The sequence below is a fragment of the Melospiza georgiana genome, chromosome Z (assembly GCF_028018845.1).
Source record: "Melospiza georgiana isolate bMelGeo1 chromosome Z, bMelGeo1.pri, whole genome shotgun sequence".
Taxonomy (NCBI): domain Eukaryota; kingdom Metazoa; phylum Chordata; class Aves; order Passeriformes; family Passerellidae; genus Melospiza; species Melospiza georgiana.
The window spans coordinates 69177322-69295065 of record NC_080465.1 but is presented as its reverse complement, the minus strand read 5'-3'; the positions used below and the strand labels follow the sequence as shown (position 1 = coordinate 69295065).

At 41.6% G+C, this 117744-nt stretch overlaps 1 protein-coding gene across 2 annotated transcripts; it reads right to left on the bottom strand.

Annotated features, from left to right (window-relative positions):
* Positions 1–6567: 6567 nt before the first annotated feature.
* On the bottom strand, positions 6568–87307 carry PLCXD3 (phosphatidylinositol specific phospholipase C X domain containing 3). Of its 2 annotated transcripts, XM_058044193.1 has the most exons (4): positions 87165–87307; positions 39458–40166; positions 13820–13956; positions 6568–8370 (listed from the first exon to the last, which is right to left on the bottom strand). In XM_058044193.1, exons 1-4 carry the CDS (start codon positions 87265–87267, stop codon positions 8348–8350), a joined length of 972 nt encoding a protein of 323 aa, XP_057900176.1. In that variant the 5' UTR covers positions 87268–87307; the 3' UTR covers positions 6568–8347. The 2 variants fall into 2 exon arrangements, with proteins under 2 accessions (XP_057900176.1, XP_057900177.1); XM_058044194.1 differs by lacking the exon at positions 6568–8370 and having other exon boundaries at positions 10445–13956.
* Between the last annotated feature and the right edge of the window lie 30437 nt (positions 87308–117744).

Sequence of the window (117744 nt, the reverse complement as noted above, 5' to 3'; positions counted from 1 at the left end):
ACAGGCAAATTAAAGCACTTTACACATACATATTTGCTAACTGCAGCCTTTGCACAACTGATGCTTTCAACGTACAGAAAGAACAGCCCTGAAAGCTGAAAAGCAGCTTCATCACAAATTGTTGATTTACATTTCTCTTTGTCACATCCTTTAAGCCCTAATTGAGGACTCAAGGTTTAATTAAAACTAAAGCAGAGAGAAAATCACAGGCATTTGAGAGCAGCAGCAGCAGCCGCCATGTTTCCCCCCTCACAAGCAAACAGCCCAGAAATGCAAATGCATTTGCATTCGCTTTATCTGCTTCTATTTCTGGTTTAAAATCACCAATTCCTCCTAATCAGGCTAAACTGCAGCCAAATTTTATGAGGTCAGACCCATTTAGCTGAACTCTTAAAAACTTGAGGTCCTGCCTGATGTGTGTTCCACTGGACAGAGTGTATGGGTAGCCCAGGGCACCAGCTCCTAATAAATTATTGCAAATAAAAGCCAAAAGCCTAAATTTCTTGTATCTTAAGTACTCTATAATGGCTGGCTGTGTTTTTCATGCTCCTCTTCTGCAGTGAATGTAACTATTCTCAGTCCTTGCTGAAACATCAAGTGTACTTCAGCACTTGCTAGCAACATGTGGTATAACAGCCCCCATTAGCTTTCAGCAGCCTTGACATCCACAAGCTTGGCCTTGCTGCCTGCCAAAGAGGGGCAGCTAATGGCCCTACCCTGCACCTCCCACTCAGCTTCCAGCTTGCAGGCTCAAAATCACAATGTTCAAAATTACAATGTTCACAATCACAATGTTCATACTATGTGGTCAGTTCTTACAGCGGTACTGTCAGATTTTTGCAAGAAGATTTTTGCAAAAGCTTCCTCCTGCCTTCCCCACTACACACAGACCAATTATGCAGATGTACAAAGAGTTCCAGCCAGGTTTAGCTTGCTCATTTAGCTGTTGTAGTAAGGAGAATATAGATTATGTGATTTTCTTGCAGGCTGTGTTGTCTGCACAAACAGATGTACAGAGTAATAATCCTCATATTACCAAAAGAGCACCTGATCTGACCATATTAGAGTTTTAGTGATGCAGTAATTCAAGCAGGCGACAAACTCATCTCCAAAATGTTTGATTAATTGTAGCACTGCTATTTTATGCAAGTCCATGAATTGTGGACACGATTACCTGTTTGCATAACTACATAGTTAATCACCCCAAAGCATTCCATGTGGAAGGTTGCTTTTGATCTGGAAAAGGCTTTCATAGTCTTTGTTTCCTTGAACATGGAGCAGGAGGACACAATAGCTTGTTGGATTGGACCGTGGGACAAGGCGTGGGGACGGGTTTGACACCAGGCCCTGTGACAAGCTGCGGCTCCAGCTAATGAAGTGCTCCTGGCTCTCCACTCTGCTCTACACCATATGCACAAATATTTATCCCACAAAACTATTGTCACCCAAATGTGGACTGGGAAAATATCCAGGCAGTCTTATGAAAACCAGCACATCAAACAGATGAACGAAGACACAACAAAATCTTTTCCTCCCAGGAAGTGTTTTCAGCACCTGATAATCCCATCTAGCCAAGGGTATTAGGAAGGATTAAATATGGAAATAAGTGAAGCTGAAGTATTCTGTAACCCTATGATAACAAATCAAAAGGGTGCTCAAGGGGGCACTATCCAAGCAGAGCTTATCTTCATATGCAAATAGTATGAATTAATTTTTTTTTATTCATCACTAAACAAGTGCTATCAGATTTTGATTTGCGTGCATCACCTTATTTAGCATTAAAAGTAGTATTTGTTTATTTCTGTTAGGAAAAAAACTGCTTCTAAGCACTCCCTCAGCACCAAACTATTCACAGCATAGGAATTTTGTGAGATGAATCCACTCTGTGTATTAGCAACCTTCAACAAATATGCCGTTCATGAATCTGCGTAATCTTCCTTTGGGCTGATGAAGACATTCAGCACCCATCCCAGCATCCTGTGGTAAGAAGTGTTGTGGTGTAACTACCCAGCCGGTGAAATTCTCTCCTTATGCCTCTCTGAACATTCCTCTGGAAAGATTCAGGTGATGTCTCACCCTATTATTTGTGGGACTGTGCCATTCGTGGTTTGATAGCCAGCTTTGATTCTTCCTCCTGCCAGCCTCATCTCCAGTCCAAGGAGTCCCGAATTCATCTTTCCTGAGCTGGAACTTTGCTGTAACTTTGCTCTTCCCTGTTGCCCTGACTGAATCTTCTTAGGCTGCCACATCTCCTTAATACTGGCTAACCAAACTGCACTGGTATTGGTGGTGCCTGGATGAACACATAATGATGTGCTGTACTTTGTTCCCATCTCTTTCCCCATGATCCCTACTGTGATTTGCTTTTTTGACTGCCAAAGCAAATGAATTTTATTTAAAACATTAAAACATTATTTAAAGTCTGTTTCAGTGCTGATGGTAATGGTCAATAGAGGATTGAAAGGTAGACAGAGGGATGACAAATCCACATTTCTCAATAGCCTGGAAAATAGACTGCAGACATTTGCTCTTTGTGTTCACTGTTAATTGCACATTTCATTTCAGTTAAAATATAAAATCAGACACTCTTGAAGCAATTCCAATGGGATTATTAAAATGTTTTGGCCACTTTGGGAGCATGCAGTGACTCTGTATGACAAACAAGGTCTAAAGAAGGTAAAAGTACACTCAGAATGTTTTCTTTCCGACAGCTTTCACTCTTTCTGTTTCTCAGCGCTTTAACTGGAGGAAAAGCAGAGATGTATTTTATAGGGTTGCAGTTGCATGACACAATGGAAAAGAGGTTTGTTCAGATTTTGGGTTAAGTGTTTAATGAACATGGGTAAATCTTCCCATTACTGCAGGAAAATAATGTGATTATTTATTAAGTGATTTTTTATTAAGAAACCAACCCTCTAAAATCTTTTACAAGATCTCTGATGGCATGTGTCAGATGACTGTCAAGTTGATGATAGAGCACTAGAGAAAGGTGAAGGTGGCAAAGCATGACTGCTTGGCTGCAACAGATCACATCTTCACTCGGACAGGTAGGGCTTGGAAATTTGGGAACAAGGAATTCATTCAGGTATCACGCAGTAGCATGACTCCCTCTACTCCTGGATTTGAATGCAAGCTGAGAGACAGGTTCCACATTTCTGAGTTTCTAGAAAAGCAAAGCCAGAGGACTTAGACTGCAGGCTTTTTTTTTTTTTTTTTTTTTTTTTTGGTATTCCTAGGTAGGAACTACTATCCTGGCTGTTTCACCAGTGTGGCACTTGACATATCCAAAACACAACCCAGCTCACGCCCTCAAATTCTTCCTTGAAAACTTTACAAGCTTCAGAAATGTGATGGCTACTCAGGGAACAGAAGTGGTTTGTTCAGACAATAGTGTTGCTAATGAGGATGGTGTTTGCAACCCTGGAAACCGTACAGGTAAAAGGAAACAATATGTATCTGCGTAGATGGCACAACATTAATGAGAAAGGAGCATGTGTATCCTGTAAATCAAGCAGGAGATTTTAAAAACTCGCTTCCTTTTAATCAGAATGCTGTGAGGTAGCAATGGCTAGCAAGAAGCACTGCAAACTCCTATGTGCCTCCAGATTACTGTTCAGTCTTCAAGTTTCTTTATTTTCTTGGCTTCATCTGGCTCAAATATTTTTGTTTGAAGATGATGGTGCTCAGGTAGGTCTTTCAGGCCATACTTTCAGGCTGGGATGAATCTGTGTGATTGTGATAGAGACAAAACAGGGCTGGGTCTTCAAGTGCATCCTCCCCCTCTCCAATTAACCCCCTCTCCCTTTCCAAGGCCTCTGATGTTCAGTGTAGTTTGTCTAAGGTGGGAACACCAGGGTGAGTATTGCAGGAGGAATTGTCTGTGTGACTGCACAAGCAATATATTCCAGAGATGGGGGAACTGAGACACTTGCATTGACTTTGGTGCACATTGGCCTGCTGAAGGGTGATGCCTGTGTAACTTAGATCAAATTTACAAGGTGCTTATATAGCTTGAGTTATAAGATATCAATATAACCTGATATATCTACATCACCTGATATCAGTATAACCTAAATAATGACTTTTTATATATCTATATAACCTGATACTTATATAACCTGAATCATAACTTTTTATACCTATATAACCTGAATAATGACTTTCATACCTACCTAACCTGATATAAATAACTTTTTATGCAATGTAATGGCTAGTATAAGGTTAAATAGTTGCTTAATGCTGAATAGACAAAAAAAAAAAAAAAAAAAAACCAAAAACTCACCAGGTGGACAGCTTTAGAAATAGAAAATGTGGTACTAGTGAGAAATTGGCAAGTGCAAAGCCAATTAGCCACAAAACAAAGATTTTGGTTAGGGCCAGACAGACCGAGGAACAATGTAACTGCACATGCTCTGAAGACAAAGTTGAAAAGCTCAGATGTGAAGATGACCTTGGAAGCCTTCATCAAAGGCCCCTGACAACACCCTAAGTGGGGAGGCACAAGTGCAGTACAAAAGAACTATTTACAACCAGGAGATCATACTATGTAAATTGGTTCTGGCACGTATGTGATGATGTTGTAGCGACATAGTGACACTGAGCAACACTTATTGTACAAACAAACCACAGCACTAGACAAAGGTGGGTGAGTTAGGAGGAGAAATCCCCCTCACCACCAGGGCTGCAATAAATGAATACCTGCTCTATAGACATCGGTCTGTGGGGATTTATTTCTATCCTTTTGGGCATCAAGGGTATGAAATGCTGCTGGAGTCTGGAACAACTGGGTCTTCCAAGATTGCAGGCAGCTTCTGTGGGGATATTCCTCTGCCAACCTCACCCCACATCTCCCTACCCCTTGCCAGCAGGGATGTCTGTAGAGTTCATCCAGACTGAACGCTTGCTATTGGATGTGTGGGGGAAAGCACTAAGAGCCATCATGCTAAAATCAACCCCATGTTTGACTCCCCTTCCAGCTGACCAGCTCCTGCTGCAATGTGTGCCATCCCACATATGCTCTAGTCCAGTAGCAATACATTGTCAAGAGCTCCAGATTTTTATCCCTCTGTATGCATTTTGGCTAGCTTTTAATAACCATATGAAATTTTGGTATCACTTCCAACATTTTAAAGAAGAGATAGAAGTTTTGTTGATTGATACTGATCCAAAGTAACACCTGCATTTACTGTTTAGTAACCACTTAAGCAATGGTGAAAATTTAGTCTGTGTACTGACCAATTAACACGGACCTGTTGGTAAGATGGTACCTGTGGAGTAGAAAGAAGTAGGGAGACATTTTAAGCAGCAGGCAAATTTAATTCATGGGTTTCTGCAGGGAGACACTGAGACTTGCTCATCTTTCATGGCCTCTTCTACTGCAACCCTTCAGCCTTCACCTGGGCCAACTGAGAGCTCAAAAAGAGTAGGAGGGCACTGTACTGGGGCTTTGTTTGCCTGTGACATGGTAGGAACTGAGCAACAGAAGCTGTCCTGGAAAACAAAATTTCTGGCCTTGTTAGGAAGAAAAAGTAACCCAAACCTTAAATTTCAAGCTTGTGCCATGCAGAAAGGCTTTAAGCTTTTAACATACCACACCCAAATATGGCTGGAAGATGAGCTGCTTGCTGCTCCTGTGTACAGAGCACTCTTGCAGGGAAGTTTTCTGCGCCCAGTTCTGAGGGGGGTCCCTGCACCCCACAGGAGACACCAGGGAGAAGTTGGAGGGACTCCCCTCCTCACTACAGTGTCCTGGAGCCAGACTTGGGGCAGCAGTCAGTCTGCTCCACTGCTCCTGCAGGCCAGCTTTGGTTTGCTCCATGGTGGGCTGTGCTGTGCTGTGCTGTGCTGGGCAGGACTGTGGGATGGCCCAGGGCACAGCGAGACAGGCTGGCACTCCACAAGGGCAATTCCCACATTCCAGGCAACCCCAGGGGCATGAGCTGCACTGCCAGCTCTTGTGCTTTGCTGCCTGGGCACACTGGGGCTGGACAGCCCCACTGGGGAAAAGAGTAGCCAAGAGCCCACTGTGTCCCTGGCAGCATGGACACACCACGGACAGCATGGACACTCACAGCATGGACACACCATGGACAGCATGGACACAACATGGACACACCATGGACAGCATGGACACACCATGGACAGCATGGACACTCACAGCATGGACACACCATGGACAGCATGGACACACCATGGACACACCATGGACAGCATGGACACAACATGGACAGCATGGACACACCACAGACAGCATGGACAGCATGGACACACCATGGACAGCATGGACACACCACAGACAGCATGGACAGCATGGACACACCATGGACAGCATGGACACATCATGGACACTCACAGCATCCCATGGTATTGCAGGGTCCCTACAATAACCAAGTCAAAAGGAGACTGCCAGTGCAATTCCCCACGGGACAGTCCATGTACACCCCTAACATAAGAGCAAAGCCTGTGTCTAATATATGGCTCCACCCCATGACCCCAAATTGTGCTAAAAAAGCCTCTCACATGAAAAGCCTTAAATGAAGCAATGAAGCCATAAAACAAGAATACAGGTACCAGAGCTTTATTAGATGTTTCACTGGATACAAAGAAACTGGATTTTATATTACTTTTTTTACTCTAAATGCACATTCTTGTCATAAAAATTCACATTTGCTATACAGAACTGTAAGCATTTTTAACACAACATTTATTAAAGTACCATTAAACAGATCCTAAAACGAGAAGGTGCAGCTCTGTGAACCTTTGTGGGCATAACACACAGGGAGCTCCATGTTCTCAGTGTTACACAATCATCCTTCCCACCAAAATGGAGACAAGTCATTCAAATGCATTAATGCTCACTGGGACTAATAAGGCTTCTGTACAGAGACCCTGAACAGTGTCAGGAGGCAGTGTGGCAACAACATGCTAAAAATCATCACCTAGATGATACTAAACTACTGATGACTGAGGCAGTCAAAAATTTAACTGTCCTGGCAAGCCCATATAATTTTTCTTTTTCTTTTAAAAATTGTGGTTTTAACCACGTATTTTTATTTTCAGTAACAGTAATTACAAATAACTCCAGGATTCTGCTTTAAGGATCCCCGCTTCACAGCAAAACTAATTGCAGCTATTTGAGGATTTTTTTCCAATCAAACTGACCTCTGTAGGACCAAAGGCTGAAGGAGAAATTAGTACATGCAATCTTGCTGCAGAAACAAAAACCTCTAAGTGCACCTCCTTCTGAGGAGATACTCATTGGCCAAGGTGATGCCTCTTCAAGGGGATGTGTGTGCATAACTCGGAACGTGGAGATAAACCATCCCGGGACATCAGATGAGGCCCACTTCCAGCTTTTAGCCCCACACACTTAACATCTTTTACAACCATGTGGACTGCTGTGATGCACTGAGGTTGACAAATATCTAATATTTACAGCTGGCAGGTAACGGGATGTCATGCACAAGTCCAGATAAGCAGCACTGAGCAGAGGCAAAGGAGAGAAGTGGGAAGATGCTGCATTTTAACTGGACAACTGAAGAGGCTCTGAAATCAGACTTGTGCCCTCCCTCAGTCACTGTTGAGGTGGATCTGACCGAAGCTGACCTCATACCAAACGCGCTGCTGGAGGGCAGGCATCCTACTCCAACCAGCCAGGCACAAGGTGGGCACTCGCTGTGTTCAGTTAGTTCCTCTATCCTAATTACTCTTGGCACCAGGCATCCTAAACATAAATCATGAAGGGAAAAAGCCAGGTCTAGCTGGGGGAATAGTACAGGAATTGTACCTGTAGGCAATGTAGAGATTCCTAAGTAGGCCCTGCAGGGATAGAGAATTATTAGAGTCTTTTTATTTAAAGCTGCCACAATTCCTGAAAGCAGAATGCTGTATACATGGGCAGGCCAGGCCATGCTGATCAGCCTATGGCATTCACAATTTTTACATAAGGATTTTTTTTTTGATAGGTCCAACCTACACTGGAGCAAAGTTCAAAGCTCTTCCTGCAAATTTAAAGCTATGTTCCAACACAGGACATGAGCAGTATTGCATAGCATCCAGGCACTTCCTTAAAGCCAGGATATCCCCATCCTCCTATCATGACTATGTTCCAGAAGATGAATTTGAGGCCACTCAATTACATGATCACAATTCCTGCTGACATCAGCAGGGGCTGTGTATGTGCAGAAGTGATTTGATCTGTAACACACTGGAAACCATGTCTTTGCCACCTTGTACAGTCAAGGCAGTTGATCAGGCAAACATCCTATTCTGTATTTACAAATCTGTAAGTGAGCTCCAAGTAACTTCAAGTTTAACTCCTTCATGCCAGAAAGTGAGGGAGTCAGCTCTATGGACAACCCTTGGTAACATCTGAAACAGAACCGATAACTATGAGATTTAACAATATTATCCTAATGCATTAAGGCAGGTCACATAACTGCCCTTTTCCTTTAGGATTAATTATTATTTCCTCGTACACTGTAGACAATCCATAATCCCATTTACACACATATCTACGAAACAGCAGCACAGTAAAAACTAAATAGACCACTGAACTCCAAATACTTGTAATCAGTACATTACACATACTATACAGCATATTTTAACCTCATCATTGGGTAAACATATACAATTCAGAACAACACTGACTGTATGTAACACAGAAGCTACCACTGAGACATGGCAAATACATCATACACTATTAGCTTTTACTTCACTGAAAAGGAATTTAGAACTTTGAAATGGTGTTACCTGAACTCTTGAAATCACCAAATGGCCTAATCAGTTACTAATAACTAGTGCTTCATATACTAAATTGAGGATAAACAGCACTGGAACTGTGTTTTCAGGGCACTCTGCTATCTTTTTTTATTTTGTGGAATTAAGCTCCATATTTTTAAATTTCATTTGCAACACAGCCTATCATTACTACACAGTGACTCTCTGCTCACTCTCATCTCAGGGTAAAGGCTTAGTAACTACTTTGAAGTTAGTAGAAACTGTCTAGATTTGTATGAGTATGACAGAAAGATTGAGCCCAGCAACAGGATCATACATTCCCTCTCAGCCATGCATGCATATATATTTTTATGTATATATATACATGCTTACATTTAAAATAATGTTTTGAAATAGCAGGACCTACAAAACCAGTAATGTATCCAACAGCAAAAGAATTCAAATAACCCATTAATTCTAAAACTATGTTCCTGTGGTCTGATTCTGATTCTCCCCTCACCATACAAGGCAGGAATTGCACTCCAGGAACCACCTCCTGTTTGGACTGGATTTCTGCAGGTTGGATCAGTATGGAACAAAGATATCTCAGCATGTGTAAACTGAAAAACGGAGCCAGGTGGGTTTACACAGCTGAGACATTCTGTTTGTGCAGCACAGTTGCCATTTTCCAAGTATGGGTGAAAAGAAAGGATTAAGAAATCACATGAAACTGCCAGAAAACAAGAGCACTCAATGTATACATGATGAACATAGTGAGGGGGAAAATAAGCAGAAGAAGGAAAAAAATGTTTTGGCAGTGAATGACATGACAGTTTGAGTAAGTAGATGCTTATACAGATCAATAGTGTAGACAGGTGTTTTTCCTTGATGGGCTAATTACAGCCAACTAATTTGCCATGCAAGATTCCTCATAATACATGTGAAGAAACCTTCCAAGTTCATGGGATCAGAAGAAGACATCTGACCCAATCCTGCAAGCACATTTCTGGTTGAAATCAAAGACAATTTTTGCTGCATATGGGTGGCAAAACTGGGCTCTTGAACGGTCCAGTTGTGCTGCATAGTACTTTCTGGCTTGTTCTTTTTTGGCAAGATCCCCAAACAACATCAACAGGGAGTGCATCTCTATCAGGACTTAGAGTTTTAGGCCCTCTCAGATGAAATCTTCAGAAGAGCATGGATAGTATATCCCCACATGCACTTTTTTCTTTTAGTTATTAAGGCAAGTTTGTTTACCTGTTCCTACCATAAAGTGCTGTGCTTCTCCAATAGAAAGATTGACAGCTAAATGAAAACACATTTTTTCTGACCAGAATTTAAGATTTTGCTAGCATCCTTCCCCATTAATGGACAAATGATAAATTTTGTCTGTTATTGTTTCTTGTCAGAGGATTCTTTTTTGCTTTGCTTTTACTTTTTATTTATTTCCAAATGAGAATTAGAATAAAATTGACACTAAGCAAACATTTCACAACAATAGTAACAAACTCTAGATAGCTCTATACTTATTCATATATACAGGCACACACACATACACTTTTTAAAATACAGCAAAGCATTTGCCTAGAGTACACCTCTGAGCAAGCGAAAAGCCTGGTGTGTCTGGTGTGTGTTTCAGCAGGGGTACCACCAGAAACCTGGTGCTGGTGCTCTCAGATGAAACAGAATTTCAGCCAGAATAAAATTTAAAAAAAAAAAAAAAAAAAAAAAAAAAGGCAAAAAAAAAAAAGAAATCTAATTTTCACTCCACCCAATGATTTGGATCACTTTACTGTATTAAAATTATAGATTAACTCTTTTGGCTATATTTGAGCAGCTGAAGAATCACAGGAGGAATCTGGAAACAACCAACTCCAGCTAAATGGAAAACAGAGCACTTTACACTACACTGTCATTAAATAAGCAAACATTTTCATATTTTTATGTAGGACATCCACAGAGAAGTGGGCTCAAAATTTATTTTCATGTTTTATTTCATATATCTGTTACATAAATTTTACTGGGAGAGCCTATGGAAACCAGAAACAAAGACTATCAAGCCACTCAATAACTTGCTTAGTTGTGGGTGAAAGCATTAAAGTCATACCCTTTGTTCAGCAAAACCATGACTTGTGACTCTAGGTAAATTTTCGACATGGTCTGGATGAAGTTTAAATGCCATAAAAAACCTAACGAGCTTAGATCACAGATTTCATTTGGGATGACTTGTACAGTCCTAACATATACAGAAGAGAATGCTACTGAAAGAGCCATCATGACTTCATAACAGCTACATGGTTTTTTTCAAACAAATTTATAGTAGTCCTGTCCACAACCCCAAAGATCATTATGCAAGTGTACAAGGATGCATGTGTTATATACACACATTTAAAAGTGTCATTATACTACACATACACCTAAATTATTCTTTATTCTACATTCACATGTGCATACTCTTTTTCCAAGTACAAAACAGCAGGAAGTGTTCTTTTTATTTCACTCCCTAAACTAAAGCTAAGAAACCCCTTATAATGTTTGTTGCCTATCTGTTCAATATGGCCATTTCTGAATTCCTAAACTCTGATGGGAGACAGTAGTCATTATCATCTGACATAAAAGAGCAATGGACTGTATGATGCAATTCTCTCTTCTCACTCAACCAAAAGTTCTAGTAATATCAAGTGAAATTTCACTTTAATTCTATCCCATAAATCCTTGCAATATTTCAAACACTCCCTTGTGAGATGTTATAGCATCTATTGTTTTGTACAGGTGAGATGTTTTATTTTCCAAAGTCGCATGAGTGTCTATTGATGTGTCCGGGAGATGAGACTGCCTGTATTTTATCCAGTTAGGCGTCATACAATTGCAATGTCATACAGTTGCTCTCATTTTATAAATTACTGAATTTTCCATTTACTTTTTATACATGTTTTTTTAAAGCTAGGATGATCAGCGATTTTGTTGCTGGAACAGTGCCATTCAGTAGATTTTCAACCTTGTGTTAGGCAGTATTGTATCCCACAGACAATTTAAGGACTATAGAGTACTGTTATTAGCTAGAATTGAACTACTGCATTCTTCAGTACAGGAACTTTTCACTGATGAAACTGGCACTGATTTTTTGTAATCAGTGGAAAAGTGTTCTGCTCATAGCTGCCTTAAAGAGAAGCTTAGACTGCATCTACTTTTAAGGGCAGTTTCAGTCTTGCAGAAATCAGGTTTCCACTACAGGACAAAATACTGCACATGTTAGAGTATGCACAACTCACCTTTTGGTAATCCATGCTAAACAAAGTCATTTCCATATTCAGGGCACGGGATCAGGCTCTTACATAAGATTAATCCTGGGGAGAAGTGGCACTCAAAGCTGGCCTACCTGTGTTCCTGATGGAACCAGGGAAAATATGGACCAGCAGCTGTCCCTTAGAGGCTCATATTGTGACCAGTGTTATTTAATATCTTCATTAATGATGCAGATGAGGACTCAAGTGCACCCTCAGCATATTTACAGGTAACACTAAGCTGAGTGGCGCTATTGACACACCTTCAGGGTGGGATACCATCCAGATGAATGTGGACAAGCTCAAGAAGTGTGTCCATGGGAATTTCACATGGTTTAACAAAACCGAGTGCACGGGCAGCCCCTGGTGCCAGCCCAGGCTGGGCATGAGCAGCCCCAGAGCAGCCATGCCCAGAAGGGCTTGGGGGTGCTGTGGGTGAGAGGCTGCACATGGCCCAGCCATGGCACTCCCAGCCCAGAGAGCCAAACGTGTCCTGGGCTGCACCCAGAGCCCCGTGGGCAGCAGGGCAGGGAGGGGATTCTGCCCCTCTGCTCTGCTCTGCTCTGCTGAGACCCACCTGGAGCCCTGCATCCAGAGCTGGGGGCCTCTGAACAGGAGGGACAGGGACCGGCTGGAGTGAGCCCAGAGGAGGCCATGAAGTTGATTAGAGGGATGGAACAACTCTCCTATGAGGAAAGGCTGAGAGAATTGGGATTGTTCCATCTGGAGAAGAGAAGGCTTTGGGGTGACCTAATTTTGGCCATCCAGTACCTGATGGGAGTCTACAAGAAAGGTGGAGAGAGACTTTTTACAAGGGCATGTAGCAACAGACAAGGGGGAGTGGCTACTGAGAGTGGGTTTAGATTAGATATTAGGAAAAAATTCTTTGCTGTGAGGGTGATGAGGCGCTAGAACATGTTGCCAAGAGAAGCTGTGGATGCCCATGCCTGAAAATGTGTAAAGCAAGGCTTTGGATGGAGCTCGGAGCAACCTGGTCTAGTGAAAAGTGTCCTGCCAATGGCCAGAGTGTTAGAACTAAATAATCTTTAAGGTTCCAACCCAGGCCTTTCTGTGATTACAGAGTTAGGCCAGTATCACATACCTGCTGGCTTGACCTGAGGCAGAGACATTGGAAAACCCCCTTTTGAGAATGAAAAACAAGCAGGATTCCATCTGTGCTTTGTGCAAGCTACACAGTACATGATGTCTACTGTCCACTGATTATGGTACATAGCACGTCATGTTTACTGTCACTGATTATGCATGTGTTAGAAGCATGACTTTGGATTTACATCACAAAGGCATTTAAACCTGCAGCTCATTGATAAATATGATCAGTTAAACCACCTAACAGATGAAATGTAGCAGCTGAAAATTTTTGTGCCAGATATACTGTCCTCAGTCTCCTGGTGCAATGCTCACACCATTGGGAATCCTGCTGTGAGCAGGAAGAGGACAATATATACATCCCCTTGCTCTGAAAACAACAAATTTCTTGGCACTGTTCATAACCACAGAAGACACATGAATCACATTTGGTACCTCATGGAGAACCAGTAAATGGCCTTCTTTTATCAAACACTGTAAACATGTTTAGTTTTGCTCTTCACACTAAACACAAATATGAAAAATGATCCTAAATGATGAAAACATTTCCCTTATGCCCACCCACTAAAGCCCTAAACACCTCAGTGTGTTACAAGAAGATGAGTGTTTTACAATAGAATCCTTTTAGAATACAATCTTTCTTTTTTTTCAAATTCTGAATAACACAACAACACACATATCACAGTACTATCAAGTAGTGTCATCTTCACCTTCATCCAGAGAATAGTTGAGCTTTATGACTGTGCTGATAAAGTCACCAAGTTCTACAAAATCTGCAGTGATAATATTCACACCACTCTCTCCTGCCTTCTGAGTTCGGACCCACTCCATCATTGCAGGAAGAGCCCTGAGGAGAAAAGAGGAACAATAATTACTCATAAATGACTGAGACAAATGCATCAAGGCAGGTTCTACTGACAGTGTCTCCCATCAATCTTACTTGGTTCCTAAGGGAAAGAAACCAAGTGAGACAGGACACAGGTGACTGCTCAAGCTTTTTGAAAATTCTTTTTAATTTTCATTCTCTGGGGAAATAATATGTTCACTGCACTTCAACTTCTCAGTGGAAAAGAATGGAAGGAAGATAATGCAGGCTTAGAGTAATTATTGATTTTGCCTAGACACAAGGCAAAATTGGACCATGGACAAGATATTTTTTGATATCATCAAAATATGACTCCAAGGGATTTGCTTATGGAAAAAACAGTAACAGAGAACTCAAGCCATTTGCAAAGCATGCTTGACACGCACAAGGAAATGCTGAAAATAGTATTTTGAGGAACACAGAAACAACCATGATTCCTACTGTATAAGTACAGCATATACCAAAAACCCTTTCTTCACCAGTACTGATACCCAAGCCATGAATTAATTAGACTTAATCATAAACCAGTGGTTGGTAACTGAAACAGAAAGCACCATAGTCATATCAACTCTTTTCTAAGATGGCAGATTTTAATTATGTCAGATCCTTAGCGCAGGAATACTGGGGTCTAAAGGATATCTGCCTAACTGTGCTTCTGAATATAAAGAAATTTTTCTGACATTTTTCTGCGCAAATACAAACTAACAATCACAAGAAACATCTTTGAGAAAAATAAAAGGCTCCTTAGTCCTGCTAAGGCTGTCAAGCAGCAAAATCCAGGATTTAGGAGAAAGAAGTTAACAGAGTTCCAAAAATAAGGTACACATTTTTCAGGGAAAGTGTATTTTTCAGAGAAAGGGCATTTTTCAGAGAAAGGGTAATTGACCATTGGTACAAAATCCCAATGTCTGTGACAAACTCTGCAGCAGTCTTTAAATCAAGCCTGGGTATCGTTCCAAAATTATACTTTTGGTCAACCCCAAGCTGCTGAGTTAAATAAAAGAACCTAAAGCCTGGGCAGGACTGCAGTCAGTTTAGATGAACATTGTGTTCTCCCTTTGCTCTAAGATCTATAAATCTGTGGTTTCCCCTAAAGCAGCATGTTGTGCAGCCTTTTTCACAGACACAAGGTACATGGAAAATTTTGGTCTGAGAGTAATTTAAATGAAGGTGAACATGTTGAATCTATATCTTTTCTCACAAGCTTTAGGAAAACTGGTCTAAAGAAAAGAGAACTATTAGCAGACAGAGATTGTACTTGTCAGTGGCTACTAGAATCAGTCAGTTTTAAAAATAATTTAATATGGAATAAAACCCAAGCAGCTAAAATGATTCCTCTATGTGATTTCACAGAAGAATACCAAGGTTTTCTTTCACCAAAATGTACTTGAATCTACTGTAAGACCCACATATCAGCAATACATTTTATTTCAGTCATTGATTCAGTATGACTGAAGTGCTTGTATGTATGCACACAGCTCATAAAACCAGACTCAAGCATTCTGCTGCGTATGAGCCCAGACAGCACCTTCAGATGTAAGTTTGTGTAATGCTGAAAAGCTGCACTCTGCACAACTGTAACGGGACACAGGTCAGGTGTTAAATACCTGGCAATGCCTGGACTGCTTGGAAAGATCTGCAATCAACCAGAACCAGGACAGATCTCAGCGGAACAGCACAGACCACCAAGGTGACAAAAGACAGCTCACAGCAGCTGTAAACTCCACTGAATCTTCATATGTGAAAGGTACTGCTGAACTCTGCTCAAAGATACAAGGACAAACCTACGAGAATGGCAGTATCCATTCCTTCCTTCCTTCCTTCCTTCCTTCCTTCCTTCCTTCCTTCCTTCCTTCCTTCCTTCCTTCCTTCCTTCCTTCCTTCCTTCCTTCCTTCCTTCCTTCCTTCCTTCCTTCCTTCCTTCCTTCCTTCCTTCCTTCCTTCCTTCCTTCCTTCCTTCCTTCCTTCCGACACTTCCTTCCTTCCTTCCTTCCTTCCTTCCTTCCTTCCTTCCTTCCTTCCTTCCTTCCTTCCTTCCTTCCTTCCTTCCTTCCTTCCTTCCTTCCTTCCTTCCTTCCTTCCTTCCTTCCTTCCTTCCTTCCTTCCTTCCGACACTTCCTTCCGACACTTCCTTCCTTCCTTCCGACACTTCCTTCCGACACTTCCTTCCGACACTTCCTTCCGACACTTCCTTCCGACACTTCCTTCCTTCCTTCCTTCCGACACTTCCTTCCTTCCGACACTTCCTTCCGACACTTCCTTCCGACACTTCCTTCCTTCCTTCCTTCCTTCCTTCCTTCCTTCCTTCCTTCCTTCCTTCCTTCCTTCCTTCCTTCCTTCCTTCCTTCCTTCCTTCCTTCCTTCCTTCCTTCCTTCCTTCCTTCCTTCCTTCCTTCCTTCCTTCCTTCCTTCCTTCCTTCCTTCCTTCCTTCCTTCCTTCCTTCCTTCCGACACTTCCTTCCTTCCGACACTTCCTTCCTTCCGACACTTCCTTCCTTCCTTCCTTCCTTCCTTCCTTCCTTCCTTCCTTCCTTCCTTCCTTCCTTCCTTCCTTCCTTCCTTCCTTCCTTCCTCATAACCTTGGTATTTTACTCCCCGTTGAGGCATAATTAACTCCTTTTGGTGTCTTTTACTTGTTCTGAAGCTGGTTCTGATATCATTCTTTCTTCACAGCTTACAGTTTGCTGTCCATACACTTACCCATATCGACCAAAATACTGATTTCCTTTTCCTGATGTGTTCTTAGTAAGTCAGACTCCACCAAAAAGTCATGCCTCCTTTTGATCAGTGCTTTATCCTACAGTCAGCCTGCCTTGCCATTTCATCCACAGCTGGCTTTGTTAGTTGAATGGGTTATTTTTGTTTTACTGATATTTCATACAGGACACAGTTGCATGACCCTCTGCTTGTACATAAATTGCTAGATAAAGTCACGGAAATCTTTTGTTCATGAGACTAGAAAGCATTTAAAGATAAGTCAGAAATGAATCACATTATCAAACAAAAAGCTTATTTGCATATCAATGCCAAATAACACAACCCTATTAAAAAAAAAGATAGCTGAAGAAAACATTCCACTGACCTTAAAGATTTGATGTCGGCTCTATAGCTCTCTTTATGACAAAAGTTAATGCAAAAACCATACAGATGATCTCTTCCCCATGTGCCATCCTGCGAGTGGATTACACCAATGACTCTAAAAACCACATGTTGCTCAGTTTCAGTGTTTATCTGAAATGCTCACAATAATTATTAGAATAAGCCTGCTTTAATATTCCTCGGGGTGCCTTTGTGGTAGCAGTACAAACCTTGCTCACCCTGCCTTGTAATTTCCAAATTGTGCCTCAAACTAGTGATTGTTCTCACCAAGGGTTTTACTCAGGCGAACAAACCACCTATATGACTGAGCTCACAAAAGACCAGTACCTACCATAGTCCTCATAAATATTCTTATGTGGTTCTCTGTCAGACATGGGGGAAGCTTCTAGAAGCTTCTCACAGGAGCCATCCGTGTAGCATCCCCCTCTACCAAAACCATGCTACTCAAACTCAACCCATCCTGCTGGGACTGTAAGAAATTATTTTATGCATGAGCATATAGGCAGAAGCCTCTCAGCCTGCAAACCCTAGGAGCATCACTGCCTCTGTGTTAGGCAGGTCCTGGCTCTCCTGTGGAGGATGTCTTTAGTGTGCCTCCCACAGCTGGTACAGTCCAGCCCTTATGGCCATTCCCAGTTATCACAAGGAATAATTTCTAACCCCTCTGGGTTCCAAAGCCACCGTGTCACCCAGAGCCACATGTACAGAAGGTGCTGCTTGTCTTTGCATAGAGCCAGGGAGCAGAGCAGGCGTGCTCCTCCACAAGAGCTGTGCCAGGAGAAAGAGAGGAGTCCTCTCCTCTTACCTCTCTTCCTGTTTTCATTCTGCTGCAGTTCCTCTGACCTGGGCTGGAGTTGGCCAGATCTGATCCTGCCAGGCCAGTGCAGCACTGCCCCACAGACCAGCATTTGAAGTCAATTAGTTTTTCCACATCCCTGGTGGAAGCAGAGGGGTAGTCTAGGGAGGGCAAAGACACAAGGCTGGGGGGCTTGAGTACTGGCAGGGAAGGAGGTGAATGGCATGTTACCTTGATTTGACTATGAATGGAGATCAGGAATCTTGGTGAAAAATTTTCTGGCCTGAATGAATGTGTGCATTATCTCATTTCCTTTCACAATCTGGAAACGAGGAGGTGCCAGACAGCTGCCCCTCACTGCCAGGATGGTGGGAGTGAAGCCAGTAACTGACTGATGTGGAAGGACCTCATGGCAAGGGCTGTGGGCCAGCCCCAGCCACCACCACTGCACCTCCACAGAAGCAGACAGAGCCACCACCAGTGGTGCCCAGCAGTCCTCTGGAGCAGCATTTCCATCTGCCAAAATCTGCATGAGAAGGGGGAGAGTAGAGGAGATCTGGGTGGTAGGGACCTATCTGTGCTGGACAAAGTCACACAGAGGTGCTTGATGTGGCTGCATTTCTTCTGAGATCTAAGTTTATATCTCAGGTGGCACCTCACTAGGTTAGTCAGGTACTCATAACTTGGGCATGACCTGGGTATCAAGATGGTTCACACCATGACTGCAAGCATGCCCTACATCACCACTCTCAGCTGTTTTGTTATTTTTGAAGGGCCATATACTTTCTCATACAGCATAGCTACAGCAGTTTTCACTTACAATCCAGTAAAATGTAGGCTCAGCTTTGACACTTACTTTATTACCTCTATTTTCCCTGTTCTGCTTGCTTGCTTGTATAAACAGAAATATGCACATATTTAAGTTTTTCTCGTCTTTCAGGAACCATTTTCTGATGCATTAGAGATCTGCTGAGAAATACTGACCTCAACTACAAAACAGGCATAGCCCTTTTTAACGTTACTGAATATTCAAGACCTCTTTCTTCTTTTTTTTTAATCTATCAAAGCTCTCAAGTGACTTCAATGGCATTGAATTTTGTTCAAAAATAATAATTAAGCATTCAAGTTTCTTCAGTTCAAGCAGTAAAATCATTACTCCCATTAAAAGCTTTCAGAAAGAAAATATGACCTAATTATTTGTATTAAGATTTGCTTTTAAAAAACTGTTCTTAGGCTATTTTAGTTCCAAAAGAGGGTTGGTTATTTGGTATTTTTAATGCCTGAGTCATGAAAGCCCGACAGTGTGACAGAAGACTAATAACAGCAGTGCTGTAAGACAGGACCTCCCATGGCGGAACAGCCGCTCCTCTCTGCAGAGCTTTCACAGGAGAGGAGAAGGAAAAGCAGCTTCACAAACACAAAACAGAATGGCCATTCACTATTTAATGAGAGTTTGATCACTAAAGGCAGAGAACACGTTTTCTTCTGGAGTGCAGGGAGTCAGTACAACCTAATCCACAGTGAGAAATTGGTCCCATTCACGTGGTGTGATGCTGCTGAGCATTAAGTGCCCATTCCCAGTAACACCAGTGAGAACTGCAGCCGGTCTCCATGCCCAGGGCAAAGTGACATGTGGCATTTCTTCCCTCTCCAGTGAAGCACACACCCTGCTCCCTGCAGCCTTTTGCAAATAGGTGTTATGGCTGCACAAAACCAGCACCCCTTTGCAGGAGGCTGTGCTTACACAATTCTGACTGAGAGTTCCTATATTCCTTGATTTCCCTGCTCTCCATTCAGTTTTACTGTCTGCAGCAATACTGAATTCTACAGCCATAATTCAGCATATGGTCACCTTGGCTTTTCAAGGATACTGAGAATTCATTGCTCCAGTGGGAGCAGTGGATTTCCTGTGTGTCACTGAAGCATGAAATCACAACAGGAAAGAACTTTGAAAAGTCATCCAAGTTCATGCAGCCCACCTTGAACAGGATCAGCTACACTAAGATCAGTGATACAAACCACTCCTGGTTCAGTTTAATCTATTTACAAGCCCCCAGTGAGGGAGAATACCTTTCTATGTATTCAGAGCACCCCCATACAGAAATCCTTATACATCCTCATTTGTTTCACCTGGACCACCCAGAAATGATGGCAATGTGGCATGCTGCTCAAGAGTCTTCACCATGCCCTCACTCTGCTCCTGCTGAAGATTTACTCTGCATCTGTAAATAAGATTCCCTGCAAAGGATGAGGCTGAGGTACCATTCCACAGTACACCATTCTACCATAATTTTCTCTGTGGCAAAACTACTTTAAAAGGTCCTCCTCTTTTATATGCTAGCCATTTGTTCTCACTCCCTGATCAAAATTTACAATTCTCTCAGTTATGCTAATAGACCTGTAGAGACAAAATTAACACAGCACATGGAAATAGTCTGAATTAACAGAAACAGAACAAGTGGTTTTGCTCTCCCTCTGTACCTGACTCATTGACAAGTTTTGGTTTGTAACATGTCCTCACTAATTGTTGAAATGTGACAAACAAGGAACAAATGAACTGAAGCACAGAGATTTATACGAGCCCAGCACAAAAAGGCTGGAAAGGAACTCCTCAGATGCACTTCCACAACTCTTGGATCCTCTTTAGGCAGCAGTCACATTGCCATAATATTGGCACCACCAAGGTCAGGTTGACTCAAACCAGAAAATTTGGGCAACATTGAGTGGGAATTGCTTTCCCTGGATCTTGAGTGGTCATTATATAATGTAGGTTGTTCTTGCAACGTGAGCTGCCATGTTGCAAGAACAACCTACATTATTATCTAACAACCTTGAATTTATTCTTCTGAAAAACTTGTCTTAATTTAGTCATCCTCAATTGCTTTATACAATTTGGAAATGCATCCATTCAAATGACACAGACAAGCATGCTGGGTCACATGCATCTTTTAATGTAATTATTTTAGCAGCATATTCCTTAGAGTTGTCAAGGGCCAGATGTCTTCCTTCTTAGATTGAACTGGTGTTGGCTTTCTGGGTTCATTTGTAAAATGAATTTGTTAAACCTACATCTTGTACAAAAATGTAATGGGATAGTTAATAGCAGCAAATGGTGGTTTCTGGAGATAATTAATGTTCAACATCCCATTCTTCCCTTTTCCCCCGTGTTTAGCCATTGCATCTAGAGCATTAACTAATAGCATTAGGAATACAGGCAGGAGGAAAAAGACTCATTGGACACTGTAATACAAGAGCTCTCTTTAAGGAGACAACTCTAGTATTTTGGCTACTCTTGGTTAATGCAGTAGGGAACTGAAGCGCAAAGACAGAGCTAAAAGTTTGAGCTGCTGCCATACAAATCATGGTGTTTGGCTTTTACGTTATGACTGAAAAAGGCTGTAAAACATGTAGTTACCCTTGCATGGAAAATACACACTAGCCAAAGGATTTAAAGGAAAAGTACTACTTGCTATGAGGATGTCTCTGTTCAAAGGCTGGTTTTTCTCAGTGATTCAGCAGATCAAATTAGACAATCTCATCAACTGCTTCTCTAACCTGGAGCTGTGCAAAGCATTTGACATGGTCATGGCATCCTTGTGTCTAAATTGAAGACACATGGATTTGGTGGATGGATCACTTGGTGGACTGGAATTGGCTGGATAGTCACACTTGATGAGTTGTAGTCAGTGGCTTAATGTCCACGTGGAAAGCTGTGTCAAGTGGTGCTCCCCGAGGGCTGGCATTGGGACTGGTGCTGTTTAACATCTTTGCTGGTCACATGGACAGGGGGATTGAGGATGCCCTCAGCAAGTTTGCTGATGACACTGAGCTGTGTGGGGCAATCAACACACGGGACGGAAGGGATGGCATCCAGGGGGACCTTGACAGGCTTGAGAGGCAGGCCTGTGCAAACCTCATGAAGTTTAAGGTCAAATGCAAGGTTCTGCACATGGGTCAGGGCAAACTCCAGGCTGGGGACTGATGGGATTGAGAGCAGTCCTGCAGGGATGCATTTTGGAGTGTTGGTGGATGAGAAGTTCAACATGGCTCAGCAAGGTGCACCTGCATCCCAGAGCACTGTGGCCAGGGGGCTGGAGTAGGGGACTCTGCCCCTCAGTTCCACTGGGGTGAAACCCCACCTGGGCTGCTGCATCCAGGTCTGGAGCCCCCAAAATAAGAAGAAGAAAATGGAACCTTGGAGTAAGTCCAGAGGAGGCCATGAAGATGATGGACTGAAGCAGAAGGCTGGAGTACCTCTCCTGTGATCACATCTGAGAGAATAATTCAGCATCAAGAGAAGGCTTTAGGGAGACCATAGAGCTCATTCCAGTACCTAAATGAGGCCTACAGGAAAGCTAAAGAGGGATTCTTCACAAGGGCATGGAGTGACAAGACAAGAGGAATGGTATCAAATTGAAAAAGAGCAGGTTTAGATTAGATATTAGGAAGCAATTTTTTACCATAAGGGTGGTGAAGCAGGCAAGTCACAGCTGCCCCATACCTGGAAATGTTCAAGTCCAGCTTGGATGGGGCTTTGAGCAACCAAATCTAGCGGAAGGTGTCCCTGCCCATGGCAGGAGCTGGCATAGGATGACCTTTAAAAAGTTTCTTACAACACAAACCATTCTATGATTCTATGTTAATCAGTTATCTCTTGCAGATCACAGAGTGGTGATCAGGGAGGTCAGAGCAGTGTTCAGTCATTAGCCCTTTTAACCTCTTGTAGCCCAAACACAAAGTCTGAACAGTCATTAACACAGGTGCGTGGATGAGGCATATTTTATCTGTGTGAGACAGCTGGTCCTGCTCCCAGTTCCACATAGAAATCTGAGTGTTCAAGAAACATTAAAAAATTCACATAAATGACAATATGCCTGGAATATGGAAACTGGAATTGGAACTTATTCCACTGTCTGTGAAACAGAAAACCACTGCTTTACAGAAGAAAATATCTGTCACCAATTAAAGGAACAGCTACAGGTTTGGGTTTTTTTTCCTCCCCCATGTTTTAGTTCTTTAAAAAAATAGATATGATTTATTCATACACCCATTACACTTGAATCACTGCATTAAAGCATCCAAGTCAGGTGTTAGAATCTGACAGCAGAGATGGAACTCCTTTGACACAGATGTATGTTGTAGCCAGTACCAGACCATTCACAGCCAAGGTTTCCTCCACCAGACTCTGCCAAGGGCTTTGTTTTCTCCAGGAGCTGCCACCGTGTGTTATCTAGGATCTTTCAATGAGCTCTCCTGCTGAGGAACTTATTTGGGTACTCGAGGCATAGAACTGTTCAGCTACCCCCCATTCTGGAGTTTCACTTGCTACTGCTGGCTCATCTCCTTGTTACAAAACTCACATTCTTGAAAACGTGAAATTTGAATGATTCAAGAAAGAAGACAGAGATTTAGAGAGGAAAAAAAATAGAAGGTAGTGCATGGAGGAAATACTTTGAAATTTAATGTGGAGAACAATGAAAGAAAATCTACCACATCAATGTAGAAGAAGTGATTTTTACAAGCATTTAGCCCTGCCCAGAACCTTAAAACACAGAAGAATTAGCAGAGTGATTATGAAAATCCCACTTTTGAGTAACAGGAAAAGTTAGTAAAAAAGGTATCTAACACTAGCAGAGAAAGCAGAGCAGTTAGATGGAGGGCATGGTTTAGTAAGAAACTTCTGGCTGCCAGCACTATTTCTCTGCTGTACGACTTGTAACAGAATTTCATACATCATTTCAGTTTCCACTGACATCATTGCTGCAACAAATCTAAATTACTTAAGTAAATAGATAAAACACACATTTTTTTCAGACTAATGGTGTAGCCTGAAACACTGTTTCTTCCTGCAGATACCTTAATTGAAAGTGAATCTCACCAATATTTTAATTCTTTGCTATTGAATATAGAGACTACCAAAAAGGAAAAATGTGCAGGTGACTGTTTGCCGTAGTATCTTATTCAGTATATTCCACAATATGTTATTCAGAAAGACATATGGAGAATAATTCATTTGGAAGGCAAAGTTGAAAAATGCAAGGAAAATAACCATATTCAAATAATAGAAAGTTACAGTAAAGAGATGCATCTTATGGTTCCTTAGAGTTTAATACTTTCTTACTGTTTAGAATAAAGGTGAAAATGTGCTTTGTTCATGAAACATTCAGCAAACAGATTATGATGAAGCAATCCACCTAATAAAGTTGAAAGGGAAAATTATAAGAGAAAGAATTACCTCCAAAGAAGGGAAATAGAAGTTTTTCATCCCTAGTGCTATTTGGACAGCAAGAAGCAAAGAATATAGTAAGGGTTTCAGGCAGCACATCCAAGTAACAGAAATTGGGCATAATTACAGCTCTGATTTGAATGATGTTGTGATTAAAACAAGTCAGAAAATTAGATGGTGGAAACAAAATGACATAGGAACACACAGTTTTTCAGTTAATTAAAAATATATTAAATGTGTAGCTCATTTTCAGCACAGCCAATTAAACATTCTTTTCTCACTCTTCGGTCTCTTAAAATTGTCAAAACACTTCAATATTTCTAAAACACTAAGGTTGAAACCATCACATGTAAATGTTTTCTTACATATTTTTCTCATATACAACTAGTCTTCAAGTTTGTTCCCATTTCACAAACAGAATCAACAACATTAACAATTCTGTTTACCCAGTACATTTAATTTAGCCCACAAACTCCTCTCTGCTGTACCTCTCCACACCTGAGGCATCACTTCTGCCAGCCTGGTGCCTGGACCACAGGCACACACCTATTAACTCTTCCACAAAACCTGCTTCACCTCACCGCAGAGAAGGATCAAGCTGCTTATTATAATTTATACATCTTCTGGCTTCTAGCTCTGGACTCCCACAGCTAAACCATCTTTGTTAATCAGCTGGATCCCAGAGGCACTATCCTCCTAAACAGCATCCTGGGCATTGCTGTGAATCATTTACCAGGAGCAGCCTTCCCAGAGCTATTCCTCATTCCTTCTACTTTCCTCACAACCTAGAATTAACAAGCCCAAAGCATTCATATGATAAACCCTTTACTATGCCAATTATAATTATCTACAATATAGTACCCAGGAGATATTACAAAATAGTCACTGCTCTTTTACAGTGAGAAATGTTTGTTCTGGATACAGCTGGTGGAGACAGGCTCACCAGGTTATCTTTCTGCTGAGGTGGGAACTGTGCCCCTAACACAGACTTCTCTGACTTCTCAATAATCACTGGGATCATGAAAGAATACTGCAAGAGCACCTCTTTCCCCATCCCCACAGGGAGTCCCCATCCTCTGTCTCAAGACCAGAGTTCCCCCAGGGCTCCCACAAGCAGGCCAGCGGGGAGCGGAGCACAGTGAGTGATGTTCTCCCATCTCCAGTAAGTGCCACGGTAAGGCAGGTTAGCAGCCACAACATTCTCTTATAGAATGGTGTCCGGGAGGAACTTGTTAACTAGTGGTCTCTGTTCCTTTTTCAAAAGTTGATGAAGCTCATCTTAAAAGCAGTCACTTTTCTCACTCCCACTTTTCCAGCTGGAAAACTTCACTGTAGGGAGCCCTTCTCTCACTTCCAGCTTAAATTTATTTAGTCAGTGTTGCTCTTCTAAGAATGCTGGCCCTTAGCCTAAACTGTTTTCCCTCACTGGTATTTATTCCCATGATATTTACAGCAAGTAGGTAATCACAGAATCTCTCAGGATTCACTGTGCCAGGATAAACAAGACAAGCTTTCTCAATGCCTTCAGCAATTCACTCCCTGCTTATCCTAGTTGTAGTCCCTCTCTGCAGCTGTGCCAGTATCTACTCAGAACAAGGATGACCAAAATTGCATTGAACATCCAAAAATATATGCTATCATACCTCAGCATCTTTCTGTGCATGCTGTAAATGTCTAGGTGGGTAACACAAGGATACCACCCTTTCTTCTACACCGTTTCCACCAAGGGCTAAGATTTAGCCAGCCATGGGTGACACTACAGCAGCTACTTTGCCTGGCAGTCCCAGCTGATGAGATCCTGCCTTAACAGAGCATGGTCCCATCATCATGACATTACATTTTATACCACTGGATTTCATCTCACTTCTCCTGCAGGCATCCAGGTCTTGCTATATGTCACCCCTTAGCTTTCCTCAGTTACAATGACAGACTCTTACTTTGTGTTAGCAGCAAACTCCCTTATTTACTGCAGAATTCAAAGTCCTTACTGGCAAAATTAAAGACAACCAGGGTCTTTGAGGACAGCTACCATTTCTACAGTCTGGTACTTCTAACAAGTCCAACTTAATTTCTGATTTTCAAACTCCATTTCAGTTGATAATACGCTACTTTACACTTTACCAACTGCATTATGCATTATTTACCAGCTGCACCAGGGCATCCCAGGGGTGACAAACAGGTCAAGGGAGGTAATTATGGCCCTCTGCCCTCATGACACCTCACCTGGAGCACTGTGTCCAGCTCTCAGGTCCTCAGCACAGGAAAGACATGTACCTGTTGGAGTGGATCCAGAGGAGGCCACAAATACCATTGGTATGATCAGTAAGAGAGAGGTGGGGTTATTCTGCCTAGAGGAGAGAAGGCTTTGGGGAGGCATTGGAGGAAATAATATCTGCTTCTTTCATTCTGTTAGATAGTTCTGCTGACCTCTGAGCAACCCTTTCTAGCATTCATTACTGGCATATTTTGTAATCAAACAATAATACTCATCCTTTCTTTTAACTCAAACTTATAGCAACCAGTCTTGAAAAGTCAGATGTTACCATCAATAGCATCACAACATGACAGACTGCAGTCAGTCAAAAAGCTAAGTCAGACTCTTCCACATTGCATAGTCCTGAATCACTACCTCTAGACTACATCTGCCAATATGCTGTCTGCCTTGAGTTCAAATAATCTTCAGTTTTAGAGAAGGCAGTTGGGTCATCCAAAATAAAGCAGTTGGATAATTTAACTTCTATCCAAAATAAAGCAGTTGAACTTTCTCAGAGAAAAATTAAGGACAGATTCTGATTTATTTTTCCCGCAAAACAGTAAAGCATCCTGAAATGTGCCACAGTATTACTTAAACAATAGAGTCTCCCTGAAGAATTATATCATTCCACACTGTTTATGATTGTGCACACCATGTTAATTAATATTGTGAATAGTACTGCTGCTTTGCTGGTCTGGTGGTATTCACCTTCCAGACAGCAGAAAAAACTGTAAGTTCTAATAGTCATGAGCAAAGTTAAAATGGATATGGAGAATGGGACATAAAGACTGCCACTTGATCAACTGTGATACCAAGGGGCAGGCAAAAGCTGGATGCTTCAGGGCTAGACATCCACTGTGGTACTAAAGAGATGTGAAACCAAGATTCTGTAACCAAGAACTGCTGTTCCGTGAAACTCCAGCATTTCAAAATGTGATTTTGTTTCATATTAGAAAGCAAAACAAAAATTTTGGCCTTTCCACAAAACAACGTCCAAGAACTATTTTTGAATAAAAAAATGAAAAGCTGTAAATATAGAAACAGCATTAAATATTGCAACTAAGAGTGTAACATAAATCTAAAGACAAGACAGAACTAATAGGAGTGAAAATTGAAATATTTTGACGTGTTTTTCTAAAATAGACTTTTCCCTGGGTAAAAACACTGAAAGGAACATTCTTGGGACAAAAACAAAGAAAAAAGAGTAGACTTTTAAATACCTGTAGTTGTCAATAAAAAGTGGCATTGATGGGAAAAAGAAAAAATGCCTTTGTAATCTTTGGGTTGAAAAAAGTCACAGAAACGTGCACTTGATGTCACATCTAAAAACTAACAACTGGAGACCAAATTATTTACAAAGGAAATAAAATATTAAACAATATACCATTGATTCGATCTCGAATTAGCATTAACAACAAAAATTATTTGTTGATTTGGAGCACTCTTACTGGTTCTGATCAGCACTAAAAATAGGCAGACATTGTGAGAACTCTCAGGCTTCCAGTAATACTGATAACTTTTGAATTGATCTCATATTTTATTTAACAAGAACTCCACAGCAATGAACCATGGTTACCAACCACAGGGAAAGGTAGACTAAAAAATACATTATGTATCTTGTAAAAATTTACCAAGGGACTACAGAGGATGCATCAGCAATAAAGTAAAATCCCCATGGAGAGAAGAAAAGAGAGGTACTTGGTTGAGAAACACTTCAGCAAAGAGGTCATGGAATAACTGAACTGTTTGGGTTAAAATGGATGTTTAAAAGTCACTGATGTCCATCAGGAGGACTCTGAGCTGTTAACAACTCTCCTCTGGATATCTATCCAAGCCATGCCTCATTCACCAAAGTCTGCTCATCAAATCCATCTCTGATTTAGAGAGAAAGATGTTGTGGGGAACCACGTAAAAGATTTTACACAAGCCCACACAGATGACATCCCCTGCCCACTGTTTTGGTCATTCCATCACAGAAGCCTAGCAGGCTGGCCAGGCAATACCTGCCCTCAGTGAAGCTGTGATGGCTGTCTTGAATCACCTCCCTGTCCTCCCAGTGACTTAGTGTAACTTCCACGAGGAACTCTTTCATCATATTCCCTGGCACAGACGGGAGGCTGACAGGACAGAGTTCCCAGGGTCCTCCCTTCTACCCTTCTTAACAATGGGCACAATATTTCCCTTTTTCCCATTACCTGGGACTTCCCCGGACAGCCATGAATTTTCAAACACTATGGACAGCAGCTTGGCAGCTCCAACAGCCAATTCCCTCAGGACTTTAGGATGCATCTCATCAGGTCCCATACACTTACATACTACCAAGTTCCTGAAAAGAACACAGATCTGATCTCCCTCTTATAGTGATTTTCCTCCCTGCTTTAATGCCAATTCGCTCGAGATACCTGGGAAGAAAGGCTGCCAAGAGAAGCCATTCCCTTCTCCATCATCATAGCATTGAGCCATGCTGCTTCATCAGCTTAAGGAAAAGCAGACCTGCCACCTCAGCCATGTGTGGTGCCTGAGAGTCGTGCAGGGGCTCACGCTCATCTCGCGGGCTGCAGACCAGGCTGCACATCCATCACAGAGATGCTGCACTCCTCTTCCTCCAGTAAACCTCTCACACCAGAGGCTAACAGTGGTCAGTGTTGCCTAAGCACTTGCCTTGCATCAAAGACCAGCAGACAGACCTTGCACAGCTCTGCCTCAGCACAGACTGGGGTAGATCTGCAAAACCAAACCTCTGCCACTGTCACCCAGTGCACTGGGGTAACGAGTGTCAACAGAGACATTACTTAAGAGACAACACGAGTTCACAAAACATGGCCTGGAGAAAAACACACACCACTTCAACAAGCAGATGTGAATGTATCTCCAGAGATACACCCTCTCTTCTCACAAGAGCTGGGAGCAGGTATGGTCAGTGCTGGCCGTCAGCAGCAGAGGAATACAGAAAGTTACCGAGAAGAAATTAAAGTAACTGACCCTGGATGTCAGTCCATCCAATGCATTATTTCATAGAATCATAGAATATCTTGACTTGGAAGGAATCCACAAGAATCATCGAAATCCAACTCCTGGCCTGCACAAGACAGCCCCAAGAGTCACACCATGCGCCTGAGAGCATTGCCCAAACTTTCCCTGGACTCTGTCACATTTGGTGCTGTGACCAACGCCCTGAGGAGCTGTTCCAGTGTCTGACCACCCTCCAGGTAAAGAACCTTGTCCTGATATCTAACCTAAACCTTCCCTGACACAGCCTCATGCCATTCCCATGGTCCTGTCACTGGAGAACAGAGAGAAGAGACTGGTGCCTGCCTCTCCATTTCCCCTTGTGACAAAACTCCAGTCTGCTATGAGGTCTCCTCTGAGACTCCTCCAGGCTGAACAAGCCAAGTGAACTCAGCCTCTCTTCATACAGTATCTCCTCTAGACTCTTCAGCATCTTTGTAGCTCTCCTTTGGATACTTATTCTTGCAGTTACTAAAGGAAAAACAATGTCCTTCCAGAGCTGAAAAGCTGAAAAGTATTTTTCAAACAGTCCACTTGTATTTCTTATGAGAAATAGCTTAGAAGAAAAAAAACAAAACAAACAAAAACAAAACCAGGTGTTCATCATATGGATTAATACTTCCACAAATGTTCCTCAGACTGCTGAGCTCAAATGAGTGTGCTTTCCACCAAGAGAAAACCATTCATCTGGATTTACGTCTCTCCTGTTCCAGCACAGCCAGACACTAACAGCAGTGAAACGCTGTCTGATGGAGAGAGGAAGCCAGCAGCAAATGCCACCAGGCAAGAAAGATCATTATCAGCCAAATGTTCTGAGCTGCAATTAGCAACAGGCTCACAAGAACTCGTTGTGCCTGGTGTGAAAACAGGGCAAGAGGCAAGGCACTGCTCTTGTGTGCAGCGCCACTGCAGGGACCTTGCTGACATCTCTGAGCTGAGTCCTATCCTTTACCTCTAGCAGAAGGACGCTTAACAAACCGGGCACAGACGCTCCCCGTGCCATGTGCTCGTAGTCTTCATGGACACAGCGCCAGTCCTGGACAACACACAAGCACCTTGATGACATTCCAGCAACGAGCTTCAGGACCACCTGCCTGGCACCTGACAACAGCCTGAAACAGCACCCCTGGGTATGAAACATCCTTTCCTAAATCTTTACCATCTTTAAAAGCTGTCAACATTCTGGCTTCAGGCTTATATTTTCACCCTAATTGCCCAAACCCTAACCAGCATCTCACATGCAGCTGAAGTAGAAATTAAGCTTGCTGGGGTGACTGCTTGCAATAGTTTAGAGGAAAAAAGCGAATCTAATTAAAAAGAGCATGTGAGAGGAGAGAGGTGAAGAAAGGGGCTAAGGAAAGGATGTGACAACAGTGCTCCTTTAGCAGAGGCAGAGCCTCCTCCTGACACAGGGTGGTTGGCACAAGACCAACATAGCTGGAGGTCAGCTGAGAGAGTATGGAACGTCATGAGGAGACAAGTCCTCACTGTTTCAGCATTTTCCTCAGCCAAAAGCAGGAAACAGAGAAATGGCCCTGTAGTTGTTTTCTCTGGTAAGACATGCAAATCCAAGACAAATCATAATGACCTTAGCTCTGAGAAAAAAGCCTGCTCATAAGGAGGCAAGTTTCTTTTCAATATCCACTCAAACCCTGAGAAACAGCAGTGAACACTCTGGACAAAATGACCACTTTCCCATTATTTAAGCACTACCACAACTGCAGGAATCATTTGGGATTACAGCCTTGCCTCAGAGCTGTAATTTGAACAGGTCTCACTGGAAAAGCAAAGAAGCCAGTTTCAGACATCAGAGTGTGTAAATAGGTTGGGTTGGGGTGTTGATCTGCTGGAGGACAGGAAGACTCTGCAGAGGGATTTGGACAGGCTGGATCGATGGGCTGAGGCCAGTGGTGTGAGGTCCAACAAGGCAAAGTGCTGAGTCCTGAGCGCTGCCCTTGGGTCACAGCAGCCCCAGGCAGTGCCACAGGTGGGGGCAGAGTGGCTGGAAAGGACCTGGGGATGCTGGTGACAGTAGCTGAACATGAGCCAGGCTGTGCCCAGGTGGCCAAGAAGGCCAATGGCATCCTGGCCTGGATCAGCAATGGTGTGGCCAGCGGGGCCAGGCAGGGACTGTCCCCCTGTGCTGGGCACTGGTGAGGCTGCATCTCGAATCCTGTGCCCAGCTTTGGGCCTCTCACCTGGAAAAAGGCATGGAGATGCTGGACTGAGTCAGAGCTGAGAAAGGGTCTAGAGAGTAAGTCAAGTCAGGAGTGGCTGAGTGAGTGGGGTTGTTTTGCCTGCAGAAAAAGAGCCTCAGCAGGCAAAGTTTTGCTCTCTACAAAGCTGTACAGGTTGCAACATGGTGGGGTTGACCTGCTCTACCAGGCAACCAGTGACAGGACACGATGAAATGGCCCCAAGGTGCACCAGAGGAGGTTCAGGTTGGACATCAGGAGGTTCAGGAAGAACATCATCACTGATAGGGTGATTAGGGACTGGAACCGGCTGCCCAAAGGGGTGCTGGAATCACCATCCCTGGAAGTGTCCAGGAAACTACTGGGCATGGCACTTTATGGTACAGTTTACTTGTCATGATGGTATTCGGTCAAAGGCTGGACTCGATCTTTGAGATCTCCTCTAAGCTTTTTGAGTCTTTGATTCTAAATCCAAGTAAGAAGAGAATAAAGATCCATGGCAGTCCCTCTTTGCTGTTCATCAGCAAAATTAATGTGTCCATTACTCAAGATCAAGTTTCATACTTGATTTACTACACAACAGTGTCTGCTCACAGAACTGAGAGCGCAGGGTGCAGGTTTCAATACCCCACCATGGAAGAAATCATGCTAAGGTTCATCCTTTGTGCTATACCTCTGAAAAAAAGAATGTTCAATAGGAAAGTGCCTGCATCTCACCATGGCTCCTATTTCACTCTAACTACTTCGTCTCCTTCATATCTTAATACTCTTTTATGATATAATACATTCTGGATGACAGTTGCTTAGCTACAAAAACCCTCAGATCAACAGCTACAGTATTAAAATATTGCCAAAGGTCAAATCCCACTGTATGATCATTCAGCATCTTATAGATATGTCTTTTATTATTTTTTCTTAGTGTCTGAAATAAATACTGAAAGACATTTTAATATAACAGGCTGTGCTCTCTAGGGCAACTGTACAACCCAGGACAATACATGCAATTATATCATTATAATTCCAGTTAAATTCTTATTATAAACTTTGACTACATTAAGTTTGTGTACTAGACCTAGCTCTCCCCTCCCCCTCCAAAAAAAAACAATCATTCCTGGAGAAAAATATAATTATTAAAAATGTGCCTAAAAGTAAAGTTGTAAAGAAAAGATCAATAAAAGGAGGCTGGATATTTGAAGGATTTGTATTCATGAAACCAGCATCTTTCACAGTGACAGTGGCACTTAAAGAAAAAATTGCATTGCAGCCCACAGACATTACCGAATTCCTAGGGAAAAGACCGTATCATCCCTGCTTTAATGGAAGAAAAGCATGGGCATTTTTACAGCTTATGCAAATTCTGCATTATACAGAAGGTGATACATCAACAAGACATTTGGCCTGCCTGCCTTCACTATTTCGAGCCCCCCTGTTGCAGTGATCTCTTTGTACAATTGTGGCAGCAGTGTGCCAGAATCCCTACTGCTTCCTCTGCAGGCTTTATCCAACACATCTCTGGCTGTAGCCTGCATGGCCAACTGCTCACTCAGCCCACAAGGGCTACTTGCTTGCAAGCACAGGGAAATGTGTAAGTAAATTAATTGCAGGCTTGGTGTATCTGCTGAAAATGGATTTAAGGGGTTTCTGTCTCTAAGGCTCCTTTAACACCCTTCCTGTCTTAAATCTTTCCTACCAGCCAAGTGGAAATACCCGCTGGAGAAGCTGGGCATATGCAGGTGACTTCTCTAGACACAGTGTGGATGCATTCTCTCCAGATTGCATTTGAAAGCCCTCTAAGGTATTAGAGGCTGCTGAGAATTGCTCAAACCAATCAAAAATGATACAGCGTGTTCAACACGGTTTTACAAGCTGACAGGATTTTGTTTTGACATTTCTATTCACATCCTACCCCTCTAGGATCATGGAGCAGCAACAGAAGGTTAAAAATGGAAGGGGTTTTTTTGGAAGTTTGATCCAAACATATAATGAGCATGTTAGTTCTTGGAGAACTGTCCAGTTCTCTGCTTAAACTCTGACGAGGATGTGCATATAGATCTACTTATAAAACCCTATAAGTAAACTAGCATGGTTTGCAGCATGCAGAGCTAACACAACACAGAGACACAGATGTTGCCCTATCTACTGAGTTTGTTTTTGCTTGTGTTTATGTGAAACATCTTTGCTTTACACAAAATTATTACCAACTTGAACACCACCTTGTGAATATAGCTGGAAAAGCTTGTTTGTGTAAATCTCTGTGCTCATTTTTTCCCTTATAACTGAAGAGCAGAAGGATCAACCCATCAAGGAACCATTTCCTTCACAATGAGGTGGAAGCAGCCACACAGACCCAGGCCCAACATTAGCAAATGCATTTTCCCTGGGGTCAGCACTTGTTAGCATCTATTAGCTTTTGAGTTTCCTTAGTGATCTGAGTAATGCAGAAAGATCAAAGAAAACCCAAGTGACTTAATGAGACATTTGCAATTTCACTACAGCAGCCATAAAGAGTGAAGTGTGAAATCTTTGAGACAAGTAGATGTTAGAGACAGCTTACAGCAGTGAGGCTGAGAGAATTAACATTTCCTTTTTTGTGATGAAAAGTACTTGCTGCTGTCTGTATGTGCAGGGCCACACTGTGCCCAGAGTGCAACGACAGGAAAACATAAATATATTTACAAGTAGTCACACAGCACACACAGTAACAGTAAGCAGGTGTTTTGATGCCCAACAATATAAAACTCATAAGCACACCAAGCAGAGGGAAAAACTGTGAGACACCAGTACCTGCCTCAAGAAAACATCAGAACAACTACCCCAAACAAACAACCAGAAGCCAAGCCGCTGATCACAGATGTCACAATGGTGGTCACCGCGCCAATCTTCTTCCTCCACCAAATCCCACAGGCTACTACTGGGTATGTTGACAAATACTTTAGCAAAGCCATTAAAAAACTGTGCTCCTGTATTTTGTGACAATTTAATACTGTTCCAAGTTCATGACCAGAACCATCAGACACAACTACACAGCCCTTCCTGTGGGAATGCTGTACTGAAATTCTCATGCAGACAGATGGTCCGTGATGAAATGCCACTACCCATACACAGCCCATTGGGGGTTTCATTGTGCTGGCCTGTAGACGTGGTGGATAGATTCTTCCAAAGAAATCTCCCTGTGCTGTTCTGTGTGCAAAGCACGGTGACTGCCTGTTGTGTAGAAAGACTGGAAAAGTAATTAAGCACAGTTTGAGGAAGAACAGGAATACTAAGGATTTGTCGGGATTGCCCAGAGTTCTTTTGAATAGCTTGCTAATAATATACCAGAATGCCATTGTGTGCCTTCTGTGGTCAGGAAATAATAACCAAAAAAAGAAAGGAAAAAAAGGAAAAGCCAGCTGCGTCCCAAGGCAAACATGTGTGGTCAGGCGTGCTTGTACCACACACATTAGCGAGGGACTGAGGCTCCCCTCACCTCCCAGCTAAAGAGCTGACACATCAGCTTCGAGTCCTAAAATTGGAACCAGCTCACTGGAGCCTGCTCCTCTCCTGCAAATCTATAGCGGAGACAGACATCAAGGTTACAGTCAAGAAGGATGCAGAAAATTAGAAAAACATAGTTGCCATTTCTGTTGTTTTTCTTTTTCATATAAAATAGTTTAAGAATGACATCAGTCAATATGGAGTGCAGATTAAAATATGATCAATTCCCACTCCTCCTGTCACACAGAAACTCAAAAATTCAGCTGACGGAGGTGTGGCACCATCAGCAACTGACTCAAAAAATCCTACTTCTGGCAACTTCAGGAATCATTTTCCACACAATATCCACTAATCATCTAATATCCATACCCTAGCTAAATCTGACTCTCCTTAGTTCATGACTGTACCCAGAGATGGATTTTCTCCTGACAGTTACTGTGGCCTACTTACCACCCCTTCTGTTAATATTGTGAATTGGATGCTTTGCCTCCATTTCAAAAGGTTTTATTCTCATGTGCAGGACATTTTTTTTTAAATTTGGTTTGGTTGCTAAGGAGGAAGCTTTAGCAGGGTAGGCAAGGATTTAGTCATATGTGAGCCACAGGGAACATTATCCTTAGAGATTAATTTGGAAATCAAGTGACAATTGGCAGGGTATGTGTTTACTTTCTATTTTTTGAAAGCTTTACAAGTACCACAGGATTTCTGCATCCTCTGAAGGAGATCTATTCTTCTGCGACATTAATAAACGACAGAGACAACAAAGAGAGTATCACACTTGTCTCAAGTGTCATAGATAAAATTAGCAATTTCACTGCAAATCAGAAAGCAAACTAGATTATTAGGAACAGTTCTACACTAATCAAAAGGGTGTCTCACAACCACCTTTCAGATATACTGAAGGCAGCTGCCTCACTATGAAGTTAATTCAATGAGCACAGCAAATGTAATTCATTTGGCATATATTGTTTGCTAATCAAAGAGCATTTCTTGGCATCTAAACTGCATGTGTGACAGAATGTTAAGCTTGGAAACACATTGATAGTCCTCAAAGTTTTTAATCAAATCCAAGAAACATAATGTGCACACATGCAAGCAATTCTCCTCATTCAAGTAGTGAAGGTGAAATCTGCATTACCAAGTGTTGTTACACTGAACTGTGGTCCTGGGAAGACCTTACAAAAAATAGCTTTGCCCTCACGTATTTGTGCAGGACAGAAAGCTTCAAAACTTTTAATTTCTCCTTCTTTCTAATTACCATACCACAGAATACTTACTACCTGTTATGACAGCAAACTTTGTGAGCAAACATTATCAGCAGAAAACTCCTGGTATATCTTCACTGAATTGAGTCTTAGGAGCATGAAAATGTTTTGGGCTTCGGATTTTTTTTTTTAATCGACGTTATTTTGGGCCTCACAGCTTGCATACCTGAGCTCTAGGGAACAGGCTATAGACTAACATCTCTACCCCTTCTGAAATATATTGCCTTGGAAGGCTTCTCTACTACAGTGTGAGCGTGGACCTCTACCATCACAGGCAATCACGATGAAAAGCCATTAAGCCAACCATTTGGCTGAGAGGAATATTTCACTGTGTTCTTTCCCAAAGAAAGCTGCTAAACAGCAGAATGGAGTCCGGATGGGATTGCTGTATGGAGTCTGCTCACAGATTCCCTAGTCCAATGGATGCTATGACTGAGGGAAACCATGCTCTGCCTCTAAGGCAGCCACTGCTCTTCAAATCATAAACAATTTCATTATTAAAAACAACTTCAGAGATCAAAACCTGACATGTTTCATTGTATCTGAGGCGATCTACACTTTGCCCTATTTTCAAAACAAAATCAATATGTAAAAGGCCACTGTGCAGGTGGAAAAATAAAACAAAATAAATTACTACATGTTTTATTCAAAATGCAAAAGGAACATTTCTTAAATGCAATTCTTAATTTAGGAAAAAACCAAACCAAACAACAAACCCTCACATCAGAATTATTTGAAAAATTCAACCTTATTCATTTGAATTCAGAACTTTTAAAATTCAATGAGAGGGAAGAACCCCATCCAAGTATGGTTACAAAACTGCTTCCAAAACCAAGATAACTACATTCTTAATGTAAGGCTCTACACCACCATTTCTTAAAAAGGAGAAAACAGTGTAATGTATAAGTCTATGCAGTAACTGGCAACAAAAGCACATATGTTACCCACCTGGACACAAAGATGGGATTTGGTCTGGGTATTTATTTTGAAAAGAACAAAATAATATTTTTACTGAGTGATGGTTCAAGGTGACAAACATAGCACAGCTGAAACGTATGTCTTGTTACCTTTGGTGTGGATATTTTTAAGCTACTGAAACATTAAGGCAGGGTAGACTGAAGACAACTGTGCAAATTCTACTGTGAAAATAGTACTTCATCTTTTAATTGCTTGCCTATTTAGTTTTAACAGAATCTTCATAAAATGAGGAGCACTTCTGAATATATTTGATGTTTACTTTTAGAGCAGTTAACTCAAAATACAGGCTCAGTTTCTATCAATATTATCATAAATTTCAAACCTACATATTATCATATCAAACCAATATTATCATAAATTTCTTCCCACAGTCTATTTTTGTTTTAAAATAAAAATTAAAAATGAGATGCCATACTTAAGACTAAATATCGGCCTTGGAGATTATTTTGAAGATCCATTTCTCTCAAAAGTGCTAAAAGAATTATGCAAAAAAGGAAACAACTTTTCATGTAGAAATGTGACTACACACTTGGGGACCATGTGAAAAATATCAGTTAAAATCTGGCATAACAACATTTCCATGTTTTTCAGCCCAATTACTTATTGGCTTTTGAAGGTAGTTATAATTTCAAGATTTGCTGTTGGGAAAGGAACACTGAGAGTTCAATGGCTCTGGATATTCAAAACTCAGTCAAACATTTTCAGCATCTATTTCAAGTCCTTGCTTTACAAACAGCTTCTAAGAAGCACATTAGAAGCCAAAGATGAAGAAAATGAGGTTTGATGGCTATTTTATTGATACAAAAAGCTTTAAGAACAACCTGTTAGCTTCCTGATTGTCCTACTTCATGTTCTAAAGAACACTCAGGAAGATGTTTACCAGAGGAAAAAGTTCCCTAACAACAAGGTGTTTATCGGTAAAATCCATCAACAAAGCAGTGTTTTAGTGCAGAGAAGTGCTCTTCAGACTCAGGAGAGAGGGAGACTCCCCAGCCTGATGGAGCCCCTAAAACAGAGATGAAGGATATACCAACAGCTGCAAGTGCAGTCACACAAGTGCTTCTAAATCCCGTTCCACTGCCTGTAAAACCTTCCAAGTCAGTGTTTTACCATGTCAGGTGAGGTTTTTACCTATTTTTTCCAGTCAAGAGCTGCTTTGGAAAACTGCCGTAAAAACAGCTCAACCTTTCCCAATTATGAGGCATGTTTCCTTTGCAGACACTGCAGTTTTCAAGGAAGGGGTTATGCTCCCAACAGACCTTCCTGTCACAGGCACATCCCTGAAGAGAGCAAAACATTAGCAGGACACTGACCCTCATTGTAATTTTTTTACACTCTGCAACCCTTCTTTATTTTCAAGGAGAAAAAGAAAATAGCTCTTGCATCCTGGCATTAAGCTTCAGTTTTCCTACCAAGTTGTCAAGAACACAGTCACATATATATACCTTTAAGCTCAAAACTGGCTGTGATTTATCAAAGTCAGAATGGTATAAATAATGCATGTCTTGCACAGGTGGCTTTTTTTTTCATAATAGAACAACTAATGGCCTGTCAACAAGCTATTCCATATACAGAAGCTATATGATAGTCTGCCATCTCTTTCCTGTGTGGTAAATGAAGAAAGACTTCAAGGAGTCAAATTCTCTCTAATGCTGTCCTGCTGTCTTTGATACAATGTGTGATGGTACAGAGACAGAGAAACCATGCATCTTTGCATAATGGCAAATCCTGCAGCATCAGGCTTTGCTGACGAGCCAGGACAAGTTTTTTTTAAATCCAATATCTGAAGCCTGATGCACAAACAAAAGATTACTTAGATCATACAGATAGATTTGTCTAGATCATACAGATAAGATTTTCCAGTACAGAAATCCTAGACATGATATTCAGTGATTATGGTAAGAAACCACATTTGGAAAACAAAGCAAATAAGCAAAACCTGCATTCAGAAAAGAAGAGAAGGTTAAGCCAATAAGGCTTATTGGCAGATTTTCTTTCAAGATGCAAAAGTTTGTCCCTCAATGTGTTTCTCTTTAAATATTTTAGGATTATGCCAAGTTCTGACTGGCCCACAGTAGCATGGAAGAAATGCATCTGCTAGAGTGCCTTTAAAAGGAATTGGAAGAACAGCACTACCAACACACATTCAGCACAGTCAGCACACCTTACCAGCCACAAACTCACCTCTCTGTGATTGTTTCTCTGAGACCACTTGCAACCCCTTTCACCACCGTACTAGCCTTTGGTGTCAGCACTACTTGAGATATGAAAAAGGAGCCTTTCTTTCTTCTTTCAGTGATTGATGCCTGCAGGAACTGAATCAGCTTTTCCGTATCTGTTGTGTTTGCCCATGGAGCTGGCATCATCTGGCCTGGCCACAGGAAGGCCACCTCGACGGCCACAGGACTGTGGTAGAACACGAGCACTTGGTGCTCCTTTTCCCACAGGTACTGGAGGCTGACTTCATGGGCAAATATAGCAGGACACATTTTGTTTCCGTATGTGTCCTTGAGCATCTGGACAAGCTTTTCATGATGGCATTTCTGCATCCCGTAGAAATGATTGAAGTCCAAGAAGACCACTTCCTTTGGGTGCTCAGAGAGAAACGCGTTGATCTCCTCCAGACCTTCCTTGACTTTGGCACTGAATAAACCGTGGGCGAAGTAGAGTTCATTGTCTGGGTCTCTGGGCTTGGTGGAAATTCTGAGATCAAAATACCGTATACCTGCCCCCAGCTGGCTGGTGAAGTTCATGGTCTGTGTAGCCAGCCACTTCCTCATCAGCTTTTTAGCCACAGTCCCAAAAAGTGACACAAAATTCTGGACCGTCTCTGGCTGTTCAGGCCCAACTGGAGAGGCTTCATCAATGTAGAAGCTAAAAGAGTCATGAGACCCTAAAACACAAGACAGAAAAATTATAAAAAATATATTAAAAGCCTTTAGTGGGTTTTTCTCAATGAAAATAATTTTTTGACCTCTACCAATACCCACCAACTAACCCTCACACCCGTTCCCTCAACAAAGTACATCTGTCTGGCAGCATTTGCCCCAACAACGCTTTGTAGGAGCTTGAAAGAAAGTCTGTTTCACTGCTTGTCTGGATGCTCAGTCACTCTCTTCCAGCTCTTACTTATGCCTTTAGGATCAATGAACCCAGTGGCCTCTGAAGATCAAAGCAATTCTGGTAGCAAAGCAAAACAATAAATCCCTTGAGCCAAGGAGGAGAGTTTGGCCCTGCACACTGAATTGTGCACTGTTTAGTCTGTAGAACCAAAGGAAAAAACCAAAACAAACCAATATCTTTCCACACATACCTTTATAGTCAGATAAAATAGGAGTTGGAAAAATGTCAAAGAACATAAATATTTTATGTTCTATCTTAAATCAAGTCTCATCTGGTCATACACAAGGTTACTAAATGGTTTTCCTTCTTAAATTTACTTCTAAAATTCTTTACTTTCTTTTGCTAAATAAATACAAGACGTAGAGCGAAGAACAGCATTGCATTCCACTGATAAAATTCAGAAACTCAGACAAAAGCCTCAGCATTCAGACAAAAACTCAGCATTCAGACATCGACATGAAAGCAGTTATATGGAGTTATAAGCTGACCCTAGGAGATGCTGAACCATTACCCTGCTGAACACCTGGTGTTTGCACCTGGCAGTTTGCACAGAAACACTGTCCAGCTGTGCGCAGAGCCACACTCCTGCCATTCCAGCCATAGATGGTTCTGGTCAGACTGGCAGCAGCAAGCAGGTCTGCTGCTCAGCCTGAGACACACTGCTTGCAAAACTCCTTCAAAGTCAGCAGGACTTGGATTCTGCAAATGGACTCCAGTACTAGGTGCTCAGAGATCCAAATCCCACATCAAAATGAGTTCACAGCACTGGTCTTGTCTGTCACCAATGCTTTTGCAGGTGCTTTTCGAAATTGCTTTCCAAAGCACGCATGCTGTAGCAAGTAAGTATCACAGTAATGAAATTCTGCCAGTCAGTCATTTCTGAGAGTGATGCTACTTTACCTGAACTGGAATAAACCCTATAAACTGAAGCAGCAGCTATAACATTTTCTTCTTTAACAACAAATGGAGTCATGACAAATCATCCTAGACTCTGGCTTGGATTTAGCTTTGTTTAATTGAGAAATGTCTTGAAATTTTGTACACACCTACTTCTCCTGGTTGCCTCTTTGAACTGCATTTTGCTTTAAATATTAAATAACTTTTCCATTTTGATGAAGCTTTCTACTGCTAGGTGTTGAAGTGATAATGTATTTCTTGCAGCACCTGATTAGATCACGCAGTATCTGGTTACACATTGATATCCTTGGGGACTAGATCTGCATACAGAATTCTAATGGTAAAACAAATTATTAGAGCAATGACCTGTGTATCAACAGTATTACAGGGAAAATCAATGAGATGCATTAAATGTTCTGCTCAGTGTAACCTGCACTAATCTAGAAATCAAAGTAAATCCAGTCTTGTTTAAAACAAGGCACAGCCACTGATGTTAGGAAGGGATGGATTTTGCAAACCCCCCCTTTGTCCATTGAAGCCCATTTTATTTTTGTAGAGTTTTATGCCAGATTAAGTACCTGTGTAAACCTGATCAACTGATTAGAGCAGTAGGCTCAAAATGGTATTAAGACTAATTAAACCATTTGTCTCTGATCTTCTGGTCTGCAGACATGGGCAACCTGAAGTTGCAGAAAATGCAGTAGCTAAAGTTGACCCCAGCACTGCCAGTGGGCACATATTGGTTTAAAATCCTTCTTAAAACTACTTTAGTCAAGAAAAGCAGCACAATTCCAATTCTCACAGCAGAAACCAAGGTGAACAACCTGTCAACAGGTACCTTTTAGCTACTGGTGATGCAAAACACAGAGAAGTGTGTGTGTGTGTTTGTGTTTGTGTTTGTGTTTGTGTTTGTGTTTGTGTTTGTGTTTGTGTTTGTGTGTGTGAACATCATAGCTAGAAATACCTGAACACTGCAAGTTGGACAAGTCAGAAAAATATTTTTTCCTCATTAAAGTCTTTGTGCACATATTTGAGCCTAAAAATAGGTGTTTCTATGTGGATGGTAATGAGAAAACCGCACAGTGTTCAGTGAATTTTCATGTTTTGTAACCCAAACAAGGAAGCCCTACAGCGTAATACAAAAAGGAAATAAGGCTTATCTTGGTTGATGAAAAATGAAGCAGAGGTCAGCTGTTCAAAAGTATGTAAACATTCCTCCTGAACAAAACATACAGCAAATATTTTGTCTTTTCATATGTATAACTACTTGGAACAGGTCAATTAAATATTAATTTTCATCATGCACTCATCTATATTTCCTTTTGCCTTAATCATGCCTTGTTGTCTCAGATAGTTTACTGGTGTAACTCACAGAAATTCAAAATCCTTACACTTAGCAGAGTAAATTAGGGTATAATCTTTTCCACTGTCATGCCCAAAATCACTATATTCCTGGTAATGAGGGAATCCTGTAAAAACATGCTTTTGGCAACCATGTTTCCTTCCAAATCTTTCTTTTGTGCACAGGGACATTCCCCTCCTACATTTTCACTGGAAAGTGTTTTTGCAGGTTCTCCCTACCACCAAAGTTCAGCCTCCACGAAGAGAGGACACAGGTTACACTTAGGAACACAAATGCTATGATGCCTGCAATCTTTGGAAGGTGGCAGCCCTTGCACATCATCTATCTCTGTTATGGCAGGTCTGTCCCACAGAGACTTCACAGTCTGAGACCTGGAGAAGCAAAGAGGGCAAATTACTCATCCCAAGTCATTCAGGGAGCAAAGGAGCAAAAGAAGATATTCCTCTTATGTGCAGACATAGTTTCTCACCATGCACACTGTTTTCCCACTATTTCAACAACCCAGCCTATCCAAGAAGTCAAGGATGAAGGCTCATGGATCAGCATGATGGGGATAGCAAACGAGGGGTAATGTGGAATGCACATACTATAGACTGCCCAGTCAAGAAAAGAAAGTGGATGAAGCCTTTAAACAACTGGAAGAAGCTTCATAACTACGTGTTTTCATGGGGTAATTTTGAGACATTTGCTGGCAGAGCAGAACATCAGAGTGAAGGACATTCAGAGAGCACCAGAAACTTATTTTTTCTGCAGATACTCCTTTTAGTAGTGAAGTTGCACTGCTGGATGTTGTATGAATTAAGGAAGAAATTGATAGGGACATAAAGGCTGATGACAGCCTTAGACTGAGTGACTACAAGGAGAAATAAGAATTTGAAATACTCAGGAAAGCAATGAAGGCAAAAAGCAGAACAAAGATCCTGGATTTCAGAGCAACTGTCTTGGCTTGTTCAGGAAATTGGTAAGTGGTAGCCTGGAAGAACTCAATTACCTTAAATGCCAAGGGACTCAGCAGAAAGGGCTGAACTTGGAAAGCAACTTCTCTAAAGCATATGAATAGAGTATGAAGAAACAAGGAGGTAATGCAGGAGGCAAGTTTGTCTGGAGGAGTAACTTCTGAGTGGCATCAAACTTAAGAAGCCACTACAGAAGGTTTTAGCAAGGACAGATTGCCAGGGAGGAACAGAGGACAAAGGCACAGAGGGAGTTAGGAAGGGCACAGCTGGGAAGGGAAACCTGCAAGGAATGGGAAAGGCAACATGCAGCTTCTGCTGATATATCAACAACAAAAAAAAGCACAGAGAAAACGGGTCCACTACAGAACATGGCAGGAGACCTGAAGGATGGAATGCCATCCAGAGGGATCTGGACAGGTTTGAGAAGTAACCCATGAGAATCTGATGAGGTTTAACAAGGCCAAGTGCTGGTGCTGCACCTGGGTAGGAACAACCTCACCATCAGCCCAGGCTGGGCATGAGCAGCCCCAGAGCAGCCGTGCCCAGAAGGGCTTGGGGGTGCTGTGGGTGAGAGGCTGCACATGGCCCAGCCATGGCACTCCCAGCCCAGAGAGCCAAACGTGTCCTGGGCTGCACCCAGAGCCCCGTGGGCAGCAGGGCAGGGAGGGGATTCTGCCCCTCTGCTCTGCTCTACTGAGACCCACCTGGAGCCCTGCATCCAGCCCTGGGCTCCCAGCACAGGAGGGACAGGGACCGGCTGGAGTGAGCCCAGAGCAGCACCTTTGATCATAAAGATGATGAAAGGGCTTCTTCTCTGAGGACAGCATGAGAAAGCTGGGGTTGTTAAGCTTGGGAAACAGGAAGCTTCTGAATAGCAGCTTTCCAGTACCTAAAGGGGTTTTATTTAGAAGAGAGAGAGCAAGTTTTCAAATGGACAGCCACAAAACTAGGAAGAACAGTTTTAAATTAAAGAGGAGAAATTTAGATTAGATGTCGGGAAGAGGGCAGTGTTACTCAGAGGGCAGTGAGGCACTGCATCAGGTTGCCCAAGGAAGTTGTGGATACCCCATCCCTGGAAGTATTCAAGGCCAAGTGCTGGATAGCATTTGTAATCTGGTCTAGTGAAACATGTACCTGACCTCAGCAAAGGAGTTGGAAAAAATGACCTTTAAGATTCTTTCCAAGTCAAATCATTCCATTATTCCATAAGAAATTACCAAGAGACACCTAAAGTGTCTACACCAGCCATGACTCAAAGAACAGAAGTGGTCTGTTTCAACCACTGAGACACTAAATTTTCATAAACTGGATATTAAAGAATAAATTGTGCAGTATCACTTAGATTGCTAGAAATCCCCTGCTAGAATTTTTACTAGGGAGAACTGTCTACTGTTTTCTTTCCTGGATTCCTGTAATAGGGCAATTGGGAATATTTAACCCACTACCACTCACTATGGACATATTTATGGTTTCCCTGGAGGGCTAACCCCCCCATTTAAAAAGTAATTGGGCTTCGTGCTGAAAGAAGTCCCTAAGGGAGAATACATTTTAGTTCAGAATAGTTTCTTCAGTCTCTTGGAGATTTACATAGAGGCATGGCAAATCTATTTTTGGTGGCTAAGCTTAAATATATCATTCACAAAGCCAACAAGTATACGTGAACTTTGCCATGCCTTTCCTTGCTTCCCTGTCATCTCTGGCCATCCCTTGGCAAATACAGCCTTGTAAACAGCACCTAGAATTGAACAGCACCTAGAATTGAATGAGCAATATCCTTCCAACAGCAGCTATCACACCCTGATGATCCATCAGAAAAAGTACCAGAAAAAAAACCACAAACAAATAGAAGAAACAATTCACAGGTTTTAGTATGTTTTAGTCTTCCTCTTCTTCCATGGATCTCTTGTCTCTATGCTAGGAGTTATCCAATAGCTTTTGGAAGTGGAATTTTTACTAGTACTTTGAGTGTCACTAAAAGCTTTACCTGTGGTCTTTCTGTATTTAGGAGATGTCATCCCTTTGTGACTATTGCTGAAATATCACATGCAGTGCCACATAATTCCTTTAAAGACATCCTTATCAAAGAGGGCTCTACAGTGACTGACAGCTGGTAACATGTTTCTTGGATGGTGTAGAGAATAGCTAGAACAAAGCCCATGACCTCTGGTACACAGGAGTTCAATGGAAATGTTCTTGCAATCTCATTTGGTCTGTTCTCCCTGTCTTTTTTGACCTTAAAAATCAATCAGCCAAGGGAGAAGCCCTATGAATTGTCAGCTAGTTGCACTGCCACTTCAAGGAACAGCAAAGCCTAGTCATGAACCCTACAGTTAATGCACCTCAGTACTGTGTTCTGCCTTCTTTTTGAGATGGCTGAGTGCTGCTCTCTTCATCAAAGCCACAGCACATCTCAGGAAGTCAAAAGGCGCTGCCAAGATCAGTCCAGTCCCCTTTAGCTTGCAAACTGCTTGGGTGATACCAGCTTTGTTTGATAAAAACACTAAACAGGCAAACAAAACCAAAACTGGAAGAAACAGAGAGATTATAGATTGCCCAGTGTCCAAGTGTCCACACAGGTAACTGCCTCACTTTCCAGCTGTTCTTCCAGTGTTCATCACCAGCAGTGCGTCCCTGACCCCAAGTGAAGGTCACAGCTTAGTCACATATTCACACTCAAGAGTCCACAATCTAAAGGCGTGGGAAGAAAGGTAGACATTACCTCTGATAAAGCAAAAATCCAGATACTGAACAAGTCCCAAGAACAGGAATACTTGCATGATATTAAAAATTGGCATACATGTACATGTATACAGCATGTATAAATAAATATACTCCTGTCCTCCAAGAAATTGCAATCTTCTGGTACTTGTATCCCATTCTGCCTTGAAAACATTGGTTACAATGTGTGAAACAGTGAGGAAAGGAAATGTTTGCTTCCTTCTTGCCCCATAACTTCCCAGAAGTGACAGCTCCCCCTGCCTCCCCCCGCATATTCTCTCCACCACCAGGTGAGTTCTGGACCAGCCATTGGAATTGCATATAAAGGTAACTTGGACCCTGGTCCTGTGCATGAGAATACATCATTGGGAGTCTGGACTGTGCTGCTTTATTGAGACTGTCCTGCAGACAAAAGGGACAATCTGAGAAACCAGGCAGGAGCGCAGGCACCACCATGCAACCATTTTAATGTGGTTTGCTTGCACGGGTGAGCTGAACTACTTTGTATTGTATTTTGCAACCTCTGCCTGGGTTTCTAATGCTATTTCTGCCATGCATGGAACTCAGCATTACCCAGCCAAAGCCCCTCAGCTGGAGCCCCTCAGTCCATATCAAATGTCCAAGCACAACTTTAACAGACTCACCAGCTAGTGGACTGATCTAGGACACAGCCTAGAACTGCATGTACAAAACATTCAAAACCCAGCACAAAGCATCTGCTTCTTGTTCAGTGTGATACAGAATAGAGAGTTTATTTTCAGGGATTCAAAGAACAGCTCAGTTTGGAAGAAAACTCTGGAGGTCATCTGGTCCAATCTTCCCTCCTCCTGAGTGAAATAAAGAAATATATGCAGACTTGACAACAGATCATTGAAGACTTCTCAAAAACACCTTGCTGAAGCAGCTCCTTAGCCAGGAAGAAAGAAGAGCTGGTAGGCCATCAGTCAAGAAATGGCATTCCATATCTAATGACCAACTTTCATACCTGGAATGACTTTGTTTTGTCCTCCCTATAAAAAAAAGAAAATTTTCATGCAACAAGTGAGGATTTTAAACAATTACTTGCTCTTGTTCCTCTTACATGTCCTTATCACCTGTGAAATACTCTTGAGAATCATTTTGGTTTGTACTTTTGAACATGGCTATACTTGCTTCCACGGGGAGAATACTACTGTTGATATTGCCAGTACCCCACGACCATGATGAACTGCTCCTCACTCAGGCCAAGGTTGTTACTTACCATTTGAAGCTGTTAAGAAACAGCTTATAAAATATGGCAGTGCCTGCACTGGGAAGTGTTTCTGGTCACTGGACTGAGCCAAGATCAGTGCCTTGCCTAAGCCCTGCTTCTTTCCCATAAAGAACTCACTTCTCAAAAATAAATCAGGTTGGGAGGTGGGGAGGGATCTGCTTGGTATTAAGGCCCTAGGTAGCTAGTAATTATCACAGTATGACAGACAAGCTTGGCTACAAATCTGATTAGATTACTCATTATTCAATTCATACTAATGTTTGGTGTATAGAAAAGTACCCACATGCAATTTCTCAAAACTTCCCTCCTGCCAACAAAAAGACCAGCTCCCATTCCTTTTAGAACAATGTATCAGTCAACTCCACTTTTCATATTCTCAATACTGTGTTGAAAAGTAGAGAGAAAAAAAAACCCCAAGCTGTAATTATATTTCTAGCTCTCCAAATTGCGCGAGCACATTCACAATCACGGCCACCACAAGCTTAGTTTTGCTAAAGAAACTGTTCTTTAACAGAAGTTTAGCACATGCTGCCTTCCTGAGAGTTTTCCTTCTTACTTACTAACTTCTTTACTGTCCTGTAATTGTTTGTGTAGGGTGAGATGAAGTAACTTTTCCTGAGACACTGCCAAGTGCAGATAGCCTCCCACTTCTTCCCAGGCAAACCACCTCCTGACAGATTTCCTTGGAGGTTTCATGCAGCCAGCACTCAGAAGGCAGCATGGTGCAGCATCACGTGGACAGCAGGGACTTTCTAAGAGTCCCAGATGGTGTATTCTAAAAGCTCACCTTTAAGTGAATAACTAGTTAATCAAATGCAGATCTAAACAAGGCAGATATTACACAGGCAAATGTAAGATTAACACAGCTGAGAATCAGAAAAAGGGCAGCAAGGCCAGGACACAGCACAGGGAGGAGAAGGCTCCTTCTCCTTTTTGCCCAGCACAGCAGAGCCCTCGCCCAGGGCTGCAGGAGCAGCAGGGCAGCTCAGGGCAGCAGGCAGGAGTGGGGCAGCAGTGTTGCAGTGCGTTGCAATTTCCTGTTTTAAACTTCCCAGTCCCTTCCCAGGTGTGGCAATACCTCCCTTCCCCTTCCCCCTCGCCCCCGGCTGGGTTGTCAGTCAGTCTTAAATATTCCAGCAAGGCCATCGTGTGGTTGGTTGAGTTTAAAGGATGCCGTTTGGGCCTGGGTGTCATTGGCCTGTCTATGTGTCCCTCGTCCCCTGAGACCCTCTCTCCTCCCACCTGGTTGGTGCCTCACCTGTCCCTTCCCCTCCCCCTGTCCCTGGGCTTAAATTGAGCCAGAACCATGTGCTCGGCATTCTGTTGGAGCTGATATTAAGATTCAGACATCTGTGACCATGGAATAAAACTCTGGATATTAACCCTCCCGCAGAATCCATCTCCTTTTCCTCTTCACTGTAGCCTGAAGCCTTTCCACCCGAGGTAAACTGAGTTTCTACAAGCCCGGACTTGTTACAGCACCCAGCTGCAACATCCAGCCAGCCAAAAGAGTTTCTGAGGTGAAATACCACAGTTGCCTCCTTTGGCCCAGCAGCAAGGATCAGACGAGCCCAGGCACAATCTACCTGGTAATATTGGGATCCTATTCCAATACTCAGGGCAGCAGCACTGCTCTCCATGCCCAGAGCACTCCCCACTGCTCATCCAGAGCGAGTCAGGCCACCAGAACTCCTGCCAGCACTCAAAGACAAACAGAAGTGTGGGGAACATTTTTGCATTATACATGTAAAAGTGGAAAGGATCATGCTGAGGGCTGAGAGATTCAGCTGGGGTGTCTTCTCCACTGTTTTTTTTTCCAAATGTGGTCTAAACATCTTATCTGTACGCAGAAGAAAAGGTGAAGGAGGAGGGCAGTGATACTATTTGTGCATATACCACATTAAAAAAACACCCTGTTGAACATTTGGGCACTGCATTGAAAATTTTAAAAAGTGCAAAAGGCTTTAAACTTTAAAAACCTGCCCACAACAAGCCATTTAAAAAGTTATTTTTATTTGTTCAGTCAAGCAAAACTGCAAACATGATTTCACAGTGTTTTGTGAGCAGACACAAAGCACAAATTCTGTAATAGAAGAAGGTTCCCTTCACCTATCAGGCTAAAACACAGCAGAATTCATGGAAATACTTCAACTCAAACTTAAAAAAAATTAGTAAATCAGATCCTCATTTTTGGCAGAGCAAGAGTGAAAAAAAAAATCTAAGTTTCTAAAAATAATCCTTACATTAGAAATGGCCAAGCATCTAAAACATATGGTTTAAGGTCATCAGAATTTATAACTTCAGCAGCAGACTGGACACACCACCACAGCTTGCATGGGGCAGGTCAAGTGCTGTAGCATGCAGAGTGGCATGGTCTTCTTGTTTATTTGTTTCCATATATGGAGATTGTATAGAATATTCTAGATCACATAAATTAGCATCACATATAACCTTGTATTTTATGCCCAACTATAATTTGAATACAAATTAACTACCTAATCCCTGGGAAATCAAATTCATTGGGGCAGAGCTGTAGCTGCTATCTATTACCCAAAACCCACAAATGAAAATTCTTTTAAGTCTTTACTTTTCTGTGAACTGTGCAAACAAATCTAGTATTACATGTTTTCTTTTCACTCTGCAAGCTCACTGCTGCTCTGATGTATGAGATCTCTATCAGATCTCACATTTTAGTAAAAGACTAGTCTCAGAAATACCGTAATAGCTATTTTTCATCTTAATTTAGGGCCAGCAGACAGGAATGTGAAAGAAGGAAGGAAAGAAAAAGGGAGGAAAAAATAGCAAGAGATATATCTGATTCTAAGCATAAAATTAATGTGCCAGGAATAGTTTGGGGCGTATTTTGTTCCAGCACCAGCTCAGTCTGTCTGAGTATGTCATCAGCATCCTAGTCATATCTCCTGGGGCAATCAGAAGCACTAGAATTGTGAGCCAATAGCTTTGGGACTAGTGAGAGGCTGTGATGATCCCAGGCAGCTTCGCTGAGCCTGCAAAATGGCATCTGCCAACAGTGAGCACCTTCTGACCATAATTCTGGTTCATGATCCAAATGCATTGGCAGAAAAGGCTTGAAGGACAGCATGCACCTGAGAAAGCTCCTAAAAGAGAGAACGCTCATATTTCTATCTCTCCATGCACACGAAAAGCACAGGTAATTCAATATTCACACTCTAAAATAGCATCAAATCAGACAACTTCTGCTTCTTGAGCTTTTATTTGATTTACTTTCATGAAAAACATCCTTTAGTACCTTGAAACATTAGAAATTTCCCTTAAAATAACTGCCTCTGATTACACTGATATATGTCTTGCCACCTATTGTATCTTTTTGGCAATGTAGAAGGTTTTGGATACTTGATTTTGCCTTTCCCTCACCTCTTGCATATGCCCTCTTCTTTGATTTTTTTATCTCTGAAATACACAGTGCAGCTTTTTCCTAACTCACGACTGCATTGACACATCTACTAGCCTCTACTAGCCTATTTCACTAAGCTCTTCTTTCTATTTAAAAATCAGTAACAGTAATTTTAAAAACCCAACAAAATGAAAAAGGTGCAGCATTTTCTACTCAATCTAAGCATCGCTTCTAAACAGTTCTAGTGATCTTGTAGGTAACAGAAACTACTTGCGCAGCATATATGGTTTCTGCATATCTTTACCCATAATTTTAACCAAGAAAACGGCAAGAGCTGTGTCTGGACAAAATGAAACCGCATTGCAAAGCCAGTGGAAAGAATGATCACTTCAGTTAGGTTGTCTGTTTATTTTAAGATCCCTACAAGACAAGCACTGTGATCTGAGATGAAAGAAATTTAAAGGTAAGAAGAAGAAGAAGAAATTTAAAAGGTAAGATTTTTCAATTTTACAAATATCAGACTGTGCTGCAAGAACCTCTGCAATGCAGAGAACAAAGACTCTTCCTGCACTGAATTGAGTGCACTGGCCGTCAGTTTACCAGAACTCTAGAATGGGACGGCCTAAAGACAATATGGATAAAGTTTTCTATTACCACACAAGAAATCCAGACTAGCTTTCTTTGCTTTTTCTCAGTCATCGAATTTGAAAAACTGAGGCAAATCTGAGCAGCTCACCTGATGCTTAGGGAGAAAAGCTGCAAAATATATACCTTGTGATAGGAGAAATATTTTACCTTTTTCTAAGTCAGTTTGCAACGGCTTTCACGAAGAAACACTCTTAAAGCATCATTTCAAAAACCTGTTCATAAAGACTTAGCTGACTGACCACATCATGCCTGAGAGACAGCAAAAGGATGTAAAATACTGCAAAGTAAGAAGAGTTAAGATGGAAGCTTGTCAGGTGTTTTATATTTTGACCACTGCCCTTGTTACACACCCTTCCTTATCATTTGGTTGCTTCAAATGTTCACATTAGACATTGCTCTACTTTTGTGCACTGCTTGGCAGATTTGAGGAAGAGCTTTAAACAAAGTTACTCCCTAAGCCAATCTGTAGAATGCAAGACTCATCCTCTGAGACCAGGTGCTCTAAAAGAAGTCTCTCATCCAAGGTCCTCTCAACTATAAGCAAAGACATCGTAAAGTTCAACTCATGTACCCTAGAGGAAAATACTGAAGCAATTTCCCTAGGACCCTGAGATGCAGATAGAAAACACTATGTCCTTTCTGCCAAAGCATTGTTTTTCCTGCCAAACTCTAGAAAAACATCCTTAAGCACTTGAAGCCCAAACTTTAGGAATTCACCAGCTACACACGCTCAAATGGAGCATCCCTCCAGCCCAGGGGTCCCCACACAGTCAGGAGCTGTAATTCAGGTGACTGGGCAAAGGAATGGGCAAGTGGAGCAGTCTCACCACAAGGAAGCACATGGGCTCATTCAGCTGGCCATAAATATAACCTCTCTGCCAAGTTACCACATCGTGGTGTCACCGGCCTTCTCAAGCCCAGAGGTCTGCAAATAACAGCACAGCTTCTGCTTCGTTACACACACCACTGCTTGCCTGCCTCAGAAAGTAACTACAGAGAAAAAAAACCTTTCTAGGAGGCCTCACTGTCTCCTCCACGTAATCAGTATTTGTCTTTTACATCCAGCTGCATAACAAGGAAAACAGCCTCATGAAAAAGTTTTTGTACATGAGCAGTCAAGTAGAGGCTTTCCTAATTTGCCAGCTGCAAGGCCTCACGAGCCATCAGGCAGGGACACATTCTGAGCTCGCTGGCACCCAGAGCCCACGGCAGGTGTCAGAGCACATCCTCCTCAGACAGTGCTGCCCTCACACCTTTCAGTCCTGTTCCACATTGTGCTTTGCTGCTCAGATTCTCACAGAAGTTCTCCAGTCATATTTAATCACTGTAAACTATCCTTTCTAGGAGCACGTGTGGAAACCAACTACAACACCTGTAAAACAGAGGATCATACCAGAAAACAGCCTCCTTTGGTGTGGTGGTACCAAAACCGGAAGACAATGAGCCAAGAGGCTTTAGAAAGGGAAGCAGCAGAGACATGTACCTATTTGGAAAAGAAGGACCCCAAGAACACCTTTCAACAAAACTATTAATTTGGTCCTTGCTAAATGGAAATATAAGTAAAGGTGAGCTGGTTTTTTAGCCATGAAAATAAATCAAAAAGAACAGAAAACACAAGAAAACACCGGAGGTATCAATCTCAATCAACAGACAGGAAATGGGACATACTTGCAAGCTATATTAGCCTGTAGGTTAAATAAAAAACAAACAAACAATAAAACAAACCACTACACTATGATACACTAAAGAATTAAAAGTGCCACTCTTGGAAGAATCTTAGCTAGGATTGCAAAATGTATCTATCTGCCTCATCCTTGGTCTATATCTCTGCCAGTCCAGTAACATAAAACTGCTTTTAATTTCATTTTGCAAACAGAAAGTAAAGACAAGTAAAGATACATGAATAGAGAGAACTTAAACTGTCAATACCTGTCTTCTACACATCTCTTCTAAGATCACTAAAGAGGCAATTTAAAGGTCTGCATGATCAATGAACCTAGACTCCTGTCAAACACCTTGTAACGCCTAGCAATCCAATTTCAACCAGCTCTTCTTGCATTATTTGCTGCTAACATTATCCCTGCTTGATTCAACACAGCAATCAAATAAGCCACTACACAATATGGAGGGCTGCAAGAAATGAATGAAACCAGTTATAAAACAGTATTGATGTTATTTCATTTCCTAAGTTTCCAGCCTACAGTCCACACCAGATCCCCAGTTGGCATTTATCAGTATAGCCTTAATGACCCATTAGGCCAATTTAGACTGCTGCAGATCTGGCTGTTAGTGTTAGACTTTAGCATTAAGAAGTCAATGAAAGAGCACAGGTGGTAGTATTGATTAACTGAAAAAACAGACAGATGATCTGTCCTTTTTCCAGACTCAGGATACAACTAATTTACACTGGATATGCTTGTGTCTTCAAAAGCAATTATTAGTTTAGCTGTTTCATACTAACACTAAGTAAAATATCATCATTTCATAGTATCTTCCTAACATGTAATTGCATACCTTTGTCATCCTTTAACTAATTTCATCTGTTTTCAAGGATTCAAAAACTAACTTCAATTCAGTAAAATTTAGAATTAGTAAACATATTGTAAGAACACTTGAAAACTGAAAATGAAATGTTTTCAGTCTTGCATATGCTCAAAAAAGAAGCCATGTCTCCTCTGAACATAATAGCAATGACTGCAGTCCACCCAGACTGACATTGTTTTGGCTTCAGTGTGACACACAGCTTAGAAGTCAAAATATTGTTATCTGCAGCAATTCCACAGCTGGTGATACTGGTAAAGTTGAGGGTATTAGTAAAGCTGACATTTACAGTGTGGTGATGATGCCAGCACATATTCTTCCATGCTTCCTTTAAATTCTCAAACAACCTATGTGTCATCCTTTACTTCTGGATAGAGATTGCCTTTATTACTTGGTCAGGAATATCACAGAATATACATCCTTAACGTCCTCTTTCTCTCCACTTTTTAGCTCTATGTCATCCTGAATATCTTCAAAGTACTTACAAGGACTTGTTAATTTCTGACCCAGTTGCATGAGAATATGAGTGGCCTGGATGGAAGGAGACCCTTTTCCTTTTCCTTAAATCATTAAGTAATTCTTCAATAAAATTACACTGGCAGAGAGCATCTCTGTTCAACAGTTGCACCTCATAGCCAAACACAATGGCACATGTTTCACAATGTGAATGTGATACAGGTGCCATTGTGCTGTTTTTCAAGGAGACTGTCAAAGTTGCACCATGATCCGTGGCTTTTTTTTTTATCTCTCTACCTTTTCTCCAGTTATATCTCTCTATCTTTCCTCCAGACACACACATTAATTCAGCAATTTGAAAAATTTTCAGTAACTGAGATATTTTGAAAAATAAAGTCCTGTTTACTCTTTTTGGGATCATCTCTACTGGGTAAAAAAACAATACAGCAAGCAACTTGTAGTTACCTTAAAGAGGACCAACTGGCAAGAGACCCAGATCTTACATGTAACTGTGTAAAAAGCTTTTCCACAATTTTAAGCACTCTCTTGGATATAGAACTGCCCTCCTGCTGGGACATCACTGAAGCTGTGAGGCATGTGAAACCAAAGTTCCCAGGACCTTTCATTCCTCCAACCCACAGCTGTGATCCAGAGGGAGGTGTGAAAGACAAATTCAGGATATAGCTTTGGTGGAAATCTCTTAATCGCTTAGTAGTCATTTCTGCAATACTGAGCTAAAAATACACTCTCCCCCATTACAGTAATGTCCTAGTAAGAAGTGCCACATAGGAACTGGGTATTGCTGGATTTTGAGCTGGGGCAGTGTTTGTGCAGACAGACAGTGAATGTCTTCACAACACTCTCACTATGGCAATCACGGACCACAAGAACATCCGCGCTGCCCGCAGGAGAGCAGCCGCACTGCCACCCTTGAGCCTGCAAACCTGCACACCAGGGCAGCCAGGAGCCCTCAGCACTGCTGCCAGTTCATCCAGCCACGACCAGCCACCACGGCAGCTGCAGAGCCTGCCCTCTGCCCTTACAGGCACATGGTGCTCCAGATGGTGCTGCAAGGACATTGCCCACCCCTCCTGCCCTGGAAGCGTCACGAGCCATCAGACAGATCCCACATACAACAGAGAAGGCCTTTCTTTTTGCCAAAGTTCAGTTTTGTCCTGGGCTCACGACAGTAAACCTCGTGTATGGTTAAAATGTTTCATGTTTTAAAAAGTACATATAAAAATAATTGCACAGCAAATTGTTTATCACCTACAAAAGCACATAGTCTGTAAATCTTCTGTTATTAACAATATCACTGACATATAAACAAAAAATACATGCCTCTTATCAGAGTGCATGTTTTTAGATCTAAATATATTCATCAAAATTAAAATTTGTAGGAAGCTCTACAATCTTTCCTACAACTGGCAACCAGCCATTTTCTGCATTAGGTTACTGCCATACTTTAATTAGCTCTAATTCACAAATTATAATCACTGTCTAGAAAAACTGTTACCTTATTCTTACAGAATTCACTAGTGCAAAAAAAGGTTTCTTTTCCCACCACGAATTATGACATACCTGTCTTCCACTTTCGTACTCTGGTTTTCTGAAAACCATGTAAAAACTACTAGCTAAAAGCACGAAAATCTCTGTTCATTGGAAACAATTGGCAAAAAGGAAAAAAAATCACTCCTTTACTACAGGGACCAGTACCTTTTTCAAATACATTTCAAGAGGACACAGAAACTAATCATCAGTTCTTTACAAAAAACCTCTTGGGTGTAATCATTCCTTCTGTTCCCAAGGACCTTTGAGACCCTGACTTGTGGGATTCTGTCTATTGCTGTGAGTCAATGACATCTAGGTTCTTCCAAATGTGACAGTTTTAAGCCTGCTGGTGTATAACTAAATATGCAGCAACACTCTTATTGAGGAAACACAATTTTAAAATTGAAATTAAAGATTTCAACCCTTTATAATAGTGATATAGCTGTTGGTGTTACTGAAGTTTACATCACATACAGTTCTTCAACATTCAGAGTTGATTTCCAAGCATTATTCCAGGCAGTTTTATTTGAGCTCAGTTTTCAAGTGCAGAGCTTTATTCATTTGCTGGATGTGCTAGGTGAAATGTAATCTTCCTGAAGCACTAATAACAAAAATCAAACATGGTGCAGATAAGTGCAAGTCAAAGGAATAATCAGCACAAAATCTTGAGAAAAAAGGCTTTCAGATTGCAAATTCTATTGTCTGAGAAGAGACTGGCAATACAATGCCTTCTATATTTGTTGAAGTACACTTGAAGCACAGGAACTTCTTGCTCCATGAGCTTAGCTACCCAGGAAAGCAGAAGACACATTCCACCTTTTGCCTTATTTCATCTTCCCTACCCATCTTTGACAGGGTACAAATATACATTAAACACTAATTGTTTCCTTTCACAAGTCAGCATCATTTGAAGAACTCCAGAAACAAGACAGTTCAATTATTTGCATACAAAGAGCCAGATTTCATGGCACTGACTGATTTTCACCAGACAAGCAGAAGAGAGGCACAAAAGGGCACTATGCTCTGGACAGTTAATGACATATTCAAGGATGACAAGCCAAGTGTGAATGTAAATGCTAGACATGGGTTTGTGCATGATGCCACACACAATAGCGCATGAGGAGGGATAGCAGGCAATCTGTGCTGAAACCCACCCCTGCTGCATGCTCCTTTTAGTGGCTGCACACAGGCACATCACCCAAAAGGCTCCCCCATCCTGTGCAGCAAGAGCAGCTGCAATGGAAGCAGAATCTGGCCCTCAGTGTAGGAGGAAAAGGAACAGTGAGCAGAACAACAGTTCCCACCCTCATGGCACCATTTAACAGTTTTGCTGGTATGTGACCTTTTGTTTGCCATCAAATCATCTCCCTAGCATTCAGATCATATGTTTGTCTATTCATCAAACCCCCTGAACATTCAAACCACATACACAAAGGCTGTTTGGATCCTTCTTGCCTCTATTGTGGCAGCTCAATAACTAAGACAGGGAGCTCCCAGCTGGGTATCAGCAGTAGAGAAATACAGCACAGCCAGAGGGGAAAGACATGTCAGCAGAGCACACTTATATAGGGAGAAAATTATAGTCTGGAAACTCACCAAAAAGTCATCCCTTTTCTTCTCAGTGTCATAAAAAAGATGCTCAAAATAATTACTACACTAGCAGTGTTTAAATCTTAATTTGTACAGTACTCTGTGGAGCATAGAGTTCTGATTGACATTTTGGCTAGAAAAGGAACCTTACTTAGGAATCTCTGCTGAATTAAAGCATTAATAGAGGCAGTTTGATAAAAACTATGTCACCCTGTTTGAAACTAAGCCAAAGGAAAGATATGCTTTTATGACTTGGCCCCAGCAATTGTAGTGATATTTAGACCTAGAGAGTTTTAGGATGGATTTGAATCCTCACCATTAAGAATTAGGGACTCAGAAATCACTACAAAATTATAGCACTAAAACTGCCCTCAGCTGAAGAAGTTCTGTGTGCAGAAGCAGCAATTTATTGGCTATTTAATTTCATCACACAGTAGCTGACCCATGCTTATCACATCAACTATTTCATCAAGTTGCAAACACTTAAAAATGAAGCTTCTTGTCTAAACTGATATGGGTTATCTAAATTCCTTCTGAGGTGAAAGAGAAAGACCTCTGGTGTCTATTTACCTTGTTCACATATCTGTGACTAATGTAAGTTAGGACACTTCATTAGTGAAAGTGATTCTTTTTCTCCCTCTTCAAATGAGGAAAAAACAGCTCACTTCAGTCAGCTAAAATTAGGTGAGATGTATCCCAGCATATATATCTCTGCTACTAATTAATGAATCTTTAAGGGGAGGGAAATATTATCCCTTTGTTACTAATGGGCAAATTAGGGTCTGAGAGGCTGTAAATTGTACTTTCAAAGAATTTAAAGTCCATCTACACTGAATGTGGACGTTTAAAGTCTAAAAGTGTAACCCTGAAAACCCCTCTGTGGCAGGTAATGAATAGAAAGTCTTACCTCTTTTCTGTCTCACTGAGGTCCAATTATAGCAGTTACACCTGTACAGGGCAGCTTGAAGAACTGTTCAACAAGAAGCATGTCTGTTTTGCTGTGGGTAGGAGCTGGAGAAACTTCAACAGAGACATAACACAGGGATGCTTTTGTTATTGCTGGGCAGGGCTTATGCAGAGCCAAGGGCTTTTCTGCTTTTCTGTTTTTCATAGTGCCACGCTAGCAAGGATCCAGCATGGGAGGCTGGAGGCAGACACAGGCGGGACACATGATCCCAGCTGACCAAAAGGATGTTCCAGACCATATGACATCATGCTTAGGATATAAGGTAGGGGGAAAGACAAAGAAAGTGGGGGAGATATTTGGAGTGATGGCATTTGTCTTACAAAGTAAACATCCCATGTGATAGGGCCCTGCTTTCCTGGAGTTGGCTGAACACCCGACTGTCCACGGGAAGCGGTGGGTGAGTTCTTTGTGTTGCTTTGTTTGCACATGTGGGTTTTTCTTTCTCTGACAAACTGTCTTTATCTCTGAATTTTCCAGCTTTTAGTCTTCCAATTCTCCCCCTGATTCTGCTAGTGGGGCAATGAGCAAGCAGCTGTGTGACACTTAGTGGCTGGCTGAGGCTAAACCATGACAGACTCCCAGTACAAAACAGTGTACAGTGTACTCCACCACAGTAACACACAGAAGCATAAAAGATAAAAGATGATCATGTTTTGTGGGAAATGCTGACTCAGGTTCAAGAGCAGAGGCATTACTAAAGGGATGCAGACAAGAACCAACTCTCCACAGCTACCTGGACTCACCAGATGAACATAGGCAAGCTGAGCTCTGAAACCAAGTGTGAGCACCCTGTGCTGGGTGTTGTGGGCAGGAAAGTGTGCAAAGGACAAAAGGAGGGAGAGCCTACAAGACCAGAGTTGCTGCTACAGGTCCTCCAGAGACACCTGTAGGGAAACAAACACTTCTGCATATTTGCTGTACGTGAGTGGTGTTGGGACAAATGTACACAGCTTCACATAGCCCAGAGAAATCCACCATAACCCTCAACTGTTCTCTGTAAACTACAAGAGAGACAGAAATCCTATTGGGAGAAAGAGCATTCCATAACACTTTCTGCTTGACAAACTAAAATTACACAAGCCAATTTGGTATTTCTCCCAACATGACACCAGAACAATGCCCAGATGGTCAGTCCTTGCTGTACTGAGGGAAAGCATTTTTTGGAACACAGTCAGCACAACCCAGGCTGGAATACACTCAATATCCAGACAGTAACACTTTCAGGTTTCACAGACAGAGCTATTCAGACTGCGTATATTCTTAGACAGCACTAGTATTAGTGTCAGGTTGTATTTTTGTATATAGCTTGAAGTCTGCTGCTTCCATTTCAGGCCTTGAGAAAGCTTTCTGTATCCAAAAGTTTATCCAATTTTTTCCAATTATAGCTGCTGGTCGTCAAAAGTTATTACCTTTCCTACGTGCCTGGGACCATCACCATCATAAGGAAACTACTGCAATATGGGAAGATACTGAATTTAGTATCTGAATGGAGACTGCGCAACATGAAGAAAAATGAAATCACATTACCTCTTAATTCTCAAATTTGCACACCATGCCCAGAAGACCTATACATCTAAACCTCTAAGTATTACTCATTTTTAACTATTACATACAACTAAGTAAAGAACTTCAAACACTGTGAAATCATCTGTTTCACTTAGCAAACTCAACTCCTCAGGAAATAAAAGAAACAAGAAAAGTGCTCCCAAACACTTAAACATGCATGCAACAAAACTAATCACTACATAGCAAAGTCTGTTACACTGCCAAAATAATCTGGTAACAGACAAAACAGAGAAAATAAATCTCATTAAGAGGAAAATATGTCACTGCCAGCAACAAATTAACCTGGAATCCCTTCAAATGCATAAAGAAGCAACACCCTTGGACACAAACCTAAAGTCCTTAAAAAATTTCTTCAATAGAAGGAGACTAATAAAACCCAAACCTCTTAAACCTTTAATATTTTTTGTTAACTCTAAATTATTCATTAAGCTAATCCCTGTAATGCCTGGTCAATAAACCCAACTGTCAGATTTTAACAATACAGGTAACAACACCCAGCAGTCAGTGCTAGAAGTTTACATTTTCCCTCTGCCAAGTAAATAACCTCTGAACTAAGACTGATCTGATATCAAAGGCTCCATTTTTCAGATGAGAAAGAAATGACAGAGGATGTGTGAACCGTCAGCATACAGAGGTTGCACTTTTTGGGAGGTAGAGCCCTTCTCCCTCAGTCACCTCCACCAGCCCTCCCTACTAACAATTCCAACTTTTTGCTTTGATATGCTACTGACATCTGAGGGGAGACACAGCCTAACAGGCAGCTAATGGTCCAACAGAAAAGAAATACATCTATAAATAAAAAGCATTACACATTGGCAAATGTGCTGATATTTCGTCTGTGTGCATCTTCCCACCTGCACAGCACTGGAAATCAACATTTTCTCAATTTGCTTGAAGAAACACACAGAAGGTCGGCTCGATCTTGTGATTTCTATGGATTATATTACCTGACTTGAATGCCAAACACAGTTTGGTATTTCCAAATATAGACCTTGCATGTATTTTTCTGAACAGTCTCAGCAAAGGGCTGGACAAAATTTGATTTTCCTTCTTCCCAAAACTGATTATGCTCAGTGGCATATCCACTCCTATACACTCCCTCCCCATCCCTCTCAATTCTCTCAACCTTCTGTTTCCAGCAAAGAAACAAGAGGAAATTATAACCAACATCAGCTACATTTCCACTGAAGCCTGTAACAGCATTTTCCCACAAATCTATTGGTTATTTCCCATTAATTATTTAGGCATTTGTAGCCAAATAAACAATGGTTTATATCACAAAGGGTGCACAAAATGGACAGATAACTATACAGTTTCTTAATCTGGCCGCATTCCTCCTGCAAAAGGTGGCTGTAGCTTTGCAGAAAACACAATGAAAAGGTACAATAGTGACTTGAAAGGTCAATCTGACCTTCACTTTGACAGGTTTTAGACATTAAAGGTTAATACACCCAGAAGATGCTAGGTCTGTCTCAAAGCCCCTTTTCCAAGCACTCTTTTGTGTACAGAAACAATGTTTCTATATAGCATCACAGAATCATTTGCGTTGGAAAATACTTTCAAGACCATCGAATCCAACCACATACACTGCTGGGTGCCGAGCCCACCAAAGAGAGGCACAAGCACAAGCAAGTGTGCCATTTTTAAGTGGCTTTAGATACATTAATGCAAGCGTGTCAGAGGACACCGACGCCGGCGGGCGCGGTTCAGACGGTGGAATGCTGCAGGACACTGTGGCCACACACGGCGCTCTCCTCCACCCGCCCTGCGAGGGACCTGCATCCCACAGCACCTGCAGGGGATGCACCCGGGGCCTCCCAACCCTGCGTGCTCCCTCCACGCCACAGAAACCCTTCCAGTAACGATACATCCTAACCTCATTTTTCCTGACCAGGTTTATCTTCTTTCCATTACAGACACAATAATTAGTCAACAAGGAGGACCTGCCATAGCTGAAAGGCTAAGTTGTAACACAAGAACCCAACTGGCATGAACTGCATTTCAAAATCTGAGTGGAGCCATATCATCTGTTGTTTAATGGAAGACTTTGCAGCTCTGTCACACTGAAGTTTCTGCATTTGCATTTGATACTACAGATACACTTTCCACCCCGCGCCTCCTCCCCAGAAATGTATACTTCTAAAGGAAAAGAGGGTATCAATTCAAAGATGGATGGAAATTTAATTCCACCAAAACTGGAAAATTTTGAATAGAATATTTTTATCTAGGTAGTATTTGTGAGCCAGAATTCTGACAAGGACATATTGTAAACTCACAAAAATCCCTCATTCCTGTTCTAAAATAAAAGCAGTGCTATTTAATTACTTCACCATTTTCTCCTCTGGCAAAAGCATCAGCTAAGCAAATAAAATATTTTAGTACAGAGCTGTGATTCCGTATGGCTTTAGCCAGGTTGACAAATAAAACTAGCATAAACCTCAAAACCTGGGAGGGAAACAGTTATCTCATTAAAGTGCAGCACATTAACTTGCCATCAGCTCTGCTGCGTGCTGTGCTGTGAATAAATTAAATGTGAATTCAGAAGAATTCTGACTGTCTGTGTCTGACAAGCTTTATTACTGTGCATATACCAGCAATCATCTCTCCAGTTTTGCAGGGAAAAAAAACCACAAAAAAACATTAAGGAGGCAAGAGCGAAACAGTCCAAGTTTGTCTCTTGTGGCAGTGAAGGTTTATAAGCTAAGCTTACAATGCCAGAGATGGCCTCACATAAATGCTTTCATGGCAAATGCGTAAATGGAGCCAATCTTTTGGACAGCCACCAGTGAAGAAGATATTTTGGTGACCTACCCTTAGCAGTTCTCCTTGTGGCCAAACCTACTGAGAGTCCATGATTCATGCAAACGCAATTGAAGTTCTCTCAAACAGAAATGCAACCTGAGCACTGACTCTGATGGATTTTGGCTCAGTCAGGCACAGGGGAGGTCACTGAATAATATATTTTCCTGGGGCAGTAGGAAACATTTCCTTACCTTCTGAAGTTCTTTGTCCTTTTTTCTTGAACTGTTGCTTAATCTTGGAGCATGAAGAGGCTCCAACGCATTAACTGTGTGTCATGCATTTCAATGAGACAACATTTGACCATGAAAAGCAGGTAGTAGCATTTTTTTTTCCATTACATTTTCTTAAGTTATATCTCACAAATAAAAATCAGGATTTGTGACCATCTTCATGTATTTCAAAATACAAACATAATATAAATGAATGCATTTTAATCAGGCAAAATCATCAAACAACCAAAACACAAATGAGGACAGAAGTGAGACAACTATCACTCTAGCTGGCTCAGGTCTCCCAAGACACTACCAGAAATGCAAATATTCAAGACTGGAAGCCATTGATCCAGCACAAAGAAGGAAAGTGCAACTATGTACGTTTTGCATCTGTGCCTACATTATACTATTCTTCAGATATGCTCAATAATAATGCATTAATATATAATTTCTGGCATGAGCTTTTGAAGACCTTATGGCTGGTTTAGCTCAATGGGTGCAGCATTACATGACGACCATCAAAGGGTAAGCAAGAGCAGAAAAAAATCTGGGGCATGGGCACAACTACGCATAGTAGCACAGGGTAAGAAAGAGTTTGATGTCCTGGAGCATGTCCAGAGAGGGGCAACAAAGTGAAGGGTGTGGAGCATAGGTCTTGTCAGAGGTGGCTGAGGGAGTGGAGTGGTTTGTCTTGGAGAAGAGGAGGCTCAGGGGGAACTTCATTGCTCTCTACTACTCCCTGAAAGGAAGGTGTAGCCAGGTGGGGGTCCACCTCTTCCTCCAAGTAACAAATTAAATGAAAAGGAGAAATGGCCTTGAATTGTGCCAGGGAAGGTTTAGATTGGGTACTGGGAAGAACTTCTTCACTGAAGGGATTGCAAGCATTGGAACCAGCTACCTAGGGAAGCAGCAGAGTCACCATCATTGGAGGTATTTGAAAGATGGGCAGATGTGGCATTAAGGGACATGGCTTTGAAGCGAATCTGGTAGTTTTAGGTTAATGGTTGACTTGACAATTATAGAGGTCTTTTCCAACTGAAATGATTCTATGATTTTCTTCTATTGCACAAAGCACCTTGGTCTTTGGCAAAATAAAATCCTGTAGCTCCATGCTCATTTAACTTGTAGATGCATTAAACCATATAATGTCAGCAAGTCTCTTGGACAGAAGCACACTGAATTTCTAGCAGTTCAGACTGATGGGGAATTAAAAATTAACCTTTTACTCATCAATATTTCAATGCCCTATTAGGTTCCATTCAATAGACCATGTCCTTAGCACACGTCCTTACAAAACAATCACAGCAAAGCTGGAGAGGATGACAAGCATTTAACTGAAGAAATTACAAGGACATAAAATTATGGTCCATTTCATTGCTAAAAGTTATGTTGCTTCAGATAACACAAGTTAATCTACAGATAAAATCTGTGCGTTCCATAGAAGGTTCCCTTTGAGGTTGGTCAGAAGTCCTGAAGGAGCTCACCCTGCTTTGCTGACCACACAGAGACAGCACCTTCCCAGGGACGTTTTAGCTACTAAGGAGGCTTGGATGCAGAGAAATGGCATTTGATCTGTGGCCCTAAATCCTACAGTTTTATCACTATAGAGACAAAGAGACAAAGAGACAAAGAGACAAAGCATCGACTCCAAGTCACTCACAGGGAACATGTCTCTGACAGGGTTACTGAGCTGAATGCAATCTTACAAAAATGTAAATTCACAGTATGGGGATGCTGAAAGTGCCCGGTACCTATCTGCAGCAGGAAAGTGGGAAAACTCTCACACAAAGGGCTTCTGGGAAATTAAAGCTCATGCACAGCAAAACGCAATTCCCTTATCTAGTTTTTTCCCCCCTACCAGATTTCTCCAGCCAAATCAGACAGGTATTGTACAGGTGTTGAGAGAAAGGAAACAACTATAATGTATCTTTTAAATGAGAGTTGTCCAGACACTATGTGATCTGGTGAGTTAAATTAACTTCTCTGGCATTTACAAGTGGTAAAGAGGTCAAAATATTAAATACCTAGAAAATAATTTGCCTTGACTAATATGCTGTTTTTCTCTGGCAAACAGTACAGGAATCATCACTATAATGTACCTGAGCAGACACAACTTATCCATGTTCTCTGAGAGGTTCTACATGGGTTCTTGCTGCTCAACTGCTCCTGCACTACCTGGGGCAGGGCACCCATGTGTGCAACTAACACACACACTGAAAACAGAGGAACAGAGAACTGTGAAAACAGTGGCAATGTTCACTCTGGAAAAGGATTGTTGAGATTGTCAGGGTTTCCTGTAGGAAACCTTGTTTCTAAACAGGTCCTCCTTTTCTAACTTGTTCATCTATCACTTGATTTGTCCCATATTCTTTGTGCAGCTTGCAAAATAGAGTTTAATTTCATCCCTTATAAACTTCCAACAGGGAGTTGTCACCTGGAGGAAAAAAACACAGAAAAATACATGTGCACATATGCAAACACCCATACACACATACACATTGGAGTCAATGCAATGATTAAAACACATCCAAATTATTGTACCCACTAACCAAGTGACTACTGTACACCGCGCAAAACCGTACTCTTTACAAATTGACAGGGAAATCTCCGTTCTTGGGGAGGAAAAGCTTTCTCTTGTCTTCAAAAACAAAGATTTTGAAAGAACCAGGATTTGGCTCAGGAATAGTTTTTCAGTTCCTGAGGTCTCTGCTCTCTCTCACTCAATCCAAAAAAGCCCAGCAGCCAATCCAATACAAAGTATGGCTCATTATCCTGTTTGGTTTTGGAGTGGGGCTTTTCTGATTGTTTGTTTGTGTTGTGAAGTTTTTGTGGTTTTCATCTGTTTTGTTGTTTAGAGGGGTTTTTTATAAATAATTTTAAAATTTACTAAAATTACCCCTGTGTAGAACTGAAGTTTGCTAAGTCTGCTCTGGGTATCTTACAGTCTACAAGAAGAAATGGACAGACAAAAAAAGTGCAGAGGAAGAGAAAGAAAATTACTGGTGGCAGTCAAAATGAAGAGAAATTTCAAATCCCTGTTCATGTTAATGTTGGCTTGGCCTGCTATATCCCACACAGGAAGAGGAACCCTCTTCAGCTCTCCTACATGAAAGGATGGTTTAACAAGGACCTGACTCAAAGTAAGACCATGCTCATCTCTGGCAAGTGTTCTCTTATGAAAATGCCCCTGCTTATTGCAGAGGGTTTGGATGAGATCAACTTCCAAGGTCCCTTCCACATGAAACTATTCTGTGACTCTACGATTCTAAGCAGCTACACAAATTCAGCAAGACTTAAAAGAGCACTTCTTTCAGCACACAAGGTCTGTGCCCAAGTCCAGTGCAGATCTTTGATCTTCAAGCCCTCAAGTAGAACACCCAAGTGAGAACACTCAGGTTTGCAGAGGGGGCAGAGGGGCAGGTTGGTCCTGTGAGTCCCTTTTTAACAATGTCTTTTAAAGAGCTGACTTCCATAATCAAAAAAAGAAACCCCAGGGACTGAAGCATCTCTGTAGTAAAGTGAGTGAGTTGTCTTGAAGCCCAGGCATGACTGATATTAGTCCTCTCACTCAGATTCAAGGAGATAAGTTAGCTACAAAGCTCTGTGTTCAGCTGGTTACAATACTTAAGGAAGAGAAGATTTATCTTTCAGGTACTTTTAACAACCACCTCTCAAATCAGTGGCACAGATTGGTGCCTGACAAAAGCGTGGACACCAAATACTGACAGCTCCAATGTATCAATTAAGTAGTGATAACTCTGAGAAGAAAAGCCATACTGTCTTTTAACTTCTGTACCCTAAAGAGCCATATGCAGAGGATAATTAATTGCTCAGATCACTATAGGTGAAAGCCTAACTCAGCTGCTGGAAAAAGCCATGAATGAATGAATTACCTACAAATATATATGGATAGATATATACACATACACACATAAATATATATACATATATATATACATATATACACAAATTGTTAAAAAAATTCTGCCTACATACATGTGTATATATATATACATACACACACACACACACACACACACACATATATATATATGAATTTAAAAGTTTGCAAGACTCCTTTGAATGTGAGCCTAAAGAGTACACCCGCATGCAACATGTACAGACACCTTCAAAAGGCTGGGATGGATCCTTGCAATCATTTGTCACATTCTAATCCCACTCACTGTCCTTTCCAGGAATTAGAAAATATATGGTGAAATTAGCAAGACATACAGACTGAGACAGACTGTAGTCCGCCCTGCATTAGGAAGAGGGAAACACCCTGAACATGGGTGGGGTCACTTTTAGAATGTCTTGAAAACATAAAAAATTCTGTCCACAGGGGACCCCACATGTATTTGCTTAAGGTTCAAGTGGGTCAGCTTAGGGCAACATGTTCACGGACCTCAGCAGCGACCTAACTCTGACTTCTTGAAAGCATGGTTTCATGAATTCCAGATGCATTTAGAAATTCAAATTTGAACTTTTACCAGTTCCATGAAAGTTAAATCAGATATCCATATTACCTGAGCAAGTTAGCCAAAATCCCAAAGAGCACTTTTTAAAGACATCGTGTCACAGAAAAATATTTGCATTTTGTTGATCTTCACTTGATATTAAAAAAGTGGAAGTCTGAAAATACACACAGATATTTGTTTCTTCTGACACCAGTGCTAGTCATAAACAAGGAATTTAAAATGTTTTCATTAACTTTACTCTTCGGCTGATCATCTCCTAAAAAGCTTTCCTGTCTTTATATGGCTTGTATGCATTTATTCATTATGTCAAAGCTCAGCTGTTCACATTCCAGGCATAGGATTCACTGTTCATATTATGTATCTTAGTCCACAGTTTGCTTTTAAATAGTGAATTTGGCTGGGATTAATAGTACTGTCTGAACTTTGCAGCCTATTAATCAGTCAGATTCATCAATTTATTCTCCTGTGGGCAGTGGTAAGTAAACTCACAGTAATTGTTGTCCCACACAATTGTTTTGTATAAGAAATGTTAGGCAAGTGTTCAGGGAAGTTCACTTGGTCACTGCATTCAAGAAGGACCTTTTTGTAATTTTAATTTAGTACCTCCCAAATGTTTGTAAGCTACTGAACCAGGGTCACAGTCACACTGCACCCTATTCACATTCTGACTTTTCCTGTTTTGAGCACATGGGTAAGCACTTAGAATTAAGCTTCTATAAAACATTTTGAGAACAAAGCTCAACCTAAGCAATCCTGATGACGAAAGGATCATACTTTAGACAGAAAAACTGAATAGAAAGTATTGCTGAGAACAATGTGTTTCCTTATTGCTATACCTTGTTCTGTCTAACTCCATCTACCCCACTGCAGTCTATGTTTATAAATTCATTCTAAACAGTCCATATTTGACATCTTACTCTGCTGCAGGGAATGTAAAAATCCAAAGAAAAACCCTTAACAAACATTACTTTTTTCTTCCAAAAAAGGATTAGAAGATAAAGCACCTAATTCCAACGCTATAAAATAAAAGTTTGATTTTTAAAATATTGAAGAGGAAAAAATATCAAAACTAAGGTGAAAAGACAATAAGTTTACAGAAAACAAAAATTCTGCAAGTCAATGTGATTACACTATCTGTTATGCAAAGCAAATAATTAAGTCTAATAACTATGAAGGGAAGAAATAAAGTAAGAAAAAAAAAAAGTTATAAGAAATTGTTGAAGCCATGATTAAATGTCCTTGATTAACTGTTCCACAACTACTATTCCTTGTTCAGTCTGGAGAGCAATTTTGTCCCGGCCTACATACTCTCTGTATAATGTCTAATTGAATATTTTCAGGTATCACTGCCTGCTTCTGGCTCCTAAAAACCCAATTTCTGCTCCTAAAGGCCAAAAAATTATTCAGTGCTTCAGGGCATGTACAGGTGAAGCAATTATTTAGTCATCTAGGTGATACTCTTCCTGAAGCAGACAGCAAAATTGGCATTGCGGTGAAATATCCTTTCATAACCCTGCCAGAAGTAGCCTCTGTCTCTTGAAGAATTTTTGAAAATTTTATTTATTTAATAAAAAGTAGTGAAAATGGTTTGGTTTCCAACAGAAATCTCTGCAAAGTGGTGAGACTACAACACTTTCCAGGACGTGTAGGTAACAGAAAAAGGTTTACTTTTGTTACTTTTGTAATACCTAAATTAACACGACATGTCCATTTCAAAAAATATTTCCTGTATTATTTAAGTCACTAAGAAATATCATTAATTTTTTATGTGTGTTCAACTATCAATCTACACTTACACATTCTATTGTTCAAGAGGGCCTGAAAGGTAGTATTTTAGAGAAAAGTAATTTTACATGGTTGGTTTACAGAACAGAATAACCCAAGGGGATTAACAGACAAAATCAATAGATTCACACCAAAATCATATTAGAATAGGTTGTTCAACAAAAATAGATTGTAACAGCTAGCTCCACAAGAGAAGTAACTTTAAAGCACTGGAGGCTGAAATACACTTTAATTCTTGAGTATTGAGTATTTCCAGCTCATATTGGCTCTTTGCCAGGAGTTTCCGTCCCATGACTCCTGTTTCTGATCTAAGTCCATACTCATAAAAAACTGAAGTATGAAGCATAAGCAGTTAAAAACAAAATTTAAAAAATAATTTCAGACATCACAGAAAGGAAGCTTTCAACAAGAAATTTTTCATTTTTGAATGAGAGAATCCTACAATCCGTCCTAAATAGAATATTCCTTTTTTGCAGTTTTTCGTCAACTGTGGATGAAGAAACACATTTGTTACTTTCCAAGTTCTTTTCCTCACAATACAGCATTTACTGGAAAACAGACAAAAACAGTAAGGGCATTTCAGATCAAGGTTGCTTCACCTCTAAGGCCACAAGAGGTAATGGTTATTGATGCTGGACTGTTGCCTTGCATGGAAGAAATCAGTTCAAGCCATGGAATAATTCAATTTAATAGACTCTACAGCAACCCTGAAACCTCATACTAAGATGGAGTGCTTTTTCTGGAAAGAACTCTGATCTCACTTTTAACAGATTTCTCTTCTCAATCTATCAGTTGTTCTAGCAGTCTCATCGGTAAAAACATTCAGTTTAATTTCAAGCTGAATATATATGGAGAAAAATGACATTTATATTTCACTTCTTGACTACCCCCAGAGTATGCTGTGATAGTTATAATCCTACCAGAAAGCCATTCTGAAAAATCATTGCTCATATTCTTTAATCAGACTCAGAAACATTTTCATACCCTGTAGGAAGAGACAGCTCCATCAAAAATATGACTCTCACAGGGTCTCTAACACCAACTTTCTTCATGGCCTTGATGTAGCAAATGGTCTCTTCAGGATTTCATAATTTCTAGTATCGGAATAAAATGTGTCAGTAAAAGCTTTAAAAGGACAGCTCATGGAACAACTTACAGGACATCATCTTCAACTGGCACCCAAGGATACAGACTGAAATGCACAGGCAGGGCAAAGATCTCAACATCTTCTCCTGGCATCCCCAGCCTCCTCCTCTTCCCTTTAGCTGAGATAAGCAATTCCTCATCATTTGCTCTTCCTGAGGCTTTCAAATTCAGCTTTGACATACTAAACAGCAATACCCTCTTTCCAGACAACCAGAGAACTATGATTATGGAGCACAGCATAGGCAGAAAACATACATTTATACAGAATTACAGTGTCACATACCTGGACCTCAAACACACTTTGAAAGCCATAACGCCTTTATGAGAGTAAAAAGAAGATTGCATTGAAGGTGAAAGGGCTGTTCAAGCAGAATGAACAGAGTAACAAATACTGTGGTGATTGTGGGGTTTTGGCTTGGTTCTTTCTTTCATTTGCAGATACAGGGACAGCTCAGAAAGTCAGCATCACTGCCTAAAAAAGAAGATGATAATTTGGTATCAAGTGGACTCCCCAATATGTATCCCAGCATTTTAACGCACATATTCAGAAACTGTGCAAATTTAAAGTAACAGGAATTCTTTTTCAGTGCATATTACAAGAAAAGCTTCAGAGAGGGAGACACTAGCCATTTTTTCCGCATCACCAGATCTTTCGTTAATCTTATGGAAGTATTTCTACTACACAAGACATGACTAGCACGCCAGAACAATTCATGGAGAGATCAAATTTTCTGTCTGGATCTTGCAGGGCTTAAGGATGCTGCCAGAGAACAACAACAGTGTAGGTAGTACCCAAAAATAATAGTTGAGCCAGCCTAGCTGACATCTGATGGGAAGTGAACTACAGACAACAGCTAGGGAACTGCCTGATACAGTATGTGGTCAGGTGTGTCCCATGGGTCAGGGACAGCTAACCTCAAAGTACATCTGCATATTGAAAAGTAGCATTACTTTTAATTGTTAATATATTTTCTTGCGTCTTCCCTACTTTACATTTTCTTCTAGAATAGAATGTGCTTTGACTCCAGCAAATAGCTAAAATATAAATTCACTTTTCACTGAGTTACAGCAATTACTAATTAAGGCCCAACTGGAGGTTGTCATCCTCCAGTTATAGTATAAACATATACGACACCTCACTGGTAAGAGAAAAAGAATGCAATATTTGCTGCTTGTTAAGTAGTACTTCTGCATTATCGTCAGGCTGTAATTCAATTGGTTCAGATTCTGCCACACGCACAACATCCCAGACACAGGCTCCATGGTCACAGATGTTGTCTCTTTACCAGACAGAGATACTCATCACAAAACTTCACTATAAAAGAGTACTGCATTTTGATAGAGCTTAAGATGCCCTCTGCAAAGAAGAGCTCAGGGAATAAATCAAGTCATGTACAAAAATTCAGTCTTCCAATGCCTGCCCAGAGTTCTCATATGGTATGGGAAAACCATTTACCAAGGCATTCACGGCATCAAGTTTTATACAGCAACAGCTGTGGCAAGTCACCCATAGTCTGGATTAGCAGCAAAGTCTCTAAATTTACAATATTCTTCCAAACCTGTCCCTGATAAAGAAATATAAATGCATCTTAATTGCTACTCTCTAAACTACTTCTAAATGCTTCCTGCTAGAAAGTAATCGCAACTCAAGAGAAATCAACAAAGCATGGATGAACATTTTTCATCTCTTAAGAAGTTTCTGGAAGTGTTTGGTGGAGAGTTCCCTCATGAGTAAACTTCACCAACATGCTGCCAACGTGCAGCAGACAGGTGCATCAGCTGCAACAGACGACAGCCAGGGCTCCTGGGATCCATCTGACATTATCCACACGCAGCGTAACATGTGATTCTTAGGGATGGTCCTGTGCAGGGCCTTGCCAGTCCCTCCCAACTCAGCTCATTCTGTGAATGCCACATCTCATTTGCAACCACACCAGACCCACCTCCTCTTCATTAACCATCACAGTTCTGAGCACATGGCTGTCTTAGGTTGCAAATGCAAGATATACCTAGGGGCGTGCATTCTATTGCCATCTGTTAGAGGTGGGGCAGTCGTCTTCTGTTAATTGGGCCACCTGCTAAAACCAGGTGGGGCAGTTTTCTTTATCTCTTCCACTACCAATTCTCCCTCCAGATATATCTTCTGTTCATGGGCCATTGAGTCTCACTGTGTGACTGATAAAATTACATCATCCCATTGGGAGATGCTCTGCCCTGGGGGAGGAGCCAAGCATTCCCACCGGGATATAATCTGAACCTTGGAACACCACAGGCAGCCTTTTCCCACTGGATTCCCAGAGGAAGATCAGGCCCATCTACACCACCACTGGACCTTCAGAGGAGAGCTACACCCTTCTGCAGGATCACTGCTTCAACAGAACCACACCTGTGACTGCAGGAGGGCTGCAGCCACCATTTAATTGGGCTACTACCACAGGGTGTCAGGTTGTATTCTCACTCTGTCAGTGTTGTTTCATATTACTGCATTTTTATTTTTCCTAATAAAGAACTGTTATTCCTACTCCCATATCTTTGAAAGCGCTTTAATTTCAAAACTGTAATAATTCAGATGGAGGGGGTTTACATTTTCCATTTCAAGAGAGGCTCCTGCCCTCCTTAGCAGACACCTGTCTTTTCAAACCCCAACAGAGGATAACAACAGCAGTGGTGATTTCTTCCCAGCTGCCTCACCTGCCATAATACCCACTTTTGCCACCCTCCAAGTCTCTTCCTGAATTTAACATGCTTAAAATCCCCCTTAAAAAAAAAACAACCCTGACTCTCCGTTTATTTTTATCCAACTCAAGTCCATTTCCCTGTGATGCAAGACAGGCTGCTTTTTTCATGTGCTTCTTTACATTGGTATTCCTTGTATGCTTCAATAATGAGCTTGTTATCAGCTAGGTTGTTAGTGAAAAAAAAATTAATTAAAACAGGACCCAAACATTGCAGCAATGAAAAAGTGCCATGTTCAGTACTCAGTTTTAGCAGTTCAGTGCTGCCTTCACCAGCAGCCATTCAGATTGACTGTAAACACTGCTACCAAGATTTATTTTGGATATTTTAGGAAGTGTCACGCACAACAGGACAACTGTAAAGAAATTTTAACCTATTGCTTTGACAAAGTCATTAATCAGCCTTGCTCTTCATCCCCAAAGAAATTCCTTGAAGCTTATTTTTCTGAAATCATGAATTCATTGCCAAGAAGAGCAGCAGGAAGTGTCTAACAGTAGGCAAAGGCCTACTGGCAAACATCCTTTTAGGGCTTCAGTAATTTGATATTCTGATTGAAATTAAAGTTATAAAAAATTAAAAGCTATAAAAAAAAATTGTCAACAGTTTTCACTTTATACATCGAAGCATGGCATTCATAAAGTATTTCAAGATTGCAACATTGCTTGATCACAGCACCAAATAATCAGAACACAGCCCCGTTCTGCTGTGAGCTTGCAGAAATCTTTCACCTGCATGGTTTACCATTCACTTTACTCAAACTTCACGGCAAATTCTCTCACACTCACATTTTTTTTAAATAAGGCCTGGGCTGCAATGGTATATTTTTGCAATGGTTTGGTTTTCTCCAAACAGGGGTCCTGAGTACAAAATTTATTAGATCGCAGCAATGTGTATTTTTGGAACACACATAAGAACAGCAGAAGTAAAATAGTCTTTTCAGATCCCACAAAAAACTTAGCAGCTGGTGAAATGCCTGGGTATATCCTGTTATTTAGCAGTAAAATGTGGGCCTTGTTACTGTAAATTTCACTTATTTTCCCCAACAGTCGTGTAATTAATACCTGTGTCCCTCTTTCTGAGCACAAATTTTCCTTAACTTATGCTGAAGTCTTCAAAGCAAAATCAGCCAACAAAAGACTCCTGGGCTATGCACTAGATGCTTTCTGAAGCAATGCTTTGCAAAGAGATGGAGCTAAATCTGGCAGTGCTCACCCCCTAATCTCCAGGCAAAGATTTAGGGTAGTAACCTAAACGGCTCATCTGCATCCCTCCAGCCCTCAGAATATTTATTTCTTTTTTTTTTTTTTTCACTTTATTCTCTCTCTTGCATCATTTTGGAGCATGGATGAAAATACTGGTGCCTTCATGCCTTCATGCAATGCTTATGAGGCTTCCAAGTGCTCACACCCTGCCTCTCAACCCACTAGAATACACTAAAGATTACAGCAATATGCAGCTTGCTTAACAACCTTCACATCAGGAAACAACTCCCCACGATGCAGATAAAACCACCTGTCTGTGGTTCCCAGACTGAAAGGGGAAGAAGTGCTGCCAGATGCCACTAGGGAACATCCAGTGCAGGGCTGAGGCAGTGCTTGTATATAACTCCAAGACAGCACATGCAACCTCTAATGTAACTCAGAATGTGCTGCTAACTGGCCTCCCTTGCTCTGCAGAGCTTGCAAGCCTCCAGTTCAGCTGCAGCTGCTGTAACCCTTTATTTGATTCTCAAGTGAGGCCAGAAACCTTATCTCCTGCAGCTCACCCTCCAATCCATGGAGATCTGCCAAACCACTTACAGCCTGGTTTCACCTCTGACTGGTCCCTCTTTTCTGACACCACTTGAGAGGTGGGTGATGCAATGCAGTGCTCTGCATGCCATCAGATCTGATGCACATGTTCCTTTCCTGTGAAAAATGTTTCCTTTCCTTGCTGGTATGACATAGTGCAAAGCACACAAATCTCAGGTACAAAACATAAAAAACCAGATGTGTCTGCTGTCAAAAGAAGCTTTTCTCCTCTAGGTTTGGGAAAATGCATGGCTTAAAGGTCAAGTCACTAAATTAAGATCTATAAAACACAGGTTCATTTTCTATTCCTTCCTCAGCATCCCTTATTTTAATCAAGTAATTTAGTTTTCCTGTCAACAAAACATAGAAAACATCCTGTCGTGACAGAGAAAATGAGTCCTTTATAATTTGTGTTTAATACGAAGGCTATGGAGATGTATAAAACATGCACACATTTTCCATGTTCTGACCATTTTTTTCTGACAAGCTTTAAGCCTATGTCTTTGGCTCAAGCATCAGCAAAAGGCAGAAGTCAGAAGCCCTGTCCCAGACCAGCCCCACCACCAGTCACAGGTGTTTTCACATGCTGGTATAGACCTGTATCAACTCGGCAGGACTAATGTCAAAGTCACCATGCCTGATCACTTGCACTGTGATGTCTCAAGGATCTCCAGCTCTACTACTCTTCTCAGTGCCCAGCCCAGGTATCAAAAACTCCATAAATCCTTATCTTCAATGCAATACAGAAATCCACGTAGTGTTTTTGACAGCTACTCTTCTATTCTCCCCACCATAATTTAAAATATGTATTTTCAAGCCATCACATAGCAATGCAACATGAAAATCCAGCCTAGATCAGAGACCAAAGGAAATGGTCTTTTGGAAGAAGCTGTTCAAAAGAGGTATGATGACCCTTGGTGTTCCAGGGCTTCAGAAAACAACGCAATACTGCTGTTATGAAAGAACCGTATGCAGCCTCAAATAATCCAAATTTTAAAGCCCTTTCTTGAAGAGTATTTTCTGTTTCAATGCCTATCTCAATTCCATAGTAATTCCAGGAAAAAAAATCACTACATCTTTGGGAGACAAAACCCAGAAATTTCAACCTTTTCTTACTGTAGTTCCAAGAGTTCTCCAGACTTCAATTACATCTTAAAAGATATGTTGAGACTTTGAAAATAAGTTACCTTGTCTTTGAAATACTTTGGTCTAAATATTAAAGCATATTATTACAAATAAATGTTAATGCACCATATTTTCTACAGTAAAAAGGAGCAAGTCTGTGAAAGGCCTGCTACCTCAAACACCATTACAATAGAGATAAAATGCAAAATGTTACTTAGTGGTATTTCAGCTTCAAAATAATCAATTAGACTATATGCTATTTCCTCCTTTTCTGTACATAAGGGTTTGATCTAGCACCATTAGTCATCACAGTGCATGTGTCAGCTGATTTTGCCATGCAATAGGTAAAATCCCCAAACTTGCTTATCTCTTGCTGTTCCCTGATTTATATTTAGGTCATAAGCAAAGACAATGGAATTTTTGGATAAAGCTGAACTGTAAATCTTGTGATTTTTTTCACTCTGAAGATAGATTATTTTTTCTTTAATGTAGCTATTTAATAATGGTTCACTTAAAGACTATAAGCAACATAAGCTAGTACTTTTCTTTCTGACACATGCATTACAGTGGGTATTTTAGAGGGCCATATTTAAGTTCATCATCTAGTCAGCATTGCTTTCTTCAGCTGTTCAGAGCAATTTATTCATCAAGAGCTAACTGAGGCAGACTCAGTTCCCCCCTACATAGTGCACAAAGTAAAAATACAGTTACTGCTCTAATTTAGTGACATTTCATACAGATCTGCATTTACACATGGTATAAGGCAGTGGAAAACTATACTCCGTTAGATTCATGTTAAAATTTCTCCTCTTGTGAGTGAATCCTGTTATCCAAAAAACTGCTGAAAATTAATCTGAAGGAAAAAAAGGCACCCGAACCATGAACTGAGTAGAACTTGTGAAAAAAAGTTCACTTTAAACACAGTAGTTCTCTTCTTTTATCCTGGATCTTTCCTGGTATGTCTGTAAGTTGGTGCAAATTTTAAAAACACATTATTTTGTCATATATAGTGTCTTTTAAGCACTGTTTTAATCTAGCAGGCAGAAAAACAGGCATGTTATCCTATCTCCATTTACTTTCAAGTGTCATTTCCAATTAGAATACTTCTCCATATCTCTATTGGTTTTACATATTCTCTAAGTATTTCTGCCCTGTATCCCACTCTTAAGGCAGAGCAGAAGTAACACCTGATGGAAAGTGAGATGTAAAAGGGATTGCATTTTGCTTCTTGGCTTCTGCACTGCAAGAACAGACTGCTCTTGTAGACAATAGCAATTCCAAAATGAAAAGGCATTATCTCTCACTTGACTTGGAGAAGCTGCTTTCAGGGAATTTAATTTATTTATCAGCACTTCTGTATACCTTTTGAAATACAAAATCAATTAATACACCCTAAAAATTACAACAAAACACCATCATCATCTTTCTCCATGGGAAAATTCAAGGTAATTCACAGCCTAAGATACCTGGCTTGAAGATTAAGAAACATTATCTCTCTTAGCATATCTGAGAGAGCCATGCTGAAAAAAGGTAAAATCCAGTTTCGAAAAGTACACAGGCCAGAAGAGTAAAGGGATATGTATAGAGGGGGATATCTCTTTTTTCTCACCTGGTCGTTAAGCCTCTTCTGTGATATAGATCAGAGATGATACCAGAGCCAAGGCACTGAACTTACTGCACCTTTGATGTACCTTCAACACAGCACTTCTCCCTGGTCCTAAACCTCCACCTTCACCCACTTTAACCCTTTTTCAATCCAGATACAAACAGGGCTCTCCTGCAAAACTGAAGCCACTTTCCAATAGCATCTATTACTCTTGGTTGCGTGAAGGATGTGGCCTCAAAGGAAACAGTAAGAATTCTGTGGTGTACAAAGCATATTAATAAGCAGCTAGGAACTGAAATCCCAAAAAGGATCAGATCACCCAGCCTTACAGTGGCTTGTTCTGACCCCTGTAGAGCAGGAGGATGTGACAGGGCCAAATACATAATGGCACAAAAGCCAACCATTTCTCTGCAGCACCAGAAAAACGGCATCATCTTAAGCTCTCAAAGAAGTCGGTGTTAGTTTTATTGGTTTGTACACTCTTTTCAGCAAGGAGAGTCTGAAGCATTGCTGGCCAGTTCATTAAAATTCATCGTAGAAATCCCAGTTTTCTCCATATTCCACACTCTGATTTCTAAAGGAAATCCTGCCTCATGCACACCAGAAGCAACAGCATTCATTTGTACATGTGCAGTTCACGTCCTTCACAGTGTCCCTTGGCTTGTTTCCCCTATTATACATCCAAAAATTACTGAAGCTGGCTTGTTTTCTCCTTATGTATTGTCAACTTATAAAGTGTTTCTCAAAACACTCACTCGGCGCACGGACTAAACAACACTTGGCTAACGGCAGGAGTCCAGCTCCCGCTCACAGCAAGAGCCTGCACTCCTAGATAAGCCTTGAGCATGTCTAGACATGTGTTCCCCATTCCCATCATGGACAGCACCTGTTTTGAGGTGATCTCTCCTATTGGAAAGAAGAACAGCTGTCAATTTTGCACCAGAAGCAGAGGAAGGCAGAACTCCAACTGAGCAATGCTTTGCAGGTTACAATTCATCAAAACTGTGTATTTCCATACCACTGGCAAAGTTTCACTTCAACCATGGAAATGGTGAGATAACTGTACAAGGTGGATGAAAGATTAAAGCATTAAAAACAAAACAAACAAAACAAACTAACACATAAACATGGTCCAAAACAATTCCATGTTTGGATTCACATGGTCTAAGTGTCCTGAATTTAAACATACCGAAATATATACCAAATACATACCAATCTATAAAAAAAATACTGATGCAACCCCTTAAAAGTGATTTTATTAGTGCAAGGAGGATGCAGATGAATACAGACAAATACAGCATCTGCTACTCAGTGTCCAACCTAGATCTTCGCCTCTTCCAATTAATATCCTCCCCCTTTTTGTGGCTTAGGTTAACTGGGAATTTCTGTCCAAAACCAGTTTCATCCAGCCTGTTCACCCCAGTGAATGAATTACTCCTACCATTGTGCCATGCTGAGTGCCAACACAATCTTCATTGCTTTCCAGCAATGGAAAAAGTAACTGGCAACTGCCTCCTGCAGCAGCTTCAAAGTGATCTCCTGATCTGCCCACCACACACAGATGAGCCCCCTTGGAGATGCAGGCACTTCAAGTCTCAGGGAACCCATCCAAGTGTTTCCCAGTTTTTGATCACATGATAGGAATACATGAAAATCATCCTCACACATGAAATACACTACCCCAGCTTGCATGGCTTCTGATACAGTATTCGTGAACATGAGCTACACAATTAGAACAGTCTCGCAAAATCTGAGAGTTTCAACAGAAAGAAAGAAGACTAAACCTAGAAAGACAATCTCTTGGGATTCCTGTGTTAGCACCTAGAATGAGCACCTTCTCAAACTTCTCCATTGACAAAGCAACTTTTGAGTAGTATGCACAATGGATGGAAAGCAGAACTCCACCAAAAGCTTTTGTGAGCTTTGCAGTATAAAACAAAACAACTTTACTTCCAAAGTGCAGCCTAGGGGTCAGTGAAATCTTCCATAACCCACTGAGCAGACTTCCTAACCCAGCTTCCTAAGAGCAAGGCCAGCCTCAGTATCAGTGGGCTCCTTGAGAGCAGGATTTAGCAAAGCTAACAAACTAATAACCTTTGAGGCTCTAAAGCATCAATTTGATTGCACAGCACTACATGTAACTCACCTTTTCTACATTTTTCTTACTCTCACTTAAATCCCAGTTTAGAAACCTTTCATAATTATAAAACCAAGCTGCCAATATATAAAGAAAAAGGTTTAATAGGTTTAATAGGATTTTAAAAAATTTCTATTCAAACACAAAACTACTATGGATGACAGCATGACAACAATGTAAAGCATGAAGTATACTATTCATCTCACTGGAGTTTGTTCAGTTAAAAAAATGGCTACAGAATTTATTAAAGGCTAGATTAGTTTAGTGGCCTTTATCCTGGCTTTTTTAAATTACAAGCAAAATTCATAATGCAGTAGACTTCATAGATAGGTGTTTGCCTTGATGGCAGCAGCACATGTCATGTATCTCCAATCATCTGACACATCCTAAGTGACATACACAGAAGGGAGCAAAGCCTGGAACCAAAACAAAGGAAATCTGTTTCTTCTTTACATCCTCTATCTTTTAAAAGTACTCTACAACATTTTATTTTCATAGTTGAAACACTAAATATTTAAGCATGAGGTATGTGAGCTAACCGGGTAAGAGACTGGATGAGCCAAAGATTAACTTTTTTCAATATTGAGACACCATTTCAAAAAATGGCAAAGCATCTGAAAACTGTTTTAGCAATTTGTTTCAAATTAGATTATAGTGAAAACTGAGATGGTGTTAAAATAGACAGAAAAATGGAACCCGGGACTTTCTAAAATGAAATTGCATATTTCGGCCTTTACGTATCATTATTAGCTGACACTATATAGCTGTTCAAAGTAATGGAAAAGATTAAATCAAGGTTTGCTACAGTAGGTCAAATGAAAAACCATTCAACTTTGCAAAAATTTAGATTAAAATCGAAACCTTCAGATTTTGAACCACATTTTTTCCCAATTATATTTTTTGCAGTGTCCCAAGGGCAATACTGTAGGGATTGCACAAGGAGATCTGTTCACAAATTAAGCACCTATAATTTCAAGCTACTTTGAAGAAAGGGTAAGATGGGCATTAAAGTTATTCTCCCTGGAACTGGCTGCTCTTTGAAGAGTAGAACAGTCAAACAGAAATCTGTCTACTAAATCTGAATGCTATTTAAATTCTATACATTATATTTGAATGCTATATAAATAAATTATATACATTATATTTGAATGCTATATAAATTGCATACAATTAATTTCTAAAAAGTAGTGTGCATTTTAATTATTATTTCTATACAGAACAGTAGAAGAGATTGCACAGCACTCTTAGGGGGTTTAAAGTTACAGTCTGCAAAACTTTGTCTACCTAGGATCTGCATTTTAAACTACTTACACAGTTGAGAGCATGTCACAGTTGAGCATCTTCAAAGGAAAATCAATTTTGCATGAAAGACAAGAGTTCAAGTTGCAGTATAGTAAGAACCATAGGAAATTACCAAATATAAAACACACACCAAACACAAAGTTAAAGACTGTCAGAAGGTAAGGGCAGCTTGGATACACAGAACAGTCAAGAAATTTTCAGACAAGAGATTAAAAACCCCAGCAGTTCATTGAGTTGGAAAGACAGAAAAAATTCCAGATGGCAACAAAGCTGTTCCCTCTGCCACACCTGCCACGGTGGCAGGATGCAAGGCAGGTTGGAGAAGGCAGTTCTGCTGGAACTGAGCCGCAGGAGACACGGTGGACAGAGATGGCTGGATTAATAAACAGCCCCTGTTGGGAAACCAAGCAAAGGCAGTTTCGAATTACCTCTGGTAGCAGATGGGCAAGTAACGGAAGGGTTCGAACTGTTTGATTTTTACGGCAGTGTGAGTAAACAAACAGCTTTATTTTGTGTGTGCTAGAAACATGTCACAGCAGGAGAAATTAATGGCGAATGCCACAGGAAACTGTATCGCACAGAAATATTTCTGAAAGGGTTGGAAATGACACATTAGCACGTGCAAGGCCAGTGAGAAACTGTTTTGTGGATAAAAGTGATTGATTTAAAAAGATTGTCAACAAATTAAAACAGAGCTATCCTAAAGAAAAGTTGTAAGGATATTTGCTCATTTTCTGATCAGAAAAAAAGAAAGCATAAGGTACTTACTTCTGGTAGAAAACCACTGAAAATTGAGTGCAACGCACAGTGGAAAAGAAAGAACTCTTCCAGGTACATATACATGTCAAAAGCTAATGGGCGACTTACATTATAGTTTTATTTATAAGTTTACCTGTATCATCAGTTTAGAGCTCTAGGCAAAGCTAATTTTGTACAGAAAAAAAAATTGAACCCAGGCAAGTGAAGCAGAGGTATTCTGCTGACCGGGAGCAGACAGAAAAGGCTGAAACAGATCCCACATCTCAAAGACAATCACCCTTCATTCTTCAGCCAAATCCAAATCATTGGCTATTCAAGATCAAAATTAAAGAGTTTCCTAATAATATTTAAAATTGTGAAACAGTGAAAATGCTGTGTGTCTACGTAACTAAAAGGAAGACGTTCTAGACTTTTTTAAGGTGAAAGAATTTCCCCAAGGGAATGAGAATGGGAAATGTCTATCCAAGAAACAAAATATCACTTGAACATTTGCAAGTTATTACAATGGAAGTTAAAATATTTGAAACAGACCTGTTCTGTTAACACAGCAGTGCTATTGTTCACAAAAAAGGCCAAAAGAGTCCAGTTGCACTAACTTTCTTCTCCCAAGTCTCCCCCAACCATCTTCAATATCCTAATACATCTTTGATATTTGACTCTACTACACATCCTCCTCTTTGTGAAATAACTCCCTATGAGGTCTTGGTCTGTCTTTGCAAAGTATGATGATAGAGGGAAATAGAAATTTCAAGTCTCTGAGCCTTTTTCTAAAGATGGGTAGTACTAAAAAATTCCACCTGACGCTTCTTATTTGAGATGAGCCAAGCTAGCTCTGCTGTGTCTAGCAATTGCTTTCCAGTTGATGGACAAAGGAAGTTATATGTCAGAATTAAAAAAAAATTTTAAATCCCATCTGAAAAATGACAGAAGCCAAAGAGGTCCTGGGAAAATACTTTTCACGAGAATTGTATTGTTCATGTTGCATTTTCAAGCAACAAGAACATATGCTGAGGTCACAGGTTTCATCTGCACAAGGAAATCAGAAACAAAAGCCTGAATAATCACAGCTCCAGAAAGTTATGCACTCAATAGATGTTCTGAGTCTTAAATTCATTCAAAATATTTTACCCATACTCTACAGACATGACCCTAGCATGCATCATGACTGCTCATATGGCAGAATCTTGGGCTAGTACCAGTTTTGGTGGAGGGATGAGTTACTTACAGAAGAAAATATTCTTTCCAATCACAAATTATTCTCGTGGACTTCTCAGAATCTTGGAATATTAGCACCAGGAGAAAAGGCAACAATGATTGCACAAATTATTCATACAAAGACTCTGATATTAAACTAGACACATATTAAAAGACTGTCAGTGAGAAAGTTTATTGATCAATAAGTGGAACAATTCATAAGAAAATGCTGCCTACTGATGTCTATTTACTGCACTGCATGTAACTGATATGATCAGCTCAGATTAAGGTAGGTGCATTGACACAGCAGAACACACAGGCTCTCCATACCTCACCTTTCCGCCTCAGCTTGGGAGCGTCATGATTTCAGTCCTATAAACATGCAATGCCTCCAAAAACCTACTTCTTATCCTGGTCAAAGAAGCACAGGCACTGACAAAGCCACATTTTATAAACTACTGAAAGACACCCTTCCCTCAAAGACCAGAATCCACAGTCCTCCACCTTTTTCTTAGACAAACTGTTGAGAGCTCAGCCAGGCAGATCCTTTAACACAAGAGGCAGTCTGCAAGCACTAGAAGATGTACACCTTGACCCAAAGTCCTAAGAATATATCCTTTCATTATTCTAATTGTCATAGCAATAGAAGATTAAATTTGTGTGGCATTTTCTGGAAACTAACAGATCATCTAATTTCCAAAGATTGTATACTGTTATTTGCTACCATTATCACTTGAGGAAAATCTGCCACTTGTGTTCTCATAAGAGAACACAGACATAGTCAACTCAAACAAAGACAAAAACCTCATAGAAAATGCATCATCCTCATATGTGGAAGAAATTAAAATAGAAAAGTTTCTGATCCACAAAGCTGGCACAAGCTATATTAGAGATTTCTGTCTCATCTAGAGGGTTCCTGCAGTTGGGAAAACAAAAGGACCCACCTTGAACTGTGGAGAATGGAATGAGTAGAAGAACTTACTGAAATATGAGAAAAATCCAGCACAGATTTGTTATTTATAAAAGTATAAGGGGTGGTAAATAGTATAAATTTGTACCTGCATAAGCTTAGCAACTGAACAATAAAAGAGTATGAGCACAATTTTTAAACAGATTATGAACAGAAAATTCCTTCAACAATATAGTTTAAATACAATCACGACAGAGTATTCTGGGACTTGTGCTTCTCTTTGCAGCAGCTAAAATAATACAAGCATGTCTGTGCAAAGACAACTGAGTGTATCACCTCAGTTCCAAGCCCTCCTTCTAGACAATGAGAAATGTACTGATGATTCATAAAACAACACTTCCCCCCTAATACAGAGGAACACCCTTTGTAATGGAAAATTCATTCTAACATTTTCAAGCTAATAGTTTGTTTTCTTCAACATTAGCATTGTTGGACTCTGCTCCAGAACTGAATTTCATCCAGCTGAAATAAGGTCAAAATCAGTATTCCTACTGCACAAGGGAAGTTTAAATCCTGCTGGAAAAAAACAGAAAAAATGTACTGTTAACTTCTTTTGGTATGGAAAAAAAAAGACAATGTAAAAAAATACTATGAATATTTTAGTTCTTAAACACTAACTTCAAAAACAGTGAAAAATTCACAAGTTAACGCCACCTTGACACATGAAGGTTTGGATTACACACATTCCTTGCATTAACTACTTGAATACTAGTTACATGCTAACAGCTACTATGCACCTGTTATTAATGCTCAGTTGTAGACATATGGGAGAAAACTTTCATATAAATATTAAGAATGTCCAAAAGGTTATCTCTTCTAAAAGGATGAAACCAATCCCATGTTAGCCCTTTTCCTCACTATTGTGCATGTCCACACTGTATGTTGAATATAATAATAAATCTACTGTTAAAAGATAGTGCTTAAACTATACTAATACCTATAGTCTGTGTGCCATGCTCCCTAGTTGGAAAATTCACATGAACTATATTGCTACCCTCCCCATAAGGCTCTATTTGCCAAACCTAGCATTTTAAAGTGAGACAGGCAGATAAAAGTCTGTGTCAATTTACACTAACAGAAGGACAAATTTCAAAGGTCTTAACGCTACGCCACTCAAATCATGTAAGTTTTTCTGCTAATTTCACAAAAAGCAAGTCTGCATGCATTGCTGTTACATGAACAAAATAGTTCTGCCAATGTAAGGGCTCAGTCTCTGCCCCTTACAGCCTGCAGAACTTGCTCACTGTTAAATGCTATATTGGGATTAACCAGAACAGCCCACTGTAAATTGGTTGGTTTGTTTGTTTTTAATTTAAACAAGGTGTGAAAGCTTGCATTATTACTGAGAAAGCTCTGAGAAATGTCCACTTCAAAAAATTGTGGACAGTAAGAGAGCAACAGAGAGATGTAGGTGAGATAGATGTACCAGTAACAGCTTCATGATGCTTCCTTCGGTAAAGGAAGTCACTTAATGGTGATGCATAACAAAGGCAATTTTTTGCATCTGGAAGCAAGTTAAGTTTCATCGTTTCTCCTCAAACCTGGAAAAAGTCTCCAAAACAATACATCTAACCGGCAAAACCACCATGCATCCCAAAGAGAATAATTTCTCATCATGCCAATATTCCATAAGAGCATTCCACAGTTTGTGGGTTAATGAAAAATTATTACACTGGAAGACTTTTACAGCTCCAACAGAATTTGGTGGAACAATTGCAGATGCTGGGTTCTTATGCCTTGGAGGGACACAATTTTATACAGGATATATTCAACCAACAGCAACACTCAGCGTAGCTAGTGAAATGCTAGATATAGCTTGTGTAAACCATAAGAAACTAAGAGACATTTAATTCTAGAAGGGCACACCTGCGTCTAAATGAAACTATAGAAAACACATTATCACAAATTTCAGCTGCTATTACATTGTACTAAAGTATCTTTAGTACTGTAACAACTGGTGTAACACGAGCACCTACTACACGAAACTTGAAAGAAGTGAACATTTCTCATAAGAAGCTTAAAAGACATTAGAGCTTCAACATCTCTGAAACCTCATTCCAGTTAGACACTTTAGAGAGGAAGGATGCTGGTAAAGAGGTCTTGCAAAACCTTGAGGTGCTCCTTCAAACCAGAGATCATCTGAAAACAATTACTAGTTTGCATTCCAACATGTATTTTGCCTAAGACTACAACCATACTTAAAATCTTACCAAAAAAAAATACTGAGGCAGGACAGGAAACAAACAGTTCGTAGTCTGAATACCATCACCTGCCATCCCTCATCTTATTTAGAACTGTGTTGAGATCGAGCGTTTTCTGACAGCGACATGACACGAAGCCGCACACTGCCGCAGCCTGCCTCCCCTCCCGCAGCCGCAGCCCTGCGTCCGTCTCCGCTCCGACCGACCTCGCCGCACAAGTTTACGGGGAAAGGGGCAGTATGTGGCATTTAGGTCCTAGGCGAGGTTTACTGCTCGGGCTGCTACGCCAGTCCGGCGGTACAGGAACAGGCTCCCTTCCCTCCCCGACCCCAGGCACAGCCGCGCACTCCGCGCCCGCCGCCCCACAGCCGCTCACAGCGCGGGGCCGCCGGAGCCGCGTCCCGCCGGCGCCTCTGCCCGCATCTGCCCCGCTGGCTCCCACCCACTCCCACAGGCAGTGCAAGGCGGCGCGGCAAGGGACGGGCACGGAGCCCCGCGGCAGCGCGGTAAGGGATCTCGGCGGAGCCCCGCGGCAGCATGGCCGGGGCGCGCCGCCTCCCCAGAGAGTGGAGCGCTGAACCGCGCCGAGCGCTTCGCCTTCCCGGCGCAGGGCGGCCGCGGGGCGGGCAGCCGGGAGCACCCACCGGGGATGGCCAGGTTGGTGAGCGGGGTGCTGTGGAGGCTGCCCGGCAGCGCTGCCATCCAGTCGGCGAAGAGCAGTTCGTTCTTCCCCTGCGACGAAGCCATGCTGCCGCCGCAGCTGTACCGCCGCCGCCGCTCGCTCCAACTCGCCCAGTCCCGGCCACGGCCACCGCCACTGCCACAGCCCCGCCGAGCCCGGGCCCCGCCCGCCTGGCACCGCCTCCCCCCGCCCCGCCGAGCCCCCGCCACCTCCCCGCGGCGCGGCGTGAGAGCCCTCGGGGCCGGCACCGAGCGTGGCGCGACCGGACGGCACCGTCGGGCTCGGCCCGGACACTCGGTGCGCGATCCCGCCCCAAGTACCGCGGGGGTCCGAGGAGCGAGCGGCGTCACGGCCCGGTCGTGGCGGGTCCGCACCGCCCCGGCCCCCGGCCCCAGCGCCCCGGCCCGGGCCGGGAACCCGCAGCAGAGCCCGCCCCCGGAGCGCCGTCTGTGCCTGGGATGGCGGTCGGGGCCCCGGCTGGCGGCTGGTGGCCCTGGGCCTCAGCAGAACCTCCCTGACCTTGGCGGTGGTTCGGCTGAACGCCCCGCGCCGGGATCTGGCATCCCTCGCAGGCGGCTCCCGGGCAGTTTCATCTGCCCCAGATACGAACGTCTCTGTTTGCAATGTGTTGTTCATACGAAAAAAAAATCGGTGCACCTTAGTTGGACATGCCCTGCAGATCGAATTTTTTAGCAATATTTTTTTAATGATCCAAAGTAGTATCTTCTATTACCATCTCCAGCCTGTCTTTGGAGAAGCATCTTAGCGTTGGCAGTAAGGAAGCATTTGCGTGGTTGCCTCAGGATGGATGGATGAATGAACCTTATAAAGCTCTGTGAGCCATTTTAAACTGTTAGAACAAACGTGGCCTTTTCACCTTCAGCATTACCCATTTTTGTGAAAGTTGTTTATACGTGTGTAGAAGTTCATATGGTAGAGCTGTCAAAAACAGTGCCTAGAGAGAGCCATGACTGAGGCAGGTTCACTTTATCAGTTCACCTTGAATTCTTATGAGGGTCAGCTCTGGTTCTGTAGCTTGTGTTCTTACTCAAACCCTTCTATAACAGCTGAGTTTGAAAATAAAACTTAAGGGAACAACTAATAATCGCCCTCCCTTCACCTTCTGTCTAAAGTTTCCAGAGCAAGTATAATGAGAAACTCATCCTTTGGCCGCAATTTCGTGAAAAGTGAGTGACTATTTCTGAGATATTTAAATAAAAGAAATTTTGCTGACTCACTTTTTGCAATAGAAATAGCTCTTGAGGAGAGATTTGACTGGGGAAATGTGATCATATGGTTGACCTTAGGGGAGATGTTGAGTCTGATTTGAACAATACATGAAAAAGGGAGAGGCGAAAGCAAACAGCCACCAAGGCCTGTCAAGTTTTTGCAGTCCTGCTTCCTGTGTGTGAAGCTGCTAATCTGCCCTTTCCAAAATGACTGGTATTAGCAAGCATGAAAAAAAAAGACAGATCCACATTCTGGATATGAAGACATAAGCCTCACTAAAAACATAGAAGATACTACTTACATAAAGGTGGAAGGTGTTACATTACATCATCTTCAGAGAATGGAAGAAATTTTAGTAAAAATTTCAAGATTTTTAAAGAGCATTTCATAAGAGGCAATTAATATTTTGAACAACATGATTAAATCAAATTAGATATTTTATTTAAGGGGTAAAATTGTTTATGAATTGCACTGGTCACTTGGAAAATTGCTGATGAACTTTCATCCATTTCACTGTGTAGCCTACCTTTTCTGAGACAAAACTGAAGTAATCTTTTTGAAAGATTAAACATGTTGTTCATGCTGTTGTTGATCTCTTATGGTCTCTGAAGCTTGGGGATAGCTCAGAGCAAAATAAAACAAATACCAGCAAACTCATCACTTTAAAATGTATTAATATGTATCATGTCTAAAACTACCTTTCAGTAGTGCTTTCTACTCTAATGAAGACCTGTAAATATCCCTTTCTGTACTGACTAGAAACCTGTTGGCATTTACTTCTGCAAGTAATTTGGGCTTTTATATCTTCTTTTTTTTTTAACACCCGAAGTATTATTCCTCATAGTCTGGATTTTAAAACCATGGATACTGTGCTTCATGAAAACTGGCCCACTCTAACATGTCTCACACAAATCATGCTTGAAGAGGTCTGCCTCTATTTCTAGTGCAATGTAACTGCTACAATAGCAGGCTTAAAATCTGTCATTGAGTCGCTGTGGATTTGGGAATCACAGGCTTAAATCACAGGCTGAATTTGAAGTGAGGTGGGATAGGAAAGGAGACTTTTATGGGACAGAATGTGAGAAACATTTATAGAGCAAACTAAGAAACACTGACTTGGAAGCTTTGATATCAAATAAAAAGGTATTTTTTTTAGCTTTTCAGTGGTATGAAAAACATTTTTTTATCTGCTTGGGAGGTGTTTAATAAAAAAAAGGCAAACCATTTATCTTGATTAAAGAGCATTTTATTGTGGTTTAGTTTGAACCTGTTATTTGACTCATTTTCACTGATTTATAAACAATGATAGCCTGTAAATCAAAGGCAGAACATCCAAACAAGCTTTTGTTCCTATTTAAAAACAGTAAGAAACCAAAAAAAAATCACATGTTTGGCTGTATTTTTGAAATCCTCACACATAGCAAGTCTGAACTGTTAAAGAAAGTAGATTCCAGGAATGAAATTATTTAAAACCTTGAAAATACCAGGTAAAATGAAAATTAAAAGCAAAAACCAAGAAAATACCATCTTTGCTTTTTTATTCACAGCTATGCTGAGCTCACTGAAGATGCCACGAAGAGACGAAAAATTGAAATTGTGCTATCTGTTCATCATGTACTGTGTTCTCCCCAGTCTGCAGTGTGTATGAATAGAGACACCTCTGCTTCCATGGAATGGAATAGAGTAATTTAGCCAATAGGAATGTTGCTTCAGCATTCAAAACTAATTACACTATTTAAAAAGACTTCCTGTTGTTTTTATCCTCCTAAAAATATAGCATTTTTACAGTATACATTCACTGTTACACTTTTTCATTTTAGCAATCACACAGTTTGCTTTTTCATATGTCCTTGGCATCTGTTTTAATCGTGTGAATAACAAAGGACTAACAGGATCTTTTTGTGTAAGTTACATAAAGTACATTCCACTCTGAAAGGTAAAAGAAAAAATTACTTAATTGGGCATTGTATTTCTGTGACTATCCTATTATATAGAAAAATTATTTATCTACTTTAAATATATTGTTAATGAATTCAAAATGAGTCTTGGAACTGAAGAATTAGTATTGTTTAAATAGTTGAACTTTTTCAGTGGATTCTGCTTCTGAGGTTGGTTTCTTCCTCCTTCTTACTACCCATTTCTATTATTAGAAGTTTTTCAGAACAAATCCTGGCTGCCATCCCATGTTTGCATCTCTCATGGCTTTCAGTGACTCTATCAGTAACACTTGGGCAGTAAAGCCTTTCCAGTTGTTTGCAGCTGAGTTGCTAATTATATTTTTGTTCTTGGAAAGGCAGTGGATCCATGATTTTCTCAATTTTGCTACTTCTCATGGCTAACAGGTATAACAAGTGGGACAAGTACTTAAAGTCTCAAAGAGTCAAAGTGGATTGAATGAGATAATTTATTCAATAGTCATATGGGTGAATAGAAGTTGTTACAGGTATTTTGTTGTCATTTTTTACTTTGTGTGGCTACTTTGAGAATCTCATCCTGCATTCATTAAGCAATCTCTGTTTAGCAGTATTTGTTTTGTCAAAACAGATTACAAAATTTCTCAGTAGTCAGAAACCTTGTAGAAACAGGAAAATAGTATTTTTTTCATTTTGCCTGAAAGAATAAATCTGTTTCTGATTTTCAATCAGAAGAAAATGTGGTTTATTCTGTACTCTGATTCGTTATTCTCTACTGAGAAAACTGAAGCATCCTTGCTTGTGCCAGTAATGAATCTAAGAAACAATATTTGTTCCAAGCAGCTGACAAATTTCAGGATGATGCTAATGTTATCCCTACTCTCTTGTGGTAAATTACACTGACTGGGACAGTGGTGGGTTAATACAAAGGTACAACACATGTTTTTACTTGCATACTTTATAACCAAAGCAAAGACATAAAAATATATACAGAAAATTAAATAAAGTGTATAACAAGACAGTTTGTTATAGTTAACCAAATTCTTGAAGCTTGAAATAAAGAAGATAAACGGCAAATTAGAGTCTTTGTATCCAATCCTCAGGTGGAAATCAATTTCACCTTAGATACTTCTTTCCGAATAGTGTTTATCAGGTTTCTAGAAGAAGGTTTGTTTTGTCTTTTTTAACATTTTCAAGCAGAATCCTGCTATGTCTCACCTAGCATCAAAGCACACCACTGGCTACTTTTTTACCTGGTTAAAATCAAGGTGGTTTGGTTGTGTTGGCGTTACTGAAAAGACTCTAATGGCATTATCAAGAACAGCAGTGGCAGAGCATGAAAAACCCTATTTTCTCAAAGCCAGTGCTATCAGATCACAGCAAAGTATGCAAATTTGGTGCAAAGAAGGGTGAGATAGAGATTGCTTTTTATTTCTAGACCAGCTTGACCATGTTTAAAAGCCTCTGTAGAAGCTCATGAACATTTTGTCATGAATAAGTGTTTCTGAAGCTTGAAGGCCCCATGTTTGGCATGGTAAGGAATTTGCAGGGAAAGCTTGATTCAAGAATTTGAATGTGAGCTCATTCTCTAGGTAGAAAACTGTTGTTTTATTGAAAACAAAAGCAAAATGAGATGGTTTAGTGGTGGGCTTACCACAGGCAATGCAGAAAGAAGCATCAGTACTGAACATAATCCTTGTAGCCTCCCAAACACAGTGTTGGCATGGTCACAAAAGACCTTATCAACATGAAAATATCTAACTTCAGTTAAAAAAAAGAAAGCTTGAAAGACCCAAAACAACTTCTCCTCTGCTATGTTTCCCAGCCCTGTCAAAAAGGAATGAGAAATTTTTGAGGCAGTTAGATACTCCATGACTCTACTTAGTTTTGTCAGAAAATACAGCCCTTTGCTTGAATACAAAATTTTGAACAGTTTAACTAAAACTTTCACTAAAAAGGTATAATAGACAACACATTCCAGAAGATTGTTTGGATGATGTTATGTCTACTTGGGCATTGTAACCAGCACAGGCAAATTAGGAATGTTCAAGGTAGGGTAAAGACTGTTAAAAATGTAAGACCAGACCAAGTGAAATAAAAAATTTATTTTCATGGACTATATAGTGTGTTATCACATAGTGGTAAATAAAAACAAGTCCATACATAGAAAAATCCTTGAAAATTGCAGGAATTAAATGGATGTGATGCAATCTGCTTGTATGTGTAAACCATTTAGGATGTAGTTCAAAACTACCGTGCGCAGTATTAAGAAAGGAGAGAAAAGAGGAAAATAGTATTTCTGAATAGATATTAAAGTACTTTTTAATTTGTCAAGGTATGGAAATTAATTGCTATAAAAAGAAACACTCATTTTACAACTGTTTCTTTACCATCAAGATATTTAGAGTGGCATTTTGTAATTTATTCTGGATTTGACTAGCAGCAGATATGTACTATTACATAGTTCCCATCTCGTTGCTGTATGATTACTTTTAAAAGAGCAGACATCTGTCAAACAGTTCATGATCTGTAGTAAGTGTTTTTTAAAACATTTTAAAAGAAATGGGAACTTCATTAAATGAGAAAATAGCAAAAGCAAACAAATGTATAATGACTGCTCAAGCAATGAGTCTTAGGCAATATTAAGTATTTTTATTTCTGTGCCTGTTGGAGAACAGTCCAAAATCAGTGAGATTATGAAAATACTCCACTGAATTTGGATCTCCTGCATGTAAAACTAATATCAGTTGGTTAATAGCTGATGCACCTACTGCACTTATATCCTAAGCCACTGGAGATGAAAAGTGTTTTCTGTTTTTAAGTAGAAAAGATGATGGATGACACGGAAGACTTTTCAACAGGAGCTGCAGTGTGTTAACAGTGGTCACTTCTACTCTTGGCAACTGGAGTCATGTTACATGAAAGATGCATGTCTGCATCCCAGCTGAGGCTTTCCAAACAAGCTCTTGCTGTCTGCATGGTAATGAAGCATTCCCAAAAGCTGTTGAAAATAGTCAGCAGGACTGGTAAGATTTTTAGCACATGACTCAAATCAGTATGCCAGCCACATTTCATGGGCTGCAGTTGGTGCCTGCTGAGTGGATGAGAGGTCATGTTCCTTTGTAATTACACATATCCCATGATTGGTGAGTGGTGCTGTTTTTTCAGCCTGGCATTTGCAGGTTGGGTAGTACAGGGTGCAGGGCAGTGTCTCAATCCCAAACAAAAGGGTTCTGAAGTCATCACACTTCTCTAGGGGAACAGGTTGGCACAAACGCTAGAGAAAGAGAGGTGACAATTACATGTAAGAAGAAAGCTTTTGCATGGTCTGCTCTTCCCCACTCCACTTTGTGATGTGATGGAACACTACGTGGTCATTACTCAAGGCAACACATAAAACTTCTTCCCTGAAGCCACGGAGTCTTATTTTTGTAGCACAAGAAAATAGGGTGAGAGAGAATAGAAGATAGAACAGCAGAATGGAAAATGTGGGTATAGTAAAGAAAGGAAAGGTGTCCCCCATAAGCTTGGAGAAAGCTGATATCCAAAGGTGGTGGTATCACCAAGAGCTTAGAAATCAAGTTCTGGATTCATGTCTGCCTCTGGTCATTCATTCTCAGGGACAATGGAGTGGAGGAGCTGGTCTTGCTTTTCATCTAGAGGGTGTCTGTTCCACTGCCATCTAACTCTTGGTTTTACTGGTTTTATCTCCATGTCTCACTGCTTTGAATTGCTGCCTCACTGTTGGACTTCATGGCAAATTAAATTACACATCTAACACTTTAATTTCATGACTGCACGGTACCTAGTGAACCATTCCAAAAATCTGTAAATATTTCTAGCTAGAGACCAGAAATCAGACATCAGTTTCTGAAAGAATTCTCTGCCTTCAGGACTGGACTCTAATTGCTGTTCATTGCAACTTGCTACTTGTTAAAAACAGTTTCATTAAATGCAGCGCAGCTCAGGATTATCAAGATAATTAAGTTTGCAATGATCCATATGACACTGAGTGAATAAAAGCTATCAGGAATTCCTAATATGAGTACAATCCCCTTAAAGACTAAAATTCATTATTCTTTGCAATATAAACTCAAACATTTTAGTGTCTAGGCCACAAAGTATTTTCCCAATTTTCTTGGGGGAAAATTTGAGATTACATAGGCCGAGGGATTAAATAGGATCAGAGGCTTTTCACCAGGTAACCAAAAGGCATCATAAACCAATGCAAAGGACAGAAGGTGCAGTCTTGCTCTGGCTGGCCTCCTTCATCTACTCATCAGCAGGAAGGAGAGCCTGCAGTTCACCCTGCTGCATATGCTGCACAATTCCAGCAGCTCATAAAGGTTGCAGCTTTAATACATTGCCTCTGACAACCTGACAGTATTTTAGCAGTGTTCTCCCATTTAACCATTTTTACCCTTTTTCATTTCATGCAGTAGCTCAGTAATCAGAATAATGCCTTCATCCACTGAAGCAACTACTATGGTAATAGTCTAACAAAGAGGGTTTCAGGACCTGCTTTTTGGGATTCAAGATGATAAAGTCTGGTTGTGTTTTATTGACGTCCCGAGTCCTGTGGAAATATACACATTGGTCAAATTAAAAGTCTTTGGACGTGACTAAGTCAAACAGGGCCCAGTGAAGATGGATCACAGCAGCACAGCAGAGAGAGGAATGAGGCCATTTGAGATGAGCAGCCGGAGGAAACAAGTGCTTGCACCCTTGCCAACAGGACTGGTATGGAGCTGGGAGTGTGGCTGTTTCTGCTTTATCCCAACAACAACCACAGCAAGCATTGTGGGTCATCCACTGTATTTATTTAAGGGAGGAGGATTACTCATCAAAAGTGGAGTCTAAATTCCAAGGCTCAGTTGCAGATCCAGAGCATCACCCCAATGATCAAACAAAGCCCCACTGCTTCCCACAATAGCACTGGGTAACTCCTTTCCGTGACAAATAGGCTGAACTCAGCATACCATCACTTCGCCTTAATATATGTCTGAGTAGTTGTGAGGGTTTTTTTCAGATATTCAGCTTTCTATTTACAAGTTTTAAGGGCAATAGAGAAAAGCAATTCTTTATAGAAATAGATATTCCCTGTCCTATCCATAAACCAGCCACTTTAACAGGTGCTTTGCAAGGGCTGGACAGGTCAGAGCATGACTGTGCTATAATGTGCAGTGTCTGCTCTTCTTCACGTTGGCTCCAGGCCCTTTGGAGATTAGTGGGGGCTCAGCCAGACAAGACAATGAAAAGCAAAAGAATTCTGCGCAAATCTGCACACAGACACACCGACCTCACCAAAATACTTTTTCTTGTGTGTGTGAAGCAACAGATTTCCAATTTCTGCTGCTATGGAAAACAGAAACTTAATTCAACCAGTGAACATGCTGTTTTCATTCACCTGGGGGAGATCCAAGGTATTTTCCTCATGGTGATTAAAAGCTTTGCAATCCACCAGTGCCTGCAAAGGCACTGTGAAACAAGGCTTAGATGGACTTGGAGGAGTGGAAGAAGCTTTTGATGAAGGCCCAGTGTTCAGTTTCATTACTCTGCGGACTAAAGAAAAATCATTCTGAGCAGATTACGTATGTAATCATGTCAAAATCAGAAAACACATATTTATGAGTAGAAGAAAACGTACGTTGATTCTAGGCATAAGTATTCTGCTTGAAATCTCTGTGTGGAAATGATTCAGCAGCAGCTGAATTGTAAAGGTAGAATGCTGAAGTCTCCTCACTGTTGTGTTAAGCTTATACTATCTGAGAAACATGAGCATTGATGTGCTATTCCACAAGCCATATGAAGGGAGAGAAATACCAAAACTGTGTCCTGTTTTTAGAATTCAGTTTTTGGAAGAATTTTCCACTGCTGAAAGGGAAGTAGCAGTGGGAGTTTTGTGAATGGTCTAGATGATAAATAACTTGAATCACACACAGACTGAGGAGTCACAGTAGTTCAAATCCTCCCCACTCTGAAGTTGATGGGAGACAGCCAACCTGCACAAGTGCTGTTTTGGCTTTCCCTACAATGTTGCAAGAGTTTTGTATATAATTTTGTTTGCTAAACAGACCAAATGTTGTGGAAGGAGAAGGAAAAGCAGGAGCTACTTTTCCTATTGCAGATGACAGTCAGAAATACTCACTGATCTGCGTCAGTTTTATTCCCTGGCACCAGATTTTGGATCTCAGGTTGAAAATTATCTTGAGGGGCGACAGATGTCTTTAAGACATGAAACTAAAGAAAAGCTTTGAAACCAAGCTGCCCCCAGGAACAGCATTTTGAGAAACATGGCTCAAGCACACATACATGCATTTTGAAGCCCATCTGAATGTAGTTCACCACTCACACTAATGGGGTTTTAATACTATGAGAGAATAACACCTATTAGTCACCACCAGAACTCTTTTTTCCAATACTTCTTTCTATAAAATATTCTAGAAATTCTCCTTATAGGGAGAAGTTGTTTGAGCAACTTTCAATAAATTAGAGAAGTTTAGTTGAGATTGGTTTGAAGCGCCACCTTCTTTCTGCTGCATGTTGAGGAACTGTAGGACAAAGAAGGAGGATAATTAGAAAAAATATGAGAGCAAAGGATTTCAGAAGTTGTGTGTGTGCCAGCAGCAGGTAAATGGTTTGCTGATTGAAGTATAATGCCTTTGGGGAAAAAAAATCCTCACAAAAGTACATTGGTATAATCTGAATGCCATTTTACTGTGCACCCAATACCTGAAAAAAAGGAAGTCTTACTAAATACAGAAGGAAATTCTGGCATTTCATTTACACACATAAAAAAATGTTTGACAACATTAGTATGAAAAGGCAATGAATCTCTGCTAAAACTGTCTGTGTCTGTAAGAGATAAGAGGGCAGGAGGAAGGAGAAAGAACAGTAATTTCTTTTAAATTATTCTTGTAATCCATTTACTTACAGCACAGCACCTACAAAACACCTTGCAATGACTGGGCAGATGCTCTGGTAGAAAGAAGAACTCTCACTGTTCCCTCACTTTTTCATTTCCTTGCAATTCACTTTTTTTTCTAAAGTAGTGAATTCTTCAGCTCAGGTATTGTTCATAGTGATATGCTAATAGGGACCTCTACTCATCAATGCAATAGAAATTATTAGCATGAAGGAATTATTACCATACTACTATTCATGTGGGTAAACATGCATGTGAAGACTTTGGTGGGTTTTGCTTTGCAATATCTACAGCTCAACTTGGTGGCTCCCACAGCTTCAAAGTCCTCTGTAGGGGGGAAACCTGCAGAACTTCTGCCAGGACTGACCACTCAAGACCTTTCCCTGCAGTAGAGGGGAGGAGTTACTGGGGAAGATTTGTCTTGTTTAACATTATTGTTTTGCCCAAAGAAATATATTCTGGTCAAGCCTATGAACCCAGCTCTATTCTGGAATTTTGAAAGAAAAACTTCTCAGAAGGATGAACAACGGGCATTTAAGTGCCCACTTAATGTCTTTAAAGGATTTGTAAGAGGGAATAAGTGTTGCTTGTGCTACATCTGATAAAGCTTGAGAAGTGTCAAATATATCTCAAAAGTTATGAGGAAGGCTTAGGTACAGTCAGTGAGGCACAAACAGCAGCAGGGACAGCAGTGGCAGCTACAGTAAGTTCTGGGGGCTGAGCATGAGGATGAGCAGGGCAGAGGGTTCCTGGAGTCAGGGACATCCAAGCAAGGGCCCAAAGAAGTCATACAAGGAGCTGCTTTCACTTGGCTTGTTCAGCCTGGCCAAGAGGAGACTTCATAGCTGCCTGCAGATTCCTCACAAGGAGAAGCAGAGGGGCAGGCAGTGACAGAACCCAAGGGAAAAGCAGGAAGCTGTGTCAGGAAAGGTTCAGGTTGGGTGTCAGGAAGTGGTTCTTCACCTGGAGGGTGGTTGGGCACTGGAACAGGTTCCCAAGGGAGGTGGTCACAGCACCAAGCCTGACTGAGTTCAAGAAGCATTTGAACATTCTCAGGCCCAGTTCTTGGGATGGGGCTTGTGTGATAGACACAATGATCCTGATAAGTCCCTTTGAACTCAGGAGATTCTGTGGTTCACTGAAGAGATGAGAGATCTGGAGGCAGCTCACTCAAGCAGGGTGATGTGTCAAGGGTGTTGCCACAGGCAGCCATGACATATTTCAGTGACGCAGGAATCTTCCTTTGGTGAAGGGAGCAGTAACAGTGGTGGGTAACACAGGACTAACAGGAGAAGAAGTTGGGCAGGGAGACCAAGAAAGGACCCCTGGTGGTCAAGGTCACATACAGGCCGCTGATCCAGAGGAGCCTGTTGATAAGGCCTTCTTTGTTTGACTGCAGGGCACACCACCCTCACCCCCCTCTCATCCTGATGGTGGGTACAGCCACCCAGACATCTGCTGGCAGAGCAATACAGCCAGCTGTAAGCAATCCAGCACACTCCTGGAGTGTGCAGAGGACAACTTTGGGTCCAGGTACTGGCCAGACCAACTGAGGAGAAGCGTGGCAGGGCCTGGTGCTCACTGATGCGGATGAGCTCATTTTAGGGGTTAAGTCTGCACGCAGCCTGGGCTGTGGTGACCATGCCCTGGTGAAATGTGTGGTCTCATGGAGCATGGGCCTGGCAAGGAGAATGGTCAGGACTCTGAAGGTTAGAAGAGAAAACTTCGACCTGTTTAAGGAGTAGGTGAATGAGATGCCTTGGGAAACCGTCCTTAAGGACACAGGGGCTGACCCAAGCTGGCAGCACTCTTAGGCCATTTTTCTTAGAGCACAAGAGCTCACCATCATGATGTGTAGAAAATCTTACCAGGCAGGCAAGAAAATTGCATGGCTGAGCAAAGATCTGCTCCTCAAATTGAGAAAAAAGAAGAAAATGCACAGTGGAGGAGGGACAGGTGACTTGGGAATAGTACTGGGATATGGTTCGGGTGTATAGGGACAGCATGAGGAAAGCCATGGCACAGATGGAACTGGGCTCGGCAAGACATATGAAGAACAACAAGAAGGAATTCTATTAAGGATATAGGTAAGAAGGGAAAGGCCAAGGAAATAATGGTCCCTAATAAGTGAGAATGGGGAACTGGTAACAACAGATACAGAGAAAGCTGAATTACTCAATGAGTTCCTCCCCTCAGTATTTGCTGGCTTGTAGTCAGCTTACCACACCTCTCAAGTTCTTGAACTTTAGATGGGAGCTGGGAACTGAATCTGTGAGCAGAGAGCAGGTTCTGTACCACTTGATGAAACTAAACAACCACAAGTCTATGGAATCTGACAACATGCATCCCAGGGAAATCCCATTCCTGAGGGGAGCTGAGTGCTGCTGTTGGCAAGCATTTGTATTTGAAATCTTGGCAAACATTGTATTTGAAAAGTGATGGCAGCGACACCAAGTACCTGGTGATGAGAAAAAGGGAAACATTGCTCCATTTTTAAGAAGGGAAGTAAGGAAAGTGTGGGGAATTACAAACCTCTCAGTCTGATCTCTGTGCCTGGTAATTTAATGTTGCAGATCTTCCTGGAAGCACTGTTAAATCACATAGAAGAGAGGTGATCAAGGAGGTGATCTGAGACAAAACAGCATGGCCTTACAAAAGGCAGATCATGCCTGACCACTCTGCTGACCTTCTATATGGAGCGACTGCAAGAGTCAACAGCTCCCAACCTGTACAATTTGATGCACATCAGTGCAGTGAGTGAGCCAGTAGACAACTTGGTCCTGATCTGAATTCCTAACTCTTCTGCACTGTGGCAGTCCTAGTCACAGAGTGTATAGAGTAGAAGAAAACTGTAGTTCAATACAAAAATTGAATACAGTTTGTCTTGGCCCAGTAATTAATTTTTTTATCACCTCTGTCTTACTTGAAAGTAAAAGTATTCACCATTGTTTTTAAGTGATTTTGGTAGTCTTTGGATGTCAGCTGGGGTCTATAGCCTGTACTGTCATTAGGGATATTAAAGGTAAGGCTCTACAAAGAGCATACCATGCATTACTCTGTTGTGATACAGAAGAGTAGTTGTAAATCCATTTCCGTTTTCACTGCCATCTTGTGAGAAAACTGGTAAGAAGAGAAGATATTCTGGGTGACATCTGAAATAAAGTATAAAAAATGGGTGGTGTGAAAGGACAAGATGCTTTCCAGTAAGACATTGGTGTTGCTGGCACCAGAGCAGAAAGGATTTCTCTCCTTTTATTTTCAGCTGGTCATAATATGGAAATGCAATATAATGAAAAATATCATGGCCATAGGAAATATTCAGTATAAGCTCTTATAGGTAAGTGTAAGATAGAAGAGGATGAGAAAAGCAGCAGGCAAACTTCCAGCCTGTTACCCTCATATCCTTCAGCATCATTGCAAGGTTCTCTTTAGATTTTCCAGAGCATTTTGTAGCAAACATTAGATTCCTGAGCCCAGATTTGATGGCTGGAATTAACTTTATTTTTGGAATTATTTGTAGAACCAAATTTGGCATAAAGTAGTATAATTTGTGACCCTAGTAGCAGGACGTACAGTAGTACCCTTCCTGGTAGGGTGTGCTACCTTTCCCTGTGTTGCTCAGAGGTGTAGAATGTCCGCCGGAATCTATGAGATCGTCTGCTTGTTGCCTGGGATTCCCTGGAGGGATCCCATTGTTCCTGCTGACGGTGCTCACTCCTCCCCAAGCGCACTGAGACATCCTGTTCATGCCTTGCAGCTCGGTTCCAACCGTGAGGAGTTTCAGAAGCCATGTCCCGAGCCCTGCCACGCTGCCATCTTCTGCTGCTTGAGGGGTCAAAACTCTGGCTCTGCTGACCCCTGCTGTGGCCATCAGGGTTCCACCTCCGGGACCTGCTTCGGTCCCTTTCCCAGTCTGTGGCACGGCTATTGCCGCGCTCTCTGCTGGGAGATCTGTGGTGCCCATGGTCTGCAGAATGATGCCTCCTCCTGTCTGCAGAGTGGCGACGATATCTCCTTCCTCGATTATATCTGGTGGAGCTGGTGTAGTGCCCTATCGAGTACACCTCATAGCTATTGTCTCCCACTTTGCGTAGGAGGTATCTGAAAGGCTCCCGGCAAATTGGACAAACAGGTCTATTGCGGGACCATTCCAGTATGCAAGGAAAGCAGAAAGCATGGCTGCACCAGCTCACTGAGACTGGGTTGTTAATGATGTCCAGGCAGATTGGGCACATTTGATTCTCAGAGTTATGTGGAGACTCAGCCTGGAGCTCCTGGTTGTCGCTGGCAAGAGAGGAAGAGGTGCCATCTTCTGCCAAGCCCTTCTCCATCGCCGTCTGGCAATGCAAACCAAAGAGACACAAGGCTCCTGGCCTGCCCTGGAGACACAATCCAGAGATGCAGCCTGCAGACAGCAGCCAAGCTGTCCACATCAAGCACTGAAGAGCTAGCTGCCCCTTCTAACTTGAGGCTGTGCTTGAGCTACCACAAGGGCCAGGGACTATCCTGAGGCAGACAAGTGACACCAGAGGTGTCTCTGCGTGTGACAGCTCTCAGGGCAGGGCAGTGACTGACCTCTCTGGCATGTGCAAGCAGGAATTGTAAAGGTGTGTAAGAGCAGTTTCTGGCCTCTCAGCAACAGCAGCTGAAGCCTGGGAATGTGGCAGGTTGGACCAGCTCCCCAGGTCCTGCTGCTGTTACTGCACAGGAAATCCTTTCTATGCCTTCAGAAGGCAGCCAATAGGATGGGGGTCCATCCTTCCCCCACCTGCCAATGTCTGTCCTCTTTGGAAGAGGGCAGGCATTCTGGCCCTTCAGGGCTGCTGCACACTACAAAAGGGATTGATGTCACACATGTCACAATGACTCTGATGACCCACAGGGCTTTCAGGAACTACACACAGAAGACACAAGCTCTGACCTCAGGGAACAAAAGCTTCCCAAGTATTTTGTCTCACTGGGCTGCCTTGCTATCAAGGAGTTTCCTCTTTCTGTATTTTTTTATAAAGTCACAGGTTTTACCATTCATACCCAGCACTATGTTTTGGTTTAGGAATAAACCAGCTTAAGGTGTTTTTTCTAGTTTCTACCTACACTATCTCATTATCCTCTTAACCTTGGACACCCTTACATAGGTCTCTAGATTTTTGGGTCTGGCTTTTGATGGAGGAGAGATTCTATGCTCCAAGCTTGATGGTTGGAATTGATTTTATTTTAGGAATTGTTAGTAGGACCAGTTTTGGTGTAAAGTGGTACAATTTGTGACACAAGTAGCAGGACATACAGTAGTACCCTTTGTAGTAGGGTGTGCTACCTTTTCCTGTCCCACTCAGGTCTGTGGGATGTCCATCAGGATTGATGGGATTGACTCCTTGTTGCCTGGGGTTCACTGGAGGAAACCGATTGTGCCAGCTGATTGGGCTCACTCCTCCCTGAGGAGCGGGGGACATCCTGTTCAGGCCTTGCAGGTTGTCCCTCATTTTGATCCCTCTGCCTTTGCTCTTCTCTTCGTATTTGTCGCCAAATATGGTGGGCCCTCCTCCGAGATCGTCTGCTTGTTGCCAGAGATGCCCTGAAGGGATCCCATTGTTCCTGCTGACGGTGCTCACTCCTCCCCAAGCGCACTGAGACATCCTGTTCGTACCTTGCAGCTCGGTTCCAACCATGAGGAGTTTCAGAAGCCATGTCCCGAGCCCTGCTATGCTGCCATCTCCTGCTGCTTGAGGGGTCAAAACTCTGGCTCTGCTGATCCCTGCTGTGGCCATCAGGGTTCCACCTCCGGGACCTGCTTCGGTCCCTTTCCCAGTCTGTGGCACGGCTATTGCCGCGCTCTCTGCTGGGAGATCTGCGTCGTCTATGGCCTGCGGAATGACGCCTCCTCCAATATCTCCTTCCTCGGTTACGTCTGATGGAGCTGGCGTAGTACACCTCATAGAAATTGTCTCCCACCTTGCGGAAGAGGTATCGGAAGGGCTCCTGGCAGACTGGGCAAATAGATCTGATGCGGCACCATTCCAGTATGCAAGAAAAGCAGAAAGCATGTCTACACCAGCTCACGGAGGTTTCATCCTCAATGGTGTCCAGGCAGATCGGGCAAATAAAAGCTCTTCGAGGGATGGGCAGGAGCTCCTGGTTGTTGATGGTAGTAGAGGAAGAGGAATCACCTTCTGAGAAACCCTCCTCCATCGCCGTCTGGCAATGCAAACCAAAGAGACACAAGGCTCCTGGCCTGCCCTGGAGACACAATCCAGAGATGCAGCCTGCAGACAGCAGCCAAGCTGTCCACATCAAGCACTGAAGAGCTAGCTGCCCCTTCTAACTTGAGGCTGTGCTTGAGCTACCACAAGGGCCAGGGACTATCCTGAGGCAGACAAGTGACACCAGAGGTGTCTCTGCGTGTGACAGCTCTCAGGGCAGGGCAGTGACTGACCTCTCTGGCATGTGCAAGCAGGAATTGTAAAGGTGTGTAAGAGCAGTTTCTGGCCTCTCAGCAACAGCAGCTGAAGCCTGGGAATGTGGCAGGTTGGACCAGCTCCCCAGATCCTGCCCTTATTGCTGCATAACAAATCCCCTCTCACGTATGGATTTCCCCAGTGGAGGAGGGCAGGCATTCTGGCCCTTCAGGGCTGCTGCACACTGCAAAAGGGATTGATGTCACACATGTCACAATGACCTTCTGGTGACACCACAGGGCTTTCAGGAACTAATACACAGAACTCACAAGCTCTGGCCTCAGGGAACTAAAGGTTCCCAGCTTCAGTAGGCTGCCTTGCTATCAAGCAATATCCTCTTTCTGTGCTTTTTATATATAGTCCAGTTTTTAGCATTCATACCCATCACTATGTTTTAGAAATAAACCATATTGAGGCATTTCTTACTCTGCTGGCTTTGCAGGTCTGACTCAACTTCTCATGCTCAGCACTGAGGAAGCCACACCTGGAGTACTGTGTCCGTTGTGAGCCTCACCCTCATGAGAGTGGGGTGGATATACAGGAGAGCACTAGAGAAATTGCTCGAGAATAATGAAGAAACTAGAGCATCTCCCCCATTAGGAAGTGCTGAAAATGCTGCCTACAAACTCTTCAACATGAAGAAGGCTCTGAATGGGGTAATTTTTCAACGTATGTCCATACCTGATGGGAAGGTGCAGAGAAGACTGAGCCAGGCTCTTTTAAGGAATGCCCAGTGACAATGGGCACAAAGCAAAACACTGCAAAGCAAAAATCTTCCCTCTGAACATCAGGAAACCTTGTTTCTGCTGTCACAGTGACTGAGCAGTGACAGATCTAGCCCAGGGTGCTCATGGGATCTCCTTCCTTAGAGAAACTCAGAAGCTGTGTGACTGTGGTCTCTGGCCTTCATCTTTCAGTGGCTCTGCTTGAGCAGGGGAGCTTGGACCAGTTGACATCTGGTGGTCCTTTTTCACCTCAGTCATATTGAGGTGATTCTGTGAGTCAAAGCACACTTGTGCAAGCTAAGAAAGCCTGTTGAGGTTGCCTGATGTGGGAAGATTTCAATGCTTCTTTATGCTCATGAAAAGTCAGGTTTGCCTCGTAAAAGTCAATCATTCTTGAATCTGCAACTTTTTTACCTCCAGGGGCTTTATTAGTGACTGCACAGAAAACTAACAAGCAGATTGAAAGCATGAGGGCTGTAAAGGGTTAAAGGCATTGGTATGTTTTCATAGTGTGCATTGCACATGACCATAGTTTTCCCAGGTGCTTGTCAAGTCACAGTTTACAACTAACTCAACTTGCTGCATGTCAGCGCTGTGAAAGAAAGTGGGCAACTTGATCCTGATGTGAATTACTTGATGGCAGCATCCTAATCATTCTGCTCTGTGACAGTCCTAGTCATAGAGTGACACAAAGAGAGTATAGAGTCAAGGACAACTGTAGTTCAGTACAAAATTTGAATACAGTTTGTATTCAATCAAAGTTTGGATCACCTTTATCTTTTGACAAAGCTCCTCTTCATACCAGTCTTCCTGTAAAGTAAAAATTTTCAAAACTTGCAGTAGAACTGTTGAAACCTTATCTCCACACACTTCCAAACTGAGCCCCATGGGATCAAAGATATAGACCAACAAAATCTGCTATTTAGGCCTTCATGGACCCTCAAACAAGTGGAATTATTAGCACAGAATCTGCAATTAAACCTGCCTACTCATCATTCCTGAGCACATCTTACACAGGATGATTTTCATTGTTCTATGTACTGACCTCTCCAAAATGATCAAGGAGAGATGTGACTGGTATCCTGGGGACAGCATTAGGACTATTATAGAGCATGAAGGCTGAAGTCCTAGTAAACAAAATAAACTCGGTATCAAGTGTTTTATACCAATTGAAACCAATTGCTCTTATCAGGTGTATTACCTCAATGGGAAAGGATTGATGGAAAGGATTGCCAGCTTATTTAATGACTATTCTAGGTACCACCTGTACCAATACCTATTAGTTGTATCCAAACTCAGTTGTGGATACAACTTCCTACAGCAGCAATTAAAAGGGAAGGCAAGGTACCTTGCCCACTGAAATTCATAAAATCATCTGGGATAATGCAAATAAATTTCAAAGAGAATTTCCCTTTTAGTGGTATCTAGTTAATTTCATCTATGACCCTTCTAGCTAGTAAAGATTTTATTCTAATACGCAGTGCTTCAGCATATATCACATACACAATCATTGTAGTGGGGTTAAATAATTGTGGAATTATTCCCTGTTATTGCACAGAGTATAGTCCAGCAAAATGGGAAACAAAAAACAAACCGTTCATGTTGATGCATGCTTTGCAAGGGAACAACAAGGACTTATTGGTGGAAGTAACACCATTAAAGCCCATCAAGGCATTTGTCTTGACACTGAACAAAATGTTTGTCAGTTTGAAATCCATCCTGATGAAATCCTTGGAACTGTGCTTATAAACATTGGAAAGGGATGTGTTTGTATGAGAATTATGAGAATTATTCCTGACTCCATATTGAGAGACATCTCTACAGAAATAAGCAAACATCTGCTTTCATAATTTTACTTAAATTGATGATTCTGTCACAACCCACAAATTGCTACACATCCTGTCAAGATTTGTTGCCCATCCTCATTGGAATGAACCTTGCACTGGTAAAAAAACTACTGCAGCACAACAACGTGTGTTGGCTACTGGAACGCACCTGAAGCAATGGACAATGGACACAGAACTTAATCATCCTTCATTCTGGTTTAGAAGAGGTACACCATATCTTGGAAAGAGTGAAGAAAGATGGATAACATCACTAGTGGGTCATTTTGTACAGCCAGTCACCACTGTCTTAGGTTGCAAGGTGTGGCCGGGGTAGTGCATTTTATTGCCATCTGTTAGAGGTGGGGCAGTCATTCTCTGTTAATTGGGCCACCTGATAAAACCAGGTGGGGCAGTTTTCTTTATCTCTTCCACAACAAATCCTCCCTTCAGGGAGATATCTTCTGTTCATGGGCCATTGAGTCTCACTGGATGACTGAGGAAATTACATCATCCCATTGGGAGATGCTCTGCCCAGGGGGAGGAGCCAAGCATTCCCACCTGGACATAATCTGAGCCTTGGAACACCACAGGCAGCCTTTTCCCACTGGATTCCCAGAGGAAGACCAGGCCCATCTATACCACCACTGGACCTTCAGAGGAAAACTACACCCTTCTACTGGATCAGTGCTTCAACAGAACCTTCAACACCTCCCACTCCAGGAAGATTGCAGCCGCCATTTAATGTTGTTTTATTGCTGCTTTTTTATTATTTATTTCCTAATAAAGAACTGTTATTCCCACTCCCATATCTTTGCCTGAAAGCCCCTTAATTTCAAAATTACAGTAATTTGGAGGAGGGGGTTTACATTTTCCATTTCAAGAGAGGCTCCTGCCTTCCTTAGCAGACACCTGTCTTTTCAAACCAAGACAACCACCAACAGCAGGAATTCTTAATCTAATGTTGCACACTATCAATAATTTTGTGGTTTTCTGACATGTTAAGCTTATTGTTAAATATTGTTATATATGTTAGAGTGTGCCTACTAGCACTATTGCATGCATCTCCTCACATAATATTGTTCTAACACGTTCCATAAGGTCTTAAAAAAATTAAATCTGGTAACCTGATCAAAATTTTCCTTCAGTTTATAATTGAAGTTTAATATATTTCTGTTTACAACTACAGAGGTGAGAGGGTGACTGCACCAAAGCAAGAAAGAAATTGACTTTATTAATGGATTGTGCTGGTGCTGGGAGGAAACAGAGTGACAGACAAATCCCTTCTAGCCTTCCTTGTCTTCCCAGGTACACTAAAACAATTGGTATAAGTCTCTGAAACTTGAGGGGCAGGCAAATGATGCAGTAGACAAAGATCCATCCAGGGGTACTAGTCAGTGAACCCCATTCATTACAACTGTTTCAAGTTCAATTTTTGCCAAAGTCAAGTTTTGAGTAGCAAAAGCTGGTTTTTCATTCCTTTGAAACTCCATAAACATTAGGGTGAGCAGCAGGCACTGCTCTGCAATTTTAAAAGCCTTCCAAAAAAAGTTATGGAGTTTTTATGCCCAAATCCAGATTGTGTCTAATTATTTTCCTCTATCATAAAACCTGTTCAAATTCTATGCTTCCAGTAATCACCTCCAGAAGAATGAAAATTCTGTATTTTTCCCCAGAAAAACTGTTACGGATTGCATTACATAGTTTCCTTTTTTCCTTTTGTTAAATTAAAGCAATATTTTAAATATCCTGAATATAAATTTCTCTTTCTTCACTTACTATTAGGTTTGAAGAAAAAAAAAGAGATGGTCTTATTTCCTTAGCAACAGAGTCAGGTGTGATTTATGCCACTGTGTGTTCCTGCAGCTGTCTCCAAGCAACAAAACAAACTGCAATGCCAACTCTTGTAAGCACAATGTATGGAGGGGACTGAGGGAAAACTTTGGAGCCTGTATACCCATCCCTGGCATCAAACAGGAGGCAAGACTGAACAGACAGGTAGTTTTCCTAGAAAAAGAAATCAATCCAATATTCTGAACATATCAGTTCAGCCTGACAAATGCCCAGTATGCAAAGAGGAACCTATTTTAAACCAGTCTGTGTTTAGGAGACAGATGTAGATGTGTCTTAACACTTTACCAAGGTTTTGACTTAGTTTATGAAAGTGGTACCGCTGTGTTTGTTGTCTCTGAGCTCAGAGGAGGCTTCTCAGAGTCTCTGCACAGCAAGAGCTCTTGTGAAAAACAGAGTAATTGCATGGGAAAAAATCAGTAATAATTCACTGTTAAAGTAGTTGCCAAAATTTGCCAAACTTAATTTGCCATTTCAAAGCTGTTTCCTCTTTGAAGTCAAGAGGCTTGCATCTACAATTGTATAATGTTGGCAAACACTGTGTCTCTAAATAGCAACTTTAAAGCTAGTGAGGCTTGCCAAATGCAATCATGACAGATAACACTATTTCCCTGAAAAAAAATTACAGTTTTTGTTAAGGTAAAATTTGCTTTAGAATCTGAGGTTTTATTAGCAAAAGCTGCAGTTTGTGCATCAGTCCCCACAAGTCAATACCTTTTAGATGCTTGTCAGGTGCAGAGCTAGGACTGAACATGAAAGCAAGAAAGCAAGCAACCCTCCCTTGTGTAAACATTTCATCCCCACTGCTATCTTACTCATATTGGAAATCCACAAAACCTCTGAAATCCAGGGATTTCCCCAGTGATGGAGTCAGTGCACCCATGTTTCACACCTCTGAGCACATTCTGTCCATGCCAGCCCGAATGCAGAAGAAGAGTAGGCATCACCCCTCCCTGGAGTTTCCCTGCCATGTCAGTGTGAACTTAGTGTGTTCTTTCAGCCTTTGAGAAATGGAAAATACCCACAGACCAGGGCCTTCCACTCGTTGGTTGCAACACCGGATCCATGGCTTGCAATACCAGCATGCAGAGGGGAAAGGATTTGTAAAGACCACTAGACCACCCCTCATTTTTAGGGGCCAGCTTTAAAATGGCACAAAGATCTCTTAAGAACCAGATTGCTGAGGCCAGGTGTGTATCACTGCTTCTGGCAGTGCTGGTCAGGGTTCATCCCAGCCTGGTAACCAATTAACTGCAGTTTCTGCCCTTCCCAGGCAGAAATCAATTTACCATCATCCTTCAAACTTTCAAGTTTTCAGTTCCTGGGCATCTACCTAAGCAGTTGTGCTCTGAAGCCAACCTGCCTAATTATAGCACATTAGGCAATAGCCACCTTGCCTTATATTTGTGAAAATTTCTTGGGGTTTTTTTTTCAATATGTTTGCGCTAAATGGTTTTTTCCTCCTTTTTCTCTTCTTTTTCTTTTTGTTTGGTTTGGTTTAGTTTGGTTTGGGGTTTTTTTGATGGTTTTTTTGTTTTGGTTTGGTCATTTTTTGGTGTGGTTTTCTTTGGTTTTGTTTGTGTTTATTTTCTTTTTAATTTGTCTTTGGGCCTCATCCTTTAGGAAGAAGAACAGCAGTCTTACAGCAGAATATTTAGAGCATTTCCTACTTTTTAGACCATCCCCCTTTACTTCAAATATTTGTCCTGAATTTAAATGTCATGTTTCTGCAGACTTTCTCTAGAAGAGCTCTCACTGAAACATTTTTATGATACTCTACCAAAATTTTCATCATCTGGCAGCTGTTCCTTAATTTAAAAAGAGCATAAAGCTGTAATGCATAATGTTGATTTTTTTTTTTAATAACATTTTGACCTGAAGTGATAGATTGTATATCACCCTGGATTTATGCTGAATATTGGATGAAAAAAACATTACAGATTTGCTAGCTGTCTGCACATACACACTCCCATTGACACTGTTTCTGTAGATCAGATCTCACTGCAAGTTTCAATATTTAAAAAGAAAATATACTACATCTTTGAGACATGATGCACTACCGAAATCAGGCTTGTTCTCCCATTCCCTTTTTTTTACCCAGTGTAATCAAACATAGAATTTTACAGAAAGAAGCAATCCCTAGGAGCTTCAAGAAATGCTACTTGGCCCTAACTCTAAAAAACTAATAAACATGAATCTAATTTCTTTTGTGAGCTACAAAAATTTTAATCATATGATTCCTATCACCAAATCTATGGAACTACCTCCATATCTGGTGCTGTCAGAAAGCTCAAATAACTTTTTCTTTAATTTGAGATGGAAATTCTGATTCTGCTATATAGCATACACCTGTCTCCTACTCTCTGTGGTGAGGCAGGCTGCTTCCCATTGTAAAATGGCACAAGGTGAAAGGATTGAGAAGCCAATTCTCTCTAAAACACAAGGAAATGCTACCTGGGTCTCCCAAATGGTCCTCAAAGTGTCTTTAGGTCCTTCAGTTCAAAATTGTGAATGCCCTTCTTGAATGTGTAAATACATGGATATGAATAAGGTTTTTTAGTATAAAACCTCTCTGAAAGGAAAACCAGACCTGTAGGAAATGCAAACCCATTTCAAATGTTTTAATACTTACCTGCTTATTATTTGTATATGTATTTTTTTTAAAAATTATATACTTTTGAAGTGTGAAAGTATCAAAATGAAAATAAAACTCTCTTTTGTGCTTTCTCTGAATTGCAGTTTTATACTTAAAAGAATTTTAGAAGTGCCTCAAGATACCTGATTTTTAGTTTGGATGGTTGGGGCTTTTTTTGCTTTGATAATCCCTCCTGCAGGTGTATTTAAAGGATGACTTAAAAGTGTCAAAAATTTTATTATTCATCAGCAGGCTGTCCTTTTCATTAATTATTATGTCTCATCTGCACTTGTTTGCTTATAGGAAGCTCATTTTAAATGGCATATCTTTGTAATTGTTCATTATTTAAATTAAGTACCCTCCAATTGTCAGAGCTAAGTTTTTATCTTAATCTTTTACCTTTTCATTTGTTCATAAATACCAATTTCTTCAGTGTCCTAGTGAGGCTTTTCAGTCTGTGCTTAGTGCTTCGTATCCAGAAGTCTGACTATGGGATATTAGAAGACTGATTTCTACACTGCCTCATACCAGTCCTTGTAGAACTAATTAAATTTAGAGCTGAAACAGGTTGTCAGCAAGTCTGCATGTTGCAGTTCTCTTAGAAGAGTTGGAGATAGTCTTTTCCATCAGAATGCTGCAGTTTCACCTCAGTTCTAGGAGCAAGTTGGTGCAAAAGAGTCATGACTGAATCTGAGAAGCCTGGGAGGAAGATGAGTTTAAAGCAACCCAGACACAGCCACGAGGTCTGTATGGAAATTGTGGCCCACAAGTCTGGACAGCAGCATCAGGGGACCCAAGCACGGCCAGCAACTCCAGACTAGTGGATGCCCACTCTAAAATGCACATTCTCCACATCCCTCTCCTCATTCCTCTCCTCATTCCTCTCCTCATTCCTCTCCTCATTCCTCTCCTCATTCCTCTCCTCATTCCTCTCCTCATTCCTCTCCTCTCCTCTCCTCTCCTCTCCTCTCCTCTCCTCTCCTCTCCTCTCCTCTCCTCTCCTCTCCTCTCCTCTCCTCTCCTCTCCTCTCCTCTCCTCTCCTCTCCTCTCCTCTCCTCTCCTCTCCCATACATACCAGGCACCTCCTATCCCGGTAAATCCACAAAGCTATGGTTTGTCATGGGGGGGAGAGGTCAAGAGAAGAGCACTGTCATATGTCCCCTCTCTTTGCTGACCTAAAAGGTCAGATGGGATGATGGCAGACAAGCACTCCCTCTCGAAGTGACTCAGTACCCCCAAGGAAAGTAACAGTAAACAGGCCCTGCTTCTGAACCCTTCAGGGCAGCTCAAAATTGAACTCTTTATGTCCCAAAATCTACACTTTTTGCCTTTCCTTCCCTTCCCATTGTCATAGACATGAAAAGGCATCTGTGAAATGTCTGTGCTTGATATTTCTGAGATGAGTTTCCAGCTCTTGTAGCAGCATTAAGTGTGTATCTGGCAGTTTGGAGGAGAGAGGGGGGAGAAGATTTGGGATTGGTTTGGTTTGGTTTTTTCTTTTTTTTTAACTTCTATTGAAGTGTGCTGTAGATTTGCAAATTTCTCTCAATGACAGACACATTCTTTCCTGAACATTTTTCTCCAGTATATGTGACTTGAAAAAGTGCATAATGAAATGGTCTTCTGTGCCTGCACCATAAACACACGTTAGCCCTAGAGGTACCAATTCCCAGCTGATACACAAAACCAATCTTCAAGCTCTTGCTTCTTTACTCACTGTCTAAAAGAGTAATTTCTCATTCCCTGATGAAGCTTTAACCAGTAAAGGATCACAATGGCTCCATTTAAAATTTCCCTAAACAGCAATAAAACATTATTAATCCCTGCTCCCTCTCTCGTCCCAGATCAACTAACAGCCATCATAAACAGAGCAAACTGGGCTATTTGTCTATGCTTCAGCTCATGTAGGAATAATTTTCTGTTTGATTCTTCAATCAGATCTGCAGACTTTCCATCAGCTGCCTCCTTTATTCTCAGCGCACACAAGACAGTAAAATTGTCATCTTTTAAAAGCAAATATTCTACCTTTCCAGTTACATTTTCATTTAAAAAATAAATCAATAGAGTTTGCAACTGATAACCAGATTGTGATTGCTTTTAAGATTCTGCTATCTTTTCCATGAGATAATCAGCACAACAAAATACATCTATTTATTATGAGGAAAACTCACATATTCAATCAGCCTGTTTTAAAAGGGGCCATAAATGAGATTTAGGATTTTAGACAGCCTGGGTAACTTTCCGTCCTCTCAATTTCCAGTAACTTCCAGTTAAAGTCCTTCTTCCCTGAGAAAGGTTTTTAAGAATGTTTTAAGACTTTTATTTATTTATGTACTTACTTGTGGATATGCATGCCCCTACTCATATAATTAAGAAACTTATTTTAGTGTTTCTTTTACAGAAACTAAAAAGAGGTGAGCCACTTTGCTCTCTGCACAGCTTATCTCAAGACATCCCCTCTCTACATTGTCCCTCTCTACAATCTTTACCAGCTGCCTAAACGCAAGCACTGCTCCCTGCCTTGAAACACCCCTTCTGCAATCAACCCAAAGGCAGAAGCAAAGAGCTTCTCTAAAATAATTACCTCAAAGAGTGTCCTAGCACACTTTGTCTTGCAGCATGGGGCTGTTGTGCTTTCACAATACAGGGGAAATGTTTTCACTCTGGATTTGGAAAGGAAAATGGATGAAAAGGAAGACAGAAGATGCATGCAAATATATTTTGCATAGGTTTCTGTAACACTTTAAAACCCTGCTCATTGGATGTTTCTACTTAAGTCCGAACAGATTCACTGGGGATTTTTGTCATTAAAGAAGAGTTGGGTCTCAAGTGCGATATTCTCATGCTTTAATGCTACAACATTTCATTGAAAGATTCAGGTGTAGACATCCTACCTGTGATTATCTCCTGCTGAGGACCTGAAGAGGCTGAGTGAAAGCATTTGCCATCCTCCCAGCATGTGGCCCATGATTCCCCTCATTTCTTGAACTCTCCGGCAGGGACTAACAACGAGAGTCATGATGCAACAGTGAACTGCCCTACAGCATGGCACAACCCTCAGTGCCAGCAACAAAACTGAGTGCCAAACTCCTCCTTTCACCTGGTAACCTTGTTGGAAAGCCATAGTGCTTTAAATGGATAAAGATAGGAAAAATACAGTGGTAGGAACTCTGATAGGTTTTCTTTCTTTTTCTTTTCTCCCCTATATTGTGTTCTGGTTTTATGACTGCTGATATTACTACGGGCATCTAATCAGAATCAGGCTAATCCCATTGCAATGGGAGCAGTGCTGTAATGTTGGAAAAGGCCAGAAAGGCACCGTTCTGGAAGCAGGAGCTCTCCCCGGATTGAGAGACAGCTTTAGTGCCAGAGACCCCAGAGTTAAGCCACTTACATCCAACTCCCCATTTTATGAGTGGAAAAGTTGCCCATTTTTTTAAAAGCTTGCAGAGTTCACAGGTTGGGCTAGTTGCTGCTAGGGTGGAATTCTAACTGTTTGTTATTGTAATCACCTGTCATTTTCGTTAACTACCTGTTGTTGATGGTTAAGAGTTCCCCCTTTTGTCGAACGGCACCCTGCTGCTGCCTGGAGGATGGCACCCGGCACGGTGAAGAGGAGGGGACATCGGGTTGGCATGCAAATTAGGAAGCCCCTCACCAAACCTAGCAAAAACCCCTAAAAACAAACGAGCCAACATGGAATTGAGGGGTCTAAGTGATGGCTAGACGTGAGGAACAGAATCCAGTATCTGCTAAGACCCTTTTATCTTTCACCCTAACCTCAAAGATGTCGGCTAGAAAGAGCACCTCGAACATCAAACAAAAAGGAGGGGGGAATCTCGTGATGCATTCATGAGGACGGAAGCCCCAGCTCTGTCTGCAGACTAGCGGACGCAGCTGCGCTTTTCCTCCTCTTCCGCGCCACTCCTGGAAGCAGCAGCGGCATGGGCGCAACCTGCCAGTTCTTCCCACCTGAGCTGATGTTCAATAAAGGCATTAAAAAGGAGAAAGATCTCCTGCCCTATTTATTTCACCGCAGATGGAACAACAGCAGTCAGAGTACGCTCTCTGTTAGAAATATTACAAGCTCTGTATGTTAAAGCATTCCTGTGCTGCTCCCTGGCCCAAGTCAGCCCTGCAGTGCTAAAACTCAAAGGCAGGCGAGGGGAGCGCTGCTGGCTCATCCCCTGCATCACTGCTTGGGGGTTGCACCAACTCTGGCCACCTCAGGGTTACAGCTACTTTTACATTCATACTTTCTCAGAACCGGCTTAATCCGAGATGCAGGTTAAACTTTATTCAGTTCTAGAAGTGTTTGTTCCAAGCAGTTTGGTGTCATTGTGGGCTCCTTCCGGCAGCGTTTCCAGCACAGCCGGTGACCCTGCGCTGCTCAGGAGCTGCGCACGCCGTCCCAGCGCTGCACGGACCCGGGCGCTGCTCTTGCTGCGCCGCAGCTGGCAGGAGCAGATGCCTCATGTGGGACGTCCTGGGCAAAACAGACGCGTACTCAAAGCCCCATTCGCACATTTCTTCCCGCAGCTTCCAATGTTTGTTTCTCCTGCGGTGCTCTGATTGCTTAGGAGGGTTAAGTGCGTTTCACTGCTGCTTGCCGAAGGCAAAGACACACCCCACCGTGCCGGTGTTATTGTATACAACACTCCATAATGCTCAAATTACACCAGACCGAGTCAAAAGCCTGATCTACATGGTTTGTTCAGGATGAATTGATATAAAATACCATACCAACACCACAAAAGAACTATTCATTCGTGTTGTTATGCATTTTATTCTTGTTCTCTTTTTGTTTTGCTAGTGCAAAGTTGACTTACGTTTTGAAGCTATGATTATGTGTGGATTTTCATCTGCTATACGTCTCTCACTTCTCTAGTTCCCTCACTAGATTTTATAATTCTTGATAACACAAGGACCTATACAATGTCTTCACAAGATTAAATAAGGCCACTTAACTGTGCTAAGCTAGTTCAATAGCTGCCTGCACAAATGTAAACATCATGTGCCCTCTCTCTAAGAAACTTTTTTTTTTTTTACATCAAAGCAACATTTAAATGGAAATGGGAAATCAGATAAATTACATGTAGAAGAATTTAAGACTAGTTTTGTTTGATAAATTACCTTGAATATGCTGGGCACAAAAGAAAAAATAGCTTATAAAACGATATTCCACATTAAAAACTAATTTATTATGAAATACTATGAACTGAACAGATTGTTCCTGGTGACTATGACTTCCAAAAGCTTAGAAACAATAAATTTCTCTGAGTTCCCCTCCTTAAGCTTGGTGGTGACAGGGTAGGAGATCCATCGCTTTTTGAGGTGTGGATGGTGGGTGTGCCTGTCTAGGGGATGGTACAGTCTGGCTCCACCATCCAGTCTCCTTCTCAAGGCTCCCTTTTAAAACTTCTTGGCCTTTCTACTTGTCCCCTCAGCTCTGGCACCAGCCTGAGCAGATGGTCCATGTGGTCGTACCTCACACGGCTGGTGTGTCTGCAGCTGTCAGGCTCCAGCACTTTTTGCTCTTTTGAGCAGCGCCAGGCTCTGGCACTCCGTGCACCGAGACCAGAGCCCCGCACACGTTCGTGGGTGCTCGCTCCGTCCTTTCTGGTGCACACAGGGGTAATATATGGTAGAAATAATTCATGCTATTAAAGAATGTATGTTATATAAATATTTTAAAATTCAAAAACCTGTCTCTGACCACCCGGCCCGAGAGCAGATGTCTATTCAGATGCCAACGAATTCCCGGATACAGATAAGATAATGATCTACGCTTTAGTGTAAGGATAGACGCTTCCAGGACGATGATCACCGGTATCTCAAGTCATTGGAAACTGCCTAAGAGCGATCATTGCTTTGCCAATTGCATCAGTCAAGATAGCCAGCGACGCCAGAATTGTATATCTGAATGCATGGCTTCCCCGGCACCCATCAACGCTGACTACACTGACTACGCACCTGGAGCCGACCTTTGCCCAGCTCTGCACACTGAAAAGAACAGCGATGAATGTGAAGAGTTACAAAAGAACCCCTTCGCCTCGGGCACAATAAACTGTATAAAACCTCGCAGCAAGAAGTGGCATTTGTGAACGAGGGGGATTCTGACGTGGTAGGTCAGGTCCAGGTTCACCCAGCGCCGATCCCGGGCTCGACGCTGCCTCTTTGGTTGTGGTGGTTTTGGAGACCATAATTCGGTCGCGCAGAAAGATTAATAAATATTTTCGAAATTTTTTGATAATTTGGCTCACGATTGATCATTTGTAACACAAGGGGATGTGACTTCTGGAAAATGGACGGATTTGGATTCGTGGAGTTTTGACAAGCGGAAACCAAGTCTGAGCTCCTCGAACAGTGCTGGACCACCATCCGAGCCCAGTGCCGGGGCCCTGTGACCCTCCGGCAGCGGCACCCTCGCTGTTCTGCGCCCCACGATGCTTGTGCAGGTCCCTGCACTGTCCCTGCGCGGTCCGTGTGCCGTCAGGGCTCCTCTGGGCCACAGCTCCACCATGTCCCGCTGGGGTGCCCATCTCTGCTCCAGTATCGAGGGCTTGCCAGGTAGGAAAGCTCCGCCTGCTCGGTGCCCTGAGGCACAGGGATGTGACTCACTGCAGCTTCGAGGTCCAGGAGGGACCCCAGGCTGGGCAAAGGCTACTTTGTAATCTGTTCCTAAGCAAGCACCCGAGGAAATCTTCACACCAGCATTTGGGGGTAAGCTTCAAGAGCTTCAAGCTCCTGCATCTTTCCCCACTCCTCTTCCTTCTCCTTGTCCCTTTTTCTTTCCTCCACTTTCCCCAAACACTTTTGGGAACTTTGAAGCTGGCAGATCAGCAGCGTAGCTCAAGAAGGTGATGTTTGGTTTAGAGTAGTTACAGCATCAGATGTACATCCCCTGTGTGAAAGGGGATGCAGCCTATCACTCAAAATATATAGCACTGACTTGCACATTTGACATGTAACTTCATGGTGTAGTTT

Bases quoted from the DNA above. Each gene is read 5' to 3' on its own strand.
- PLCXD3 (XM_058044193.1), bottom strand. From the start codon at position 87,267: ATGGCTTCGTCGCAGGGGAAGAACGAACTGCTCTTCGCCGACTGGATG. The intron at 13,957-39,457 runs GTGAGTTTGTGG...TTTTCTCCTCAG, and splicing joins AGAGAAACAATCACAGAGAG to GGCTCTTCCTGCAATGATGG. The intron at 8,371-13,819 runs GTGAAGATGACA...GTTCTGTTTCAG, and splicing joins CAACTATTCTCTGGATGAAG to ATGTTACCAAGGGTTGTCCA.